Source organism: Gossypium hirsutum, chromosome A09, assembly GCF_007990345.1.
Source record: "Gossypium hirsutum isolate 1008001.06 chromosome A09, Gossypium_hirsutum_v2.1, whole genome shotgun sequence".
Taxonomy (NCBI): Eukaryota; Viridiplantae; Streptophyta; class Magnoliopsida; order Malvales; family Malvaceae; genus Gossypium; species Gossypium hirsutum.
In genome coordinates this window covers 75,435,239-75,579,417 of record NC_053432.1, presented here as the reverse complement: position 1 = coordinate 75,579,417, position 144,179 = coordinate 75,435,239, and the positions used below count along the sequence as shown (strand labels likewise).

General features: G+C 33.0%; 6 protein-coding genes, 4 long non-coding RNA genes, 1 other non-coding gene and 1 pseudogene across 20 annotated transcripts; 8 read left to right on the top strand and 4 right to left on the bottom strand.

The window, feature by feature from the left end:
• Positions 1-20,593: 20,593 nt before the first annotated feature.
• Positions 20,594-21,814, bottom strand: LOC107889629 (uncharacterized). The gene has a single exon (XM_016814130.2). The coding sequence runs from the start codon at positions 21,681-21,683 to the stop codon at positions 20,826-20,828; it is 858 nt and encodes a 285-aa protein (XP_016669619.1). The 5' UTR covers positions 21,684-21,814; the 3' UTR covers positions 20,594-20,825.
• A 68-nt stretch (positions 21,815-21,882) lies between these two features.
• On the top strand, positions 21,883-21,953 carry TRNAG-GCC (transfer RNA glycine (anticodon GCC)). The gene has a single exon. It is a non-coding gene; the product is annotated as a tRNA-Gly (tRNA).
• Positions 21,954-49,562: 27,609 nt separating this feature from the next.
• Positions 49,563-50,353, top strand: LOC107889628 (uncharacterized). The gene is made up of 2 exons (XR_001681798.2): positions 49,563-50,028; positions 50,119-50,353. It is a non-coding gene; the product is annotated as an uncharacterized lncRNA (long non-coding RNA).
• Positions 50,354-63,824: 13,471 nt separating this feature from the next.
• On the top strand, positions 63,825-71,682 carry LOC107889626 (probable LRR receptor-like serine/threonine-protein kinase At1g67720). The gene is made up of 15 exons (XM_016814129.2): positions 63,825-64,437; positions 65,773-66,304; positions 66,476-66,981; positions 67,160-67,292; positions 67,410-67,481; positions 67,587-67,655; positions 67,732-67,803; positions 68,000-68,068; positions 68,629-68,777; positions 68,866-69,113; positions 69,811-69,937; positions 70,007-70,075; positions 70,174-70,360; positions 70,529-70,664; positions 70,884-71,682. The coding sequence occupies exons 1-15, from the start codon at positions 64,353-64,355 to the stop codon at positions 71,217-71,219; spliced, it is 2,790 nt and encodes a 929-aa protein (XP_016669618.1). The 5' UTR covers positions 63,825-64,352; the 3' UTR covers positions 71,220-71,682.
• Positions 71,683-72,610: 928 nt separating this feature from the next.
• LOC107889627 (pentatricopeptide repeat-containing protein At3g09650, chloroplastic-like) lies at positions 72,611-75,271 on the top strand (annotated as a pseudogene).
• A 5,726-nt stretch (positions 75,272-80,997) lies between these two features.
• LOC107889625 (uncharacterized) lies at positions 80,998-85,907 on the top strand. Its single transcript, XM_016814128.2, has 7 exons — positions 80,998-81,805; positions 81,893-82,159; positions 82,478-82,512; positions 82,599-82,667; positions 82,984-83,134; positions 83,236-83,909; positions 84,101-85,907. The coding sequence occupies exons 1-7, from the start codon at positions 81,601-81,603 to the stop codon at positions 84,815-84,817; spliced, it is 2,118 nt and encodes a 705-aa protein (XP_016669617.1). The 5' UTR covers positions 80,998-81,600; the 3' UTR covers positions 84,818-85,907.
• A 962-nt stretch (positions 85,908-86,869) lies between these two features.
• LOC107889624 (40S ribosomal protein S23) lies at positions 86,870-88,336 on the bottom strand. The gene is made up of 4 exons (XM_016814127.2): positions 88,133-88,336; positions 87,486-87,641; positions 87,261-87,387; positions 86,870-87,175 (listed from the first exon to the last, which is right to left on the bottom strand). Exons 1-4 carry the CDS (start codon positions 88,135-88,137, stop codon positions 87,035-87,037), a joined length of 429 nt encoding a protein of 142 aa, XP_016669616.1. The 5' UTR covers positions 88,138-88,336; the 3' UTR covers positions 86,870-87,034.
• A 3,341-nt stretch (positions 88,337-91,677) lies between these two features.
• Positions 91,678-96,417, bottom strand: LOC107889623 (interactor of constitutive active ROPs 2, chloroplastic). 10 transcript variants are annotated; one of them, XM_041076790.1, is made up of 5 exons: positions 95,973-96,377; positions 95,491-95,522; positions 94,409-94,596; positions 93,705-93,885; positions 91,678-93,527 (listed from the first exon to the last, which is right to left on the bottom strand). In XM_041076790.1, exons 3-5 carry the CDS (start codon positions 94,426-94,428, stop codon positions 91,869-91,871), a joined length of 1,860 nt encoding a protein of 619 aa, XP_040932724.1. In that variant the 5' UTR covers positions 94,429-94,596; positions 95,491-95,522; positions 95,973-96,377; the 3' UTR covers positions 91,678-91,868. The 10 variants fall into 10 exon arrangements, with proteins under 10 accessions (XP_040932724.1, XP_016669612.1, XP_040932723.1 ...); XM_016814123.2 differs by lacking the exon at positions 95,491-95,522 and having other exon boundaries at positions 93,705-93,888; positions 95,973-96,417; XM_041076789.1 differs by lacking the exon at positions 95,491-95,522 and having other exon boundaries at positions 91,678-93,524; positions 93,705-93,888; positions 95,973-96,381.
• A 30,819-nt stretch (positions 96,418-127,236) lies between these two features.
• On the top strand, positions 127,237-128,243 carry LOC107890346 (uncharacterized). The gene is made up of 2 exons (XR_001681927.1): positions 127,237-127,317; positions 127,865-128,243. It is a non-coding gene; the product is annotated as an uncharacterized lncRNA (long non-coding RNA).
• Positions 128,244-130,633: 2,390 nt separating this feature from the next.
• LOC107889622 (uncharacterized) lies at positions 130,634-133,964 on the top strand. The gene is made up of 2 exons (XR_001681797.2): positions 130,634-132,695; positions 133,533-133,964. It is a non-coding gene; the product is annotated as an uncharacterized lncRNA (long non-coding RNA).
• A 2,665-nt stretch (positions 133,965-136,629) lies between these two features.
• LOC121206210 (uncharacterized) lies at positions 136,630-137,868 on the bottom strand. The gene is made up of 2 exons (XR_005901230.1): positions 137,181-137,868; positions 136,630-136,908 (listed from the first exon to the last, which is right to left on the bottom strand). It is a non-coding gene; the product is annotated as an uncharacterized lncRNA (long non-coding RNA).
• A 2,456-nt stretch (positions 137,869-140,324) lies between these two features.
• On the top strand, positions 140,325-142,314 carry LOC107889620 (beta-1,4-xylosyltransferase IRX9). Its single transcript, XM_016814122.2, has 3 exons — positions 140,325-141,136; positions 141,312-141,558; positions 142,004-142,314. The coding sequence occupies exons 1-3, from the start codon at positions 140,451-140,453 to the stop codon at positions 142,175-142,177; spliced, it is 1,107 nt and encodes a 368-aa protein (XP_016669611.1). The 5' UTR covers positions 140,325-140,450; the 3' UTR covers positions 142,178-142,314.
• The last annotated feature ends 1,865 nt before the right edge of the window (positions 142,315-144,179 follow it).

Below are 144,179 nucleotides of genomic sequence, written 5' to 3'. Positions count from 1 at the left end.
AATCAGGTTCGGATTGAGGTGATATCGAAATAAAATTTTCCTAATAATAAATTAATCACGACTTTAAATTTTGGACTTAATCCAAATATTTATAATATTTTAATTGCAACTATTAAAATATGTATGAAATATATTAAAAAAAGTTCAAATTTAATATATTACCATGACAAGTTAACGATAAGATTTGAAGTCTATTTGATAATAAAATCTATAGGCCAAATCGTGCTTAAAGAGGATTACAAAAAATTGTATTTTAATTGAACTGTATCATTTGATTCATTGAATTGTAAGTCTATTTAAATATAAATAGTAAAAAGGCATTAAGATTAGATCATTCCCAAAGCTTTAATGGCACATTTTCTACCCCACCCATACATAATTAAATAGTTACCTCAACTATTGGAAAAATTAGTAACATGATCATGTCTGCTCAAAAGAGATGAGACTGCTTCTAATGTATCCATATTTTGGATATATACCCCTAGTGGCATCCATTTTTATATGTCACCATTCCCCCAAAGTTGGTAGTTGATTTATAGGTTGTTTTGCCACTTTAAAGCCAAAATACCTTGGTCACAATTACTAATAATCGTTTTTAATAACCTAAACTTACTTCATTGCTGACATATTAGATTCATGATTAAGGATATGTTCTAATTTTGAGTTATATTAATATTAGGTTTATTTAATTTTATTTTGGAACGATGTTAATATTATTTATTTAAGTAATTGTAAGGTTTTTTTTGCATTTTACAAATTAGGGGATTAAGATGTTATTCGCATGCTTGAACCTTGAATCTTAAGTTATTAATATAAAATTTTTTGAGTCAAGTTTTTGAAGTGATCTATTAAGTGCTAGTTGGAAGTGGCCACTTCTATCGATCCTGTGACAGTCTAGCAACTTGCTATATTTGGAGTTGGTAATTTATTGAAACAAATTTTTTGGACTTTGAACTTTATTGATATTGTGAATATATGGAAGCTCGACAGTGACGACCAATTCATTTAAAGCTACTATCCTTGAAGATTGGACTGGACTAGATCGATCAATTACACCTCTTAGATTGTAGAGAATCAATCGGGATTACATTAAAGACTTCTTTAAAGAATGAATCTCTATTAGTTCACTTTATATTGGACTTCATTAGTGTATTGTTATTGCTATTTTGTAGCTACTATTATTGAGGAGTTGGATTGTAATTGATCTCTAGTATGTTAGCAAGTCTCGAAAATGTCTATATATTGAGAGATTTGTATAAGTATTGTAAGAGAGCATAAAGAACACTTTATTGTTCATCGATGAACTTATTTTGTGAGTGCATTTGAAGAGTAAACATATAGTGTTCACAACCTAAATTCTCAATGGAAGAATTTACATTGAGAATTTAGAGGTGAGTATTAAAATCTTTAGGTACAACAGTGAGGTCTCTATTCTTGGAGATTGATAGAGTGTGGTTCATTTGTTGTATTGTGGACTAAAGATAGTGAAATTACTCACTAAGTTAGGTTTCGCAAATGTAAAGAAACCAAATTGTGTAAATAAACCTTTGTATTCTTTGTTTACTCTGTTTACTTTTCATCGCAGTGGCAACCAAAGTGGTCATTGCAGCCTAACACTTCCATTCAACACACACAATTAGCACATATAAGTTCCTATTGAATTTAAACCATTTGTTCCTTTAAGTTGTTGGCAAATTGCAAATTAATTAATTCAAAGTATTTTTGTTTTAATTTTTTTGGTGGAATTCAATTTCTTGAAACAATTTTAAAAAATGGATTGGAAGATCAATCACATTCTATTGAAACCTAAACATGGAAAAACACCAAATGCTCCTTTAAGTGTGTTATGTGTGTTTTTCACCTTTATGACATGAGATTTGTAGTGCCATGAATATGTTGACATGATTATGATAGGGAAACACAATCACATAAAACTTATACGATTAGAAAATGTCATTCGATGTATATGCTTCTTTGTCTGCTCTTATGGCACATTTTCTCTCTTTTTTTCGACTATTGTGGCACGTCTTTGGATCTTATTCTTTTTCTAATTTCTTCAGTTTCCTAGTGTTTTGTTTTGATATTTAGTTATGATCTATCTAGTTTTAGTCTTCTCGAGGCATTGGATTTGATCTGAAGCCAATGGAGGAAGAAATGTAAGTACTAAACATTGATGATGGTGAAGATGAGGCTTGGTTTCTTCCAATTGATGAGAAAAATCAAAACTCAATGTATAAATTCTATTTAGTAGGATTTTTTTAACGGGAAGTGTTATCCATTTCCCGATTATGAGAAATACGATGGCAAATTTATGACACCTTGTTGGGGGTTTAAGATTACAAATATGTTGGATAAATATTATCATTTCAATTTTTATCATGAACTTCATGTGGAATGAGTGGTTAATGGAGCGCTGCGGATGTTTAATAATCATCTTTTGGTTATTCATCGTTTATAGAAAAATGAGGATCCGATGTAGATTCCGTTAGTGTACTTTTCTTTTTGGGTTCATATCCATGATTTACCCCCAGATTATTTTTTGGAGTGTATGGCAAAGCAGTTTGGAAATTTCATTGGAAAATTCATTGAGTATGATGCGAAGTAAGCGAGTCGAGGATTTTAGAATTATTTGTATATTCAAGTACAGTTGGATATTCAAAAGTTGTTAAAACGATGAAAAAAATATGATTTCTCATTCAAGATTCATTTATGCAAATTTTCGTTATAGGAAACTTACTTTCTTTTACTTTTTGTGTGGTTGTTTAGGCCATGGTGATAGCTTTTGTCTCATTCATTTGAATCAATCAATGAAGGAGTTGGAGTGTGGACGGGACCTTTTGTTGAAGGCGCAATCAAAAAGGGCCACTGTGATAACCAACATATGGATTCGAGAAGGGGGTGATGCAGGAGTTATAGGAGCCAATTTAGGAAAGCAAGCAGAAGAGCAAAATCTGTGGACTAAAAATAGGTGAGAATCGTGGCAGATCATGAACCCAATCTTGAGGTTTAATTTGGAGGGATCTTTAAATAAATAGGATATGGGAGTGGTGAGATCTTTAGGCGAGCCAGCCCAGGTACAAATGGAACATGATTTGGAGGAAAGCCCGTTGGAAAATGTTGATGGGAAGAAAATGCCTTGTTTGGATATGTTAAATTCCAATATTTTTAAAAATTTAAATTTTTTGGAATCTAATGATGAGCGTGAAAATTCTTGTTTAAACAAATATCAGCGACTACCATTAGGCAAGCCAATCTAAAGTAATGAAAATTTTGAGTTGGAATGTTCGTGGTTTAAGGAATCTAGGGATAATTTGAAGAATTCAATATATGCTGAAAATAAATCATCCCCAAAATTGTCTTCTTAATGGAGACGAAATGAATGCTAGGAGGATGGAAAATGTTTGGAGAAGGTGGCGTTTTCATAATGGTATTGATGTTCTAGTTAATAGGACAAGAGTGGGTTTATGTTTCACTTGGACATGTGATGTTACTCTTCAACTAAGTAGTTTCTCGACAAATCATATTGATGCTGGGATTAGTGGGGAGGGGGATGGTAAAAAATGGCAAATGACTAGATTTTATGACTCTTCATTTTCACGGGATAGAGCCAACACTTGAACTTAATTAGAGGACTCGGAAGAAACCAAAATTTACCTTGGATAGTGTGTGGTGATTTTAATGAAATTTTGTATGCTAATGAAAAAGTTATGGGAATGTCGAGGGATGAAAATCAGATGAAAGAGTTCCGTAGGGTTTTAAACAATTGTCAGCTAGAAGATATTAGGTTTTTGAGGCCTTGGTTCACATAGGAAAGGGGAAAGTTACCAAAAAATAAACATCCGTGAAAAGTTTGATTGATGGTTGCAAATTCAACTAGGATGACTCTTTTAGAGTTCTCTTTTCGTCATTTGGCTCATTCAGTATTGGATAATTGTCTTCATTTTATTGTTACAGACAGGGAAGAGAGGAGGTGCATGAAGAAGAAGTTTCATTTTAAGGCTTGGTGGATCTTGGAAGAATCTTGTGAACAGAAGGTTCGTAGTATATGGGAGGCGAGTAGGAGAAATGTTTTGGAGCGACTCGCTATATTGTGTAATGGCTTGAGTGATTAGCCCGAAAAAATAAAGAAGAATAGGGTTGGACTATCAAGGCGTCTTTTTTGGAAACTTGAAGAGTTGAATAATAGTGACAGAGATGAAGAGGTTCTTCTCAAAATGTTGGAGGTAAAACTTCATCTTAATATGGAAATAAAGAAAGAAGAAATTTATTGAGAACAACAAGCGAGGGTAAACTGGCCAAGGATGAGTGATCAAAACACGTCATTTTTTCATAATTTCGTGACCCAAAGAAAGTGAATGAATCCGTGACAGCCCTAATTTGACCTTAGTCAGAAAGTGGTTTCGGGACCACAAAACCGAGTCGTAAAAATAATTAACTGTCATATTCGATGCTTATTATATGTGAATGTGCATGTGTGAAAATTTCATATTGTAATTTTGTCAATTGTATATGAAATTATTAAATAAGACTTATGTGAGAAAATTTTAAAATGTGATAGGTAAATTTATAAGTGGTTTATTAATGCATGTTTTAAAGAGTTTGGACTTGCATGTCAAATGTCCCTTTTTGTTTATAGTGGCCGGCCATGTTGATGTTTATGATAATATATATGTATTATTTATTAGTTTTAAGGCAACTAAATGGCTTTATAATTTTTATAATATTGATGAATAATAAAAGAATAATAATAAAAAAGAAAGGTGAAGAAAACAAAGTTTCATCTTTGTTCTTCTTGGCCGATTGAAAAGAGAGAAAAGGGGCAAACTTTCGGTCATCTTAAGCTTGAAACAAGGTTAGTAAATTATGATAAATTTTGAAATGGTAGCTTATTTTAAGTTAATTACTAAGTTCTTTACTTAGCCCATGTTAAAATTTTGGAATTTAGTAATGATATGAGTATACGGCTACAAGTGAATTTTGTAGAGAATGAATGTTGTTTTCAAGTTTTAATGAAAAATTTGCAAATGGGTGATGTTTGATATAGTTTAATGTTCATATTAGTAGTTGAGATGATAGAAAAAAATTCGGCTTGTGTAGTTGTGAAACTGGCCGAATGTGAACTAATGTAATCTTTGAGTAATGTTTGGGTGTTAAAGTAATTGATGGCTTAGGTAGTATCTATAAGTGATTCGGTCATGGTTTTTGCATGAGTATAAAATATATATGTTTTGGAAAGGGGAATTTGGATTGATTTTATTACATGTATTATAAATTATGTTCAGCTATGATGGTATATTAAAGTATAATTAATCCGTTTCGATAGTATTATACATGTGATAAATAAAAATAAGTAGAAGTGTATTGGTTAAATAAATATGATTATTAATTTACAAATGTCGTATGTGGTTTGTGATTAGTTTAATGATTAAGCAATGTGTTATGTTTTGTTAAGGTTAAGTATGTGTTTGGTATATTCGTAAGTGTATATCATAGGGGTGAGCATTCGATCGAATCGAATCGAATCGAATCGAAAATTTCCGAGTTAATCGAGTTTTCGAATCTTATTTTATCATCCTAACTTTATTTCAAATTTTCTCGAATCGAGTCGAGTGAGATGGAATTCGAATCAAATCGAATCGAATATATTTGTTCGAGTTAAATTTTAAAAAATAATTTTGGGTCCTTGTAACCACTGTCACCCATCGTAATAAAATTTATCCACCTTAATTAAAATTTTTATTAACTTTCATCACCTCATAATTTATTTATTAATCTTTTATATGCGGGTTAGCTTCTTTGTTTGCTTAGTTGCTTCAATTATCTTCAGATTCTTGTCACTATGTATTTTCGAATTAAAAATATATTAGATGTAAAAATGTGATTTTTTAATAAAAAGTATTTTAAAGATAAAATGTGAAATTGATACCAATATAAAATTTTAACATGAATATTTAATGGCATAATTAATAATTTAATTTTAATATAAATATTCAATATGACTAAACAATCCAATAATATAAATAATATAAAATATGAAATTTAATTTAATAATATAAATAGTAGATATAAATAAAATTATTACTATTTATGTTTAGTGATTTTTTTTAGATAATTTTAATTTTTTATTTGAGAGTATAGGGTGAGAAGTAAAAATTTAGGGGGAAAATAAAAAGTTTTGGGAGATAAAAGTTTTGAGGGAAAGTAAATAGGGGAGAGTAAAATTTTGGAAGGAAAATATTAAAAAAAATTTGGTGGTGGATTTGGGGTAGATGGGAGGTGGGATTGAAAGGAAGTAAAACTTTTAAGAGGAAAGTGGGAGGGAGTAAAAATTATGGGGGAAAATAAAAAGTTTTGAGTGTTTTTTGGAATAAAATTTTGAGAAAAAGTAAATGTGAGAGTAAAATTTTATTGGGAAATAGATTTTGGGTAGATTGGGGGGTTGGGATTGAAGGGGAGTAAAAGTTTTGGGGGAAAATGGGAAGGAGTAAAAGTTTTAAGGGAAAAGTAAAAATGTTTGAGAGTTTGGGTAAAAATGTAAAATATTATAGTTTGATATTCTAATTATTCGAATTATTCGAGTTATTCGAATTCGAAAACTCAACTCGATTCGAATTCGAAATTCGAAAAAAAAATTCGAGTTGACTCGAATAACTCGATTAACTCGAATAACTCGATTCGCTTAACTCGAAATTCGAATTTTTTTTCGATTTTTTCGAGTTGAATCGAGTTTTGCTCACCCCTAGTATATCATGTATGCATATGATTTGATTTGGCTGAATTTAAGTGGTAAACTTTATATTAAACTTATTTAAGGGTACGGTCATAATATACACATTTAACATGAATACATGTAAATTCGGTCATGAAATGGAATTGAATATAAATGTTAAGTTTGCATAGTTAGGGCTAACTAGGTTATATATTAATCATAAATGGATCATATGCATATGAGTATGTATGTATTTGTGTGCGGCATTGCTGATAAATGGCAATAAGCAATGTGGTAAATGATTAATTTGTGATAGTCATATATAGGTATGAATATATGTATATGTGTTTTATGCATGTACCATGTACTTATAGGGACAATCGGATGTATGGTTGAATTCATGCATATGAAAACATAATAAGTTACATAAATCCTTGTTTGTGGATGTGAATTAGATATTGATTAAATAAGTATGAAACCGATTCATGACATATTTTATAAAATATGTTATGTATTGGAGTTTTATATGATTGTCAAATGTGACTACTAAGAAGCAAAATTGAGTAAGTAATTTAAATAAATCTATTTTGTTTTAATTAAGCTCAAGAGCAAAGGGGGTCTAAATCAGATAAAGGAAAGGAGAAAGCAGTTGAGTAGATTATCCGTAACTGTTCAAAATATCCGAGGTAAGTTTTAAGTAGTTTCCTTTAGTATATAATTGACGATTCCATTATAAGAGTAAAGTAGGTAAATTGTGATCTTTGGCTTGCACTTGAATTAAGATGTATAATAGATGATGCATGTATATAACTTATAGTTTGATGACCACTTTGAATTTAAGATTAAATGATGAAGAGAATGAGCGATATGAGATATAACCATTGAGCTGAAATGTGAATGATGATGTGCGTATCGAGTTTATATTCGAATGTAATATACGATTATTAAGTGATAAGATGACTAAAATGTGTTATGATCAAATATGTATGAGATTGAAAATATATCCGGACATGAAGTCCGCAGGCTATATGCTGGAAAAATATCCTGACATGAGATCCGCAGGCTATATGCTAGAAATATATCCGGACTTGAGGTCCGCAGGCTATGTGCTGAAAAATATCCAGGTTAAAAACCCGCAGGCTTATGCTAGTAATGTATTCCGAGCTCTAAGATTTGACAGAACCGATGCCAGTAAGTTAAATAAGATTTTGACTTCGAATGTCAGTGGTAAACATCGTTGCGTAAGTATTATATGTTTTGCATGTTAAGGTTCGTGTTATGTGCTCATATTTGAATTGATTTCTAAGTGATTTACTAGTATCAAAGCATGATATATATATGTGTGTGTGTGTGTGTGTGAATGAATTCGGTATTTGAGGGTAAGACAACAATATATTTGGTTAATGTAAGTCACCATATAAAAGAATGTGATTAAAGGTATTAGTATAATCTATGTAAATAGTAAAAAATGTGCAAGAAATCTTGTGTATACAAACATACATATTCGGCCAAGGCGTTTTGTAACTAATGTACTGGTGTATACTTGGTCAAGTGAATTGCAATTAGAATACAAGTTTTGTGAAAATCAATGTTCAATTTTAATGACAAGCCTTAATAGTATGAATTGCTTAAAACTTACTAAGCCTCGAAAGCTTACTCTGTTTCTTATTTCTTTGTTTTATAGATTGTTGATTTTGGCTATCGACTCGGGGATCGTCAGAAGTTCTTCATACTATCGATCTTTTTGGTACAGTTATATTTTAGACTCGATATGGCATGTATAGGTTGGACTGTTGACAAAAATATGTTTTGTAATTGTAAATATCTTGACCGTATGAAAATGGCACTTATGACTTATAAATCTGTATGTATTCAGTTAGATTTATACTTGTGTTGGTAGATTATGTGATTGAAATTAAATGTTTAGCTTGGTAATACCTCATAGCCTATGCCGGCGATCGGACTCGGGCTAGGGGTGTTACAAAATCTTATCCAGGTTTTGCAGAATGCAAATGGCCAAAAATTTTTGGATGATAAGGAGATAGAGGAAATTACTAGAAATTATTTCATAGATCTCTTTTCCACGAGAAAGATCAATGATCTGAATCATATTGTCATAGGGGTGAATAGATGCATTTCATAGGAGATGAACCAGGCGTTGATTGCTGTATATTCGGAAGAGGAAATCGTTTTGGCAATAAAAGGTATAGGGCCAACTAAGGTGGCAAGACCAGATGGTTTATTGACTATTTTTTTTCCAGAAGTTTTAACATATTATTGAAAAAGATATATGTGCATTCTATCTTGACATATTAAACAAAGGTAAGTCTTTTAAAGCCTTGAATTGTACTAATATAATGCTCATTCCTACGCTGACTCAGCCTACCAATTTAATGAACTTTTGCCCTATCAGTCTTTGTAATGTTCTTTATAAAATAATTTCAAAGATTTTTGCTAGTCGTCTTCAAAAGGTTTTTGATGTTTGTATTGATGAAACACAAAATGCTTTTGTGCCAGGGTGTTTGATTACAGATAATGTTTTGATAGCGTATGAAATTTTTCATACTTTTAATAAAAAAAAAGTGGGAAAGAAAGGTTTCTTAGCGTTAAAATTGGATATGAGCAAGGCTTATGACAGGATGGTGTGGTCTTTTTTAAGGAGTGTAATGCTTAAAATAGGTTTTGCTGGATCATAGATAGATTTTATCATGCATTGCATCTACACAGTATCGTATTCTCTTGTTCTTAATGGGGAAGAAGGAAAGACTTTTAGACCTAGCAGAGGTTTAAGGCAATGGGATCCTTTGAGTCCTTATCTTTTTTTGCTTTGTTGCGAAGGTCTCTCATCACTTATGAGGATTGTAAGATGAGAAGGTTTATTATAGGAGGCTAAAGTTTGTCGTAGGAGACCTCATATATGATACTTGATGTTTGTGGATGACTACATTTTGTTTGGAGATATAACAAAAGAAGGATCACAAATCATTAAAAGGATTTTCGGGGAGTATGAGGAATGCTCTAGTCAATGTGTGAATTTTGAAAATTCCACAGTTTACTATAACTCAAATGTTTCAAATTAGGATAAAATGTTAGTGTCCGAAGTCCTGAATGTTCGTAGCTCATCAGACCTAGAAAAGTACTTGGGATTGCCAAACATGGTTGGGAGGAGGAAAAAACAGGCGTTCCAGATTTTTAAAGACCGGATGAGGAAGAAAATTAATAGTTGGAGTTTAAAACACTTGTCTCAAGAAGGGAAGGAGATTTTTATTAAATCTATTTTGCAAGCTATACCTACGTCCTCCATGACATGTTTTTTACTTCCAAATTCATTTTGTTTTGGAATTGGAGTGTATATGTGGAACCTTTTGGTGGCAAAAAGGCCATGGAAAATGTGGAATCAATTGGTGTGAGTGGAGGCGTTTATGTGAATTGAAAGAAAATGAGGGTTTGAGTTTTCGGTGTTTAGCGAAATTTAATTTAGCCTTTCTTGCAAAACAAGGATGGCACTTAATTAATTATCTAAATTCCTTGTTATCGTGCACGTTAAAAGTAAAGTATTTTCTGTATACTGATTTTTTTTAAATGCGAGGTTAGGGAATATACCTTTTTTATACTTTGAAGAGCACATTGACGACAAAAGAAAGTCTCCAAGCTGGAATGGGCCGAAAAAGTTTAAATTTTAGTGTAGATTCAAATTATATATATATATTTTACTATAGAGAAATAAGATGAAGCTTGAAACCAATTGGAAGCAAGGAATTTGTATTAGTGATTAAAATAAAAATATAAATTTATGAGGAGTCAAAGTTAGAAATTTAATGTTAAAAGAGACTAAATTAATAATTAATTTTTAAAAGGACTAAATATGATTTTTTTTCTTTCATTTATGCTACAAATATATTTTTTAAAAATTTATATAAAAAAATAAATGATGCTTTAATTATAATAAGTAAAATTAAAGGTTTATAAATGCAAAAATCGAACTTTAAATCTTATGCTAATCAACTTAAAATCCACATAAATTTGCCATTGAGCGAATTGGCATGATTGTCTTTATATAAAATATAAAAAGATAAAATCACACTCATAATAATATAACTTAATTTGCAATAATAAAAAAAGAGAAGATTCTTTGATAATTTTCCAACTAAATTGGAATCTAGTTGATATACATGGTATTCTTTATTCAAAGATAATTATAAGTATTTTTTTATTGCTTTAATTTTATTTGAAAAAAAATGATAATTCTTCAACTAAGTTGGGTAGCGTATTATTATAATAGAAATTATTAATATTTAAAAGAAATAAAAAAAATATTTTATTAAGGAAAGGGACAAGGAGTTGCCCCCTACTTGAAATCTAAGGAGTTGGGAATATTAAAAGTCAAAACCTAAACCCTAATTTAAAGAGTGATTTTATTAACCATTTAAACAAAATTATTTCAATAAACACGTTTAACATGTGAATACTAATGAGCAGCTACTTCCTGGGTTTGTTTTTTTTATTGAGAAAAATTTGTAGTCCTCATGTTATGCCACCAAAAACATTGCTCAAATCATCTCATTATCTTTCTATGGAATCATTAATTAGGATGAAAAATGGAACCAAAAAGAAATAATGAAGGCTTGACTCAAATAATCACAAATTACAGAATTGAAGAGTGAGTTGAGATAATTCAACTCCAATACACCCATATATAATTAAGCTAACTTAATTTAATCTAAAAGTCAAATGCTGCAATCTCATAGGGCATAAGAGGGGGTATGAGTGGCTGAGCTTTGATAATGAAATGCCATTAAACCCTTCTTATTATTTTTATTTTCCCTCTTTCATGGTGGTTTGAGCACTGTCTCCTTCAACATTATCACAATTCAAATGTCAAACGATATTAAAATAACAATATAGATCAGTTATTTGCTAATTTGGTTTTTATCTATTACAAATCAATATTGACAAGACCTAAAGTTTTCAACTTAAATTAGCAACCTTCTTTTTCCTTAGACCATTTGATTGAAAGCAAAGGGTGGTGGGGATGTTATCATGTTTAAACTTTTGCTATGCAATGAATCATGTGTTTTTCTTTTTCTTTTTCTGTTAATCACTTATATGCAAATAACTTGTCCAAAAAAATAATATGTTCTCGAAGGTTATTGAAATCAATTTGGACCAATTAATTAAATCGAGAATCAATTAATATATTAATTCAGAGAATGAAGTTAAATCGATTAATCCACAAATTAATTTAAATTTATTAAATTAATTGAATTAAATTTATTATTTTAATATTTTTAGTAAATATTTTAATAATTTATTTAATCAAATCACATAAGACAACACATAATTTTTCACCACCATACTTAAAATGGAAAAGTATTCACAATTGAGATATTAAATTTGATTTTCATCAAGTAAAAGTTTACTTGATAATGACATTAGTGACCGACTTAATTAGTACAAAATCGTCACTTGTTAGTCAATGTAATTTTAGGGTTTACAAGAAATTATAAAAACGAAATATTAGCATTTAGAAAATATTTGACTTGGTACCGGTAATACAGTGTTTTATGTAGTGATATTAATACATTCGATAATCAGAAGATTAATTTTATAAAGTTTAATATCCGACCATTCTTTTTGTTTGCCATGAAAAATGGAAAAATATGTGGATTTTTAATAGTTTGGCATGCAAGTTCACTACTTAGATTAGTGAGTTGAATTGGTCGGATTAAAAAATTATTAATAAATTAATTTAATATAAAAAATTTGATTAATTCATAATATAATATTAACTTAGCTAATTTTTATAATTTTATAATTTTTTTTTATTTTTTATAAATAAAATCGATTTATCAATCTATCTGATTGAATTAAGAATAAATAGTTTTATTGATACGTCCAAAAATCAACTGCCAAACCATCAAATTATGTGAATTTACAAATTAACCATTTTGTTTATTTTTTATTTTTTTATAATAGTAATTCCTTCCTCTAATGGCACCTGTCTAGTTATTCATAAAAAAATCCCAGAAAGCTAGCCTTAAATGAGAAGTGATAGACATAAAAAAAAGAAAGAATTGGCCCAGCTGCCAGCATCAAATTAAATTTGAGCAATTTATTGCAAGGTCACCATCTGTTCTTCTCTTTCAGATTCTTTTTTTTTTTTTAAATAAACAAAACAGGACAATCAATTCGATGTTTGATGTTCAACTCAAAGTGCTGCAGAACTGATCAACATAATTCATTCCACAGCTGTAATTATAGTTCCTTTCGAAGAATCATCATCTCATCTCTATGTCAATACACATTATACATGTTCATACCAAATAAAGGAATTTAAGAAATATGGATGTCATTTTTCAGGGATATATTCTTTCTTTCTATACGTATACACATACATATGCATATGGAAGAATTTAACACATGAGCCACATGCATGATGTTGGTTTCAACTAGAATTCACAGGGAATGTTTATATAGGACCAAAACCTGTTGAGATTCTCATCTTCCTTCATTTCCTGGGCTTATATTGGGTTCAACCATGGCGGCATTCACATTTACAATAATGACATCAAAGACTCAATAATTAACTCAAAAAAGAAAGTACGCTTCCACTTGCTAACTACGATTAATCATTCTCTAAGTTTATTTTAAAACGTGATATTTCCTGAGTGCCTTTCACCTTTTTTTTCTTTTTTCTTTCTAGTCTCTTCTCTCATATCTGCAAACACTGTGTCTAATCTTACATGGGCGTCTCCCTGAAATTTTCATTTATTTTACTTTTTCTCGTGTCTCGTCAACAGTCAACTTCTTTACTGGGTGATTAATATTGGATGTCATATGTGTTTAAGACGGATATATTTATTTTGTATCATAAATTTTTCATAATTTAAACCGAATAGGAAGCCTTGAGTATGACACCTCCATTCTTCACGTGAAAAAATCATATGGGTTGATATACCAGAATTTGAACATGAAATTCGTAAAAGCCAGTTTGCATCAGTTGCTGACTTTCAATTGAAAACCTGGCATGCAATAAACGTGTTTGTATGTATTGATTTACTTCAGCTTTTACAATACATCGACAAATGAAGCAACGAACAAGTGGAGTAGGTTAATAGAGGAATCTAAATCTGGTGATTCTTCCAAAAGATATGTAGGGCAAATTTCCTCCAAAGGAAGGAAGATTTGCTACTGCAATTATTTAATCTTACTCGCTGCTGTTAAATCGATATGATTAGAAAAAAAAAAAAAGGTATCAAATAAGATATGGGAATTGCTTGATGACTCGGCATTGCCTTTAATCACAAGAAAAAAATGAAGGATCCATCAAGTTTTCCAGAGAACACCGTCCCATCAGCCACTATTGCCTTCATATTGCTTCGCAATATCCAAGGATGCCCATTTAGTTTTGTAAAACAATTTCAGTATTACACGGAACAATTAGAGTACCAAAGGAACAAAAAATGTGAATTTTTTAAAGATTTTATACCATTTTCTATATTGCATGACTTGTCATTGAAGGGCCCTTGAAGCTAAACTGGAAAGTATAAGGATTTCAGGGTAGTACATTAAGAAACTCTGGTTAGTATTGTTCATTGCATTTCAATGTAGCTAGGTTGCTTCGATTAGAAAGCTCCCAATGAGATATTGACTAACGCTTATAAATTAATCCCAAATAATGACAGCGGCGAATCATATCATAATTCCACCTGTCCATTTTCAATTGGAGCAGTAAAATATTGTGATCAAATAAATGATTACACTTGCTATTAGGCTACAGCAAACTGATAAATTCAACTATGTTTGCGAAAATTAAGTTTCAATGGGATGGCAATAATATTCATTTTTGTATTTGAAATATTTTAATATTTTTTGTGTAGTTTAAAATGTGAAATTATGGTTATTAAGATATTTATACCTTCACTAAATTGTCATTTTTAAAAAAATTCCAACCAATATTTTGTTCGGTGCTAAAAGCACTGTTACACCTAAGTAGTAACTTTTTGAGCCAAATTAAGATTAATTTTGTAATACTTTTGAAAAATGTTTTTATAAAATACTTTTAAGAAGTAGTTTTGAAAAGTTTAATTTAAAATTTGAGTGTTTAGCATTGCTATCAAAAAGTACTTTTGAGGAATAAAATGTTCATTTTAAACATATTATTATCAAATAACAAATATGCATTTAAATAATATTTAAATTAGTTACTATTATTATATTTTAGTAAAAATATAAAAAAATTATTATAACTTGTTGTTAATATTTTAATATATGAAATATAAATTTTAAATATTTTTAAGCAATAATTATTAATTATTTATAAAATTTAATTAGAATATATAAACTATATTTTAAATATTTAAATATAACTATTAAATATTTGTAATTAGTATTTTAAAAATTATTTTTTATTTTTAATTAATAATTTTAATACATTTGTAATTAAAGCACCAAGAAAAAAAAGAAGAGAAAGTATTATGTTATTAGAGGGGTAAAAAATTAATTAAGCACTAAAAATACTTTTCGGAGAGGAAAAACTAAAAAAATTAGTTTCTAAGAAGTGCTTTTCAGAAAAGTAGTTTTGAAAAGTTAACAATTTCAACAAAAAGCAGTTTGTTTAGCACAGCTTTTCTTTCAAAAGTATTTTTGGAGCCAGAAATACTGTAGAACAGGCCCTAAAGAAGTCGGTTAGATGTTGCTGTCGCTTTTAACTTTTGCGGTTAGAGGGTGTGAAATTACGATTTCGCCCTTCTTTCTATTATTTTTGTGTGTTTATTTCTTCTTTTTCGTTTTTCAATCATCTTTCAAGCAAGTTATGAACTCATTTGTACTAGCTTAATCTCTTTAAAATGTTTAAGAATAGATATATGATGATTATGTATAGTTTATTGAATTTTTTTATACTTTTAACAACAATATCAAACACTTAAAATAACAAACTATATTTTTTTAGGGTATAATTACAAGGTTTTTCATCTGTTTTACGGTTTAAAATTAATCTTGTTTAGGTCGGGGTGATATTTAGGTAAAACCATTTTAACAATGATGACTCTAAAATTCAAACTCAATTCAAATGTCTCAAGAAGAAGTTGACTGCCACTCACTTTACCACAACAAATCATACTTTTTTCACCGTACTTTACTATCAACACTTTTTAATCGCAACAACAATACCTAAATGGACCTAAATCTAGTAATTTAGATTGGTTTTAAAAAAAGTTTCCACTTCCCAATATCTTAATAGGTAAAATAATTTAAGAATAAAATAGGAATATCAATTTAAAACAAATCAAAGTACGAAAATCTTCTAATTGAGTATAAAACAAGGACGAAAAGTATAATTGAAGCATGTTTAACCCCTATTGCAAGTTGTAACCAAGTCATTCCACAAAATGAAATGTTGACTTTATTTAAAAGTAGAAGAAATGATAATAGATGAGGGAACAGGCCACAAGGGTTGACTTGAGTGATTGTTGAGAGTATGAAGATGATGATGATGAGTTTAAAAGCCACATAAACTCTTGGTGCTTCAGGGGTCCGACATAGACTAACCTGATTAATTTGTGCGTACACACTATATATATATATGAGAGTTTATTTAAATTTCTACGTAAAAAGACTGATCCCACTTAAAGGTTATTGATTCAAGAAAATATAAGGTTCGTTTGGGTACTAAAATTATTGAAATATAAAATTATTTATTACATTGTTTTGTTTTATTCATTTTGTTAGACTTTTAAAAGTTTTTTATGTTTTCTAAAAACACATTTTTTTAATTACCTTTAAGTATGTAATTTTTTTTAGGTATGATAAAATGCATAAATTTTCAATTTCTTTGTTATATTTTCCTCTTGAATTATGTTATTCAAATTCTTAATTATATTATTTAGACTTGTATTTTATTTATTACATATTTAGGTACATAATTGGAGAAAGGTGGACTTAAATTTTATTTCAGGAAAGTTTTTTTTTTTTTTGCAGATTGGACTTTCAAAATAACATTGATTCAGTATTTCAGCCATAACTTTAGAACACCTTTAGGGTTTATAATATATTTTTTCAAAGGGAATTTAAAGATCTAACTGAAGTTATTTCACAACTCAAGCAAAAAAAATGTTGACCCGCGAAAATCTATAAGAAAAAATTTTGCTTTTCTAATTAAGGACTCTTTTATACTTTCTTCCCTATGTGATTTTCCCCTTATAAATATACATTATTAGGTTAATTCTTACTTGATAGCCACATTAGACATTTCCGTTCTTAATATTATTTTGCTTTCATGTTTTCTTTATTTTATGGATTGCTAAATTCTCTTTTCTAGATAAAGGAATTGTAAAATTTTATTCTAAAAGTTTTTGAGCTCTAATTATTCTTCATATTTTCTTTGATTTTTAGTATTTACATTTCTTCTGATTTAATTACAAATATTCATGTTTGTTGAATGTTGGACTTGTATTCAATTGCTTAGAATATTTACGTTGTCAATTAGAATTGTTAAATGTGCAATTATTTAATTTACTCTAATACTTGTGATGAACATCATAGTTTGATATAAAGTGCATATGCATTCCATGTTGTGTGTGTTGAGAAATGTGTCTATATTGTAGTAAACATGTAATTATTTTCTATTTATTTGAATGATGAATAAATAAATAAAGTTAATTTCACATCACATTTTATTGTTATATCTTTTGACACACATAGCAAAATTGTGACAAATAAATATTAGCTCATTGATTGTCTAAGTTCAAATTGATAATAAGTGGCATTGTAATAACGTTTACATTACGAGAAGGAAAACTTACTTTAATAGATAATCTAAATGAGTTTATAATCTCGTGAAAGAATCAAAATGAGCATTTGACTCAAATACTTATAAGGATTATTATCTCATCTACAATTCCAATTGAGGAGATGACTAATCTTGGCTATTGGAATAGTTGACTTCACGGGTAGAGACATAAATGTACTCATTAGAAGAATAATACATTGGACTGGACCCAAGTTGAATTAAATCTAAATCCGTTTGTGAACTAATTCACTTGTGACGTTCATGATGTAATTTACCTAAATCCTGAGTTAGTTACTAACCACGGATATGTAACTCATGTGCTTTGATATAAGTAGAGGCTTATGCTCTAAAAATAACAGATCCCATAGCCGGTATGTTAGGTACAAAACTTGTGCATGGCATGGCTTTATTAGCAACAACAAGATTCATAGCTCGATTAAAGAGTTAACATTATCCTATCATCGGAATTGTGTGGATTAATAAATATGAGATGTGGTCGTGGGGTGCTTGTTCTCAAATGAGCAATTTATCACTGTCATTTTGTTAACAGTGATCATATTAATCATTAAGAAGATACAATTATGACAATGAGATAAAATATGATTGTATTGAGTGAATGGATTTAGCTCAAAAGAACTAAGGATATCATATGAGGGTAACACACACCTGACGAGGTCATTCGACAAAAAAGTTAGATGAATTGCTTTTGTAAAAAATATACAATAATGAGCTTTCAATCATGGTACTTCTTGTGGACTGACTCCATGATTAAGTAAATTGTAGATTATCAGAACGATACTTCTGGACATAATTGTAATTACTAGAGTCTAATTGTATATGTCCCATTGGTTCTCCGCTAGCTCAACAAAAGCTCAATCAAACTGCATTTGAATCAGAAGGAAATTCTTCAAATTTGGAAATAATTTAATTGAGTCGTTTTATTCGATGTGGAATTAAATTGAACGGTCATGAGAATTGTTCAACTAGAGAATTTGATTAAAGATTTTTCTTGAAAAATTCATTTTGGAAAGTCTCAATGATTTTCAAGTCAGACAATTGGCCCAATGGGTAATTGAACTTGAGATCGAAAGTTGAAATTGAAAATCCAAAACTGAGACCAAGACCCAAAACTGGTCGAACCAAGGTTGGTGTGTTGAACCGAGTTGACGATCTAAACCAGTCAAGTCGTCACTGGCTTGGATCGAACCATCAACAGCCATACCAGCTCGAGGTGCCGTGAGGGTATCGCGTCTACGATGACACCATCGGGCATGATGGTCCTGGCAACTGTGACAACGATATTCCGGTGGCTGGTGGATGGCCAGTGACAGTGGTTCTTTAGTGGTTGAGCAATGAAAGAATTACACTCCTACTAGGACTCTACTAGATACTATATTAATTTAAGATTAAAGTGATTAAGTTTGATCATAAAACTCTCTAAACTCTCTTTATATAAAAAGAGTCATGGGTCATTATTTTTCACATACTTGAATTCAAAAGAAAGTTGTAGAGAGAAAATTATCTAAATTTTACATTATACTTTTTTTAAACAAGTTTAATCCCCTTAAGATTTTTCAGCCTCTATCTCAATAAAATTATAATAAATTAATGATAATTCTTATTTTTATTAAAATTTATATATAAATAAATATATGATTATAAATCGCAATAATTCATGACGGTCGAGTTGAAATTTTTAAACATTTCTTTTCACAGCCCAATATTTCTGCCCAATACCTCTCTAACACAAGGTCGGCTCTAGCAAAATAACAGAGTAGTGGTTGATTGAGTTGACAAATTATGTGTGGATACATTACCAAGGGCGGATAGTGCTTCGAAAATGATTGCCTTGACGTAACGGCTCCTAACTGGAAATTGAGGAAGGAGATTCTCCCTCACTTTAAACACAGAAAAGAGATGAGTGCGATAAAACCTACCAGCTCCAAAGGACAATGACACTGGTTTTTCATTGGTTGAAAGTAGGAAGGTGAAGAAGACATGCCTCCAGTGATGCCTAGTAACAACAATTTGAATTTCACTTCTGTCTACTACAGTTTACATTGAGGAATAAAGGGCTGCTCCTAACTGTTGACAACTTGGTTGCATCCAGAATCATAACCTTCTTTCACAGCGACTTGTTGGTGCCTTTTCAACAATCAATGGACCTTATCCTTTCAGATTTAGAATCTGCATGCCAGTATTTTTTCTGATTGAGACATGTGAGGCCGAACGCCTTCTTCCATTTAAATTATCTGAATGTGTTTCATTTTATGGCAAATGGGTTAGTAACAAAACTGAAGAATCCTCTGAGTTTGAATGATCTGTGGTGTGATGGTGACATGGTAACAGAAGAAAAACCTATGGGAAGTAATCATTTCTAGTTTTGTTTTCTCGTGATTGCCTTTTTATCTCATACAACATGCTGCAATCACTTTCCATTTCCAATGAACCTCAAGAAACAAAACTCTCCAAGTAATCAAGTTGTCACTGTTATCTTGATATCGAACAGTACATCATAGAAATAGTTGTCTAAAGGAGTAGCACGTCTCTGTGTTGGTTATGTCTAGAAGAACCTGTCTACATCAAAGTTTCCTTTGGAACAGAGGCTACATATCTCCATGATCAGACTTAGGCAGAACTTTAAGAAGATTTCATATGGAATCCAACTCATGATTTGAACGTATAAATGATTACAATGTAACTATAAGAACAATAGTATGACTCATGTCCAGTTACGAGCATCATGCAATTAGATGAGCTTTAATTGACAAGCTAAAGAAGAAAGCAATTTGCAGATAATTCAAAGGTCTAATCAGAACAAATTGCATAGCTTGTACACATCAGAAAGTTAGCTCATTGTTTCTTATCCCTTCAATTCATCTACTGTTTGACAACATTGTCAAAGAATTGATACGGAAACAAGCCTCAGCGAAGATAACATTTGGATTGGGAATAATATAAAGTGGATCTATTCAAGTTTTAACTAAGCACTCAATCAAAAGTTTTAGCAGATTGAACTAAGACCAAACTGCAAGCAGTTGCCAAGTCCATCAATTTAAGTGTACAAAGGAAAAACTAGAGATAGTACGAAATTTAAGTGAATAGCCATTTATCTTCATTGAATTTCATATACAAGTTATACATATACATTCCATATTGTCTCAGCAACCAAACACAAAAAGATTGCAACACCTTCAAAAGCATTTTTCATCCAGGGAAAGAAGAAAGTGAGACAATTTTGAGAAGAAGATGAAGAACATTACCAATAAAGCATAGCCTTTTCTCCTTCCCTCCTTGAGAATATCCTTGTAAACTCAATCAATGTTACTTATTAATACCATAACTCCCATCTCCTTGTAAGCTCATATCAAAAACCTCAGACTTGAAATCACTTCTTTTATCATAAATCTCAGACTTGAAGGTCCTTCTTTTATTATGAACTCCAGACTTCAAATTACTTATCTTGGCTTCAGAATTAGCCTCCCCAGCAGCACCAGCACCAAATCTTCTCCTAAATCCTTTCCTCCTCCATTTGACACCGTTCTTTTTACCATTTGTATCTGAAACAGTAGCAACTTCACTCTCACTCTCCTCTCCCTTGTTTTCAGTCAAAAGCTTAGTGTTTTCACTACTCTCTCTGCTTCTCAGATACGGTTTAACACTATGAACAACCCCTTTAGGGAAAAACCTGGCGGAAGGCAACTCATCAACAGCATCAAACAGCTGAGGTCCATCTCTGTCGCTCCACATATCGAAACCGCCAGGCTTCTGGAATCTGTCAGCCAAAACTTTAACTTGCTCATCAGCTGAAACGGAGAACAAGTTGGGTGCTTTTTCAACGACTTCCCAAGGGCGTTCAAGTTCAGATACGGCGGCTTTGAGCTCGGCCCTTTTGCGCATTTCATAGATGTGACGTTCACGGGCAAGTCGAGCTTTGAGGAGCTGCTTGGCTTTCTTGGCTTGCATGCGTTTCCATTGCCATTTGGAGACTCCACCTGGGTAAGTTCTGGGGCCACCCCCCATGCGGATTATGGTGTTGGGTGGTGGGGCTGAGTTGTGGAGGGAGAGGGTTGAAAGTTTAGTGTAAAGGAAAAGGGGAATTGGGGAAACAAGAGATTTTGAGAAGGAAAGGGCTTGAGATGGAACCGGGATTGAGAGTGGCATTTTCAGGATTGAGGACATTGAATTTTGGATTAAAACTGAAAGGACTGAACCCACTATGTTTTTGGTCTTCAAGGGTTTGAAGAGAGAATCATGGAAGAAATCGGCAAAGCTTGGTAGATAGTGGAGTACGTTACGTGGCTGGTTTTGGAGTTTCGAGGGTAGTAGGATTATCAGTAATTGGTTAAGTATTTTTATTCTGGAAGACAGCCAACTACAAGCACCAGTGGTCTAGTGGTAGAATAGTACCCTGCCACGGTACAGACCCGGGTTCGATTCCCGGCTGGTGCAATTTTTTTTCTTTTTTGGTATAAGAAGTTTGAACCAGTGCTGTTTAGTTATAGAGAGTGAGGGGGTTGCATCTGCATTTTAAAGTTTGTTATTAACCTTTCAAACATTTAGAAATTGAGCTTTAAAATTTATGATGATTGTTTTTTACGTGCACTGTTAGAACTTTGTTTTATTATGGGTCTAGATGGATCCTACAACTGTGGAAAAGATAACCCAAATAGATCATAGTATAGTTCACCTCACGGCCAAACACCAAATAAATATTTATGTCAACATGGCAGGACTGTTTCAGGGAATGCTCCCATCAATCTCTTGCATGTGTGATCACCCTTTCTCTTATGCAAATGAACTGGCACAGGATTACCAGCATACGGTTTTTGGTGTTAAATTAGATATATGATTTCAGCAACCTAATCCTCATTATAATTCAGCCGACGGTAAACTGACAAGAAGTTTCCTTTATATTCGATTAAAACTCTGCTCTGAATCTTTTCTCTCCAAGATGGTACCAACCCCAGTTGTTTCCTTTTCTACCACCTAATGTCTCATGTTCTTGGTACATCCCACCACAATTTTAGATTATAAGTTCCAAGGGTGAAATTAGTGTTCTTTATTTGTTAAATGATCCCTTAATCCTTATCCATAACATTATGGATCCACATTGTTTGTTTGTTCCTCTATTTATTGTTTGCAATTACCATTCTATACAATTGAAGAACATCATCCGACAAAGTAGCAATATTCACCCAAAATTTAAAGTATCTTGTTGAGGAACATCTTAAATTAGCTATTATGCTGCAAATTTTTTCTTTGTAAAGTTCTTGTTTTTTTTTTTTTGCAGCTTTTCCTTAATTTTACATATGGATATTAATTAATGTTTATGGCACTCCCCCTAATTGTCGGTATGATTAATTCAATCATAGAGGTTACACAAACTTTACAAATAAACATTAACTAAAGATCTTGTTCCCTCCACTGAAATCTTAGTTGTATTTCTAATATTCTAATGCCTGCACGTGTATCTCCCTCAACATCCCCCTCTCCACAGACAACTTCATAAAGACAGATTTAAGATATTGGAATAAATAATACTTGGAAGTTGGAATCCGGCAATGGGAAACTTCCATCAAACCCCCATGCTTTGTAGTAGGAATGCTTATAGCTGTTTCTTCTGTATGTATGTATGTATGTATGTATGTATGTATGTATGTATGTATGTATGTGGTCAAACCAGACCCCCATAAGATGAAAAGGCAAAAGCATCTTTAACAACCCATCATCCAATTTGATTCACAAATGGCTCAGCCTTTCCTTCTTTGCTTGGTTTTGATAAATGCTTTGGAGGCTATGGCGGCCAGTGAAAATGCTCCAGCTCCGGCTCCCGGGTTTAAATTTATGATATGTGCACTGTATCTTGAAAATCAAATGAAGCTGCTTTGTTTCATCATTTGTCTGAAATGGATCCTACAACTGTGGAAAAGAAAATCATATAGATCGTAGTATTCTTCACCTCGCGGCTCAAACACTGAATAAATTTATGTCAACATTGCAGGTCTGCTGCAGGGAATGCTCCCATCAATCTCTTGCCAATGAGCTGGCAAAGGATCTCCAGCACACGATTTTTGCTTTTTGGTGTTAATTAAATATGTGGTTTCAGCAACCTAATCCTCATAGTAATTCAGCAGACAGTAAACTGACAGAACTTTCCTTCCTATTCAATCAAAACTCTGCCTCTGAATCTTGTCTCTCCAAGATGGTACCAACCCCAGTTGTCTCCTTTTCTAACACTTAATGTCTCATGTTCTTGGAGCATTCCACCGCAATTTTATATTACAAGTTCCAAGGGTGAAATTAGTGTTCTTTTATAACATTATGTATCGACATTGTTTGTTTGTTTGTTTGTTCCTATATGACTATGCAATTCCCATTCCATATAATCGAATCTTGACGTGTCTACATTTGAAGAATATCATCAGACAAAGTAGCAATATTCATCCAAAACTCAAAGTCTCCTGTTTGTGGAACATCTTAATTAGTAATTACATATCATACTGCAAATGCTTTGTATAATTCCTTTTCTTGCAGCTTTCGCTTTGTAAATTTTTGATCCATGGATATTATTAGTTAATCTTGGTGTCGGTGTGATTCATTCAATCATAGAGGTTACACAAACTTTACAAATAAACATATTAAAGATCTTGTTCCCTCCATTGAAGTCTTAGTTGTAGTTCTATTATTCTAATGCCTGCACGTGTATCTCCCACTCCATAGACAACTTCATAAAAACAGACTTAAGATATTGGAATAAATTATGCTTGGAATCCAGCAATGGGAAACTTCCACCAAACCCCCATGCTTTGTAGTAGGAATGCTTATAGCAGTTTCTTCTCTATGTATGTATGTATATATATGCTCAAATCAGACCCCCATAAGATCAAAAAACAAAAGCATCTTTAACAAATAACAATCCACCATCGAATTTGATTCACAAATGGCTCAGCTTTTCCTTCTTTGTTTCTTTTTGATAAATGCTTTTGTGGCTATGGCGGCCAGTGAAAATGCTCCAGCTCCGGCTCCTGGAGAACCATACAAAGCTGAAGGACCCACAATAAGGAAACTTGGAAAGCACCAACTAGTGAAGACCTTTGACAATGCACCGGCTTCAAGCCCATCCCAAGCGCCCCACACTAAAAAGAACATGCACCCCGCTGCGGGAAGCCCCTCTGCAGATCACACAGCAGCCATTACTGAACCAAACAAAGAAGAAAACGTGAGTGTTGAAGGAGAGGCCATTCACCTACAAAATCATCATCATCATTCCATGGACAAATCCGTAGCAGGGGGAGGTGTAATCCTTGGAGGTCTTGCCACAACTTTCTTGGTCGCAGTTTTTTGCTATATAAGAGCCACTGGAAGACACAAACCAGAGACGCATCAAAGTAATAATGAAAACCAGTAATTGAATTGTACGCATATGAAATTACATAGTATTGTAAATGCCACCCTTCTTTTTAAAATTTGTAAAGGAAATTACGAATTGAAAACGTCTGCAATTTACTTCTACCAAAGTTAGCCAAATCCCAAATGGAGAATCATATTCGCAGTGAAAATTCTAAGCAGAAATTTAACGTAGAAAAGAAAAAAGGCCCAAAGTTTCATGATGACTAATTGGGCTGCCACTAAATCACAATATCAGCCGAATCATGGGGTTTAAAAATGTAAAAAGTAGACTTGGAACTGGGAGTTGAACCATTTTTCTCGAGTGCCATTCCGCGTTTGTTTATACCAATCCTGAGAAAGGGTTGAACGACGTGTTGGTAATATGTCTGGTAATAATGAATGGGATATTGTTTATAGCATTTGTAATTTTGTATGATTCATTGATAATTTGCAATCATGAAAATTATGGTACATTGTGATTGGTGCTACAAATCATAACTCCTTAGTCTTAATTTATTTATAAAGACTTCATTACAGAGGTTAAACTTTCATGACTAAGGTCAGATCATCTATGATACCTGTTGGTCAACTCGTAGTTTAGGTTCTTCAACAATGTTTAGATACTTAAGAGTTCCTGATTTAGGCAAGGTTCACCTACTACCTTTTGTCATTTACTTGCATATTAGGCCAGAACAACATATCAGGGGCTACTCTGAGAATACAGACGTACTGTTAAAGGAAAAGAAAGAACAGACGGAAACAATTTAGCATGAGATGGATTTTTTCCATATTATCTTCCTCATGCTAGCTCCTATCAATATGATCATCAAAACTATAAAGCTTGCTTTGCAGGGTAGCTCAGATTATGCTTAGATGCATCTGAATGGTTAAAAAATGGTGATGAATGAGGATCTAAAGATTGTAAACATATACAAACGTCTGTGCTCTTGCACTAGTGTCCAAACCCTGGGTTTCTTCTGGCTTTGTTCCAAATCATTCACAATCTTGTCTAATGGTAATGGGAACATTGGACTAATGCTAACAAAAGTCAATAAATAAATATAATCTTTAGTTTATCATTCAAAACTTTACCCCCTTTATGTTTCTTTTTGTTAAATATAATTACAAATAATATATCAAGCAATTATAATTATCAATTCAGTATAAAACATAATTAAACTAAAAATTAAAATAATTATAGATATAAAAACTGGTTGATGTGATGGTAAAGCACATTACATTCTCAAGGAGAGGGCACGAGTTTAATCTTAGAGACAACATTGTTGGAAGAGATAGTCACGAACCTTGAAAATGGACCGTGAAACAGAAATGAAGAATAGAAAAAAATAAATATGGATACAATTTACATATCATGGGATTTCAATCTAAAATAAATTTGGGAGATCTCCACAAAACGCCGGAACACCTTACTACGACAATTAGTCCTTTCGATCTGTTGAAAATAATGCAAATGTTGTTCTGCCTAACAACATACCTCTGCAGGTTCGTTAGGAAAAATTCCCAAGACTCGAAGCATGTAACATGTAACGCCCTCACATCCGAGACTGTCGCCAGAATCGAGCTTGAGGTGTTACTAAACTTAATTCATTAATTAAATAGCTCAAACAATTTATTTTTAAAATTTCCAGACAAGCTGGCCAACTGCGTCATAGTCATTTAAAAATTCATATCTCGAGTTCCGAAACTCGAAATTAATATCCGTAAATTTTCCTTGAAACTAGACTCATATATATATCTACTAAATTTTTTCTAGAATTTTTGGTCAATCCAATTAGTACAGTTTATTGATTAAAGTCTCCCCTGTTTCAGGGTTTGACTACTCTGACCCCTGTGTATTACGAATCAGATATCTCCCTATACAGGATTTCAATGATTATGACGTTTGTTTCTAATAAAATTAGACTCAATAAGGAATCTATACATATAAAACATGACTTATAATTATTTTTCTACAATTTATGGTGAATTTTTAAATTTAGAACAGGGGATTCAGAGACCACTCTAACCCTATTCCACAAAAACTTAAATATATCATAAAATATAACTCATTTACCTGTTTTGTTCCATCCATATGAAAATAGACTCATCAAGCTTCGATTTCATAACTTATTCATCCTTTAATTCCATTTTTAATATTTTTAGTGATTTTTCAAATTCATATCACTGCTGCTGTCTGATTCTGTTTTGTGGCCAATTTTACCTTTTCAAAGATTTTCATGGTTTAGTTAAGACATAAAGGATACATGTTATCATATATAAACTTGATTAGCCATTCCAATAGCTAATCATTTACAAACCCTTTTCTTACCAAACCATAACCATATCATATAATCATTTACACAAAGTGAGTATATTGCTATACATGCCACACTCAAAATATACAAACCATTTTACCAATTTAGGTCTTCGGATAGTGTGAACGAGCCTTCGACCTATCTCGATTCTCAAGCCGGCTTGTCAAAACTACAATGAATGAAAAGGAGGGAGTAAGCATAAATGCTTAGTAAGTTCACATGCAAATAATAAGTAACATAATCATGCCATTCAACATAAACATTATTTGCATAAACAACACCAAGACATTCATGTTACATTTGCATTTAATATCTTACTACAATTTCATCATACTAAGTTCTCAACCCGAGGGTTTAAACACATACCTGTCAAATTTTCTTATTCATCACACTTACCAACATGTCACCTTTGTATTAGGCATTCTCCTTATTCTATTAGAGATCTCCCGTTGAACACATCGAAATATGATTTCGGATACACGGATAATGTGCACATAAGTGCTATACTCATAGCTAAACAAGCTCAATAGCTTTTGAAATCTATGTAGCCAAGCTACCATGTAACCCGCCCATAAACGAACTCGGACTCAACTCAACGAGCTCGGGCGTTCGCATCCATAAGTGAACTCGGACTCAACTCAACGAGCTCGGATGCCTAGTTACATCTCACAAACTCGGACTCAACTCAACGAGTTCGGATGCCTAGTTACATTTCACGAACTCGGACTCAACTCAACGAGTTCGGATGCCTAGTTACATCTCACGAACTCGACCTCAACTCAATGAGTTCGAAACTCAACCATCCTAGTGACATGTCACTTGTACCCTAATCTATTCCCAAGGTTCAAACGGGATTCTTTTCAATTACACATTTTGATCGCCTTCTTCGAAATATAGAAACCGATATTTGCTAGCATCTCATACTTATCAAGTTATTCATATAATTTGCATATTACCAAATAATAATTCACAAAGCATAATATTTCATGGTAATAAATATCATATCATATAAATAACATTAAATCACTTAAAATAAAAATTATGTTACCTTATTTACACATGAACTTACCTCGATACAAAATATTAGCAATCGAGTCTATTCCTCGTAAACTTTGTTTTTCCCTCAATCGCGACTTGAATCTCGTTTCTCTTGATCATCAAGGCTTAAAAGTGTTGAAACCCTAGCTATGGTGGAGAGCAAAATTTGGCAGCAACTTATGGAGAAGATGATCATTTTTGTGTTATTTTTCCCATTTTATTTCATTTAATATCCAAATGACCAAAATGCCCTTCCTTACTAAACTTTCAAAAATTCCATCCATATCCAATTTTTGTTCATAAACTTAGAAATTGGTCAAATTGCTATTTAAGACCTCCTCATTAATATTCCAAAGCAATTTCATACTAAAAACTTCTAGAATACAAGTTTTGCAAATTATTCGATTTAGTCCCTAATATCAACTTAAGCACTTTATGCATATAATTTCGTCACGAACTTTTCACACAATCATGCAATCATATCATAAACCTCAAAATAATTATAAAATAATTTTTTCTATCTCGAATTTGTGGTCACGAAACCACTATTTCGATTAGGCCCTAATTCGAGATATTACATAACACCCCTTAACCCCAAGCCGTCACCAGAATAGGGCTACGAGGTATTACCGAACTTATACACTAACATTTATATAAAACCGAGTCATAAAATTTACATTCTAGATCAATATTCATCAAACTTCATCATAAAGTCCCTAATATGGGCCTACGAGGCCCAATATATGTTTTAGAAGTGATTCGGGACTAAACTGGCAACTTTGGAAATTTTTCCTTAAAGATAGGGGCACGCGCCCGTGTGGCCTGGGACATGGCCATGGGGCCAGGCCATGGGCAGATTCTGACTTACTCACACGGCCTGGGCACACGCCCATGTGACTTGGCCGTGTGAAAACATGATTTTTGACCATTTTTAAGCTATTTTCACATGCTAAATACATCTATTTCATGCCCAAATATTTACTAATAATTCTTAAATCAAATATCATTCATTATGCCATTCAAACTTAGCAAACATTCATTCATTCACTTCAATACCTCTTAAGAATTATGTACCACAATTCATATCAAAATTATACAACATTATCATACTAGTCAAACTCATGTAAGTTTAACTTCCAAAATATGCATATTTCATACCATGCTTCAACAACTTTCATGTTTATACACTATCATACACAAAATAACACCTTAACAACCTAGGTACATGCCATTTTACCAAAAGAAAAGTATTCACCACTTTGAGCCCGGGATTGGCTTGAATGCTGAGTCATTAACTTTCTTTCGTACCTAGACCTGCGCACGGAAACATACCGTACGCTGAGTATACACTCAGTGGTAATTCTATAAACTAATACTTAAAACAATAATAAGTTATGTATATACATTGTAACATAACTGTTTATTTCATAATCTTATTAGCTTCATCACTTACCTTTAACTTATAGCTCTTAAATGTATTTAAACAATTTTTTTATACTTTTCATATCATTCAATATCTTTCAGTACTTGTATAACAGTCACAGTCACATAATCAATAGTAGTCAGTCTTTGTCTTTAGTACTTTCAATTACCCCTATTAACATAACTCGAACCTGGACAGATACACAGATCCAACCCACAAACCGGGAATAATGTCCAGTGTTTCATCGGCCGAAATCGAAATACACCGTAGGGTACCTCTTCGGAACGAATCCAGAACAGTTACAGTAGTCGACACATATAGTGTCTCATCAATACACAGTCGGTATATCCCTGAACACTTCCAATCTTATGGCATGCCAATTATATCCGACTAGTCCGACACTTGTTAATAGGGTGTACAAATCGTTACATTTCAATACAAAAGCAGTAATAATTTCTATCATATCATTCATTATACATTCTAATTATTAATAATAGCAATTACATTGTATTAAATCATTAAGCATAGTTTATAGAAATACAAACCGAATTTCTCAAGTTTACTCGATATCCTCGTTCACTTTCTCCTTTCCCTTTTTCGATAATGTTTCAGGTGCTACGTTGGCTACATAAAATTTAACATTTAAAATTATCAATATATATTATTTAATAACACACTCTTGTATTTCCATGTATCTTTTACTTAAATTTCAATTTAGTCCTTCCACCATAACTATTCTTTTTCTTCAAAACAAATCCTATATTTGCATCCAATTATCATTTAAACTATTCCAACTCTTAAATTTACAGCATAAAATACTAATTATAACACCTTCTCAATTCAATCCCTATTATTGCAAGACCTATATTTTCTTTTACAATTTAATCCTTCTCCCACTTCTAACTTGAATTTCCATCAAACTAACACTTAATTCTTCCATTTATTCAACTTAATCAACATCTAGAAATTCAATAACTTTCTAAATTTCAACATAACTCAAGTAGTTCTTTCCTAGGATTCCATAGACATCAAAATTACAAGAAAAGGGATCAAATTAACTTACCAATCAAGCTTGGAACTCTAAAACCCTAAATTTTCTTTTTTTTTCTTTCCCTTTTTCTTTCTTTCTTTCCCTGCTCTGTTTCGTTTTCATTCTTTCTTTTATTTCTTTCTTTTATTTTATTTATTTTATTTAATTACTTTATTATATTATATTATTATAATATACTTTAATCATTATTATTATTTTCTTATAAAATAAGTAAATACACATGTTTATTACATGTGTACCATTTATATTTGTACACATTTTATTAATTTTTACCATACATTTGTCACCTTATGGCCTAATTGCTAATTTAGTCCCTTGGCTTTCCTACAGTTTATAATTAAACCTTCACACTTTATTCAATCTAGTCCTTTAACTAAATTAGCCTTAATTCAAGCTAATTCACTTAATCAAAGTCCAATCAACTACGCTACTAGCTTCGTAAATATTTTTAATAAATATTTACGAATTAATTTTGCAAAAATAATGACCCAAAAATTTTAATTTTTTTCCAATGACCTTAAAATTTGGGTCATTACATTTCTTCCCCCTTAATAAATTTCGTCCTCGAAATTTACCTGAAAAGAGATGGGGGTACTGTGATTTTATTGTATCTTCCGGTTCCCATGTTGTTTCTTCAATATTGTGACTTCTCCATAACACTTTTACTAAAGAAACTCGTTTATTACGTAATTCATTTACCTCATGTGCCAGTATTTTAACCGGTTCTTCTTCATATGATAAATCTGGTCAAATCTCTATATCTTCAGTTGAAATCATATGAGATGGGTCTGACCGGTATCTTCTTAACATAGAAACGTGGAAAACATCATGAATCTTCTGTAATTCAGGAGGTAGAGCTAAACGATATGCCACTAGTCAAATTCTTTCTATAATCTCATACGGTCCAATGTATCGTGGACTTAATTTACCCTTCCAACCGAATCTCAAAATTTTCTTCCAATGAGAGACTTTAAGAAATACATTGTCTCCAACTGAGTACTCAATATCCCGTCGTTTCAGATCTGCATACGATTTCTGCCTGTCAAAAGTTGCTTTCAATCTTTCTCGAATCTTTTTAACAGTGTTTTCCGTTTCTTGAATTAACTCTGGACCAACTACTTTTCTTTCATTCAGTTCTGTCCAATACACTGGTGATCGACATCTTCGACCATACAAAGTTTCATATGGTGTCATTTGTATACTTGATTGGAAACTATTGTTATACACAAACTCAGTCAATTGTAGATAACGTTCCCAACCTGATTCAAAATCAATGATACAAGCTCGGAGCATGTCTTCTAAAATCTGAATGACTCGTTCTAACTATCCATCAGTCTGTGGATGAAAAGCTGTACTAAAATTGAGTCGTGTATCGAGAGACTCATGTAACTGTTTTCAGAACCTTGATGTAAACCGTGGACCCCGGTCAGAAATTATTGATACATGAATTCCATGTAACCTTACAATTTCTCGAATATACACCTCCGCAAGTTTCTATAGTGACCAGTCAATTCTGACGGCTATAAAATGAGCTGATTTCGTAAGTTGATCAACGATTACCCAGATAGCATTTTTTTTACTCGTAGACAGTGGCAACCCAGTTACAAAATCCGTTGTTATTCGGTCTCATTTCCATTCAGGAATATTAATAGACTGAAGTAAACCAGTTGGAACCTGATGTTCAGCTTTGACTCGCTGACATGTTAAACATTCAGCCACATATTCCACTATATCTCTTTTCATACCTGGCCACCAATACAGTTCTCGTAAATCACGGTATATCTTCGTTCCTTCAGGATGTAATGCAAACTGAGTATTATGAGCTTCTCGAAGAATCAATTCCTTAATTTCAGAAGTAGTTGGGATACAATGTCGATTCTGAAATCTCAAACAATCATTTTCATCAATACTAAAGTTCCCTGTTGTACCATTCTGTACCGTCTTCCTCTTCTTCATTAACTTTTTATCTTCTAACTGTGCTGTTCTGATTTGATCAAACATTACTGATTTTGCTCTGAATTCAGCCAGAATACTTCCATCATCAATAATACTGAGCTGTGCAAACATTGCACTTAACTCAATTGCAGCCTTCCTACTTCGTTAGCTTTACCTGGATGATAGTCAATAAAACAATTATAATCTTTTAAAAGTTCTATCCACCGACGCTGTCTCAAATTCAACTCTTTCTGTGACAAAAGATACTTGAGACTTTTATGATCAGTGTAAATATAACACTTTTCACCGTATAGGTAATGTCTCCATAACTTCAAAGCAAATATCACTACTGCTAGTTCTAGATCATGTGTCGGATAATTGCGTTCATGCGATTTCAATTGTCATGAAGCATAAGCAACTACCTTTCCATTTTGCATTAATACACACCCGAGACCATTTAAAGAAGTATCATTGTACACGACAAAATCTTTTCCAGACTCTGGCAAAGTCAATACTAGTGTCTCTGTCAACATTTTCTTCAAAATTTCAAAACTTTTCTGACACTGCCAGCTCCAAACAAACGAAACATTCTTTTGCAATAATTTTGTCATTGGTAAAGCTATTTTTGAAAATCCATTCACAAACCTTCGATAATATCCAGCCAACCTAAGAAAACTACGTACCTCTGACACATTTCTGGGAACTTTCCACTGAAGTATGGTTTCAATCTTCTTTGGATCTACTATAATCCCGTCTGCTGATACTACATGACCAAGGAATACAACCTCCATTAATCAAAACTCAAACTTATTCAATTTCCCATATAATTTCTTCTCTCGTAATTTTTGCAAAACAATTCGTAGATGCTACTCATGTTCAATTTCAGACTTCGAATATACTAGAATATCATCAATAAAAACTACTACAAACTAATCCAAGTGCTATTGGAAAATCCGATTCATAAGATCCATAAAAGCAACCGGAGCATTTGTTAACCCAAATGGCATCACCAAAAATTCATAATGTCAATACCGTGTACGGAATGCTGTCTTCGGTACATCACTCTCCTTTACCTTCAGCTGATAATATCCTGATCTCAAATCAATTTTTAAAAATACAGAAACTCCTTTTAATTGATCAAATAAATCATCAATGCGAGGTAACGGGTATTTATTCTTAATAGTCACCTTGTTCAACTGTCAGTAATCAATACACAACCGCATCGAGCCATCTTTCTTTTTAACGAATAACATTGGAGCTCCCACGGTGACGTACTAGGTCGAATAAACCCTCGGTCTAATAAGTCTTGTAGTTGTACCTTCAACTCCTTCAACTCAGTAGGTGACATTCGATATGGATGTATTGACATTGGATCTGTACCCGGGTATACTTCAATCGCAAATTCAACTTCCCGATCAAGAGGTAATCCAGGCAATTCTTCAGGAAATACATCATGAAATTCACATACAGTCCGAATTTTACTGCACTAACTCTCAGCTAAATCGGAGTTAATAACATATGCTAAGAAATGAGCACATCCTTGGTAAAGAAGTTACTAGCTTTAACTGTAGAAATGATTCGAACTGAACCACTAGTTCTTATACCATTTACTTCAATCCGTTTACCATCTTCATTTTGGACAATAAATTTCTTTTTATAACAGTCCAAAATTACTCCATGTTCTGACAACCAGTTCATACCATTATAATGTCAAAATCACCGAATGGCATAATCAACAGATCAACAAAAAAGATTCTATCCTGAATTATCGACGGACATCTTCGACATATTTGATTTACTAACACAGTTTGCCCCAATGGACTAGACACTTTTATCGTTTTTCTAGACAATTCAGATTTTAAATTTTCCGTCTCAACTAGTTTTGTATTAACATAGGAATGTGACGATACTGGATCTATTAGAGTATATACGGGTTCTGAATGTAATAAGAATATACCTGTCACTACATCATGAGCATCCCCTTCATCTCGAGTTCTTACAACATATGCTCGAGCCGGAGCTCTTACTTCAGATTGTTGGGTAGCATTTTCACTAGTTCTACTAGTACCTCCTTTAGCAACTAGACCACTTCGGCCTGATCCTCGACCTCTAGAAACAGATTCAGATCTTTGTGATACCATTGGTACTGACTTACCAATCTTCGGACAATCCTTAACAAAATGATCAGTGGATCCACATCGAAAATAACCCCCAGTTAGCTTTCTACATTCTTCTCTATGTATGTTTCCACAATACTCACATTCTGAAATTTCAGTGTTCTGAGCTAGGCTTCTGATACTGTCAATAGATATAGTAGTTTGTCTCTTTTGACTTCTGTCTTCTCTTTTCTGATCTTGAACTGAATCTTCCACTACCACGAGATTCTCTCGATCATTTGAATTGCAAATTTGCACTAGCAGTTCCATGACGTTTTTCAGCTGAACGGACAGTTTCAAACTTTTTACTTTTCCCCAGTACTTGCTCAATCATTTTAGCTTTTTCTACTAAATCTGCAAATTCTGTAATCCGTAGAGGCATCAATTGCAGTTGAAATTCATCTCGCAGTCCTCTTAAAAATCGCTTACATCTGTCAGCTTCAGTCGGTACAAATTCGTTGCATATCTGCTCAATCTCAGAAATTCCCGTTCATAATCCACTATGGACATATCTCTCTGTTTTAGCATCAAAAACTCCTATTTCTGGTCTTCCATATATGTCTCTCCCAAATACTTTTTCTGAAATTCTCGTTGAAAGAATTCCCAGTTTACCTGTTCTTCTTGTATATTCTGAATCACTGATTCCTACCATATATAAACCTCATCTTGTAACAGAGAAACAATACATACCAAACTTTCCTGCAGCGTGCATTCTAATTGCTTCAAAATTCTCTTGGTAGTCTCTAACCAATTTTCAGCTGTTGTTGAATCAGTTCCCTTTGATCCCAAAAATTCTGTAGCTCCATACTTTTGCAGTTCCTTAATAGGGGCTCTTCGGGTAGCAGGGGTAGAAGTAGTAGTAGGCATACTTCCTACCGCTCTTTAAAGAGCTTCGGTAATCATTCTAAATATTTCTGTATTATCCCTTCTAGTATTCGGTGGTTGGTTGCCTACTAGATTTACATTTGGGGTTGCAGATTCAGATTCATTTACATCATATGATTCACCTCTATTGTACAATTCTTGATCGGTACCCTCAATACTTTCATCAGACATATTTTATTTACTATAAAACAAAGCTAATTTATCAGTATATAAATCAACATCCAATCCTGACTCAAAGTTAACATAATAATAGCATGTACCTCTAGACTTTATTTCATGCTCGATTCAGTCCTAGAATCGACTAAACTTGATTTGCTCTGATACCACTAAATGTAGCACCCTCTAACCCCAAGCCGTCACCGAAATAGGGCTACGAGGTATTACCGGACTTATACACTAACATTTATACAAAACTGAGTCATAAACTTTACATTCTCGATCAATATTCAACAAACTTCATCATAAAGTCCCTAATATGGGCCTACGGGGCCCAATATATGTTTTAGAAGTGATTCGGGACAAAATTGACGACTTTGGAAATTTTTCCTTGAAGATAGGGGCATACGCCCGTGTGGCCTGGGACATGCCCGTGTGGCTTGGGACATGGCCATGGGGCCAGGCCATGGGCAGATTCTGACTTAGTCACACGGCCTGGGCACAAGCCCATGTGACTTGGTCGTGTGAAAACATGATTTTTGACCATTTTTAAGCTATTTTCACATGCTAAACACATCTATTTCATGCCCAAATATTTACTAGTAGTTCTTAAATCAAATATCATTCATTACGCCATTCAAACTTAGCAAACATTCATTCATTCACTTCAATACCTCTTAAGAATTATGTACCACAATTCATATCAAAATTATACAACATTATCATACTAGTCAAACTCATGTAAGTTTAACTTCCAAAATATGCATATTCCATACCATGCTTCAACAACTTTCATGTTTATACACTATCGTACACAAAATAACACCTTAATAACCTAGGTACATGCCATTTTACCAAAAGAAAAGTATTCACCACTTTGAGTCTAGGATTGGCTTGCATGCTGAGTCCTTAACTTTTTTTCGTACCTAGACCTGTGCACGGAAACATACTGTACGCTGAGTATACACTCAGTTAACTAATACTTAAAACAATAATAAGTTATGTATATACATTGTAACATAACTGTTTATTTCATAATCGTATTAGCTTCATCACTTACCTTTAACTTATAGCTCTTAAATGTATTTAAACAATTGTTTTTATACTTTTCATATCATTCAATATCATTCAATACTTGTATAACAGTCACAGTCATATAATCAATAGCAGTCAATCTTTGTCTTTAGTACTTTCAATTACCCCTATTAACATAACTCGGACCTGGACAGATACACGGATCCAACCTGCACACCAGGAATAATGTACAGTGTTTCATTGGTCGAAACTGGAATACACAGTAGGGTAACAGTAACAGTAGCAGTGACAGTCATAGTCAGGTACAGAGTACCTCTTCGGAACGAATCCGGAACAGTCACAGTAGTCGACACATATAGTGTTTCATCGACACACAGTCGGAATATCCCTGAACACTTCGAATCCTATGGCATGCCAATTATATCCGACTAGTCCGACACTTGTTAATAAGGTGTACAAATCATTACATTTCAATACAAAAGCAGTAATAATTTCTATCATATCATTCATTATACATTCTAACTACTAAGAATAGCAATTACATTGTATTAAATCATTAAACATAGTTTATAGAAATACAAACCGAATTTCTCGAGTTTACTCGATATCCTCGTTCACTTTCTCCTTTCCCTTTTTCGATGATGTTTCCGGTGCTACATTGGCTACATAAAATTTAACATTTAAAATTATCAATATATATTATTTAATAACACACTCTTGTATTTCCATGTATCTTTTACTTAAATTTCAATTTAGTCCTTCCACCATAACCATTCTTTTTCTTCAAAACAAATACTATATTTTCATCCAATTATCATTTTAAACTATTCCAACTCTTAAATTTACAGCATAAAACACTAATTATAACACCTTCTCAATTCAATCCCTATTATTGCAAGACCTATATTTTCTTTCACAATTTAATCCTTATTCTGCTTCTAACTTGAATTTCCATCAAATTAACACTTAATTCTTCCATTTATTTAACTTAATCAACATCTAAAAATTCAACAACTTTCTAAATTTCAACCTAACTCAAGTAGTATTCTTTCCTAGGATTCCATAGACATCAAAATTACAAGAAAAGTGATCAAATTGACTTACCAATCAAGCTTGGAACTCCAAAACCCTAAATTTTCCTTTTCTTTTTCTTTCACTACCCTGTTTTGTTTTCATTCTTTCTTTTATTTTATTTGTTTTATTTAATTACTTTATTATATTATATTATTTTAATATACTTTAATCATTATTATTATTTTCTTATAAAATAAGTAAATACAGATGTTTATTACATGTATACCATTTATATTTTTACACATTTTATTTATTTTTACCATACATTTATCACCTTATGGCCTAATTGCTAATTTAGTCCCTTGGCTTTCCTATAGTTTATAATTAAACCTTCACACTCTATTCAATCTAGTCCTTTCACTAAATTAGCTTTAATTCAAGCTAATTCACTTAATCAAAGTCTAATCAACTACACTACTAGCTTCGTAAATGTTTCTAATAAATATTTACGAATTTATTTTGCAAAAATAATGACCCGAAAATTTTAATTTTTTTCCAATGACCTTAAAATTTGGGTCATTACAAAGCACTCCTTTCAATGATGGCAAAGGCAATGGGTAATACATTCTGGTTACCATCTTATGCAACCGCAATTAGTAGTATCTGCGTGTAATTCCCATAAGGCCAGGTACCATCAACTTGCACCAGGGACTTGCAATGGGGGAAGACCCTAACACATGAATTGAACGTCCAGAACAAGCGATGGAAAATTTGTTTTCCTAGTTGAAGTACATTGCCAGTGTCGTAATAAGGTTGCGTCTATAAGTCGATAACAGCCTCTAGCATGTACTCCTGCGTTGCAAATATCCACCATTGTAGTTCGTTTTATGACACATTCCAGTCACCATACAACTACTCAATTGCCATTTATTTCGCCCACCATGCTTTCCTGTATGACACTGTAATGACCCAAAATTCACGGGCACCGAAAAAGTAAAATTTCAGGCCTTCGTCTTAGAATTAGTAAATATTTATTAGAAATAATTATGAGCCTAGTTGTGTGTCTAATTAGGTTTTTATTAAGTGAATTTAGCTTAATTAAGAGTAATTAGGAAAAAATAGACTAAAGTGAATAAAGGGTAAAAGTTGATTTGTAAATTAAAAGAAAATAAAATGACTAAAAGAGCAATTAGGCCAATCTTCATAAATGAGGCGGCAAACCATGCTAAAAATCTTAGATACTTTAGATTTTAATTATATAATAATATATGATTTAATTATAAAATATATTATTAAATTAAGTTATTATAAATATTATATTATGAAAATAAACTAAATTATGTCAAATGTATGGTGATGATAAAATACATGTGTAATGTTTGCATTTATACACTTGTAAAATATTTATATATTTTCTTAAATAATAAGTAAAAGATATTTGTATATTAATTATATTATAAGATTTTTATATGACAAATAAATTAAAATAAAAATAAATGTATGGTGATTAAATTATACATGTGTAATGCATATATTTATACACTTGTAAAATAAATAAATAATTACTTATAATTTAAGTATAAAGATATTTATTAATTAAATAATAATTATTATATTATTATAAAACTAATAAAATAAATAAAACATAAAAGGAATAAAACAAACAAAGCATAAAAAGAAACAGAGAGTGAAACGAAACAGAGAAAGGAATAGAGAAAAAGAAAAGAAAAAGAAAAAGAAAAAATTAGGGTTTTAAAGCTTGGAGCCTATTTTGGTTAGTCAATTAAATCATTTTCTTTTAATTTTGATGTTTTTGAAGCTTTAGAACAAAGTTTTGTTGAAATTGAGTTGAATTTTTAAAAGTTCTTAGATTTTTGAACACGATTCATGTTGGAGAAATTGTTGAATAAGGGGTTTGATTGATAGAATTTCTAGTTATCATCCTTATAGCTTACTTTACAATTTAATCCTTTTATCATTATAGCTTACTTTACAATTTAATCAAACTCCTTATTCAACAATTTGTCCAACATGAATCATGTTCAAAAATTTAAGAACTTTCAAAAATTTAACTCAATTTCAACAAAACTTTATTCTAAGGCTTCAAAAACATCAAAATTAAAAGAAAAAGATTTAATTGACTTACCAAAATAGGCTCCAAGCTTTAAAACCCTAGTTTTTTCCTTATTCTTTTTTTTTCTCCCTTCCTTTCTTTCACTCTCTGTTTCTTTTTATGCTTTGTTTGTTTTATTCCTTTTATGTTTTATTTATTTTATTATTTTTATAATAATATAATTATTATTATTTAATTAATAAATATATTTATACTTAAATTATAAGTAATTATTTATTTATTTTACAAGTGTATAAATATATGCATTACATATGTATAATTTAATCACCATATATTTATCTTTATTTTAATTTATTTAACATATAAAAATCTTATAATATAATTAATAGACAAATATCTTTTACTTATTATTTAAGAAAATATATAAATATTTTACAAGTGCATAAATACAAACATTACACATGTATTTTATCATCACCATACATTTGGCATAATTTAGTTTATTTTTATAATATAATATTTATAATAACTTAATTTAATAATATATTTTATAACTAAATCATATATAATTATATAATTAAAATCTAAAGTATCTAAGATTTTTAGCATGGTTTGCCGCTTCATTTATGAGGATTGGCCTAATTGCCATTTTAGTCTCTCTCTTTTTTAATCTACAATTCAACTTTTATCATTCATTCACTTTATTCCATTTTTTTCCTAATTACAGGCTCATAATTATTTTTAATAAATATTTACTAATTTGGTTTGCTAAGACGAAGGCCTGAAAATGCACTTTTTTGATACCCGTGAATTTTGGGTCATTACAGACACCTTGTACTGGAACTGAGCTTGCATGTCGACAATCAACACTAAAATTGGAATGGTCGACATATCTTTCACCAATGGCATGATGCAATTGCAGGCCATTTTCGCATCCAGCTTATGATGGTCTTGTGTCATACATGTTGCAGTGCATGAATGGGCCCTTCTAATTTACATATTGTCCACATTTGAGTCCTCTGTATAAATGCAGCATGAACCCACCATTTACATCCTTTTTAAGCTCTCCAACATCCCCCAACGTATAATGTCGGTGTTGACTTTGTAACTTTGTAGTCCACCGACACATTCATGTCATATCTTTTTATGGCAAAAATGCAATCCTCCTTATTCGTGAATTGTTGCCCTATGAACAACTCATCAAAATCGGTGTAACACCCTTTGCCCGTATCCAATGCCGGAACAAGGTTCAAGTGCTACCTGAATTAAACAATAATAAACGAACAAAACCGAGTCATAAATCTATATTTCAATTTAAAATTTGTCAAATTTCATCTTTAAGTCCCTAATATGGACCTACGAGGCCCAAAATATGCTTAGGAAGTGATTTGGGACTAAACCTGGAACTTTGGAAATTTTTCCTTGAAAATAGAGGCACACATCCATGTGGCCTGGGATGTAATACCCCTACCCGTATTCATTGCCGAAATAGGGTACGAGGCATTACCGGAGTTTACGAATTAAATTTTTTTTTATATTCAATATAGCCCCTTTATAAATATCTAACCTTCCCTGCAATATTAAATCGAGACCAATCCACATCAACCAAATCAATTCAACATATTTTCAAGATAAATTCATGCATATTTATAAGATAACGTCATCACATATCTAAAATCAGGTTTGTTAACCATACTAATGGCTAACTTTACATTCATTCCACGTTAACATTTACTTTGTTAGCTTATACATGCCATTGATTTCCAAAATAAAGTTTCTTTATATACCGAAATCCTAAGGTTGACAGTGTGATGTGTCTCCGACCAAATCCGACCTCCGAGCTCTTAACACTACAAAATAGGGAAAAAGGAAACGGGGTAAGCACTTTGTACTTAGTAAGCTCATGTAACAAGAGTTATACTTACCAAATATTTTCAATACAATATAATAAACATTCATATATCCATTCAATGCATTATTACCCTAACATGCACAAACTCAACATTCAAGTTAGTACAATAATTTCCATGTATCAATAATATATATACCATGATTGATGAGCTCGTCAATACCATGATTTCCATTTCATTGTTATTTTTCCATATTTATCCCGTTGAATTTATTGGAATTTCGATGGATTTTCAGAGGTACACATTTATTGTACAATTCCGGGTCCGTCAATTCATATTCATGTGCGCACATATCCATTTCAGAGAGCACACTCCCGCGAACCTCAACCTTGCAGCAGGATTACCAGTCCAGGCTAAATCCCCTGCAATATAAACTCATAGAGTATTGTCGGGATTACCAGTCCAGGCTAAATCCACTGCAACGACAATTACTCTAATGAGCTTGGATCTGAATTACCAGTCCAGGCTAAATTCAGACCTTAATTCGGATTACCCGTCCGGGCTAAATCCATTTTACACATATTCTTCGGAAGGGCTATATCAGGTTAGAATCACTCGTCCGGGCTAGATCCTTTTTACCGTTAATTCCTTTTCAGAGATCCATCGAATTTTCCTTTCATTCAACCGGGATTTCTTCCCCTTTTATCAAATATATCAATGTTTCATAAATTTTCATATAATGAACATTCAAATCATATTCATATCAAAAACATACATTTCAAGCATTTAAGAATATAATTCAAGTTACATGAACTTACCTTGATACTTGTTTGTAAACAGTAAAAATCTACTAATCCCGAAATTTTTCCTTTCCTCGATCTAGCTTCGTATTTGAATCTTCTGGATCTAAATAAATAAATTTAATTATCAATTTAATACATTTCATGTTCATATGCAACATTCTCTATAATTCAACTATTATTTATAGTTCATTCAAAGCTATCTACTTGAGTCATAGTCACTAAATTATTTATAACTTGAGCTACGGAACTCCAAATTAAGATCCGTTAATTTTCCCCGAAACTAGACTCATATATATTTTTACCATAAAATTTTCGGAATTTTTGGTTTAGCCAATCAGTACATTTTATTCTTCAAAGTCACCCCTGTTCTGTTGTCTAACAGTTCTGACCCTTCTTCACTAAAAATAAATTATCTCTTTATACAGAATTCAAATGATGTTCTCGTTTGTTTCTATTAAAAACAGACTCATTCAAAATTATATACATATAAATTTAAGTCCCTAATTATTTTTATTCAATTTTTTATAATTTTTCAAATTCAGAACAGGGGAACCCGAAATCATTCTGACCTTGTCTCACAAAATTTATTATATCTCAAAATTTACAAATCCATTGCTTATACTATTTCTTCTATGAGAAACTAGACTTAATAAGCTTTAATTACATATTTTTTTCATCTTCTAATCCGATTTCTACAATTTATGGTGATTTTTCAAAGTTAGTATACTGCTGCTGTCCAAACTGTTTTTGTGCAAGCTATTTATTACCATTTTCCCCTAAGCTTTTAATAAATGATAATTTCGTCCCTACTAAATTAGCCTCTCAATTGAGATGATTTTTCTCAATTAGCATTTTATTCTATCACCTTAAACTAGTTTACAACCTTTAGGAATCAGAATTTCAGCAATAGACTTTAATTCCAAACATTTTCACAATAAAAATCAATTTCCATTGAAATTGCCTAATAAAATCATCTCATAAACAAATTAAAGCTTTAATTTCATTCTATTTCACATAAACTTACAGCACTCAACCATGGTGACTTTCAATTTCATCCATGAAATCAAAAACTAATGAATTTAATAGTAGGACCTAGTTGTAAAAGTCTTAGAAACACAAAAATTACAAGAAAAAGGCAAGGATTAACTCACTTGGTGCAAAAATTATGAAATACCAGCTTAGAGAACCCTCCTATGGCATTTTTATCTGCTGGAATTGAAGAGAAATGAAGAGAAATCTAGAAATTTCCTATTTAGTCCTAGTTTTATTTAGTTAATTTTGCAATATTCCAATTTTACCCTTAATTTATCAATTTTTCTGCTGATTTCATATCCTTGCCGTCCATCCCAAATAACTTTTGGGTCTAATTTCCTTTTAAATCCTTTCTCATTAAACTCTTAAGCTATTTAATCACTCTAGCAACTTTTACACCTATTACAATTTAGTCTTTTCATTTAATTGACTACCCAAACATTAAAATTTCCTAACAAAATTTTAATACCACATTAATAACATTTCATAAATATTTATAAAATTATTTTCGACTCGGTTTTACGAAATAGAGGTCCCGATACCTTATTTTACCCAATTTCTTCAATAATTTCTTTTTCTAACTAATCACTAAATTGGTAAAATTTTTCTATCAATATTTTCATGCGATTTTCTTATCATATCAATTTTCAAGCAAAAATATTGAAATAAATTTCTCTTTAAATCGGATCTATGGTTACGAAACCATTGTTCCGATAACCTTGAATTTAGGCCATTACATGGGACATGCCCGTGTGGCCTGCCCGTGGGGCTCCCATGACCGTGGGGCCAGCCCGTGGGCAGATCTATCTTATTCACACAATCGTGGGATTAGCTTATGGGCGATTCTGACTTTGCCACACGGCCTGGGCACACGCCCATGTGATTTGGCCGTGTGAAAACCTAATTTTTCACCATTTTTAAGCTATTTTCACATATCAAACACACCAAGTTCATGCCCAAAACATTGACTTATAAATCTTGATCAAATAACATTCATTTATCCATTTCATGTACCTAAACACAATTAGAAACTAATAGAATCCAACCAATCAATTATTTCAAGCCAAAACATGTATATTTCATTTTCAAACACAAAACATCACATTCAACATACTTTGCATACTTAATCATTCATACAAGTACATTATCAAATCACCTCCTATACATACCATATAAATCAAAAAGTTGTTTAACAAAATCTACCAGAGTAAATCTGGATAGTGTGATCCTTGTTGTAGATCCAATCCTTCGTATGTATATAAGTCAATCTACAAAACAAATATCATACACAAGTAAGCTTATAAAAGCTTAGAAAGCTCATAAGCATAAAAACACAATTCTTACCGAATATTGTACACAATCATATATCTATTAGTTTAACTAATTCACCCTGCAAATCACAATTTCATTAATAACTCATTTGGATAATTTCCATGTTGCTATTCACAAATTTAACGAAATTGGGTTTATTTCTCATTTATTTCCATTGTCAAATTAGGGAACAATAAGGGAATTGAGTGCTTCATTATCACATTGCCATAGTAAATTATGGTCTTTCACATTGTCACACATCACACACCGAAGCCATAGCCCTGCCATGGTCTTACACGGATCACATATCATACCGATGCCATATCCTAGATATGGTCTTATACGGAATCACATTATCACATCACACCGATGTCATAGCCCAGCTATGGTCTTATACGGGAACACGAATCACATTGTACCAATGCCATAGCCCTGCTACAGTCTTATACGGAAGCACATATCACATCTTTTCCGTCAATTCATTATGGTCATAAAATAAAAGCACTCAAAACCATTATTCCAACTAATTTGTTCTTTTAGTTACACATTATTTATTAGTTAATACAATTTGATAGTATTCATCTACAATAAAATACTTTAACAATCATAAGATTTTCATATCAAACATTGAACTTTGCCAAATGAACTTACTTGGGCTAATTTGCAAAATTCATAAAAATTTAGGGACTATTCTTGAATTTTTTCCTTTCTACGATTCACTTCGTTTTCTTGATCTATAATTATAAAACCATTCATTCATTAGCATATATTTTGATTCTATTCTATTTCACAACTTATGTCCTTAAATTTTTAAAATTACACTATTACTCTAAACTTTTCAAATTTTACAATTTAGTCCCTGCTCAATTTATTCATCAATTAAACTAATTCCTTTCAAATACCATTTTATCTAAACACTACAAACTACTTCACAGTCTTTGACATTCCAAGCTTCAACACAAGACCCTAATTTCAACAACTTTCACAATTAGATCCTAAAATTAATTTCTATGAAAATCTCTTCATAAAATTATCATATAATAAAATTAAAACTTCAATTCCATGATAAATCATCATAAACTTTCAGGGAACTTTCAAAATTACCCATGAAATCAAAAACTAATGAATTAAACAAGTGGACCTAGTTGTAAAAATCTTAAAAACACAAAAATTACAAGAAATAATCAAGAGTTGAACTTACATGCTGTAGAATATAACAACCAGCTTCTTAAAAGCTCTCTAATGGTGTTTTTAGCTGATGAAGATGAAGAAAAATGTTGAGTTCTCTAGAATTACCAACTACATCATATTTTACTATTAAATTTTTACCCTATTTCCAATTTTGCCCCTTATTCACACTTGATTTTTATTTTTCCTGCACACACATGCCGTCCAGCCCAATAATAGGTGTTTAATTGCCTATTTAGTCCTCCTTTAATTATTACTAGAGCTATTTAATCACATCTCACAATTTTGCACTTAATTCAATTTAGTCTTTTTTACCCAATTAACTACCGAAACCTTAAAATTTCTTGACGAAACTTTAATACTAATTTATTAACACTCCATAAATATTTCTAAAAATATTTATGTACAACTTCCTTTAATTCATAATTTCTCTAATTCAAAATTATTTCTAAAACCACACTTAACATTTACTTACTAATATCTAAAATCACATGTCGAATTTAGTGATTTCAAATTACTGTTCCGATATCACTGAAATTTGGGCCATTACAATCGGTATCTTCCACCAAATGGTGAGCACGCATTATATCTTAGTAGTCAAGGAATTCTGGTGCAAGCGATGCATCAAGGTCTACATTCGACATGTGGGCCCCAAGGTCATTTCGTCAAATAATCCCGCAACTTGGATTCTCGATCATAGGGGGTGTACATCTTTACCCTCTTCCACGCCTTCATCGTCGATGTCTTTTGGGAACTTGTCTACATTGGGGTCACTATATTCTTTGTTCCCGTGTTGAGGATCATAATCATTATCGGATCCTTCCCACCATCTAAATTGATTCAGATCACCTCTGAATATATCTGTAGATGGTGATTCGGGACAGGGTCATAATATGAACTCCCACCATAGTTTGGATTTTCGGCCATTTTTGATGTCCCCCCACAGTTCAACTGGTTTTTCCACCTAACATTCAGATCAAAATCAACCCTAGGATGTTGACTTATTGAAGCTACATCTTCAACAAGCTGTGCATTAGCTAACTCAACAAATAACTAAACTGGTAGGGTGTTGACATTATCATTGGAACAATAAATTTCTATCATATTGGTTAGGTCAACATCATCTACAAGCTTCACTTCAGTAAATTTCCACGGATTTGCTGATATTGGCAACTTGTAGTATAATTTTGACAAGGCCCTTCCACAACGGGGAGCTATTCTTTCACAGATTTTTTGCTTCATTTCCTCTAGCTCCACATTCTTGTTGAATCACATCAGTAACTTGTGTCAGGCTTCAAATGTACAACCAACTTCTTTTTTTTTCTACAATTTTCCCATCGAAATAAGCACATATACTCAACGTTTAGTTATTCATCTTCACTCAATTTTTTTCTCGCTTCAACTAAACAGAACAAGTTTTCTTTATTCTTTTTTTCGCGTAACACTTAAAATGAAAACAGTCCATCTAATGAGGTAAAGTAGCTGGAACTTTTTTTGGTCATGCCATAGAACTTGGCGGCACCAAAAAAAAATATTTTTATTTGATTATATTGGGGCAGCCAAGGCTAAGGGTGACACCTAAAAAAATTCAAAATTTTCTGACAAAAATTCCACAGTACCACCAACATCAATGGCATGACCAAAAAAATCAATTAGATGGGTGCAACCAACATCAACGGCATGACAAAAAAAAAAAAGCAAACTTCTTCTGAAACAAAAAAGCGGTGCAGGAAAAAATTTCAAATTTTATCTGTCAACATTCGGTGCAGCCAATGATAACGACGACACTTATTAAAAAATATTTTTCCATTATTTCAAGATTCAAAATACATATATTTTTACCGGTATATAAAATAGACATATTGGTGTTGTCGCCGGCACCTACCAAAAACATTCTTTTAATTCAAGACCCAATCATTGGCTACCGATTTAATGTTGGTGCAGCCAAGGGTAACGACTACACCGAATATTACTATTCAAAACAGGTCATTTACACACTTAGTTTCAAAATTGAATTATTTTCATAATAAATAGATAGTTTAGGGTATTTTTATAAAAAAGCCAAATAACTTGATTTTTCACTTACAAAGCAGACTATTTCTGTTGTTTAAATTTATTTTACACAGCTTCAGCTTACTTGTTGTCCTTATTGCTGTCTGCAGACCCTACAAAGCTTTTCTTTTTATGTATTTTACTGAGCTCCAGCTTCTTCAGAATAGATAACATTTTTGTAAGTAATGCATTTAATATTAGAATAAAATAATAATTATAAATAAACAAGCAATCATGCGTACCCTCACCACACTCTTCAGTTAGTTTTTTTTATTGTTAAAATTTTTTGTTTAAAATTTTTTTAGTAAATTATACAAGTATTTTTTATTATTGTCAAAATTATATTTAAATGTTTTTTTAGATAAAATAGTAGAAAGAAAAAAAAAACTAATCAAGTTATATGATAGTTGAACAATTTAAAATAATAATACATAAAATATAAATTTTAAATATCTTTTAAATAATTAATATAAATTATTTATAAAACTAATGATAATAAATTATTTTAAATATAAATAATAAATTATATTTAAATAATTTGATACAATAATACATAAAACATAAATTAATCTAATTTTTTATATATTTTTTAAATAGTTAATATAAATAATGATATTTTGATCATTTTTACTTCTAAACACAAAAATCAAAAATTAAAAGCACTTAAATCCCATCTTTTATGTTTGGATGAAAAAACACTTTTTAACTGTAGTTTTAACTCCAAAAACCAAATGTTCTTCATTCTTTTTGTGCTAACACTTCAATGAAAAGCGTAACTTTAAATTGTCAATCAACTTCCATCAAGTCTAATATCAATAAATAATGGTATAATAGTTATTAAGTGGTTGAAACCGGAGGCGATTCATCCATCAAACCAAATCAAAGGCTTTTATGATAACAGAAATTTTCCAACATGTTTAGTTGTTGAAATTATTTCTTCATCCCTTTGTCTAAGTTCAGACCAAAAGCGCAAAGTCTAGCCATAAGAAACAACTCTCTTCCAAAGTGGCCTTTGAAGTACCTCTCACTCATCAATACCATTTCAACTTGTGTAAACGTGGGCTACCCTCAGCTTCGAAATTCATCAATTAAAATTTGATAAAAGTGTTATATAGAATTTAGATTATATTTTATTCTTTTATTTAAAAATAAATAAATTAATCTTTTTAAATTAAATTAAAAAGTAAATTGAAATTTTCTATTAAATTTTTTATTTATTTTGAGTATTAAAAAATAAAATGCAATTCAAGGTTCCATGTATTTAAAATCACCATCTAAAGCAAAACATCCCATGTATTTAAAATCACCATCTAAATAAAAAGCAATTCAAGATTCCATGTCTACTGTTTATTCTCGTCTAGTAGTTCAAGTAGGGCAGGGCTTTGGGGTAAGGTAGTGGATCCCACATCGCCCACCGAGAAATTTCCCCCAAGTTTTCACACTTTCTTGTAGAAACGTAAACAAGTTGGAAACGTGTGGGCATATGTCTTGTTTCGTTTTGTTTCTCTAGAAACCCTCTCTATCCATCATTAAATCTTTGCCATTGAGTTCAAACAGAAAAATACAGCCTCCTTTCTAGATTAAATTAAAACAATTACCTGATGTGACTCTTCCCCTTAAAGTAATCCCATTATTGGGGTTTTCTTTTTGTGCTTATATTTCACAACTTCGTGTATTGCTTACCCTCCTCACTTGCAAAAATATGGATAAATTTCAGGGTTTTGTGCTCCTTTTTTTGCTTGTAATCTCAGTTTCTTCATCCCAGATTCCCATGGTGTCGGCAGCCAGGCCATTTTCTATCCTGCCTGATCAACAAAGTAAGAGCCTGCCTGCTTGTTTGTTTCTCTTGAGCTTTACCTTATTGTTTCAGTTTCAGTTGACTTACTAAGGGGTTGTTGTTTATATAGGATACTCGAAGATTTTTGCGACTCTTGGAGTTGTTTGCAAGTGTTGCGATGGAAGTGGAGGTGAATGCTCCACTACTTGGACCCAACCTTGCTCTAAGCTCAAGTGCCTGCCCTGGAAACTACATTAGGATTTTGGGTTTTCCGCATTTTCCTTTCTCTTTTTTCCCTCACCTTCTTGGCTGTACTTCATATGTACATGTATCATCACTAATACAGCGCAATCTGTTGGATCAAATTTGCCTACTTCTTGCTTACTTGAGACGTCTTTTTAAGTTAAAATATTATTACTGTGCTCAAGCTATTGAAAGCTTAAGAATCTAACTTCTGATTTGTGCAACCACCTCAACATTTGGTGAATATTTCTCCTACTTAAATTTAACTTGGATTGGGCTATTTACACTTCAAATTCCTTTGAGCAACCGAGTTGTTAAAGTTTAGAGGAGAGAGAAAAAAATAACATATAACCAAATCATGTATTTTAAAAATGTATTTGTATTTGTTTACTTAAAATTATACATAGATGTTCGAGACTATTAAATTAATCTTACACGATTTTATAATTTCATCATCTATTTTATTTGTATATGTTAAAATTTGATTAAAAGAATTGAATATATATTAATAAAAATAATATTTTAAATTATATTAATAGAGATATCGATTTGACTTAAAATTTTAATTAAACTATTAACTTAAATATGAAATTTGACAAGGTTGGACTTTGTCATAGGCCTAGTCTCAAGCTCATTAAAACGTTTGTCACATAATGTGAGTTTATACAAATCCTCGAAAGATATATATAGAGAGAAAAACGCTTGTTAACATTTGTCAACTCATCACGTCCTCAAATCTTACAATGCTTTGCCTATCACTTCGCATCGATTACAATAATGATTTTAATTGACAACCTGTCACTCTACTTATGGAGTGAGTGGTTGATGATCAAAACTCACACCAAGCCAACCTCCCTCTATAAACACCACCATTTTGCACCAAAGAAGAGGTGTAGAAGAACTTAGCTACTTGTCATACAAACATCTTGCAACAACTCTCTCTCTCTTCCTTATATAATCTTAAACTTCTATTTTTAATGGCACTATGCACCACACTTGGTGTGAACCACCATCATAGTCTACTCCAACACCATAACAACTTAATTTTTAGCTGATGTAAAAAATGCGATTTCGAAATCGAATTTTGTAAACCAAGTCAATGAAATCATGAATATAATCTTTTATGTATTTAATTTGAAGATATATTAATGGACAGTTGTGTAACAACCTATAGCCGACCCGACCGCCAGATCTGAGATACAAATTGTCACATTCATTGTCGGAGCAACTACAGTCAAATTATATTAAATTAATATCAATTGACATGAGAGTACTACTAGATCTGGTGCCCTGGGTGCAGTATATCTGTTTGTAAACTTGTAATTTTTTAGACAGATTGATTAATAAAATAAAATTATTGATTACATTAATATAACTTTTATGATTGTCCCTTATATGGTTTTTGCATGCACCACTGGTTAGATGATTGACGGGTTAGATGAAGTTAGGATTTGATGATGTGGAGGATTGGGCGGATGGTTTGGGAAATGGAGTTTCTATTTACTGCAATCCAAAATTATTGAGTGCAAACCGGGATGTATGAAGTTCCGAGCCTTGTGGAGGGGACATTATGGTGTCAAAGTTAGAAATGAGGTAGAATGGATGGGCTGTAATGGGTTATAATGAGTAAGACCATAACTCGGATCCGTCAGGACATTAAACCATAGCTCGGCCATGGCAACGTAAAGAGTCCGCCAAGACATTAACAATGGGATATAAGGTGTAAGATCATAACTCGGCTATGGCAACATAAATAGTCTGTCAGGATATTAAACATGGGGTATAATGTGTAATATCATAGCTCGATTATGGGGTATAAATCATTTGGCCATAATGAACTGTTGAATGCGAAAATATTAAATATATTTTCTCATAGATTTGTTTACGGTAAAGTCTTTATGATTTTAATAGAATTAGAATTGGGTTGAGAAAATTAGTTAATTAAAAATATATTGAAGTTTATTTATGAAAAATAGAAAAATAAATATTAGGTTAGATCAAGTTATAAAGTATTGGGTGGCTCAACATCTTCTACCATCTGCTTAGATACAGCCTTCGAAACTCCATCCTTATTTTTCACCTTTTTGGTTGCTCACTGAACCTTCGAGGGTAGAAGAAAAGTACGGAACTCATAGTTGTTAGACGAGAGAGAAAACATATTCACTATTTAGAATTTAGATGGATGACTATAGAAAAATTAAAATTAATTCTAAAAAATAAAATAAATTTAAAAGATAAAATGCTTTTCCTTACAAAATTCCAAGTTTTTTCCATATAAAATTTAAGTTTTTCCTCTTATTGAAAAAAAAACTAAATTTAATTCTAAAAAAAGGGAAAAAGAATTTAAAAAAAGAGATAAATTGGGTTTTCCTCTGAAAACCTAGGTAATTCTCTATAAAACCCCAGGTTTCTTTCTTTTACTAGGAAATAATGAAATTAATTTTAAAAAGGAAAAAGAAAATTAAAAAGATAAAATGAGTGGTCAATATAAAAACTTACAAAAAAATTGAATAATTAAAATGAGTGTACAAAATGAATCTCAAATTGAGGCCTATTGATCGAGTATTATCTTCCACAAAAATAACATGAGTTCGAATCACTATTATATCAAAGGAGAATTGTTTGTAATAACAAATTAACAAAGAGTTACTAACATTATAAAAGTATAAAATGATTGTGGCAAAATTTTTTTTTTTATGTCTAAAATGAAAGCTTATGGAATTTGGATGATGAATTGTAGAATTTACCTTTAAAACAAATCTTAAAATATAATTTAAATTTATTTATTTTGATAAATAGAAAAATGGAAGTTGGTACGTGTACAACATTTTTCACGGTGATGGAAAAGAAAAAGTGGTAAAGTAAAGGGGAAAATACGCGGGATTTAGCCACCACACACTGCTGTAAATTGTAAACGCAATTATTTTGGTGGAACTGAACACACTGATAATTATAACAATAATAAATGATTGACTTGGTATTAAAGTCTTGGATCCTGAGATTTAAGCCTCATCTGATTGGGTGGTGTTTAAGTCATGTACGAAATATTTGTTTATTTATTTCTTCTCCTTTCGCCATCAAAGTCCCTATCTAACCTACTTCTTTTATAAGGTATAGAAAAAGCATAGCTGATTGACCCAGTCAACCAATTTGTCCTTTTACCTAAACCGACTTTAAACTTTTTTTCTTCCTTATTTATTGTTTTTGGATTTATCAGCTCCAAAGTATCTACGCTCACATTTTATTTTCTCATAATTTATGACTTATTAAAATTATTATCTCCACTAAAATTTTAAATATTAGTTATGAATACATTTTTCTTATAATATAGTTAGGGTAAACTATATCTAATGTTATGAAATTATTAAATATTTTAGTTATTTAATTTTAAAAAGTTATAATATGATTATTGGACTATTTAAAAATTTTTATTTATTTCACTAAACTATTTTAAAGTTTTTATTTAAGTCAATGAGCTATTTTTTTTAAGTTTGGTTAGCGAGCTCTAAGTGACGATTTTCCAATCAGTATGGTGGATTAATACCCATTGACGAGTTGATGGTCAGTGTCAGAGATCAGAAAAAAAAACTATTAGGGTTGTGGTTCACATATTTGTATTAGTAGATAATCTAAACATGTTAGTTTAATCGAAAATGAGCAAACTGGTTGAAAGGCTAATATGTTGTCTATCAAGTCTAATTAACGAAATGGTTTGTCTTAAGCGTCGAAGCAGATGACTCTCAAAAGATAGAGAAATAAATATAACTGACTGGATTAGGAATACATCAGACATAACTCAAGTAGAATAAATCTTAGATCTGCTTATGGATTTATTCACTTTTGATTTTCATGGTATGAAATATCTTAACCTTGAATGGATGGTGGATTATGTATGTGTGACTTGTATACTTTGATGTAAGTAAAAACCCGAGTTCAAATAGATAAGGAACAGAAAGCCAGTGCATTGGGTATACTACTTTTTGCAGTCTGTAGCATTATTCCACGATAGTGGAATTCATAGTCCAACTAAAGGGTAGATGATATTCTCTCATTAGTATTGCATGATAGATGCAAAGTAAAAGTGACCATTGATCATTTGTCTTTGTGATAAATGACTTGATTACTATTTGATAGTAATTGACTTTCTTCTTTCATGGTTACCATAAAATAAAATAGGGTCATATTGGGAGAACAATTTTTTACCAAAGAGATTAAGGATATCCTATGATGGTAACACACTTATAACAATGTCATTGGACGAACATTTATTCAGTAGCTTTCATAATGGTATATAGTTAACGAGAGCTCAGTCACAATACTTTTGTGGAATGACTTCATGACTAAATAAGTTTATAATTAATAAGTGAAAATGTGAAACTTAATTATAAATAATTTGTGTCCTAATTATATATGTCTCATCGGTCCCTCCGCTAGATCATTGAAACTTGAGATGAATTGCATGTAAAACTAAATAGATAGAAATGAACATAAATGGATGGAAATGATGAAGTGAGAGAAATGGTCGTATTCACAAATGAATTTGTTTTCTCATTAAGTACAAAAATGACTTGAGAATTAATTTAAGGTTTTTCAAATTAGTATTTAATTAATTATAATTAAATAAATGAATTTAGAAAATAGAATTAAATTAATTAGTCGTTATGAATCTGTTGAATAAGGAAATTAAATACATTTTCTCATAGATTCTTTTACTATAAAGTTGTTATAACTTTAACGGAATTAGAATTGAATTGAGAAAACTATTTAATTGAAAAATTAATTTAGTTAATTTAATTGTTTAAAATAATTGAATAAATAATATTTATTTTGAGAAATAAAAAATAAATATTAGGTTGGATTAAATTATAAAGTGATAGGTCAAAAATCCAAAAAGCACATCGATGCGGTCGTTGAGAGCACCAAAAATATCCTATTCCCTGTAAAAAATAACAGTAAAGGGGAAATAGGGTTGAATCCTCAGGGACCGGATTGTACGAATTCTTATTTCTTGAAATCCTGGACAATTTTTTGGCCAAGAAAACTTGCGTTCTTGAAAAATAAAAAAATAAAATTAAGAATATGGAAAAATAAAAACAAAATTTAAAGTGAATGGAAATTGCGAAATTAAATAAATTGCAGAAATTAAAATGAGGGAAAATAAATAGAGTTGGGAAAAGAGAAAGTTTCTTATGTGGCGAGATTCCAGCATCCGGTTGTCTCGTTCCGCCTTGGGTTCAATCCTTGACTTTTAAGTAACCCTTCTCTAGCAGGATAAGCCAGTTATAGTGGAAGAGGACGCCTACGACCACCAGCTCCAAAGATCTAGACTTAAGATTTGACGGAACCTGACTTTAGCCAATAATCGCTTTTGTGGGACTATCTTCTGCTAGATCACCACTTCCCAACGGCAAATACCACACCGTTTTGTCTCTTGGATTCGCCAACCTCTGACGCAAAAAGCCAACAAACCGACTGTGTAATCTTCCTAAAACGTACAAAGCGGTCGTTCCTTACACAATTTGAAAAGATCACCTATTAAGGGACATGGACAGAAGCGTTTGCCTCGTAGTGTGGAGAAGCAATAAATACCCTGTTGAGAAGGCTAAGCGCGGATTCTAAGCCTCATGAACTTTTTTAGGGAATTTTGACAATCTTCGGCTAGATTGGTTTAGTGGCTCATGATTTTTGGAGAAGAAATAAATAAAATAGATATGGAATTTTTATTGAACAAAATATGAAGAGAACAAAAAGACAGAGTTTTTGGGAGAGGGAGTGTTTACAAGAAAAAAAAGATATCAAATATATGCCACTCCATCCCCTATTCATAGTACTAGAAAACCTAGTCTATTCCTAATGAAATTCTAAAAGATAAATAATAAATAATTAAAGATAATTAAAGATAAATGAAAATAAATCCTAAAATTAAATCTAAATAAAAATCCTTGATAATTATCCTAATATAATTGAAATTAAAATAGAGTCTTGTGCTATAAAATCTCTTCTTTTGCATTTCAGTCCTTGGGTCTTCCATGTTTGCATTTTTGGCACAACTTCTCTCCTTCTTTGCATGTTGGCCCATTATATATTCAAATTGGCACTTTTTACCCTTAAATTTCCTCTTGCCTCCAATTTTGTCCCTAAAAGATAAAAGACAATAAATAGCCCAAATTAGTAGCATCATACTCAAAATAAATATATAATTAGCACATAAAAATATGGCGTTCTAGAGTATTATCACACATATAATTGGACCAAATACATAAGAAGCCCAAAATTCAATCAAGATTATTGTTCCTCCATCTATAAATAGATAAATTGGTTGACCTAAAAACACACTTCATAGATTATTTAGTTATTGTTATTCTACCAAAAAATAGTGGTAATTTATTTACTTAGAATAGATTCTATTTTCTAGAAATTTAGATTTTTTCTAGTTCTTATAGAGAGGAATTACTTTCCAACTAAAAGTAATTAATTCGTTTTTTATGTAATTTGGTTTGTGTTGCTCGAGCCTACATGTAGCGCAATTCATGAAATGTGGATAGTGGAAAAGGTCGTTCAATTGAAAGCTAAGATCGACTTAAATTTTTCTTGCACAAAACATAGGTATTCTTTAGTTAGGGTTTATTACTATAAATATCATAAACTGACTCAATTTTGAAAAAAATTAAATCTTCCACTGTAATTGTAAAATTGTTTTCTTAACCAATTTTTTCAATAGTTTGTAGGTCAATCAGTTTAGCCTTATTTATGGACTTGTACCTTGGTTGATTCTCGATTTGATCGATCAATCTAGTCATGAAAACACTAGTTTTGATCAATGAAATGATTTTTTCGATCTCGTCAGTTCAACCAAGCAAGTTGTGAAATTAATAAAAAAAGAATTAATTGCCAACTTCTTGACCTCGAGAGGGTGAATTTTGAGATTATTCGCATTGATAGACATTATAAAAGAAGAAGAAATAGAAAAGAAAATAAAGATAGAAAATAATGTAAAAAGAAAAAAGAAAAAAGAAAAAAGAAAAATAAAAGAATTAAAAAATTACTTTTTAAAGTTCATATGATGTAGTTGTCTATTATTAGCTGAATTTTCTTTAAATAGATATGATATTTTAATGTATAATAGGTAATGAAGGAATAATTTAAGTACACTTGTGACAAAAGAAAATGCTTAGGTTCCAACTTGTACTCCTTAGTAGAGTTTAAACATAGGTTACTTTCACATTAGTAGAAATTAAGTATATCATTATGTTGTTTGATGAAAAGTAAAATTTGATTTTTGATAAATATTTTTTTATTTTAAATAATTTTGAAAAAAATAAAAATATTATAACTTGAATATCTCTACTATAAATATTAAAAAATTATTATAAATATTTTTAAAAAATATAAAATTAAATCAACTTAAATTTTCAATATTAAGTGATTAGTAGTTATTGATCTACTTATCTTATTCAACATTTATTTATAGAAAAAGTTATATTAAACAAAATATTAATATAATTATCAAACCCATCTAAAATATAAAGTATTAAAATTTTACTTTTTCAATGATTTAATTAAACTATTATGTCTCTTCCATTTTAGATAACTCAGAGGTTTTAAATCATAAGATTGTGGAACCTCTAACATGTGGAATGGAACCATTAAGAAATTGTGATTGAACCAAAACTTGGGCTGCCTCCTTAAAATATTAAGCCTTTGGGGCGAGCATCTCTTGTATTCTAATCTAAACCCTTCAAACTACGAAAATCGACCCTTAAAAAGAATATTCATTTAGGTAAGCAAAGCAAACAAACAAAAAAAGAGCAAGGCAGGACAGTGACAATGGGCAAAATGCACATGTGATGCTTCTCAGGTTTGGTCCCTCGTGAACCAATTATTGTACTCTTATCATCACCATGTTTGCTGGGGTTAATCCATCTTCTTCCTCTACTTACCTATATACACATCCCTCTTTCTAAATATAATATAATGTATATTTTAAACAAAACGAATGGTATAAATCGCTAAGCACATACAAGGGGGCGCTAATGTCGGATTAATCTGAAAATCGAGCTACTATTTGTGATTAGGAAACTAAAATACCAAAACCTTTGTATTTCATGCAAGTTTGTTGGCATGATATGAAAGTATTGAAATGAGAAATTGAAAATTGATTGGTGTTTAAATAGTTTACACAAATTAGTCTACCATGTTGATGTCTTTTCTAATGATGGGTGAGGTTTGAAGATATAAATTGGGTTTTGAGGTTTGAAGTTGTTGTAAGATCAAAGTGAATTAGGGATATGAAAACTTATGTTTCAAAACGTTTTCAATATTTAATCAATAGGGGGTGTAATTGAAGTAAGGAAGGAATATAGCATAAAGCTAATAGAAATGCTGAGAGCATGGAGAGTGAGAAGAGGGATTACATCTGAGTATTCATTGATATGCCCAGTAAGTAGTTGGCTGGTTGAGGATCTTTTTTCTAACAAAGCTATTGATTGAATGGAACTCAAGCTGAGTATTTAAGATCCTATAAACTTAGCTTGATTAGTAGAGTTGCCGACTTTTTTGTTATTTTAACCTCCACTATTCATATTCTTCGCAAAATGCTTGTTTGAAGCCAAATGTCGCATATATAGATGATACTATTTTACCGGTATTCAATTTTGTGCTGAACAATAGGCACGTGTAAAACTGGGGATAGCTAGCCTGAATTATGAGCTGCATGAAAAAGCCTGGTGTAGCTTTCATGGTAAGAGTTGTTGGGAGGATTTAATTATTATATTCCAGCACACATATACATTAAATAATAAAATTGGGTGCCAAAAGTAAAATATTGTAGAAATATTAAATATAGCATTGCATGCTGTTATTAAACAACAGAGCTGAAGAAACCTGGAACTATTACCAGGGAGGCAGACTGTCCCTTATCTTTCACTCGCAATAAATATACCAATTTAAACTAAAACATTCCTTCCATTATTTATTATTTTCTTCTTTTTTAATAAGTTAATTACTATCTTCTCACTCTTATCTTTTATTTATGGGTAAACTTCGTCAACTGTCCCTAAACTTTGTTTAAAATTATATTTCGACCACTCAACTTTCAAAAGTTACATAATAGTCACTAATATTATTAAATTGTTATATTTTTGTCACTCGACTATTAACTTCAATTAATTTTTTCTTTAAAGTGTAACAATTTGATAAGTTAGTGACTATTATGTGTCTTTTGAAAGTTGGGTGACTAAAATGTAATTTTAAACAAAGTTTAGGGATAGTTGGTGCAATTTACCCTTTTTGTTTACATCAAATGCTCTTTGATAAAATTGGTAAAATTATAATGTGCCTTAGATTGTATCTTTTTCTTTTTTTATTTAAAAAGAGACATAAATTAACCCCTATACCTTAAATAATAATAAAAACAAGTTGGTCCTTTCATTAAAAATGACATTCATTTTTACCATTAAATGATGACATGACTGATAGAGGAAGTAAGAAGTTACACATGTACATCATGCTAACGTAGCATTTGGTAGTATCATCAAATATTTAAAAAATAAAAAATGTTAAAATTAAATAAAAATTTTAATATTTAGTTGAAAAAGCACCTAGACAATTGTTTGTCCAAAATCATCCTAGACGTGATTTTTTAAATAATTATTAAACAATATAAAAATTTATTAAAAATAATAAAAAGTTTTTAAAATAAATAGCAAAATTAAAATAACCCTCACCAAACTACAAATTCAAAATATTTAAACAATCATTTTTAAAAAATTAGGTTTATTTTATTTTTTTTAAAATTTGTTGATATGACATAAGGTACACATGGCACACCACGTGTCAATGCTTACTTGCTCCATCAGTCACATACTCATTTAACAGTAAAAATATATGTATAGAGACTAATTTACTCGTTTTTTAGTAGAAGAAACAAAATGTAATCAAACTCTTAATATAGAAGTATCTAGGGATAAATCCAGGTTTTACTTCAAGGGGGCGAAACTTTTAAATTCGAATGACATTTTCTCTAGCGTAAAAAAGTGTCAATTCTTCTTAGATACTTCTTTTTTTCTTATCAAACAAATCGATTTAATGTTTTTTAAAAAGTATGAACAATTTAACTGTAAAAAAAAATTAGAAGGAAAAAATCACACTATATAAAACTAAATATTCCTTTCCAATATGCAAAAAAGAATAACTAATAATATACTAAAAATTTCATCAGTATCATTATAATTCTAAAAATTAAATTTTAAAAAATGGTCTTAGTCCTATCTCTCAATACTAGGCATCCCAAATTGCGCCATTCGTTTTTTCATAAGATCAAACTCATCAATGATAAAACCTGTTGAAAGTTCTCTTGTTCTGGCTTCTTCCCGACCTGGAAGGTAATCCCAAATAGACTTTTGAAGTCCCAGATCACGCTTTAAAGAAGAAGCATCAAACTTGTTTGTTTCGACTCTCGACACCTTACGAGGACGTTTAAGAACTTGAGAAGACCTAATATCTCTTTCAAGAGCTTCGGAAGACTCAATATCTTATTCAGGAACTTGGGAAGACTCAATATGTCATTCAGGATCTTAGGATTGAGAAGACTCGATATTGCGTTTAAAAGCTTGGGAAGATCCGATATTTGATTTTTCTCCACTAATAATAGAAGGTAGAGGAATTGATTGATCATTATTGCTTTCTGACATCATTATTTTGAAAAAAATATTCGATCTTTTTGTTAACCATAATTTAATTGAAAAACCTGAAGACTATAATAATATATTAAATAATAATATATTAGGAAAAAGAACATAATTTATGCAAAAATATTTATCGAGAGGTCTTCTCCATAATGAGCCGAGAGGAAGATAATTTGTATTTTTTTACTCTGTGCTCTTTATCTTGGCATCAAACTACTTTCTTTTTCTCTTGGTAGTGCTGACACCTTACTAGAGAAAGATAATTCATTAGCAAGACATACAAATAAAAATACATGAAAGTCACTAACCTAATATGTATAGAATTTGACTTTAAAGTCCATATTAGGCTTTTAAATTTTGTCTTTCAAGGTCCATCATATTTTAATATTTAATTATTATTAAAGCTATATAATTAAAAACTAAAAAATACTTTGTTAATATAAAGTATAACCTTATGACTTAAAGAGGCAAATTATATGACATACAATTTAGCCAAGGGGTGAATGTTATACAATGTGAACACCAAATTTAAAATATATGATAATTTATATATAAAATTCAAAAATCTAAAAATTTCAAGTATCCTTCAGATCCATCCCTAGAAGTATCTATAATACTTTTATCGATAACATTTCCATATTTCAATAAAAATATTGCCACTTGAATTGAAATAATGAAGCCCGAACCCACTTCATTGAAAAACAAACAAACTTGCAAACGAAATTGGAAGTGAAGAAAGAAAAAAAGAATTGAGGAGATAAGACGAGATATCTTTTAGAAAAGTGATAAAAAAAAGAGACCAAAATTAAACAAAGGAAAAGAATGGAGGATGGAGTAAGTAATATTTATGGTGGGAAGTCCAACGAGTAAAGTGAAAAAACAAAAGCCGAGGACAAGTGCGGATCATGAGAGATGTTATCTTTTTGAAAAGTTTGGACAAAGCTACCTTTGATAAAAGGAAATCAACTCAACCCCACATTTCTTCTAAATAAATAATACCCCATCTTAGTTCAAAGTCTCACCAAACCAATGCCATTTCCTTCCCTTGGGTCTATTGTCCCAAACCCACAGGGCATGAGTGATGCAACTATTTTAGAGTGGTGTTGAAAAGGACAAATTGTGTTTTGTAATTTAATTTTGGGGGTCAACTTTTAAATGAGTTTATGGTCAATGATTAAGTGAGATGCTAGTGGACGGGGGTCATTGGAAAATGGAAAGTGGGGGTTTCCTTACTCTTCTATCCTTCGTCCTCGTTTTAGTCAATACACACATAAAACAACTACTTGAATCTTCCTTCTACTAATTATGACTTTGAATATTTATCTACTTCCATTCATATTATACTAACAAATGGTTGAATCAATCTTTTTTTAATTGTTAATATTCTAAAATATCATGCACTCACTTGAAGACAGGTTAATGGTTGTTAACCCCTCCCCCCCTTTAGTTGCCTTCTTTTTCCAAGTCTGTTCCGCCAGCTCTTTGAATCACATTTCTAAAGTCATTGTATTTTATTTTTTATTTTTAAATAAAAAACAAAAAAAGGTACAAATTTGATATAGTTTCAACTTCTAGTAGTCAATATTGGCAGTTAATAAAAGAGTTAATTATATTGGTTTTTGCTGAAGTTTGTTATTTCATTGAATTTTGCTATTTTAATAATTTGAAGAGAACAATTAATAAATTAATTCTATTGTTAAGAATTAATATAATGGTAATATATGATAGACTTGATTAGAAAAGAAAAGAAAAAATCAGCAACAGTTGGAGTAATGATCAACGGTTGATAAGATCCACATCCCATCCCCTATACTTACATCAACGGTGTATGTTTCAAACCAGGCATTATTTTATTTTTCTAATCCTTATTTTAGCATAGTTTTCTTAACATGGAAGAATAAGCTATGATTTCAACCTTGATGTTGACGGTAGTCGCATTATTTAACACCAAAACCCATATTTAATCAAGACCACATATATTATTCCATTCAATTCATTACATAATCTTCAAATTTCAACTTTGTTTTCATGGAAAAATTACTCTTTCACATTAACCAAATTAAATTTTACAATCACACTTATATTTTTATAACTACTGCATGTAGCAATTAATTACTCTTTTTATGAATTTTAATGCGTTAAAGGCAATCATTTATCAAAAAGATAAAAACCTATAAATTTATTGTGCCCAAAATTCCCCATATAGTTTGCTTTATGACCCCTCAGTTTTTAAAGTTTCACAATTTACCCATATTTGTTTATTTAACCCTATTTATAAAATCTAAAAATTTTACCATATAAAATAGAAAAGGCCCCTCCACAATACCAAAATAATTAGAATCATGTTAATGAGTTGATATGCATCAATTTTCATGTAAACTTCATCTCATAAATTATTATTATCTCAGAGGATATATGAAATCAGTTTCGACTTTGCTTCCTTTATCTTATCCCTATATATTATCACTTCTTCATTTTTCATTCCTTTTTCTAAAAAACTATCCTTAAAAAGTGAAAAAAAGAACTTCATTAATAAATATCAAATTAAATTAAAAATTAATTAGAATTTTTTTGAATTGTTAATAAAAAACCAAGACATGGAATGTAATATTATAATAAAAATTACCAAAAATGTAGGGATTTCTTTAACTGGTTAGAGCAATTCTTATGAAATACAAAAATCACAAATGATTCTTTTTAGTAAAAAACAAAGGAAGACTAGTTGATGATGACAAGCTGCATATTATAAAACTAATGGTGGGATGGATCTTTTGTCCTTAATCAAGCCCTTCAAAAATTGGTGATTAAGATGAACAAATCTCTTCCCTTCATTTTGCTTACTTTGTTTACTATCGACCCTATTTGATCTGATCTGATCAAAGTCTCTTAAAAAGTCCACTTCCATTGGTACCCACAATTTTCTCATCACTCTCTCCCCCTTTCCATAAAGATATCAGAAATAAAATAAAAAAAAATTATTATATACATAAAAGATAAAGTTTCATGCTTGAGTCGATTAGCATAGGAACAGCAACCAGCCAGCAAACAAAAAACATACAAAACCTCTAAGAAAACCCCCAAAAAATTAAATAAAAAAAAAGGAAAAGAAAAAGAAAAAGGATCATCTTTTTTTCTTGAACACCACTGATTCTCTCTCCAAATGATTCATATTTACTAACTCTTTCTTTCTCTCTGTTAGCTGACTTCAAAGTATAATTGCATAATATGGGTACTTGTGAATTTTGAAATTTACTATTTCTAAAGAGCATCAAAACCAGATTTTCATTTTTTATTATTTTTTCTTTTCTGGGTTTTGTATTTTAATATATATATACAGTCACAAAGAGCTCTCTTTTTTTAGCTGTTGTTTCTTTCTTTTTGCCACCATTTCTTTTCTTTTTCATGGTCTCTCATTTTACCATTTGTTGCCTTCACCATGGAGATGGAGAAAAGGCTTCTCTTTTCACTTCTTTTATTCTCCCTGCTTCTTCTTTTGGATTCCTCTTCAGCTCAGATGCAAGGTATTTCCTTTATTTATATTTGTGTAGTTATTTAACAAAATGGGTTCTCTTTGTTCTTTGTTTGCAACTTTCTCCATGTTTTGTGAAATTTATGCTTTTCTTGTGATATGTGGTTTAAGGGCATCGATTTTATGGGTTATCTCATATAATCTCTTGTATTTTTAGGCTGTTTTAACCTTATTAATACCTCATCTATTCCTCTAGAAAAATGTATCAATCTTGGGATCATTCTGTTTCAGGATTTTAACTTTGGGTTATATTTTGAGTGATATATTTGTTTTCTGTCGTCATTTTATCTTTATAAGATTGCTATAGTGAGCTATTAGGAGTGGTTTTATTTTTAGTGATTTGAACTTCATCTAGTGTAGCTAAGCTAACAACTAGTTATCTTTTTTGTGAAAAGAAAATTGTTTGCTCTGTTCTTATTTTTTTAAGATGTTATATGTTAGAAAATATTGACCATTGTAGATGAGCAAAAGAGTGATTTGAACTTCATCTAGTGTAGCTAAGCTAACAACTAGTTATCTTTTTTGTGAAAAGAAAATTCTTTGTTCTGTTCTTATTTTTTTTAATATGTTTTATGTTAGAAAATATTGACCATTGTAGATGAGCAAGAGAGGCAACGGCTATGGCCAGAGGAAGGCAGAAAATCTTTCTGGTTTTGAATTTGTGAAAAAACTGATGCATAGTTGACTGCTTACGTGTGTCAGAGGAAATTAGAATCCTAACCTATTGACCCGATTTCTGATAGAGAGTCTTGTTTTCATTATTGATGAGCCAACTCAAGGAGAAAATAGCAAAATTTAGTCATTTGTACAACGATTTAAACAGTTCCAACAATCTGTATTTTGTTTGATGACCTTCATACTTCATGGTTTTAATGATCTGATGGAGAGTTATTTGCTGTTTGAGCTATTTTAAGCATAATCCCATAACCTGGGGAACATGCTTGCAACCTTACAACATAGGATAGAAAAAAAAAAGTATGATGCAACCAGGAAAGTTTGATTAAGTTAAAAAAATTTTCTCGTCATGATATTGTCTAAATCACATTAGCATACACTTAGCGCATTAAGAATGAAACAGTTGTAAACCACAAAGTTTTGGTTTATTTATGGAGTTATTACAAGTAACTGTACATGTGGTGTTAGAAAAAATGCAATTCACCTGTAAAGTACATTTTCAAAATTAAGTTTGACATCCTTTAAGCCAGGGGCCTTTCTTTTCCACCTTCATTTGCCCTTAGTTTGGACCATGGTGCGTTAGGTCTAGGATTTGGCTGGTGAGGTCTAATGGAGTTGTGTGATTTCTAACAAATCTAAACATATGAAACAGGTTTTGTGAGTTTGAATTGCGGGGGTGATGGAAATTTCACTGATGAACTTGGCCTCTCGTGGTCTTCCGACTATTTTCTTAATTATGGAGAAACAGCTAGCATATCTGTTTCGAATGAGACAAGACAGCAGTATATGTCACTCAGGCATTTCCCTGCTGATTCAAAGAAGTACTGCTACAAGCTTAACGTTGTAAGCAGGACTAGGTATCTTGTAAGGGCAACTTTCTTGTATGGTAATTTTGACAACAACAATGTTTATCCAAAATTTGACATTTCCCTTGGGGCTACTCACTGGTCTACAATTGTTATATCGGATGCAAATACTATAGAGAAGGCAGAACTTATATTCCTGGCTACCAGTCCTACTATTAGTGTCTGTTTATCCAATGCTACAACTGGACAGCCATTCATATCTACATTAGAGCTTCGACAGTTCAATGGTTCAATCTACTACACGCCATTTGAAGAGAACTTTTACCTTGGTGTCTCTGCTAGAATCAACTTTGGTGCAGACAGTGAAGCTCCTGTTAGGTATGCTTGGGCACATTTTTAAATTGCTGTTAGATAATGAACCGTCAATGACCAGCATTTAAATTGACACGAAGAAAATTGATATATACATTTATGGGAATTATGTGAATTGTTTCCCTTCCATAAAGATTTGTTTTACAGAAGATAAAATAAAGTATAATTTTTTTTCAGGTATCCTGATGATCCTTTTGATAGAATATGGGAATCAGATTCTTTGAAGAGAGCAAACTACCTTGTTGATGTTGCTGCTGGCACCGTTAAAGTCTCTACGAATAAGTCAATTTACATTAGCAGTACTGAAATGCCTCCTGAAAAAGTGATGCAGACTGCTGTAGTTGGTACAAATGGATCATTAACTTACCGCTTGAACTTAGATGGTTTTCCCGGTTTTGGCTGGGCGTTCACGTACTTTGCTGAAATTGAAGACTTGGCTCCAGATGAGTCCAGAAAATTTAGGCTGGTGCTACCAGGCCAACCTGATTTGAGCAAAGCTGTTGTTAATATCAAAGAAAATGCCCAAGGAAAATACCGTGTCTATGAACCAGGATATCCTAACATATCCCTTCCCTTTGTATTATCATTTAGATTTGGGAAGACATCTGATTCTTCCAAGGGGCCACTGTTGAATGCTATTGAGATAAACCGGTATCTGGAGAAAAATGATGGTTCTGTGGATGGTAAGTAAGATTAAGTTTCATTCAATAAATATGTATTATTGGAATGCACTCTTTGATTTGATTCTTGGGATACTTGGTTTTTCGTCTAGATTATTAATTAGACTTTGCTATCTCATTTTGATTTATTATGAAAATTATAATCACAGTGCCTCTGAAAATAGGTTCTCATGAGTTGCAGGAATGGTGATTGCTAATGTGGTCGCACTCTACCCATCAGCTGATTGGGCACAGGAAGGTGGTGACCCTTGCTTGCCTGTTCCGTGGTCATGGGTGCAGTGTAATTCAGATAGACAGCCAAAGATAGTGTCAATGTAAAGATTCATGCCACCGGAGATTCTTGTCCACTTCTGTTAAATTGTTTGTTTCAGTAATATCTGAAACAAATACGAATACATTATGACTTCTTTTATTTATTTGGTGCTTGGCAGCCTTTTATCCAGCAAGAATTTAACAGGGAACATACCTTCAGATTTTACAAAATTGAGCGGTTTGGTCGAGTTGTAAGTTTCAAACTGCATTCTTTCCATAGCTGGCTATTTAATTCAATTGGTTGAGACACCCGTTTTACCCCCTAAAAACTCTTATTTCTTATTTATTCCTTACAGATGGCTTGATGGGAATTCCTTGACTGGTCCAATACCAGATTTTACCGGATGTGTGGACCTAAGGATCATGTAAATACTGAGTGCTCTTTTCTTAATTGTGATATTTTTGTGAAGAATTTTCTGACTAAGAATTTTTCTCATGTAGTCATCTTGAAAACAATCACTTGACGGGTGAGCTACCTTCATCTTTGATGAACCTACCAAACTTGAGGGAACTGTAAGTCACTCCAACTTGTCTGTTGTTTTGATTTTGCCTGATAGAAGTTTCCACAGTTTACTAGTGAAATTCTAAGATGTATTTCATGCATTAGTTTCTGCTCATTTTCTATTGCTTTAGTTATGTGTCATTGTTTTCCATGTTGCTTTCTAAGAAAAAAAGAAAGTCTTATATAATTGATGCTCTCATGATGCAGGTATGTGCAGAATAATATGTTAACTGGAAGAGTGCCATCAGGCCTTCTGAGTAAAAACTTGGCTTTGAAGTGAGTATCATAAAATGTAATTGAAATTCATTAACATGCTTAATAATTGGTGTGTCATAGGTTCATCTTAGATGTATAGAACTTTTTTTTTGGAAATGGTATATCATTACAAGCTAGTTTTGGAGATACGTGAGACCATTGTTTGAACAGAGTTGAATATATTGTTTGAACAGGATTTTAATGTTCTAAATCCCCAGATAGGTGTTATTATTGAAACTTCTTCATGAGTTGCCATATAAGATGCTATAGAGTCCCTGATAAGTAAATATTAGTGTTTTGAATTTGCACTCTTTGCACTTATTATTGTTTTTTGGTTTTCTTCCCTTGTGATGATATTATCGAAGGCCTACTCCTAATCTTCTAATGAATAACAAAAGTTGCTCAATAGTAGCCCGTCAAGGAATCCTACACAAACTGCAAATATGTTCTATCTGCTAGTTGGTAGGCAAAGATATACGTATATTTTGGCTTCTCTTTTAACATTTTTTCTCCTTTCATACTAATATATGCTTCTTTGTTAGTTTAGCACAAAATATTTACTAACTACTACTTTCCCGCAGCTATGCTGGAAATATTAACCTTCATGAGGGGGGTGGAAAGCACCTTAGTACTATTATTGTTGGTTCATCCGTTGGAGCTGCTTTTCTGCTTATATCTACGATTTTGTCTTGCATTATTTTGCGCAAGGGGAAGAAAAAACATGAACAAGGTATGGAACCAGGTTTTTGAAAGTTTGGCTTTGGCTAATCTATTGCATATCTGGCTTGACATGCTTAATTTCTTCAAATTTATTGCAGAACAATTTCATCATCCTTTGCCTATTCAAGGTCAAAGAATTGCTTCTTCATTGAGTAACGCTCCCACTGAAGCTGCCAATTGCTTTACATTACCGGAGATAGAAGATGCTACAAACAATTTTGAGAAAAAAATTGGTTCTGGAGGCTTTGGAGTTGTATACTATGGGAAAATGAAAGATGGGAAGGAAATTGCGGTAAAAGTTCTCACTAGTAATTCCTTCCAAGGAAAGAGGGAATTTACAAATGAGGTAAGTTTCAAACCCTTGTTCCTCATTATGGAGTTTTGCTGCTTGTCTGTGGTGTTCATGAGTTTTGTTATTTTGGAACTTTTCTGACAGTTGTTTAATCTTTCCCTTGTGATAAAGATCAAATTCAAAATAGTGGCATGAGAGTTGTTTGATCATTGAACTTGAAAGAATAATAGCTAAGTTTATTCATTTGAGGCTTCTCATATATAAACCTGTAGTAGTCGGTGTATTAGGTTTCTATCTCCTTGATGTTTTAAAGGGAATTTCATCCATTTTTAAGGGCTATTTAGGTAAAGAACATCACATCAGATTCTAGGCCGTGAAGCCGGGCAATTCGGTAATGATAGTCAGATTTGAAGTGACTTTATTATTTGACTAGGATGCCTTCAATTCTTTATCATGTATGGGTTCTGAAACGAGCTGACAGGATGAAAATATAAATTTTCATACAAATTATGAATTTGTTAGAACTTAGATCCATTCGATGAGTTTTACTGATAAACCTCAAGTGAATTGGTAGTATGCAAGTCTGCTTTCAGTTGGAAACTTTTCTTAAAAGGAATGTTTTGCTGTAATATGACCTTTTCTTTTCTTGAGAGAGGGTACTGAGGCTTTTAAATAATTTATGCTGCATTGATTATTTATTTCTAATTGGCCATTTGAAGCTAAGATCATGTGAAATTGACTTATGGTGTAGGTAAGTCTTCTTTCAAGGATACATCATAGGAACCTGGTACAATTTCTTGGATATTGTCAAGAAGATGGGAGAAGTATGCTTGTTTACGAGTTCATGCACAATGGAACTCTTAAAGAACATCTTTATGGTAAATTCAATTATTCTTAGGTTAAACCCGATATTGATTGAGTGCTCACCAATGTGTAAATATTTGTAGGCCCTTTAACACGGGAACGTGGTATCAGTTGGATAAAACGCCTTGAGATCGCAGAAGATGCTGCAAAAGGTATTCAAGCTAAGGGACTAAATTGTAGTTTCTCTGTGCAGAAGTTTCTTGCGTTGTTCAAGTATTGAAAGTTTGATTCTTTCAATTCCTTTATTCAGGGATTGAATACCTTCACACAGGCTGTATTCCCGCCATTATACATAGGGATCTAAAAACTAGCAATATTCTTCTTGACAAGCACATGAGGGCAAAGGTTTCTGATTTTGGGCTTTCAAAGCTTGCCGTAGATGGAGCATCACATGTGTCAAGCATAGTTCGGGGAACTGTGGGGTACTTGGATCCTGAGTAAGGCCTTGCTTCTACTAAATCCTCCTTTCTTTTGTTGAAATCATTTAAATGACTGTTTGCACTGATTTATATATAAGAAACAAAGTGGAGGGATTTGTCTTTTAGATAAGTGTTATCATGCAAAACACACCAAATCTACTGTTGCTGAATGCTTTTGGTGCGCAGGTATTATATCTCCCAACAATTAACGGATAAAAGCGATGTTTACAGCTTTGGTGTGATTCTTCTAGAACTGATGTCTGGTCAAGAAGCCATATCTAATGAAAGCTTTGGCGTTAATTGCCGAAACATTGTCCAATGGGTAATTTCATATAGTTTCACAACTATCATATAAATATATAGTTTTTCATAACTTCTGAACCTCTAATTCACTTTTAACAGTAACTAATAGTATACAACAGCAATGACATTGTTCAAAGTGTTACTTTATTTCTCTATATACTTTCCTACTGCTGCTTATGGTTTGGAAAATGAATTGAGATATTCATTTGTTGATTTCTTCCAATAAATAACTTTGCAGGCAAAGTTGCATATAGAGAGTGGGGACATTCAAGGAATCATTGATCCTTACCTCCGCAATGACTATGACATTCAATCAATGTGGAAGATAGCTGAGAAAGCTTTAAATTGCGTGCAACCTCACGGACATATGAGGCCATCGATATCGGAAGTTCTCAAGGAGATCCAAGATGCCATCCTAATTGAAAAGGAAAGTATGATGGTTAGAGAGGGTAACTCGGATGAAATGTCTAGGAACTCTGCCAATTCTTCGTATAACCCTGGTTCCTTGGATATGATTGGAACTGATAATTACCTGTCATTGGATGAGTCCATTGCACGGCCGGTTGCACGATAGTCCGTTGTTTGTCCATGTACAAAGAGGCAATTCCTTATGTTTTCTCTTCTTAAATTCTTTGTTATGTTGCCAGAATCTTCAATCATGCTCTAGCCTGTAGGAAATTTCTTCTGCAATCCACCCTAAATAGCCAGGGAAGATAAAAAAGAAAAGAAAAAAAAAAAAGATGGGATGATGATACCATGGGACAGAACAGGTCCAAGTTTGAGCTGGTCATTTTTGAGGTTGTTTGCGTAGTATAATTTTATTGCCTTCCTTGCATGGAATTAATGTTCATTATATGTGAACGGAAAAGGGAAAGGAAAATATATGACATGGTTTTCGTCGTGCTTAGATTGCATGGGACATGCATGATTTGGCTTTCATCATGCATGGTAAATGTAAGATTTAAAGGTTTGGCACCATCAAAAGGATAAACAGATGTTCAACATGGTTATGAAATAAACGTGGTCAAATTCTGTAAGATTTTTTTTTTCAATATATTCATTAGAGTGAGTCTAGTGATTAATTTTTCGTGTTTTGTAGGTTGATGAAAGAGATCAATTTTGTCAAATAATTTGAGGTAGTTTATTCTTTTCTAACATATGATCAAGTGACTAGTACCTTGAATTTGTGTTTTAAGATTGACAATTATTTTACATGGATAAAAAAAATACAAAAATTATATGATTTTTGAATTGTAAAAAAATGTTGAGGTGTAATGTAACATTATTTTTTTTAGCAAAACATAATCTTTACAACTATCCAAAATTTTTTCTCAACTTATATAAATAAATGGATAATATGTTTTAGCGTATTTAAATTTAAGTTCTCTTGTATTGATAAAAATATTCATATTAATTGAGTTAATAATTTTTTTGGTGAAATGAATTAAAAAAGCTACTAGTTGGTAACACTCATACAAGCAAAAGTAAAACTTTTAGACTCGTCATCCTCTAAGAGATTTTGAACTATATCAGGAGGAACATAAAAAAATTGTAAATCAGCTCTAGAGGATAAAACTCTTTTTGCCAAGCAATCAACAACTGCATTTTGTTTCTTGGGAGTATAGTGTAGAAGTTAAAGGTTTTTTTGAAAAAGAATACTCTGAATTCGCATAATCAAAGCTGAATTTGTCATAGCTGAAGAACTTGCGTAAATAACCCAAATAACGTCCAGATTATCCGAAAGATAACATTACTATAGATTTACTGATTAAATTTATCTAAAATATCTTTTACAATTTGACCAATAATGAAGGGGAACGAGCGAAATTAATATACTATGCGGTTAGATTGTAAGAGGAACTTGAAGATGATGTTCAAACCATGCGATCTTAATTTGAAACCACTTGTTCTAAACATTACAATCTTATTTAGATAATGCTTTCAAGAAAACTAAATGAGATAAGGTATTTATAGATTTTAGAGTCAGGTGTTGATCGTGTTTTTAATATATATTCGAATAAAAAGAAATGATAAAGAGTGGTGTAAAGTTCGAAGGAAGAAATAATTATTAGTAATAGAGTTGGAAGTGTGAAGGAGCAGCGAGGTGTGGATAAAGAAAAAAGGACATAATCCAGTCGACGTAGTACTTCCCTTCTCCATTCAAACCATACCTTTCTTCTTCCTCAACCACATCCTTCTAATACTTGTTTACCTTGTTCCTTTCCCCCCCAAATGGACCAGCCATGTCTATGAATATTGCTTCTCCTTCCCCTTGTTCTTCTTCCTCCTCATTTCCCTCCGCTCTCCGCTGGCTCTCTCCCCTTCCTCTGCCGCCCTCACCCTCCACCTCCACTACTTCCTCTAAGCCCGCGCGTCCCTTTTCTTTGCGAGCTCAACCCACCGCTACCGATTTATCTCTCCCCAGTGATAAAAAGACCAACGATGATCAGACACTTCTTTCACTCCTCCGAAAACCGAACAAGCTTGGACCCTTTACTCTCAATCCCCTCACCTCCCCACTCCTACTTGCTTAAGCCGCTTAGTTGCTCAACTCTCTTACCAAGCCACTCCTCAATCTGTCGCACGCGCTCGTACTATCATCACCCGCCTCCGCAATGAACGCCAGCTGCATCGTCTCGACGCCAACTCCATCGGCCTCCTCGCATCGGCCTCCGCGAAATCCGGCCATACCCTTTATGCCTCTTCGCTCATTAAGTCCATGCTTCGCTCTGGTTACCTACCGCACGTCAAAGCATGGAGCGCTGTCGTTTCGCGGCTCTCTACCGAGTCACCCTCTGAGTCGATAAGCCTTTTTGACTCCGTGACTCGCCGCGTCAGGCGTTTCGCGGACCCTTCAATTGTTGCTGATTCCAAACCTGACACGGCTGCCTATAATGCTGTGCTTAACGCTTGTGCTAATTTGGGGGACAAAAGTAAGTTTTTGAAACTGTTCGATGAAATGCATGAATGGGGTTGCGAACCTGATGTTTTAACTTATAATGTCATGATAAAGTTGTGTGCTAGAGCTGATAGGAAAGATTTGCTTGTGGTTGTGCTGGAGAGGATTATTGAGAGAGGAATACGTTTTTGTATGACTACTCTGCATTCCCTCGTTGCTGCTTATGTTGGATTTGATGATCTTGAAACGGCTGAGAAAATTGTTCAAGCTATGAGGGAAGGAAGGAATGATCTTTGTAAGATTCTCCGAGATGCGAATTTGGAAGATTTAAAACAAGCCAAGGAAGATGATGACTATGACGACTACGACCTGGAGGATGAAAAGGAGGAAGATATGGAAGATTTGAGTAAAAAAAAGATAGATGATGTAGTATTTGAGAAGTTGCTTCCTAATTTGATTGAGCCGAGCAGCGAACCGCTTTTATTGCCTAAAGTGTATGCACCGAATTCTAGGATTTATACGACACTAATGAAAGGTTATATGAAGGCAGGTAGAGTTACTGACACGGTGAGAACTTTAGAGGCGATGAGGCATCAAGATGATAAGGCTAGTCATCCTGACCATGTTACATACACAACAGTTGTTTCTGCATTTGTGAAGGCCGGATTGATGGATAGAGCGCGAGAAGTGCTAGCTGAAATGACAAGAATTCGTGTGCCTGCGAATCGGATTACTTACAATATTCTTCTCAAGGGTTACTGCCAGCAGTTGCAAATAGACAAGGCAAAGGAGCTGCTAAGGGAGATGGCTGATGATGCAGGGATTAAGCCTGATGTGGTTTCATATAATATATTGATTGATGGGTGCATATTGATCGACGACAGTGCTGGAGCACTTGTGTTCTTCAATAAGATGCGAGAGCAAGGAATCACTCCCACGAAGATCAGTTACACTACATTGATGAAAGCTTTTGCTTTGTCGGGTCAACCAAAGTTAGCTAACAAGGTTTTCGATGAGATGCTTAGATCCACGGGTAAAAGTCGATTTGGTTGCTTGGAATATGTTGGTGGAGGGATATTGTAGATTGGGACTGGTTGAAGAAGCAAAGAAAGTCATCCAGAGAATGAAGGAAAACAGGTTTTACTCTAACGTTGCTACTTATGGTAGTCTAGTAAATGGGATTGCAGTGGCTAGAAAACCAGGGGAAGCACTGTTGCTTCGGAAAGAGATAAAGGAAAGGTGTGAGATGAAGGAGGAAGGCGAGAACTCATACTCTAATTCCCCTCCGCCATTGAAACCAGATGAAGGTCTGTTAGATAGTTTGGCAGATATATGTCTGAGGGCTGCTTTCTTCAAGAAGGCATTAGAGATAGTGGCTTGCATGGAAGAGAATGGCATACCACCAAATAAGACAAAGTACAAGAAAATCTATGTAGAGATGCATTCAAGGATGTTTACTAGCAAACATGCTTCACAAGCGAGGCAGGATAGGAGGATTGAAAAGAAGAGAGCGGCTGAGGCATTCAAGTTCTGGTTGGGTTTGCCCAATTCTTGTTACGGGAGTGAGTGGGAATATGAACCTCCTCAAAGATGATTAAATTTATGCCTCTGGCTCAGGGTCTATAGAAACAACACCAACATTGATCTATACTTGTAGCAAATTGTAACAAGGTTAGTGTAACTATAAATTGCAAAAGCAAAGTAGAGTCTCGTGGTGCTTCATGTAATGAATTGAATGCTTCCTTCACTACGTAGTAAATTGTAACAAGTTTAATGCAACTATATATTGCAAATGCAACATAATCAGCCCATAGGTGCTTCATGTAATGAATTGAATACTTTCTTCAATGTGTATACATCACCCTTCCAAACAGATAGTTGAATTGGAAACTGTGGGCTTATTCCATGTATTTTAGTTTGGTCTTTTTTAGTTTCTATTCTTTTGTAGATGAAAAGCACAGGGACTAAAATCAATCAATTCAAAAAGTCAAAAGGCTAAAATTGATCGAATTAAAGTTCAGCGACTATATCTATAACTTTTACAAAGTATAGAGAGGAATAGCAGAATCTATAATGCACAACGTAAAACGATCTGAACCCTCCATACAAGGTTGTCACGGCAAATCAAATCTGTAGAAGCGTTGGATGTGGTGGGAAAGTAAATTGTCCGGGTAACGAACTGAAATCCTAAAAAAAGACAAGAAAACAAAAATGGAAGATCCAACGTCATAAATTACCTGATCACCGCACTATACCGGTCGCTCCCACATTCTCTGTGAAGGGCTTCCTACCTCAACCTCGGTCACTTTTTTTCGGCTTCAAATTTATTTATGCTTTGAACCGCTTCCCAAATTCAAAAAAGAACATTCACTAAATAATTAACGCATTTGCTTTCTTAGTAAAGCATTTGTTATTTCCACATATTTCAAAATCTTTACCTTTTCTTCAATTCTATTTTTTATCTCAATTCAATTCAAATATTTAAATAAGTAACGCATTTGGCCTCATTGGGGTGATTCCGGGATGCAAATCGATTTTGATATCGAAGGTCTAAGCCTCATCGATGTTTCGTCCGAAGACGATTGCCTCCTCTCTCAATCCTCAGGTCTTTCTTTATTATCATCATATGATTTCCTCATCTACATTTCATCGAAACATAACTTTATTTTTCATTTTTCTGATAATCATGTTTTAGAATTACGGTGAAATGTTCCTTTTTCCAATTTCTTAATCTGTTTATTACGAATAATTAGCTCCAGAAGATCATTGATGATAAGCTGATTTTTCATGTTTTATTGATTTCTCTCGGTATTCTTCTTATAGAAATTGTTTAACTAAACCTTCAAATGAAACTGATTGAATTTTTTACCTGAAAGCAGTTTCTCATCGGCATTTGCTGTTTTCCCACTATAACGGATTCAGTTTGGCCTTCTGAAAGCAATTTCTTGTTAACATTAGATAATTTGGGGATGCTTTTTCGAAAAATATAAGATGATGATCCTGTTGGTGCAAGAGGCAGCAGCAGACTGCTTTCAATCTTGCTTGTATGACAAGCCTCGAGCCTTGCTGAAGAAACAAACTCAGAAGCAAGAACAGAAACACATGCAAATGGAAAACAAAGAAATTGAGAGAGAGTATTTTTGAATGAAAAGAGCTGATATTTTCATTCTAAATTTAAGAAGGCATAATGCCAATACATATAAAGGATTTCAACAGCAAAACAAACAAGCTATCACCTAATAACTTACCTAACACCACTAATTTACCTAGTAACTTGGTAAACTTGTTTGAATACATAAATAGCTACCTAAACTTGTCATTCATCACCTAATTACATCAAAATACAGTTACCAACTTAGTTCAAAACAAACTAAAATACAAAATGTTCATTTGAGTAACCAAATGAAACAATGCAGTTTCGGTTTGCTGTTAAAGCACGATCCCTGCATGGCCACCTTGCATGGTCACCTTGGCTGCTGCATGGGGGTTGACTTCAACACTCCTCCTCAGCTTCTATGCAGCAGACTCCTAGTTGCTTCCTTAGGTTTAGAAATCTCGATGTACCAAGTGATTTTGTGAAGATATCGGCGATTTGACCTTCTGAGCTGCAATGAATTAGCTCGATCTCTCGAGCTTGTTTCATTTCTCTTATCACATGGAGTTTAATGTTGAAATGTTTTGTCCTGCCATGGAAGACAGGATTTTTAGCAATAGCAACTGCTGACTTGTTGTCACAATGTATCACAGTTGCTTCATTCTGCTGTAGATTCAAATCGCTCAAAATTTTTCTCAGCCACATAGCTTGATTAACAGCATTGGCAGCTGCTACATACTCTGCTTCTGCTGTCGATTGAGCCACCATTGTTTGTTTTCTTGAGCTCCAACAAATCATAGCTGAGCCAAGTGTAAAAGCATAGCCAGAAGTGCTCTTCATGTCATCCTTTGAACCAGCCCAATCGCTATCAGTGTAGCCAATCAGTTTCAACTCTTCAGCCCTTCTAAACTGTATTCCATAGTTTAAGGTACCTTTGATGTATCTTAGCACCCTTTTCCCAGCCTTGTAATGTTGCTGGTTACAGCAGTGCATGAACCTTGATAGCATGCTCACAGCAAACAGAATGTCAGGTCTTGTTGCTGTTAAATACAGCAAACAACCAATAAGGCTTCTGTAATCTGTTTCACAGACAGATTCATATTCCTCTTGGCTCGATAGCTTCATGCCAATAGCCATTGGTGTGCTCACTGGTTTACAATTCTCCATTGAGAATTTAGCCAGCACTTTCAAGGCAAATGTCTTTTGTTTCAAGAGGATTCCTCCTTCTACTTGATTGACTTCCATTCCTAGGAAATATGTCATCAATCCCAGGTCTGACATCTCAAACATTTCCTTCATTCTTGCTTTGAAATCAGCCATCATAAACTTGTCTCCTCCAGTCACTAGAAGATCATCAACATACAGTGACACAATAAGCTATGTTTCAGCTCCATTCCTCTTAACATAGAGTGTTGGCTCACTAGCACTCCTTTCAAATCCCAAACTGACCAAGTATGAGTCAATTCGAGCATACCAGGCTCGATGGGCCTGTTTTAGGCCATACAAGGCCTTTCTTAGCCTATACACCAAATGTTCCTTACCAGGCATTATAAAACCTAGGGGTTGCTCGATGTATATCTCCTCTTCTAAGAATCCATTGAGGAATGCAGACTTGACATCCATTTGGTGGATTGTCCACTGGTTCTGAGCAGCAACTGCAATCAGCAATCTGATTGTATCGAGTCTGGCTACTAGAGCAAATGTTTCCAAGTAGTCCAGACCATACCTTTGACTGAAGCCCTTTACAACTAGCCTGGCCTTTAGCTTGTTTAAACTTCCATCCGCATTGTGCTTCACTCGATAGACCCATTTTACACCAATGGTCTTTCTGTTGGCAGGTTTTTCAACCAACTCCCATGTCTGATTCTTCACAATCATGTTGATTTCATCAACCATAGCCTGTTTCCAACCTTCATCTGCTTCAGCTTCCTCAAAACTACTAGGTTCTGCTATAGCAACTTGTGCTCTTTCATAAATCTCATCTAGGGGCCTTGTGCCTCTCACAGGCACATCATCAACATCCATTTCAGGACCAAGGTGCTCGAGTTCAGCTTGATTAGGCACCAGGTCTTCTGAAGCAGCTTCTGGTTTACTCTTCTCCCAATTCCAGCAAGCCTTCTCATTAAAGATGACATCTCTGTTCACTTGGACTTTGTTTGTCAAAGGATCCAGCACCCTGTAGCCCTTCTTAACTGAGCTATAGCCTATAAGAACACCTGGTTGAGCCCTTTCAGAGAGCTTGTCTCTGTTTGCTGCTGGTTTTTGTGCATAACACAGGCAACCAAACACTTTCAGATGTGCCAATGAAGGCTTGAAACCGAACCAAGCCTCGAAAGGTGTCTTGGATGTAAGAGCTTTGGTAGGAAGCCTATTTTGAAGGTAGACAGCAGTGTTTACTGCCTCAGCCCATATGGTCTTGGGCAGTTTCTTCTCAAACAGCAGGCACCTGGCCATATCCATCAAGCTTCTGTTCTTTCTTTCTGATACCCCATTCTGCTGAGGTGTGTAGACATTTGTAAGCTGGTGTTTGATACCAGCATCATTGCAAATGGCTTGAAACTGAGCTGAAGTGTACTCAGTGCCATTGTCTGACCTTATCGATTTCAGCTTGCAACCTGTTTCTGTCTCTACTGCAGTTTTAAACTTCACAAACACTTGAGCTACCTCAGACTTGTGTTTTAAGAAGAAAATCCAGCAAAACCTTGTAAAATCATCAATGAAGAGGATGAAATACCTGTTCTTGCTGAGTGATTCAGTCCTCATTGGGCCACATACATCAGAGTGCACCAGTTGCAGTTTTTCAGAAGCTCTCCAAGTTGAATTTGTAGGAAATGGCAGTCTTGCCTGTTTCCCCTTTTGGCAAACTTCACACACATCATCATACTTTACTGAGCTGGTAAAGTTTTCTGCCAAGCCCTCTTTGGCCATTCGAGTCAGTGATCTGAAGTTGGCATGTCCGAGCCTTTGATGCCAAAGCTTGGAATCATCAACAGAAGCTATGTATGCTGACTTTGAGTCATTTGACCAGTGCACCTCAAAGCATTTGTCAGTCATTTTGACATTCATTAGGCTTGATCCACTTGGATCAGCAATCTGGCATTGTTTGTCCTTGAACACAACAGAATAGCCTTTCTCGAGCAATTGAGCTACGCTGAGAAGGTTTCTGTCAATCTCAGGCACCAAAAGCACATTTGGAATAATCTTGTTGCCTGTAGGAGTACTTATCAGCACCTCTCCTCTTCCTTCAGCTCTTATGAACTGACCGTTTCCAACCTTGACCTTGGTTTTGCAACTTCTATCCAAGGTTTTGAACAAGGAGGCATCTGGTGACATGTGGTTAGTGCAACCACTGTCCAATAACCAGCCTTTTGAGCATTTCTTCTCAGCAGCTAAGCAAGACACAGCAAAGACCTGCTCTTCTTGGTCACTACTGTCCTCAGCTACCTGAGCTTCAACCTTTGGTTGTTGAAATTGGCTCTGCCTTGGCTTGGTTCTATTTTTGCAAACCCTTTCAACATGGCCTTTCTTCTTGCAGTATTGGCATACTGCATCTGGCCTGAACCAGCATCTGCCTTCTGGATGACCTGGCCTTTTGCAATGTCTGCAGGGCTGGTCATTGCTCCTTGCAGCATCAGGCTTAGGTCTGCTTTTCCAAGGCTTTTTACCTCTAGGAGCATTGATGCTCGAGGCTTCTCTGGCCTTGACATTGAATGCACCTTCCTGGTTGTCTTCAGTCCTGCTAGCTCTTCTTTGTTCCTGAGCATAGAAGGTGTTGATTAGCTCAGTCAAAGAGATGGTAGCAAGATCTCTTGAGTCCTCTAGAGAGGATATCTTGGCCTCATATCTCTCAGGCAAAGTGGAGAGGACTTTTTCCACTATCCTTGCCTCATCAAAGTGCTCACCTAGAAGCCTTATATTGTTAACCACTGCCATGATTCTGTCTGCATACTGCTTCACTGTTTCTTCTTCCTTCATTTTCAGGTTCTCGAAATCCCTTCTCAAATTCAACAGCTGCTGTTGCCTTGTTCTCTCAGTGCCTTGAAACTCCTCCTTAAGCTTATCCCAGGCCTGTTTTGGAGTCTCACATGCCATAATTCTGGTAAAGATGACATCTGATACACAGTTCTGAATGCAGGACATGGCTTTGTGCCTTTTGGTCCTCTCATCAGCATGTTGTCTGATCTGAGCTACTGTGGGATTAGCCCTCAGTGGTGCTGGCTCAGCATCTGTGTTAACAACTTCCCACAGATCGAAGGCCTGTAGGTAAGTCTTCATCTTGACCAGCCATATGTGAAAGCCTTCTCCATTGAAGACTGGTGGGGCTGCTGGTGAAAATCCTGAAGAAGCCATCAGGTTCCTTGGTTTGAAGCAACAGGTCCACTAAGACAAGAGCTCTAGATACCAATTGTTGGTGCAAGAGGCAGCAGCAGACTGCTTTCAATCTTGCTTGTATGGCAAGCCTCGAGCCTTGCTGAAGAAACAAACTCAAAAGCAAGAACAGAAACACATGCAAATGGAAAACAAAGAAATTGAGAGAGAGCATTTTTGAATGAAAAGAGCTGATATTTTCATTCTAAATTTAAGAAGGCATAATGCCAATACATATAAGGGATTTCAACAGCAAAACAAACAAGTTATCACCTAATAACTTACCTAACACCACTAATTTGCCTAGTAACTTGGTAAACTTGTTTGAATACATAAACAGCTACCTAAACTTGTCATTCATCACCTAATTACATCAAAATACAGTTACCAACTTAGTTCAAAACAAACTAAAATACAAAATGTTCATTTGAGTAACCAAATGAAACAATGCAGTTTCGGTTTGCTGTTAAAGCACGATCCCTGCATGGCCACCTTGCATGGTCACCTTGGCTGCTGCATGGGGGTTGACTTCAACAGATCCACTGATCCTCGTTTCTTTTTGCTTATTAAATTTGAAACTTAAATCTCATTTTAATGTTGCAAAACTATATGATTAAAACTAGAACTATTTGGTTTTCTTTGGATCTCGACAATGTAGAAATCTCATCAGGCTTTCTTGAAGAAGCTGGAGAGTTAGAGCAACCACCAGGTTCTTTGGAACAAGACGAGTTGAGAAAAAATGGAAAATATAATTTACGCAAAAGTTTAACATGGGATAATGCTTTCTTTGCTAGTGCAGGTACAATTTGATCTTTTTTTTTCATATACTCTTAGCAAGTTATGGTTTTAAAGTACTTGTTTTTATTTATTTGTAATATTATTTTAGGTTTTCTCGAACCGGAGGAGTTGTCTAGCATGTTGGGAGGCAGTGAGAAAGGTGAAATAAGTAGATTTCACGGGATCCAAGAGGATGTAAACAGATCTTTTGATTCATTAACGATGTTGGATACTAAAATTTTGACTTTGGAAAATTCTGATGCTGATTTGTTTGAGGATATAAGAGCTTCAATCCAGAAATTTAACAAAATTTCCAACACAGCAAATTCCATTGGCAAAAAGGAGTTGGAAACAACATATTCTGAAAGTGTATCATGTAAGTATAATTTGTTTCTTTCTGAATCTGCATCTTTTTCTGCTGTTGCACCCAATAGTTTTTCTTCGATGCCACAAATACAACTTCAAAGGATTTCCTTTCATCCATTGAGGGAAATGTAATAATTAGGCCAACATAACTTGTATTCTTACGGTTTGTACTTATCTTTTGATCCTTTATTCGTATGCTGAGGTTGTTTGCTGTCGTATTTTAAATAATATCACATCAGATATAGGGCTTAAAATAACATTCTAGGCATGCTTATTCTTTGCACAAATATTCTCAAACTGACAATACCTGTTTTCCTTTTACTTCCAGTTTCAAAGAAGGTAGCATTTATCACTCAAGATAAGGTACATCAAGATCTGCCAATGCAAAATTTCATTTTTTGTAACTTTCTTGTGTGTCCCCGCTAACATTTATTTTTCTGCTATTTCAGATGAAGCAGAAAGCAGCTCCAAAGAGGCCAAACATTGGTGTGAAAGATACTGGGAAAACAATGAAGCAGGTTTCTTTCTGATGGCACATATCTCATGCATTTATTAGCTGTGTCATGCAAATGACTGAAACTGCAACTTGTATCTTCTTTTCTAGTTGAGATAGAAATAATTTTATTGAACCATGTGTTCTAAGTAAGTTTTAAACTTCCAAATCTAAGAGGCGAGGTGAAATTAATTGGATTTTGTTGTTCTAGAGATTCATAGAAAACAATACTATAAAGCTGTGGTAATTTAATTATTGTGACTGCTGATTATAGACCTACATAACGGCTATTTACTACGACTGTAACTCTTATTTGTTTTTCGTCTAACTGGCCTGTACAGCCTCTTTCTAAAAGTGGAGAATCAACTTCTTCTCTTCATAAGCTGCCAATGGGACTAAGCCAGTTTGCTCCCATTTCCACAACATCAACCAGAAGGCTCTCCTTGGATGCTAAGATTGTTAAAATGGAAAAGAATGCAAAAAGTGTGACTGGTAAATTAAAATACTTTCTGTTTAGATTAGCTTCATCAAATTAGAAGTGTTCTTGCTCATGAATTCTATTTAGTTCACTCTCGATTTGTTTTAATGGTTAGGTAGAGGCACCACTGTATCAAAGACTCGTGGTTTGGGTGGTTCAAGACATATCGTGCCTAAGTCTACCCTATCTACCAAATCTTCTTCCTGCTTCCCAGACTCTAGCACAGCAGAGCTGAGAAATTATTGTACCTTGCTTGAAAGTAGTACCAGTGTTTTATCTGAGGGAATTGGAAAGTCTTCCTTGAATTTGACTAAACAAAAAAACGACTCCAGAAAAGTTAACCCTTCTTCCTCTGGTTATACTATCAGTAACCCATCCAAAATTGTAGCAAAAGGTAAAAATCAAGCAGGAAATTCGAAGCTTTCCACTTTTTTGAAGTCTTCAACCAAGCTCTCTTCCAGTATATCTCCTGCTAGCTCTATCAGTGTACAGTCCTCAGAGTCACTATCATCAACCTCTGCTGCTAATCAAAGGCCTAACATTGTAAGAGATAGACTTCGTATTGGCTCCCACATGGGACTCACTACAAATTGTGATGTCCACCAAGATCTGGATTCTCCGAACCATCCTACTGGCCAGTGCTTACTGGAAGCCGGGGCTGAGGTTACTGGTGCACTTGATGAAAGAGTAAATAAAGCTTCAGAAGAAACTAGTGGGCTTCTTCACCCTGCTTCGGTGAAACCCTCCAGCCTTCAATTGCCATCACCAAAAATTGGCTTCTTTGATGGGGTTAGTTCTTATTTCTTAAAATTTCCATCTTTAACTGTGGTTAAGAATAAGCAAACAGAGATTTTCATATCAGAATCTTCAGCAGGAAAGGAGATAGAACCTGTCTGTGTCTATTCTTTGACGAAATCCAAATGGACAAATTGCCTGCTTGTATTCTTTTTAGCTCAATTTTGTTTTGATCATGAATGCAGGTAAGATCATCAGGTCGTAGTCCAAATGGGAATATGTTGTATCATCCTGGTGGAACTAGTGACTCGCCTAATATTGAAGCAAAAAGCACTAGTCCTAGTGGAAGCTCAAACAGTGCAATGACTGGAAAGTTTCAACCTGTTAGAATCCTCACTGCAATCAAGGGCCCCAAAGTTGATGTTAAGCAAACTTCCTCCCTTGTAAGATCTAGATCTTCCTCGTCAATTCAAAAACCTTCAAATGCTCCAACAAAGGTACCAAGTGCTTCAAGAAACCTCAAAAGCAGTCCTGGCACATCTCCAAAACTTCAGAATAAATCCTCTTCTAGAACTGATAGAGGAAGTTACTCAAAGGCTCAGGGAATTGGTTCTGTTGAAACAGTAGTAAGCCAAATAGTGGGTGTGGGAGGCAAGGATGGTGCTCGCATAAAGGATGCCAAGATTGTTCCTCTTGATGGAGTACCTCAAACTGCTGATAATTTAACTTCCGAGTCTGATGTTCAACACATTGTCACATTGAAAGAAGCTGCTGAAAAAGAGACATACCGTCAGTCATACTTTAAGACTAACACACTTTCCCTTTATAACACCACCAAGGAAGATGCTCCTCTTGAAGACCAAATTACTGGTTTTGTTGCAAACGGAGGCCCTGTGGAAGTGGATATAAATTCAGGCACTCGTAAAGAAGCCATTTCTGATTATCATTTTGCTCATGGCTGAAAGTTGTTTGTAAACATTTTGTCAAACCCCACTCATTCCTCAGTGACTTCTGAAATTACTTCTGGGTCAAGGAAACCTTTCTCGGTCAAGGATTCATTTTACAATATTGATGCACCACTAAAAAGTTTATCAGGAACAGCAGTGGCAGTAGACAAGAGGACCATTTTATCGATTCCAGAGAGCATCTTACACAAGAACAGCTAAGATAAGTGGAAAAATCTTGTTTGGTTTTCTCAAGGTACCTTGGTGTGGATCTAGGTAAAAAGCCTTGTAGACTATATAATACACTCTGGTAGCATTTTGTACTCCTTTCCAGCAATGAGGGTTCCAGATTCAAATTCCACCAAGTTGGGATCTGATCCTGATCTTGAGTAGATAGTGTCTTATGGAGCGCGTTTTAGAGGTTTTCAGTTATGAAGTAAGAACTTAAAGATGAAGTCATGGATTGGATTTGCCATCATATTACCATTTGTGTCCAGACATATTTATTATGCAATGAGAGCAAGATTTATTAAGGAAGAAGAAAGAGAAGGTTGTCTCATATAGATTGTGCCCACATTGAAAATGTACTTGCAAACAACTCTTTATTTCATAGTATAATTTTATGCCCAGTTTGCATGACATGATTTTATATAGTTCTGTGCCAAACAAATCTGCCTTCTTGACCATGCAAATTTCTGCCAGGCTTGTAATTGAAAGTTGCTGTACTTGTTCTTGGGATGGGATTTTTACGAGATTAATTGTTCTTAGTTTTTTTAAACTGTCAGTGTCATACCAACAAGAAGATATTTACTTATAGAATCTGTGGATTGTTTTTAGTACCAACAAGTATACAGACCCAGCAAGTCGGGGCAAATTCTTAGCAGCTATGGGACTACTAAACACTGTATGAATTCCCAATCCAATAAATACAATCTTATCTTTTCCGATGCATTTGCATACTTTAAAACCCTTAAATCCAATAAACAGCTTTCATGTATATTGACAATCTTCATTCATAAATCATCTCAGGCTCCAAGTTTGTACTCCCATTGAACAGAAGACAAACAAATTGACAGGATGGACGTCTACTATTGGTACGTGTGAACTAGGGTTGAGCAAGAAAAATTAAAAACTGAAGGTAATTTTAAAAGCCGCCGTACTCGAAACTGAATGTAATTCTATTTTTTATTTAATATATAGTAATTTTTTATTTTTATTGTACAATAAATATTTTATATTTAAAATAGTAAAAATAATTTAAAAGTTGTTGAAATTTTTTTATATAAAAATATTTATAAAAGAGTTTGAAAATTTATCAAATAATATTCGAAAGCTATAAAACATATCTCATTTTGTCAAAATAAGTCTAAAAATTTAAAAACAAAAATTAATACGAAAAAACCCCTAGAAGTACCCATTTGGCTTAATAAATTCAATCCATATTTGATCATCATGAAATATGCAACTCTAATATTTAAATATTAATAATATTTGAATCAACCCAATTGTGACCTCTAATTCTTTGCATAACTAAAAACTAAGAATCTCATTATTGAAATACATGGCATTATGAAATTAATTGCCCTTTCTTATTATAATACTATACATTGCGAAATGTGGTTTAGAAATACTAGAATTACTAAATTTCTTTTTTAGTTAGCCAACCATTCGACCTGATTTTTCACAATAGACTTGGAATTACCAAGAACCTATTTAATCTGGTTTTGTTCTTTAATTTTACATTTTATTTACAACAAATAATTATTTATAATTCAGTCCTACCTCTTATGCACTAATTTGACTAAATCAACAACCAAAATTGTTTTTAGCATTTTATTTAACATTCATTATAACTCACCCTAATGGTTAGAGGAGGTGTAATCCTGAATAACTAAAATTACCAACTTTTATTTTATTTTATATTGTTCTTCCTTTTATCAACAATTAAGTAATTAATTATAACTCAAATGTTTTGATTAAGTACGAATCGAATCATTTTATTTACGCAGTTGCATAAGTCAACGCATCAAAATCATAGCAAGCGGAAGAATGAACATTTTGGAACAGATATAAAGCACCAAAATCTTTTTGATCAAACGATGACACCAAAAATTCAATACAATAATAGCCAGAAAATAATCAAAAGTCCAGAAAAGCTACCAGGCAACAGAATGCTCTCAGTTTTAAGTAAAACTATAGAAAGATCATGAAAGCCATCTTTTCCTCATTGCAAACTTAAGATCTAGGCTTCTCTTTTTTCTCTTTGAAGAGTGCCAAGAGTGAGACACCAGACACCTTCACAACCTTGAACCTAACACCAGGAATATCACCAACCGCATGACCCTTCCGTCCAAATCCAGCAATCAACACCTCATCCTACATTAACATATTAATCATCAAAAGTGTAGCAGCGAAAACCATACCTTAAGGCTTTAACTATTTTCAGTTCAGTAATACTCACATTCTCTTCAATGTAGTTTAAGCAACCATCATTTGGAACAAAAGCAGCAATCTTCTTGCCGTTTTTGATCAATTGAACTCTAGCACACTTTCGGATGGCAGAGTTCGGCTGCTTAGCCTCGATACCTCTGCATGCACCAATGCCTCAGTGAACTTGTTTGAAATAAGAGTTGAATGAAAACATTAGAACCAAACAAATTTAAAAAGAAAAGGAAATAAGAGTTACATCTTCTCAAGGACAATTCCTTTAGCATGGGAAGAACCGGCAAATGGCTTCTTCCATTCATTTCCAAGGTTAGACTTCTTGTATGCCTTATCAGCCCACCTCTGCCTCCTGCGGTGGGTCCTCAGCTTGCGCCCCGCTCCCATACCACGTGTTTTCCTATAACATTTTTATATTTTTAAGCCATTACTTAATATTTCTGTATTCTAATTGTCATTTGAGATATGATTTCAAACAAGCTTCGTTCAAGAGTAATTCCTCCTAAATCTTAAAACCCAAATCGAAACAGACATTTTGTTTCTACTAGTCAAGCAAGAAATCAATAACCCAAATTCGAATTCAGTAGTCCAAACTTAGTTCTAGTTCAAACTTTCGGAGTATCTAAAACCAGAACCCCGGGCTGTAAAAAAATTTCCTTTCTTTGTTCTTCCCCCAACTTATTCAACACTCGCCTTAAACAAAGAATGGAACCAACAAAAGACTTCAAGATCCAATACCCAGATTTTAAAAACCAACGGTTTTCATGAAAAGTCATCCCTTTCACTGAATAAACAAGAGTAGCTTAAACACTTTAAAAAAAAGGAACATAAACAAGTTGCTAGAATATGTCGATTAGAGCTAAAAGAAGTAAGGAGAAGAAGAACACATACCCCATGTTGGTGGAGAGAGGTTGTTCGGGGTGAGTGGGATGGAATGAAGGTTTTGAGAGATTTGGAGGCGAAGACAAGAGGGAAACAGCAGTTGCTGCAGTGAGCGAGTTTTAAACCCAAACGATCCTAACCCTAGGAAACGATGCGGCAAATAAAGTGGGCTATGGTATTCGCCTTACAAATTGGGCCTCATACCTACGCCATTTCATATATCTTTTAAAACTAGTCCAATAATAATAATAACAATCACAATAATCTAGTGAATTATTTATTTATCACAAAGAAAAACTATTTTTAATCTCTAATTTTAATCTACTAATAACATTCCTTAGAAAATAACAGTAACAGTAACAGAAACTGGAACTGTAGCAACTTTGTTGATTTTCAATAAGTAGAAGGGATTTTCTTCCAAAAATAATAGATTTTGTTTACATTAAAAAAAGCATTGGAAGACATTGTCATATTCGGATATATATATCCATTTGTCATATCAGGAGCAAAATGTGCAACGACAGCAACCAGATGTTCCTCAGTTGCAACTGGTCTTGCAACTCAAAGACATACCAGGGCATTTATAACCAAGGAGATCAAAACTAAGTATAGAAAGATGAAGGTTATTGGAAAATGGAAGGAACCTTTTATCACTCAGGTTACAAAGAAAAATAGAGCAGAAAGAAAGAGAAAAATCGTTGCTACTAAAGATACTAACGATGAAAACATCTGCCGTTGGCTAATTTGGCACCACAAGTTACAAAACACTACTTCAAGAGAGTTAGTGCCCCCTCTTCAACCAAGAAAAGAAACAAGAAATTGAAAGATGTTGACGTTCCAAACATCCTTGAGGAAACTGCTGATGCTGCTAGGCCATGTGCCTGAACAGAGAAAATCTCGATTCCTTACCCCATTCTGTGCAAAGAGGATGAAGTTTATGGTTGAGAAAGGCTTCATCAATGAATGAAATATTCAAGAAGATGGGTTTTGTAGAGCATGACATGGACATCTTTTTAGAGGAAAATGAAATCTTGTTTTTTGTGTCCTATGTCAAGCCCTATGTAAAGAACTCGGTGCTTGATTTTTATGTCAATCTCCAGAAGACATACAGATAAGGATGATGTGCACTACATGCAAGCTTATGTGCAAAGATACTTCTTTACATTCAGTCTTGCAGTGATCAACAAGTCGTAGTGAAGATGATGGTAATTTCATTACTGTCCACGATCAACTTGCCTCCCAACTCACAAACAAAATCTGTTCCACTTGGTCAAAAGGTCAAGATTTCATAACTTCAGAGCATGAGCCTACCTATGCTGCATAATATGCTATTGCTATAAGAAATTAGCTGCCCTCCAAGCAAAAGATGGTTGTCAATAAAAAGATGGCAATATAACCATATAAGGTAGTTTCATTTATTCATGTTGTTCTTGGTAAACTAATATTTAATGAGATTACCAAACACACAAAAACCAAGAACACTAGGCAGATGCTATCTTTTCCCTCACTCATCTATTAGATCATGCTACAACAAAAAGAAAGACATGGTGCAAGAGGATGAAGTTACTGAGCCCCCATCGCCTAAATTGAAATATTCTTACTAGTAGAATAAAGGGAAACATAGAGTTGTTGATTCTGATGTTGGAGCTGATGAAGCTGATGAGGATTCAGTGCAAGATGATGCCCTAGTTGCAGCTGCATCTACATCTGGCAAACCAACCAATGCAGATATGGCAAGATTGTTCAACCAATGCAGATAAGCAACTACATCATTTGGAGAGCCAAATAAAGCTCCTTAACAAACAAAAGGCTCGAATCCTGCAAAACAAGGCTAATCATCTTGCTCATGACACTTGATCAAGCTTTTGCATTCTTGAACAAAAAAGGGCGAGAATGGAGTATGGAGTCAGGAGTAGAGATATATTTTCTTGACGAAATTATTGTTTTGAGTCATGTACTTAAGTACGGATGATTTATATGAATTTTATTTTATCAATGCTATGTTTCTTATTACATGAATTATTGGGTTCATAGTGGATTGATTAAGGGGGAGCATTGTTAAGAAGATTGTTTTTGCCCTTTCTTAAGTTTGTTGTTATGTTTTTGGTCAAAATACTCGAGGGGAATTATTTGTGTCGGATGCACGTCCCAAATGCAATGCCGGTTGCTACTCCTCTTGCAACTAGTTTGTCATTCAGCTTGTCATATTTTAAGGGTATCTTTCTTACTAAAAAATCATGGACTTTTCCTTACATCACCTTCACAATTTTAAGCAAATATTAATGACTTGGATCATCAAAATAATCGGTCAAGGACTTCTTAAGACCTACTCAAGCACAGTTCAACGAGAATGGAATTCACACTGATTGAAGTTTTACAAGCCTCTAACATTTAGATGAGAAAGACGTATAAGGAGTGATCTAGTTAATATATAAGAGTGAGGTTATAATTTGGTGAGTGAATAAAACTTAAATCATATCTTGTACTGCAAATTGATAGTCCAAAATACGTAATCAATTTCCATGTTTATATCTATTTTTATTCTTCCAATTGTTATTTCAATTGCAACTAAACGTACAACAGACATGCAAATTCAAACAACCCTCAATAAGTTTTAGTTAACTTTATTTATTATTATTTTGATGGAGTAGTCCTCCTTAATTTGTTTAAGAGTTTGAGTAGTTACTATTGTTGCAATTTAATAGCAGAATTAGTTTTTTTTTTTTTTACTGATTTCAAATTTGAACTGCAAAAGTCTTTTTGTTTAACCTTGTTTTTATGGTTAAAAAGTGGGTTTAGACCTTTACAAGTAATGCTAAACACATTTTATATCACTAACATTTCCATGTACTTCGGTTAATAAAGAAAATTATTATAATTGTTCTACATCACTTTTTGACTTAAGTCTAAATTATAATTCAATAATAAATCTAGTTGTTACAATTACTCACCTCAACTATCCTAACATAAAAGTGAAAAGAATTCTCTCAAATAAAATCTATAGTGTCAAACAAAATTATCAATAAAAACACAAAATAGTAGTCGAAATAGACACAAAATAATAGTCGAAATAGACAATCCAAAGATTATGTTTTGCAAATTAACAATGCTACCTATTTATAAGTTTCCTCAAAAGTCTTTTCACAGTGTTTTAATAGACTTCAAACTCTAATTTAAAAGTTAGATTTATCACTTGAATTATCTCCGATAAAAACGGCTTCAAATAGAATAAGGATACAATACTTAAAAAACACAAACTCTTCTCCTTTTAGGAAAACCATTCAAATGAACTAAAAGTTTTCACACGAATTTGGTTTCCCTTGCCATGAATCACCTACTCATTGGCTACAATAAAATTAAACACAATCAAATGTCACAAGCTTTGACTATCCCGATTGTTGTTCTAACATGAAAATGGAATAAACAGTCAAAATTCTAAACGCGGTCCAACTTGATATGAATAACATTTTAATACTTGGAATCTATTCTACCTGTAAGCAATTTTGATCAAAATGGATGAGAGATGTTAGTTGAAGCATAAATTTAAGAAAAGGTGGAATAAACATTTGTCTTCTTAAAGGAATTAGGATTTTAACAAACTGAAACTCTGATCCTCTGACCAGACAAAAGTAAGGTAACTTTTCATAAACTGAAAACATCCACAGCCATTTCAAGTTTTACTTTTAGAGAAGAAATATATATTATATTATATATGCATTGCAACCTAGCTATCATGCATTTGCTGCTACTTCTGACCTTTCTTCCATAACACACCAATCTTTTTTAACATGTTTCCATTCTTCTTCTTGGGTGAATCATCATCCATGTCTTCCGAGTTCGGCGAACCATTTCCAGGGTTATAGTTGCTGTCAACAGATTTTGTCTTGTCTGAATGTTTCCCTTTGTTCCCGGATGAAAGCATGGCAGTAGCTGCCTCAGCTGCCTTTCTCCACTGATCCAGCTGCACCTTCAGTCTCCGCAACTCTGCCTCCATTTCGGTGTTTGCTTCTTGTGCTGCATCCAGCTGCTCGGTTGCTCGTGCTGCTCTTCGGCTACTCTTATCTGCTTCTTCTGTTAAATAACCAACTTTCATCAGCGCCTCTCGCTCTGCGGACCTTGCTGCTTCCAACAATGCGACCGATTCTTCACCAACTTTGTTGCTACCCGTTTCCATGTTCATAATTTCTGTTTTGAGCATTCCGTTTTGCTCTCTTATGCTCTGCAATTCCGTTTCCTTTGCTGTCAAATTTGCTTTCAACTCTGTCAAATCTGCCTCTAACTTCTTCAACTCTATTGCAAGTTCAGATTCTCTTTCGTTAGACCCTTTTTTCTCAATCTTCAAATTCAGTTCCTCAATTTCCTCGGAAATACTCTGCTTTTCAGTCTCCTTATCCATTAAATTTGCTCTCAATTCGTCAGCATCGGCTTTTGTTTTCTTTAATTCTTCCTCCAGTTCAGCTTCCCTCTGGCATGACTGTGCTTTTATACGCTCCACTTGTTCATAAGCACCTCTAATTTGCAGCGTACTCCGAATATATTCTTCTTGGTACCTGACCTCAGCTGCATCCAGTGCTGATCTCAATTTATTCACTTCAAGTTTTGCAAATTTAAGCTCAGAGTTAAGCTGCTGTATACCCTCGTTTTCTCCATCCTGTTGGGGTAGTTTATTGTCTTTGAGATGCTCGACCGTTTTGCTGCTATTACCAATCAGTTCAGCCTGGAGCTTGCTCACAAGTCCCTCCAGTGACTTAACTCTAGCTTTTGATTGCTCCAATTCCAACGTCAATGTGTTGTAAACTTTGGTTTCTTTGGTCGCATCAGAACCCTGCATTTCTATGGTTTTATTTGCTGCTTCCAGTTGTGTTTGGGTTTTGTGAACAACTTCAAGAGCCTGCGATTCAGATTCTCTGCAATCAGTGAGCTCAGACTTAAGTTTTTGAACCAAGGAGAGAGTTTCAGTTAGTTCAATTCTCAAGTTCTGAATCTCAGTATGCGCGGATTCAGCGTGCTTAGTTTGAAGGGCCTCGGATTCATGTGCTTTTTCCAGCTGAACTTTAAGCTTTTGAATTTCATTCATGGCAGAAGCCAAGGCTGCAGAATCCATTGAGTGCTGTTTCTGGACTGCCTCAAGTTCAGACTGCCATGCTCGATCTCGGTCTTGAGAAAGCTTACGAAGTTCTTGCACACGGTCATCCTCAGAGGCAGAAATTTCCATCAATTGCTGTTCGGATTCTTCAAGCTTAGCTGACATTGCTGATAGCTGCTTCTTGGCCTCCTCAGCCTCTTGCATTGCTCGCCTCTTCCAGGACTCTGATGCAGTCAGTTGGTCTTTCGTCTTTTTTAGATCATCTTGAAGTTGGGTGAGCTGTGATTCCAGTTCAGTCACTCTGCTCGGACGCTTCTTCTGAAGCTCAAAAGACAAGAGTGGACATTAATGTAAGTATGAATAACAAAGTACATAAGCAAACACAAAAATGTCCCGTAATGACCGAATTAACAGCACGTCGAAATATCTTCATTGTAGTTGTATCATCCTACACTTAAAAACAACCTAGTTTAGGTGTACTTGACAGAAGAATACCTCAGCTACTGGGCTTCTCAACACTTTTCGCTCAGTAACCTTTGGACTTCTGTCTTTGGGTGTCTTACTTGCAGGATTTGGAGAAGACACAGCCTCAGAATCAGATCCAGGTATCTTCAGTTGACGAGCAGTCCGAGGTGTTGCTGGAGATTTTCTCTGAGGCACTTCTACAGAGCTTGTTCTACTGTCAAATGGAAAATAATAGCAGTAAATATCAAGAACATCAATTGAAGCTTATAGTCAACAACCAATAGCTACGGCTAAACAAAACCATGTACCATCTGATCAGTTATTCCAAGATGACCGAACTAATCTCGGAAATTCCATCGGTTAAATCATATATTTCAAACCTGGTGGGACAAGCCTTGATTGACTACCAACAACTTCAAAATTCTGCAGCCAACCACCACCATGAAGCTGATGTCCCACCATTTTCACAAGCAGAAGTAAAACAACCCAATATACACACCTCATCTGGAACCAATATAGGATAGGTTCACATGAAAATTTGGCGGAATCCAGCCTCATAAAAGGCAATTTAACATCTAAAATTAGTAGACAATCATCAAGAAATGGACCTTTTTTTTCCTTTCAAGGAAACATTAAGAAGAGCAATGAAGGATTCCAAGGACATAGTTTACTTTAAGGGGACAAAAGAATTGTTAGAATGCTATAAACACATTATTGACTAACGACGAGCTTACCTTCCTTTAGGTGTCTGCATGATTTCGATATTTTCCCTTGAGTTGAACAGATGAAAGGGCAAAATATTTGTACTCTGCTTCAAAGTTCAAAGTTCAAAGTTCAAACACCCAATCACCGACCGTCTGACCCACACCACCTCCAACTAGTTTAAAACTGCGGGCTGAGGAGCGAAGTTGAAAGGGTGAATCTGATACATAAATATAGAGAAAAGAATAAATAGTTCATGAAAGCTGCTTTCAATATCTTATCAGTATGCAAAGGACCTAACAAACAAACAATACAATTACAATGCCTTAAAAGAAACTCCAAAGAAACTACTTCCACTATCACCAACCATAACCAAATGACAAGATTTAAAAGGAAAGATAAAAAAGGAAAAAAAAAGGGAAGACAAATAAATAAGGTTGCCATCAAATTAATTCATTAAATATCATTACAAACAAAACCATTTTTTCCAACTCTTTTTTTTCCACTTTTTCTCTCTCTCGGGGGGGGGGGGAGATCCTTCCTTTTTCACCCCTGTACTGAAAAATATACTATAACCCCTCCGCACCCTCCCCCCCCCAAAAAAAAAAAAAGAAAAAAACAGAACACACATCATTGAAACCACAAGGAACCTGCTAGAAATGAATGAAGTTTTTTTTTTTTTGAAAAAAATGAAGTTAATGTATAAAAAATATAGCCCATGTTCTGCAATATTTTTGGATGAAAAACTGAATCACTCTGTCTTAATGAAAATTTGCGCCAGTATGCGCATGGAATAGTGTTTTAACTCTCATTCCAATCAAAGAAACAAATTTTCCTACATTTTCTTCATTTTACAACAAATTTATGATCAAAGCCCTTTTTGACTCCATAAAAAATCTAGTATTTTTACTTGAAATATGCTTGTTAACTTCGAAAGCAAAAATGGAAAGCAAACTTAACTTAACAAGGCAAAACTAGGAATATAGGGAGTCAAATGAACTTGAAGACATGCAAGGTTTCAAGGAAATATCTCACTTAATATGTATTTACACACACACACACACATATATATGTTTTCTTAGAGAAAACTAAAAACTGGGTAGGCATTGTTCACCCTTGTGTAATCTAAGCTGAGATGGAAAAAACCTGTTCAAATGAAAAGCAAGTTATAAAAGAGAAGTAAGCTTAAAACACAGAGTTGAAAACAGTGTTCCAAGTTAAGTCCCAAGTACATGAGCAGCTAAAAATTTGAGAAAGAAGGGATGGAAACTCGATTCTTCTTCATTTACTGAGTAAAAGGTGCAAAGGAAGTGAGAGATAGTTATAACCAAGCTTTTGGAGTTCAAGGATGAAGTCACATTTTCTTTTCCCAGAAGAAAACCAACAGAGAAAATGGGATTTTTCTTGAAAATAATAATGAAAGAAAAGCACAAAAGGAGACATTATTACTAACATAAAAGTAATGAAAACCCAGAAAGATATTGACAACTCCTCACCCACTCTTACACACATTGAAATAAAAAGAAAAACTATGTCTAGCTGAAAACACAAATGTCTAGCAGTAAGGAGAAAGAAAACACAGAGATGGGGTTTTACCTGAAAGAGACTAACTAGCTAGCTTTGGTTGATATTTTTAATGGTTAGATAAGAAAAAAAAGGTTGCAAACAAAGAACCCTAAAATTCCCAAGCTTCTTTTATGAGCTAAGGATAATGCAGCAGCTGCTATCTCAATGCTCAGTTCCCTAAGGCCAAAGCCGAGTGTTTCTCTTTCTTCTATGTATGTATTCTTTCTTTCTTTCGCTGTTTTTGTTAAATGTCAGTGGAGAGAGTAAGCAAAAGGCGCTGCCTTCTTGGGACGTTTTACTATGCAGGAGAGATTATGATTGATTAAAAAGTACCACGCCCATTTCTCACGCGCTCTTTCAGTCTCCTCCCCTAAGCTTTTTAAATTTTTTTAGTTTCCTCCATGTCAGTATGCATTTCACCATCTGCTTCTTGTTTCTTCTTCTCTAAACTAGTCATTTTAATTTTTTAGGGAGTTTGTGATAAAATTATAAAATTTTAGGGAGTTTTTTAAAATAGCTTAAAATGCAATGTTTTCATTAAGACTAAATTGAATAGTTATTTATAATTACTTAAAAAATACTTAAATTAAATTATTATTATTTTGATATTATTTATAAACACTTTATTACATTTGCGTTACTTTTTCTAGCTATTTTCTTGTTCTCATTGTTTCTTCTTCTGGTCTGGCGTAAATTTTGCTATAGTGACAATCTTTCATTAACCATCAGAAAGAAAGAAAAAAAAAAGTGTGTTGCCATAAATTTTGCAATAACTGAGGTATTTCATGCAAAGGGATCATATTAGTATACTTTCACCTTATCCTGGAAAATCCCAAATTTTCCTTCGGAACTTTCCTTTGCATTGACAGTGGTGCGACTTCCTGATAAGCCAATTCAACTGCTGTAAATTAGAACTTGGAAATTAAAGTGTGGGTGTCGTTGCTGGTTTAGGTCATACTTTGACATGTGCAAAGGCTTATAATTTAGGGTATTTTTGGGTTTGATGGGTCCCTCGAAATAATACCCATTTGGGGACCATTTTCTATTTATGTTTTAATTCCCCTCCCCTCCCCGCCCAAGACATTGCTTATTTCATTTGGTTATTTTCCCGTCAAAATTGAAGCAAAACTGGCCACTAACATTTTGTTAGTCGTATGAACTATAAATCAAGTTGTTCTGGCATTAAGGATTTGAAAGCCACAGCCAATAATTATACTTTTCTCCAGGCTTTCGGGACAATTTAATAAATATCATAAATATAATAAAATCAATGACTTGGATTTGTGCCTAATTAATTCCTTCTTTGTGGGCGCATTAACAAGGAGCAACAAATATTCTTTGTGGGGTTCCAATTATTAGATTGCCTTGTCTTGCATTGTAATAAAACCTTTCTTTTTTAAAAGAAAATGATAAATTCAAGCATGTTTTCATATGTTTAGGGGTTTATTTTGTTGAGATGAAAGCAAATAACAGGTAGGGATTCACGTGGTTCTCATGAGTTTAAAACATCTCAACTATACTATAAGTAATATCAGGATGGGTGATTCTCTGGAATTTTCTTCTGTTACACCCCTACGTAGCAAAAAAAAAATTATATAATAAGGTGATAGATGATCAAATCAAATAAAAAGCATTATTTGGGACGAGACCCTCTAAATCTTTCGAATCAAATGGCTTTTTGAGCATTTTTGATCAACACTTTTGGAACACTAATGTTTGTGGTACGGTGAAAATGTCCTACATAAAATCCAATCATACAAGTATTGTTCTCATTCATGGGGAAATAACGTATGAAATCTCTCACAACAAACCCAATATTGAACATTGCAACTAATTAATCTTACAAGATAATATTCAAGATCCTTACTTCACGAATGAAAGCCTTCCTTCCAAGTATCATCCTTCAAGCACAATAAGCTTTCTTAGTGGATTGTCCAATTCAAGATAAAAGAAGCCTTTCATGTGATAAAAGAAGCAAAAATAAGGCTCCAAAGGTACCAAGGCTATCAAACTTTGTTGACACATTTGAAGGCTATGGCTGAAATAGTGGCCACAACTTGAGGCATTGTTTCATTGTCATATTTGCCTATTTTTCAAAGTTGCCATATTTTAGAACAAAAGCATTAGGTTGCTTGTTTTGGAGATATTTGGACAAGTTAGAACCTAAACCATGAAGGCCAATTGAGTTAAAGTTAAGAATTGAAGTTTGGTTACTTGTGGATCAAGTAAAGCCACTATCTACATTTGAAGACATTGGGCTACACTGAGGTTCTTATGAAATTATGTCAAGATTATTCTATATTGATTTTTAACTTTATTTTTTAGAAAAAGTGATTAGACTATGTCTCTTATGTAAGCAAAACTTAAGTAGTATATAAACTTAAGTTTTCTCTAGGTTAAAGATCGACCGAGAGATAGAAAGAGCACAAATTTGCTTAAGTTAGGAATGCTTTATGTGTGCATCATTTTGTAAGCAATCAAGAGAGTCTCTTGTGTTGCAAAATAAGCTTTCGATGGGGAAGCTTTGTGGGAGAGTGATCTAGTCTTTGTAAAACGGTGAGGTCGCTAAATATGTCAGAGTTAGCCCAATGTTAGAACTTAAATCATTGGTTGTACTGTGAGAAGGATAGTGGATCATTGCTCTGGGTAAGGCCCTGCAAGCGTAGACTGAGGTTGAACTGGGTAAATAATCTCGGTGTTCATCTTTACATTTATGCATTTTTGATTTCGTAGTTGAAACTATAGCCACAGTTCCAAGCACTATTTTAGCCACAATTTATGTTTGCTAAAGCAAGTATCTCCTTATTTCTACAAATTTTATTTGTCCAAAGCTTATGATAAGGTTGAGTGAATATTTTTGGAGAAACTTGTGTTGAAAATGGATTTTTACCGAAAATGGATCTCTTGGATCATGGGATATGTATCTTTACCAAGGTTCTTTATTGTCATTAATAGGGGTGGCATGGGCTCTTTAATCCACAACGCATAGCCTCCAACAAGGAAATCCTCTATTCTTTTTTATTTGTCCTAGAAGTTAATGTCCTTTCAATTTTAATTGAAAAGGAAATATTCAAGGTTTTAAACTTAGTCTGCTATGCCCCATGATCAATCACTTAATGTTCATAGATGGTTGACTTCTCATTGTAATTCTAACAGGCTAATGGCTAATCTATTAACCATGTTAAAACTAGTGTTTTCTCCTCTCCTAATACTGGAACCACAATTCAATCTCTTATAGATGGTATGCTTGGCACTAGTTTCGTAGGCCTCAAATCATGCTATTTTAATTTGTCTTCCATTTAAGGATATGGAAAAATAGAGGCTTTGGGTTTTTATGGACAAGATCAAATCTAAGGTCCAAAGCTGGAAAGGAATACTATTGTCCCAAGTAGGTCAAAAGTCTTAAAAAAAGCAGACATATTTGTTGTCGTTTCTCTATGTTATATAATGCTTATTTCTTCTAAAGTCTTTCTATAATAAACTCAATGTTTCTCTTAATAAATGTCTTATATAATCACTAATTCACTAATTAAACTGACTAGTCAGTGCACCAATACTTGAAGGGAAAGCTTCAATGAAGATTATTAGGTTAGCTAATTTTCTTAGTTTAGTTTTAATAATTACTCTTCTTAATCGATTACACTAATAAACATGAGCTTAAGTAGATTGGTACTTTATAAAGTTTAACAAACATAAGGTCACACTAAGTCAAATCTTTCCAAGGGATTTGATCCCCAAAATACTTCTTTAATGAAGTATTTCATTGTAAATATTACTTTGATAACAATCGTACACTTTCATTAGTAATTGTCCATAATTTGATTTTCTTTAGAAACACGCCCAACCATCATCAATTAGCACTTATGGATAGCTAGAAACAACCTTATCTTTGTAGGTGTAAATGGCGACCCCATTCTCATTCGGAATAATACTCTTCATGTTTACATTTTTTAAGAGTAATGATCTTCTATCTCCATAATCGTCTCTCTAAACTTCTCCACCTAGTTGGACTCTTCCTATTGATACTATTAATATTAATTATTTTGTTTTTTTTTATGTTATGTTACAACTTGTTGAACTTTGTAAAGCTATTTTTTGTATGATCAAGGTATTACTTATGTTTATTTTACAATCCATGAAAATTAATCTTTTAAAGGTTCGTAGTTGCCCCTCCCAACAATGTTATCTTCAAGGTTTGAACCTAAATTCTCTTTTTAGAAATGCAATGTGCCTTAGCACTACACACGTTGGTTGTAGGGTTGATTTTTGTTACATCTTATACATTGATTTCTATTAATAAAGCCTTCTAATGGGTTAGTAAAAAAATAAATTGCAATGCTTCTCTTAATCAATCAGGTCGAGGTATTTAATACTGCGGTCATCCCTTGTGAACACCATGGCAACATCTTAGATGGAACCAATACATTTAGTAAGGACCAACACCGTACTGGTGGCTAAAACTTTTCCAATAAAGCTTGATTTTGATTAAATGCATGCCAGTGGCTCGAGGAATGTGATTGTAACAACTCGATCTTAGCCAATGTTGGGGAATTCAATTTCAGAACTTAGTTTTGCAAACCGAGTTCGTGAGATTATAATAGAAGTAATTACAAAGTTAGTATGAAAATCTATTAAAGAATTATTAAGAAATTGAATTGGGAAAATCGTTAGTTAAAGTTTAGGGACTAAATTGTAAAAGTTCACTTACTATTGAATTTTAAGTTAGAAAATGCTCGAGGACCCAATTAGAAATTATGTGAAAGGGTTTTTTGAATTAGCGGATGACAACAATCCTTCTCATCCATTTCTATTTACTTAGTTTAAACTATATTAAAATTTTTAATCATATGTTAATTAAAGTAATTAATTATCACTAATTATATATATAGTTAGTGGATGAGAGAAGACAAAATAATGTTTTCATCTTCTACCTCTTAAGCTAAATAGAAAAGAAGATTAAGCTTCCTCCAAATTTTGATCCCAATTAAGTAATGTAATCAAGTTATTTTCATGAGATTTTTATAGATTTTTTATCAACTAAGCTTAATTTTTCATACCTAAGTTGTAATAACCCGATTTTCAGTGATAACGGAACAGTGTTTTCAGGACCATAAATTTCCATCTTATTGAATCATATATATTATCTTTAGAATATTTATAGAGTCATTATACTTGTATTAAAATTTGGTTAAGAATTATTAATGTTTAGTTAGTTAATTAAAGAAAAAGGACTAAATTGAAAAGGTGCAAAACTTACTAATTATAGCAATTAGGTGATGAAATGGTGTAATTATTAATTGAGGAAGGAATTAAGTGATAATTAAGCCTTAAATAATATTGTGGGATGGAAAAGTGATGGATAAGGACAAAATAATGAAATTATAATGGCAAACTTGTAATTTAGTTGAAATTAAAACAAAATTAAGTAAGAAGAAATAGGTTTTCTTCTTCATTTTCTTCTTTTGTCAATGCCGAAATACCATATAAATATTTTGGAGAATCGGTTGAGCATAGGAGCTTCCATGTGAGTTCAATTCTCACTCGTGTCTTATAATTTTTATGTTTTTGAGATCGTTGCAATGAGGTCCAGCTAACCCGTACCTTCGTTTCTGATTCTGTTAAAAATTTTGGAAGTTTCCATTGATAAATATTAGATTTTTTTGATGAATAACATGGATTTGTAGTTTTGATTGTGTTGTATGATGATTTTGTAAAGTGATTTTTGTTAAATATTGATTTTAGGATTAAATTGTAAAAATGTCAATATATTAGGGTTTGATAGTGAATTTTAGGTTTATTAGGGGTTTTATGAGGGCCTATAATATTTGGATATATTATTTATTTGAGAAAATTAGTTAATTTGATAGATTAACTAATTAAGGGATTAAATTGCAAAAATTGTAAAAGTTTGAGATAATTGTTAAATTCAAAAAGAAAAGGGTATTAATTGTAAAATGAATTGGAAATGAAATATATACTAATAAATGAGTAATTTTATATTTTAGATTAAGATCCTGTAAATACTCGTGGAAAAGAAAAAATAGTGGAATAGTCCTTGAACTTCTGCAATTACTACAATTCAGTCCAGGTAAGTTCTTACGGTTAAAATTTAACATTTTATAAATTTATTATTTGTATTATGCATATATTCTAGTGTTGGAAATGAATTATTGTTTGAATTATAATATTGAATTAGATATTTGGTTTCAATTGAACGCGAGATTTGAGTACATTCATGATTTGGTGTATGACAGGGGTTTGGAGTGGAGATGATATTGGAGGGAGATATCAGCATTTTACCCAAGTAAACCGGGGTTCAGTATTAGTTGCAAACTCTCGTTTTTTATTTTTTGTTTGGCGTGATTGGATGGAGATTGGATGGATCAGCTGTTACGAGCTTCTGTTAAGCTCTTACGAGTTTCTGTTCATCTCTTATGAGCTTTTGTTCAGCTTTCGAGCTTTTTCTGGCGTATTCGGGAGGACCAGTTCTTATGAGCTTCTGTTGACGATGTACTCTTACCCGTAAGTCATTCTTCTAAAGGAAAAATCTCGGTAAGGTAATTTATTTAATAAATTTGAAAGACATGTTATTTATTTTTTTATTGATTTGAATACGGATGTATTTATTGATTGAAGTTGTGACTGACATGGAGTTGTCTTGGATGATTTTTATTATTTAATTTATTATAATTAATTCGGTAAGATTTTTTTTTATCTCGTCAAACTTACTAAGCTTCATTAAGCTTACTTGTGCTATTTAATGTCATTGTAGTTTTTTGGAAGGTTGGACGATCAGATCGGCACTCAAGTCACACTATGCAGTTTATCTATATAGTTTTTGAAATTTTAAATTCAGATTATATGGCATGTATAGGCTCTTGTGTTATTTTGGTTAATGTTTGACTTATGTAAATGTCATGAATGATATTTTGTGCAAATAACCAATTTGCAAAAGGTATCAGAATGAGGTACAGTTGTTATGCTAGTATGTATGGCTTACATATATTTGATTTGTTGTGGTTGTGGTAACTTTGTTAGGTATTTTGATCTGGTATTGCTTGAATGAGTTGATGAATTGAATTAATGTGCATTTTGAGATTAAATTGTATATAATTGTGGTATCAATGAGGGTATATTGGTTAGACACATATTAGTTTAGTTTTGATGTGTTTTTGACCCGATTAATGTCATTTTGATTTTGTATTATTTGAGTTTCTTAAGGTCCAAGCAATTTGATTATGCTTGTATTAATGTATGATTTGAATGATTTACTATTCCGTTGTCCTATAATACTCCGTAACCTTGTTCCGATAACGGATACGGGTTAGGGGTATTACACAAGTTTTAAATTACTAAATTGTTAAGTATATGTGAAGTTGTTGTTAGTAGGTTTTTGATGAAATTGAGCTTAATTTTGATAAGAAATTAAAGTAAGAGTTTGAGAATGTTAGGAGTAAGTTGAAACGTAGAGAAAAGTGTTGGAATTGATTAGAAGTTTAACTAGGCTAAATAGTTAATTTTATGACAATAGGGACCTAATTGAATAAATGGAAAGTTGTTAAGAATTTTTTCTATAGATTAGAAGCACAAAGTCCCTAATGAAAGATTATGAAATTTTATTTTGATCTGATGTTAAATATTGAAAAATATGAGTATTTCATATGTAGAGACTAAAATGAATAAAATGCAAATTATGTTTGATTATATGGTTTATATGTGATTGGATGAAAACTTATCATTTCTATAATGGAATTATCGAACATAGCTAAAGGCGATGTCAGGCCATCTCAAGAGAAAGGAAGGGCGAAAGTTGTAGACGAGTAGCTAATATGGTTATATACATATAACTTGTTACAAACTAGCTTGATTAAGGCAATGTCCCTACTTGTCTTATGAACTTGGTAAGTATTACATGGTTGATAACTTATGAAATATATGGTGATATGTATATGATGATATGAAATGAAATGAATTGAAATGAGCATTATATGATTGATATTATATGAAACTACAATATATGATCGTGAATATGTGTGTATTTGAAATATTGATTACCCTATTAATAGTCTAAGGCAAAATTAGGTATAGTTGGCATGTCATAAGATTAATGTACAAGATTATACTTCGATTTATACTTATGAGACATGGAGCGCATATTATACTTCGGATGTTCCGACGAAGTGCGAAGACATATTACTTTGCTTTATATTGATGGGGCATGGTGCTCATATTATACTTCAAATATACCGATGAGGCACTTGGTGCCAATTATATTGGTGGATGATGGTTGGATGATTTATTTATCCATCTTGATTTTGTATCCAGTTAATAGGGATAATAAAACATATACATCGCTAAGTGATATTTGATGTGAGATGTTAATAGTAAATTACGTGTCTTGTATATAAATGTTAATGACAAAAGATAACATGTGAAAGATCATGTGAATCGGTTAATACAAGCTCTAAGGGTTGTCATGGATATAAAATGAATCAATGGATTCGAGAATAGAAATGGCAAAATAAATGGAATTGATGATACGCTATGGCACACATGTAATTGTGATATGATGATAAATGAGATTATATGTTCATACATGACATGCCAAATGAAATGTTGTATGAGAAAATGCATATGAGACATGAAATACATATTGATATTACTTGATAGTTGAACATATATTGATTGTATTTGTTTCTTTGTTCTATTTGAATTTTTTATTCAAATCATGATAACACCACTGAGCATATTGCTTAGTGTATGGTTTGTTTATTTTCGTACATAGGTATCATAGATATTGAAGCTTCAAAGTGATCAACAACATCCAAATTCCACTTTCGACTCAACAAGTTTGTATAGTTTATTTGTTAGTTGCAAGTGGCATGTACCTAAATTTTAAGTTGTCTTTAGATTCATATTGTCACTTTGGTACTTAGCTTTGCCGAGAGAATTGGGTTTCCCCCCACTTTTTGAATTTTCAAAACCTATAATAATTGGTATTGTGTGTCTTTTATCTAATTAGTTTCTAATGTCACATATCGCATGTAATTCTATGTGTTCACTTTTAATTAGTTTTTAAAGAATGTATTTTAATTATTGTAATTAATATAAAGTAATATTTTTTATTTGAATTTTTAAACAAAATCAAATGTATATTAACTTATTTAACAATTCAAACATTATAATAATAAATTTTCAAATCATAATTTCCTATACTTAATGCAGAATATAATTTTACTTCATATAATTAACACAAAGCTACATTATTCAAAATAAAAACTCTTGAGGCAAGTTTTGAAATGGCTTCCTATGTGCCAGTCAGAAGTGCCCACTTCCATTAACCCTGCGATAGTCTAGCATAGTTACAATATTTGTAGACAATTTGTTGAAACAAAATCTTTGGGCCATAAACCATGTTGATATTGTGGAAATATGAAAACCCAACTTGCCGATCAATCTAGTTAAAACAATTATATTTTAAGATTGGATTGGATCGGATCAATCAATTATAATAATTGGATTATAGAGAATCGATTGGGATTACATTGAAGATGTCACTAAAGAGTGAATCTCAATTAGTTCACTTTATATTGGACTTAATTAGTATATTACCTTTTCTATTTTGTGGCTGCTATTTTTAAGGGGTCGGACTGTAATTCATCACTATTAAGTTAGTTAATCTCAAAAACTTTTATTTATTCTCGTATACGTTTTGTATGAGAGTATAGAGAGCACTTTATTGTTGATTGAGTAATTTATTTTGGGAGTGCATTTGAAGAGTAAATTGTTTATGTTTACTACCTAAATTCTCAGGGGGAGAATTAAGAGGTAAGTGTTACAAGCCCAATTTGCCCGGCCCATTTACAACCCCTAAACCCAATCCTAAATAAACCCACTAAACCTATTAACCCAAGTCATTACAGCCCAAATGACCCCCAAGCCCACATAGCCCAATACATTAAAGAAAAAGGGGAAACCTAAAACCCTAGCCGTTTGACCATCCCCTCACTTGCCTCTAACGGCGCTGCACCTAACCCCTTGCCACCGTTGCTGTTGCTGAGCCACCTGCTCCATCTGCACACATTAATGGAGAAAAGACAGCAATAGAAATAATAAAGAAAATCAAAATGAAATGTAATTTTTATTTCGGCTATATAAAGCCTTCTAAATGCATTGTAAGGGTCTTCTTTTTTTTCTTTTCGGACTTTCAATGAGAAAAGTGGTTTAAACACTACTAAATCAAAAGAAAAAACAGACCCTAAAAGAGAAATATCCAAATCGAAACTAAAAAGGTGATTCTAATTTCTTTAGTTTGGGATCTTTTCTTCTTTTTTTTTCTCCTTTGTCTACACATAACACACATATATATATTAGATAATATAAAAAAATATTACCTTTGGCGATTTCCGACCACCGTACGGCGGAGCTACGGTGGGAGTGGCCGGACCTTTCTGGCCAATTCTGGGATTTACCCAGAGAGAAAACAGTTCCCTCTCTCTCCTTTTTTCTAAAACTCAGGGAAAAATGAAATTTTTTTCTGAAATATTAGCTTTTATACCCCCCTGATACGGCGTCGTTTTGGGGCAAGTATTACACACCCAAAACGACGTCGTTTAATCGCCTGACTCGACCCCGACCTGAAAATTGCCTAGGATCCGCGTGTTTTTGGACTGAGGGTCTATTTGCGCCCTCAGTCCCTCTGCTTTTGAGGCCGGTTTCGATGTGGTCCCATTCTTTTTGATTTTTTTTAATTTCACCTCTGGAATTTCGTTGTCGTTTCATCTGGGTCCTTAATCAAATGATGCGTTTTGGACAAGTGGATTTATTTCCATTTCAGTCCTCCTTGGTCACTCGCGCATTCATCTGGGTCCCTTTTGTCATATTTCCTTTTTTAATCGGCCCCAAAACTTCCTATTTGTTTCGAATTTAGTCCCTTTAGATTTAATATGGTTTCTGCATTATTATTATTTTTAATTATTTAAAATATTATTTATTATTTTATGTCCTACTTTCGTATTATTATTATTAGCATATTTTATTATTATTTAGACATTTTTAGCTTTAATTAATGCTTACAATATTTATTATATATATTTATTGTTTCTTATTATTACTCCTAATATATTTTATGTACACACATTTAAATATTATGTCATACCCCATATTATGCATACATATTAACATTATACTACATATATATATTTTATTAATATTATATATATATCTTTAATATATTATATATTGTGTACATACTGTTGATCATGTTTTCATTTTAATATATATGTATATATCTATGTAATATCATTAATATTTATTTTTAAATATTATTATTATTTTAGGATGTCTATACTATGTAAATAGTTTAAATATCGTATTTTTAATATACAAATACGGATATATTTTTATGTTACGTGTATATGTCTTTTAATATTGTATTTTTATTGTTATGTATATACCTTAATATTATATCATTTATACATTTTTATTTCTCATACTATCTTATGTTTATGTTTTTTCCTAAACAATACCATGTATATACAACTACTATATATCTATTTATATAGTTATTAATAGTTTATTTATTTATTTATTTATGATTATTTCTAATATGTATGTATTATGTATTTGCCTCTAATACTATATATTGCATATTCTGCTATTATCATCACTATATTTACTATTATTATTAATTTTTATTATTTGACATATTATTGTTATCACTTTTTTCTTTCTTATTGTTATTGCATTATTATTATTATTATTATTATTATTTTTATAATCGTTTGTGTCATTTATTTATTTACGTATATATCATTTACTTAAGTTCTTACTTTACTTTTCGTTATCTTTGATCTGTGACTATCTCGCGTGCTTGATAATTTTTGTTATTCTCGTCTTTCATTTTATTTTATATTAATGCATCTATTATGCTTATGTATATTATCCCGTTTTTATTTCCGATTTACAAATATCACTTTATAATTTCTAATTCTTTAAAACCAACTATTCTCTTTTATTTTAAGTTAAATTAGTGTATTTCAAGCCGGTTTTAAAATCATTTGTTTAAAAATTCTTTAAAACGGAGACGATGTTCGATATTTAGCAATTCGGGGAATCGTGCCCTATCGTGCTGGGTTGCAATTTCTCGTTTGCCCAAAATAATCGAATGTCTCTTTAGAATTTCGTTCATGTTTTCTAAAAACTTTTTAAAACGAAGGAAGTGTTCGATAATTGGCAATTCGGGGAATTGTGCCTTATCGTGCTGGGTTGCAATTTCTCCTTTGCGCAAAATAATCGAATATCCCTTTGGAATTTCATTCGTGGTTTCTAAGGCAATGCAAGGCAATGCTCAACATTTGGAAATTCGAGGAATCGTGCCCAACTGTGCTGGGTTTCGATTTTTTCGTTGGACTAAATAGTAGAGCATCATTTTGTAATTCCCAAGTCATGAATCTTGAAAGTCGAAATCTATCGTGTTCCCGTGGGTATAAAGGATCACATCCTACCGTGCTGGATGTGGTGCTATATTCCTCTGAAACAAAAAGATTTTGACGACCAATTCGGGTTATTCAAATGTAATCAAAAAGAAATCTCATTTCAAAAACATTTTAAATCTAAGACACAGGGACAGTTATTTAATCGGTTTGGTACCAATTTTGGGCGTTACGAGGGCGCTAACCCTTCCTCGTGCGTAACCGACTCCCGAACCCTTTCTCTCAATTTTCGTAGACCTAAAATTATTATGTTAATAAATCAAATGTTTTATTAAAGTGATCTATTTCAAGGTGATCTGATTACACCTCAAAAAAAGGTCGGTGGTGACTCCATTTTCTCTTTTCCAAAAAGTCGATCCACCATCTTTTAAATCCCCCAAAAATGGTTTCGACAGCTTGGTGACTCCACTGGGGATTTCAATAAGAGAGTCAAGCCATAAAATTAATTATCTGCTGTCCTTTTGTCAGTTGATTGAAAATTTGTTTTGAAAAATCATGATTTCTTCAATTGCATTCGATTGTATGATTGTTGTGGCTCGGGTCTTGTAGAATAACATTGCATTACATTGCATGACCGCTGTGGTCACATCTTCTAAGTGGGAGTAAGAAACTACGCTTTCGTGAGGTTTTCACCTCCGCATTGGCTAGTGGATTACTTCCGGGATACATCCGTACCTATGATTTCGTGAGATTTTCATCTCCGCATGGTCATAAGAAAATGTATTCCTCTGAATCGAACTCGATCCATATGAGCCTATAATGGGTGAGGATCGAGGAATCTGCTGGTTCGGGTACCCTTACTCTAGAACCAAATCATATATAGGGAACCCTAAGAGCCTTTTTTAGGTGGAGCTAGGTTAAACTGTAGTGGTCACCCATATAAATATGCTTTGATTATCTTTATTTTGCTTGTATTTTATTATTAATACTTGATACTAACTTGTCTCGTTTTGATTGTATTTTGCATGACATTGCATACTAAAGGAGGTGTTGATTCGTATTCGATTACTAAGTTAGAAAGTTTAACATGGAGAATGAATTTTTTAGTAAAGTTGAGGATAATGCGGCCATCCGCGCATGGTCAGAGAAGTTACAATCAGAAAAAAGGGATAGCTTGACAGAAGGATATACATCAGAGTTGCAAGAATTCACTCGCGGCAATGTAGTACAGAATGAGTTGCAAGAGTTGAGAGACATCTGGGCTCATTGGGATGAAGAAACCAAACAATTATTCTATCAAAGCTATGGTGATATATCTTACTTGCTAGATATTATGGTGAACAAGCACCTGTTCCGAGTCATGGTTCAATTTTGGAATTCTGCTTTCAAGTGTTTCACTTTTGGGGAAGTGGATTTAGTGCCTACCGTGGAGGAATATACTACCTTACCCAGGTGTCCAAAAATACAAGTTAGAAAAGCTTATGCCAAGGTTTTTAATGGTCAAACCTTCACGAAGAAATTAATGAATATTTCAAGGATGAGCGAGCCTTGGGTCACTGCTCAGATTCAACAAAAGGGAGATAGTAAATGTATACATTGGGAGAATTTGAGAGATTTGGTTCTAATACATCCGGATGAGAGAAAGAGGGTCGATATCTTCGCCTTAAGCATCTATGGATTGGTAATTTTTCCTAAGGCTTTAAGGCACGTGGATGATGCAGTCACTGACTTATTCGATCGTCTTGAGAAGGGAATCACACCAGTGCCAGCAATATTGGCAGAGACGTTCAGATCCTTGAGCACATGTCGGAAGACGGGCGGGGGACGGTTTATTGGATGCGCACAGCTGTTGATGGTATGGTTTCATGGGCACTTTTAGAAAGTAGACAAGGTTTCTTATCGGATCTTTGCCGAAGGTTATTCCCCATTGAAAGAGGAAGCAGCCATACAAAGGAGAGAGGATATCTCGGAGGAGAAGTGGATTGAAATTCTTCAAAACCTTAAGGAAGGGATATCGAGTGGAGAGCATATTGGATGGTTCCTGATAAGATCATGTATCAATGTGGTAACTTTGATTGGGTGCCATTGTTAGGAATTTGGGGAGCCACCGGATATACCCCATTACTTGCATTAAGACAATATAAATTGAGGCAGTTTGTACCAGCGACCTACGGACTTGCTCAATGTGAATTCTCTTTTAAAGGTGCCCACTATAAGAAGAAGGTTCGGGAGCTATCCAATGCTTGGAAGCAAATTCGTTGGATGAAGAGGTTAGCTGTCGGTTCCATGGTGACACCTGAGTATGATGGATGGTTTAAGAAGAGGATTAATGATAATGTTCCTAGGCCAAGTTTAGAGAATACTCGACTTATGGTAGGACAATTACGAGTCGCCCCGTCCGAGTTGAAAATTATAAAACAAGACTTCGAGAAGAAGAGTTCAGAGCTTGGAAAAAAGATTAAACAATTAGAGGAAGAGAAGATGCACCTAAGATTAGACGCTGATGTCCAGAGGTCGAGGCTGAAAAGTGGAGAAAGGGGAAAGCTAAGGCCGAAGAGGATCTAGACAGTTTGAAGACTGATTACAAGAAGTTACGCCTGTTTATGAGGACTGCGGGGTTAGGTAAGACTTCCGAACAATGGCGACATGAAATTCGAGAAGAAAAGACCAAGGCCGACCAATGGGAAAGAAAATTCCGAGAAGCTCAGGCACGAAATGAAGACCTAGAGAAGAGTCTGTCGGAAAACAGAAATGAGCAAGGTGAATTAAAGGCTAGGATGGCAGAACTCGAAAAGTCTCTTCATCAATACCGAAACCGCAACACTGTAATAGAATTGAGGGTGAGCTTGAGCAAGATAGAAGAAATGGGAAGAAAACTAGAAGAACTAGAAGCGTTACTGCAGAACTGTGATATGCAGATTCAGTTTTTCGAGGCAAATGAGGACTGTTGGAAAGAGCAGCTTTACCATGTGCAGGATCAAGTCAGAAATAAAGATTACATTATGGGAGAAGCCATAACCCAGATTCGGGAGGTAGCTGATTACTTGCAAGCTTTGGCCGTACAAGCGGACATACTGGGAGTGAAATACGAGTTGGAGTCAGATCGGGGACGAGAGGTAGCCTCATTATTTAAGAAAATTAAAGCTCTGAGCATCAGGGCGAAGTCTTATTTGTAACTCAATTTTATGTAAAGACTTTTATTTTCTAGTCAAGCTTTCTAAAGGGAATTGAATGAAAATTGATGCCTCATTTGCATTCATGCATTTGCATTACATTACTTCGTATGCATTAAAGGCCATAAAAAGATTCTAATTAATTAAAAATGTTTCAGTAATCTAGAAACCAACGAAAATCTCTCAAGTGCACATCCCTACAGTACAAGAAGAAAAACTCAAGCAATGGATAAAAAATTAGAAAGACTGGAACAAATGCAGAAAGAGATGCAGGAGCAGATGCAAGCACAAATACAAGAACAGTTAGCTAAAATCCAGCAGGAAATGATGGATCAAATGCTGGAATCGCAAGAAGTATGATAGAAGAGCTAACCCGACTACTGACTAGTAGGACAGATAAAGGAAAGGGTCCTATGACCAATGTTGGAAATAATAATGAAGACTCACTTTACCCCCTGGTTTTAATCCGGCAAACGCTCAAGTGCAACATGAAAGGTCAGTCGTTACTGAGGATCCTCTCTACCCCCATGGTTTCACTCCGATGAATACTCAAATGCCACCCGAACCACACATGCGAAGGCCGTCTGTGACAATCAGGCCCCAACAACTACAGGCCGATACCTCAATATCGATGAACTATCAGGCTGGTTCAGGTTCTAATCTGGGGGATAACCAGATTAACCCTGGTGTCCCCGATCTTAATGATGTAGTAGAAGCGAAAAAGACAAGGGTGGAGCTTCTGAAAGAACTCGAAGAGCGGTGTAGATGGTTGGAAGAAAAATTTAAAGAAATAGAAAACGCTGACTATCGTGGTGAAATTGATGCTAAGGAGTTAAGTTTAGTTCTGAACTTGGTACTTCCCCCCAAGTTCAAAACACCAGAATTTGCAAAATACAATAGAACTAACTGTCCAGAGGCTCACATCACTATGTTTTGTCGAAGAATGGCAGGATACATTCACAATGATCAACTGTTGATCTACTGCTTTCAGGACAGTTTGGTCGGGTTTGCGGCCAAATGGTACAACCAACTAAGCCGTGCTCAAATCCATTCGTGGAAAGACTTGACACAAGCTTTCATGAAGCAATACGGCCATGTGACAGACATAGCACCCGATCGAATCACGTTACAAAATATGGAGAAGAAACAGAATGAAAGTTTCAGGTAGTACGCCCAAAGATGGAGAGAGGTGGCGACGCAAGTCCAACCACCTCTTCTGGAGAAAGAAATGACTATGCTCTTTATCAACACTCTGAAAGCTCCATTTATCAACCACATGCTGGGAAGTGCCACTAAGAGCTTTTCGGACATAGTAATGTCAGGAGAGACGATAGAGAACGCGATAAGATGTGGAAAGATTGAAGCAGGAGAAAATACCAAGAAATCAATTTCGAGGAGAAAAGAAAACGAGGTGAATAACACGAGTGTATACAATAAGAGTTATAACAAGCCTGTCATTGTGAGCCAACCGAGGATGGTGACTACTAGCCATCAGGGCTCCGCGAGACAAGAGTCTAACTCAAGGCCTAACACAGAAAGAGTCCAGTTTACGCCTATCCCAATGTCCTACAAGGAATTGTATCAGAGCTTATTTGATGCCCACGTGGTGTCACCTTTCTACTTGAAGCCTTTACAACCCCCGTTTCCAAAATGGTACGACACAAACGCCCAATGTGAGTACCACGCAGGAATAACGGGGCACTCGATCGAGAATTGTACCGCGTTCAAAAAGTTAATGGAAAAACTCATCGAAATGGGTGTCATAAAGTTTGATGACTCACCAGGTCCCAATGTGGCAGGAAATCTGTTACCCGACCATGCTAATAAAGGGGTAAACACGATAGTCGAAAGTGAGAGCAAAAGAATCAAAATGGATGTATCAGAGTTAAAAACCCTGCTTAAACGAGTTTGGGAGGAGATGGTGGAAGAAGGTTTAGTCACACGACATCCAAAGGAAAGGCCTAGAGAAGTGAGAAGATACTGTGAGTTTCATGCTGATGAAGGCCATGACATCCAATAGTGCAACAAGTTCAGGTCCATAGTGCAAAATCTGATGGACAATAAGGAGATGGAATTTTATGAAGAAACCAGAGGATCAGAGGAAGAAGAGGTGTACACTACAGAGGAGGGAACAACAGAAGAGGTCCAAAGATTTAATTATCCTGTAGTGATCATTTCGCGACCCAAGATCAATGAAGCGGAGTACAACTGGCGCCAAAAGTTATAATCCAAAAACCGATATCCTTCCCATACAAGGATAGCAAAAAGGTTCCGTAGAATTACGACTGTAACGTGACAATCCCCGGGGGGGAAAGCCCGGTAAATGCTTCACAAGAGAACCAAGATGTAGGTTTCTATACACGTAGTGGGAGACGTTATGATCCTGCGAGTATAAAAAATGAAACCGTTAAAGAAAAGGCCCCTATTGCTGAGCAAAGGAAGGAGAAGATGGTCAGGTTCGAATCGCCAGTCAATGAGTCGGTAACCGAGAATGAAGCTAGGGAATTTTTAAAATTTTTAAAGCACAGTGAGTACAGCGTCGTTGAACAGCTACGTAAGCAACCAGCTCGCATCTCAGTACTAGCCTTACTACTAAGCTCGGAAACGCATCGGAACGCGTTAATGAAAGTATTGAATGAGACTTATGTCGCGAATGACATCTCAATTAACAAACTGGATCGTTTTGTTAACAACATCAGCGCTGATAATTTTATTTTCTTTAACGACGATGAAATACCACCGGGAGGTATGGGGTCCACAAAGGCTCTGCACATTACCACACGTTGCAAGGGATTCACATTGCCGGGGGTATTGATTGATAATGGATCGGCACTAAACGTCTTACCTCTATCCACATTAAATAGGTTACCCATAGATAGTTCCCATATGAAAGCATGTCAAAATGTGGTGAGGGCGTTCGATGGTACCGAAAGGAAAGTAATGGGGAGGATCGAAATACCACTTTTAATTGGCCCTAGCACGTACGAGATAGACTTCTTGGTAATGGACATCAGACCCTCTTACAATTGCTTGTTGGAAAGGCCCTGGATTCACTCAGCGGGGGCAGTGCCGTCATCGTTACATCAAAAGCTCAAATTTATAACTGAAGGTCGATTGGTGACCGTGAATGGGGAAGAAGATATCATTGCATCCGTTACCTGCAATGCACCGTATGTGGGGACAGATGATGAAGCCATAGAGTGTTCTTTTCAGACGTTAGAATTTTTAAATGTGACATTTGTTGTCGAAGGAAAGAAGATCCCGATGCCCCGAATCTCTAAAACTACAAGAATGGGCCTACAACTGACGGTTGGGAAATGAGCTTTACCAGGAAAAGGGCTTGGAAGAAGCCTACAAGGGAGGGTTGAAGCACCTATGCTCATGGACAAACGAAACCGCTTTGGCTTAGGATTCAAGCCAAATGCGAGACAGAAGAAAAAGGAGCAAGAGAAGAAAAAAGAAAGGAGAAGAGCGCGTTTGAGCAGGGAAGATGTTAAGTGGGAGCCGATGACCTTTCCTCACATATCCAGAACATTCGTGTCGGGAGGAATTATTCACTCTGAAGGAAGAGCGACAAGGAAATGATTTTCTGAAGAGATGTTAGAAGACTTAAGCATTAACGCCACATATGAGGAAGGAGCTAGAGTAGAGAATTTGTCGGGCATCCGCCCTTATGAGCCAGAAAGTGTTCTAAATAATTGGACTGCGGAAGAGATTCCTATAGTCTTTAGAACCAATACAAAGTAATGCCCAAAACACGCCTATTACTTCAGGCCTAGGAGTAATAAGTGTCCTTTTGTGAAATAGGCTTGTGTCCAAAATCGTTATTTCAATAAAATGCATCATTTTGTCTTATCTCGTGCAAATATTTTTTTATTCTTTCATTCATGATCATACTATACACGTCATTGCTCTTAGATTCTTTTGTTCTTTGTATCTTCCTTCACACCTACAACAGGTCTCTAGATATCAACGATATGAACGACGCTGCTACTAATTCAGAGTCTCCTTTTGAGCGGGATATGTGTTTAGAGGGATCTCAGGACTTTAAAGATGACAGAGACTGTAACCTATCCCCTGATTTGTTAAGAATGGTAGAACAAGAAGAGAAACAGATTCTACCTCACAGAGAGCCATTAGAAGTCGTGAATTTGAGAGATGAACTAGAAAAAAAGAAGTAAAGATCGGAGTTGACGTTACCACGGAGACAAAGCGGGAGCTTATTGAGTTACTCAAAGAGTTCAAGGATGTCTTTGCATGGTCGTATCAAGATATGCCTGGGCTAAGTACTGATATCGTGGTACACAGGCTTCCCATTAAAGAAGAATGCAAGCCAGTTCAACAGAAACTCCGAAGGATGAGGCCAGATGTTTTGTTGAAAATAAAAGAGGAAGTCAAGAAGCAATTCGATGCTGGTTTCTTACAAGTGGTTAAGTACTCGGAATGGGTAGCCAATATCGTCCCTGTCCCTAAAAAAGATGGAAAGGTACGGATGTGTGTAGACTACAGGGATCTGAACAGAGCCAGCCCAAAGGATAATTTTCCGTTGCCTCATATTGACACCTTAGTGGATAATACGGCAGGTTACTCATTGTTCTCCTTTATGGATGGTTTCTCAGGGTACAATCAAATCAAGATGCATCCCGAATACATGAGTAAAACCACATTTGTGACCATGTGGGGAACTTTTTGTTATAAGGTGATGCATTTCGGATTGAAGAATGCGGGAGCAACATATCAGAGAGCCATGGTAACCCTGTTCCATGATATGATGCACAAAGAAATTGAAGTCTATGTTGACGACATGATCGCTAAATCCCGTACAGAAGAAGAGCATGTGCAAGTATTGAGGAAATTATTTTTGAGGTTGAGGAAGTTCCAACTGAAACTCAATCCAGCAAAATGTACCTTTGGGGCCAGGTCAGGAAAACTGCTAGGATTCTTAGTCAGTGAAAAAGGGATTGAGATTGACCCAGATAAAGTCAAAGCCATATAAGAGTTACCTCCGCCACGTACTCAAAAAGAAGTTCGGGGATTCTTAGGGAGACTAAATTACATTGCTCGGTTTATTTCACAACTAACTGAGAAATGTGACCCCATATTCCGCCTCCTCAAGAAACATAACCCCGGTGTTTGGGATATGGAGTGCTAGAAGACTTTTGACAAGGTTAAGCAATATTTGTCTAATGCTCCAGTGCTGACACCACCTAGTCCAGATAAACCACTGATGCTGTATTTGACAGTATTTGAAAATTCTATGGGATGTGTGCTCGGCCAACACGATGGGTCAGGAAGGAAAGAAAGAGCAATATATTACCTCAGTAAGAAGTTCACTGAATGTGAGACGAGGTACTCGCCAATTGAAAAGTTGTGTTGTGCCTTAATTTGGACAATCCGACGACTGAGACAATACATGTTGTATCATACAACTTGGCTGATTTCTAAATTGGATCCTCTGAAGTACTTGATGGAATCAACTGCTTTGAACGGAAGAATGGCCCAATGACAAATATTGCTATTCGAATTTGACATCGTCTATGTAAATCAGAAAGCTGTAAAATGGAGCACAATAGCAGATTTTCTAGCAAGTAGAGCTCTAGAAGACTACGAGCCTCTGAACTTTGATTTCCCAAATGAAGATCTGATGTACGTAGCAACCACTAAAGAAGACCATCAAGAAGGTCATTCTTGGAAACTAAACTTCGATGGAGCATCAAATGCTGTGGGTAACGCAATTGGGGCTATTTTTGGTATCCCTAGACGGAGATCATTATCCCTTCACTAGTAAATTAGATTTTGACTGCACGAACAATAGGCAGAATACGAAGCATGCATCATGGGCATCCGTGCAGCCATAGAACGCAAGATTAAAGCACTAGAAGTATACGGAGATTCTGCGCTAGTGATTTATCAACTCAAAGGTGAATGGGAGACTAGAGATCCCAAGTTGATCAATTACAGAAATCTAGTCCTCGAATTGATTCAAAAATTTGATGATATCGTCTTCTGCTATCTCCCCCGATAAGAAAATCAGATGGCCGACGCCCTAGCAACTCTAGCCTCTATGATCAAGGTGAACAAACAAGAAGATATAAAACCGATCCAAATGAGTATTTACGAGGCTCCAGCTCATTGTTACAACCTCAAAGAAGAAGTAGAAAATGATGATCATTCTTGGTACCATGATATCCTGCGGTATGTGAAGAATCGTGAGTACCCCGACCAAGCTACTGAAAACGACAAAAGAACGTTGAGAAGACTGGCCAGCGATTATGTCTTGGACAGGGAGATCCTATACAAAAGAAGGAAGGATCAAGTACTGTTAAGATGTGTAGACGCTACTGAGGCCAGGAAAATCTTGAAAAAAGTTCATGAGGGGTCTGTGGGACACACGCTAATGGCTTTACAATGGCTAGGCAAATTATGAGATTTGGTTATTATTGGTCCACCATGGAAGGAGACTGTATTAACTATGCCAAAAGATGTCATAAGTGCCAAATCTATGGAGACAAGATTAATGTGCCTCCCTCACCTCTGCATGTTATGACTTCTCCATGGCCTTTTTCGATGTGGGTCATGGATGTGATTGGGCCAATTTCACCAAAAGCTTCAAATGGACATCGATTCATCTTTGTGGTTATCGATTATTTCATCAAGTGGGTGGAGGCCGCTTCGTATGCTAATGTTACAAAATCAGCAGTTAGCAAGTTCCTAAAGAAAGAGATTATCTGTTGATAAGGAATGCCAGAAAAGATCATATCTGACAATGCATTGAATTTGAACAACAGTACAATAGCAGAGATCTGCAGTCAGTTCAAGATCAGACACCACAACTCGTCGCCGTTTCGCCCGAAAATGAATGGTGCAGTCGAAACAGCCAATAAGAACATCAAGAAGATTGTGGGAAATATGATTGAAACTTACAAAGATTGGCATGAGAAATTACCGTTCGCCCTCTATGCTTATCGAACATCCATCAGGACCTCTATTGGGGCAACTCATTTCTCATTGGTTTATGGAATAGAAGCGGTTTTACCCATCGAGGTTGAGATTCCTTCTCTCAGAGTTTTGGCAGAAATAAAGCTAGATGAGGCAGAGTGGATCCAGTATCGATACGATCAGTTGAATTTGATCGAAGAAAAGAGGCTAAAGGCAATTCATCATGGTTAAATGTACCAGAAATGGATAATGCGAGCCTACAACAAGAAGGTTCATCCTAGAGAATTCCACGAAGGAGACCTAGTATTAAAAAAGATCTTGCCTATACAAAAGGACTTCAGAGAAAAATGGATGCCAAATTGGGAAGGACCTTATGTTGTGAAGAAAGCTTTTTCTGGAGGAGCATTGATATTGACTGAAATGGATGGCAAGACTTTGCCCAATCCTGTGAATTCAGATTCAATCAAGAAATACTTTGCCTAAAAAAAAAGGGGGGGAGAGGCCAAGGTGAAAACTCACAAAGAGCACCTTGAGACCAAAGGGATTTTGAATTGAAAACCCATAAAGGGCGATTCAAACTTGGATCAGAGGTTGAGCCTGCGGTACTCTTGTAATATCTGAATTAGCAAAGAGGAGAGATGTTACATCTTGGGGCATCGACAAGAGTACTATAGATCCCTTAAACACATATAAGGCTCAAAAAAGAGGTCTTCAAGAAGTTCACACAGGGGAGTTCATGCTGCGATATTTGGGGCATCTATTTTCCTTTTGTTTATTTTGTCTTCCAGCAATGTCATGTTTCGTAACTAATCTATTACTCTCCAATTTTTGTTCTATCCATTGTTACGATCTTTCTCAAGCATTTTTGCATTGAAATAACGATTAATGGACTAATACACTTTTGCAAAAAAGAGTTCTGTATATTACTCTGAAAGTTTCTAAATAATACAAGAACTTGAAACATGGTTATTATTTAGAACTAACCAAACCTAAGGATCGGAAATATTTGAGAAAGTAGAGTTAAGTTGGGACTACCACTTCAGATTTTTTGCCCAAAATACAAAATGAATAAGAAGACAGGATACAGTTCCAGTGACAGAACCTTGATGAACAAAAAGTATTGGCAATCCAAACATTAAAGGATCATTCTCATAACATACCGCACTCATGCATTTATAGATCATTCATGACATACCTAGTTAGGGGCATTCTGATTCATTTCGATCATAGCATCCTAATCATTTGGCATAAGCATAGGTATTTGAAACAGATTTTACAGATCATACCCTTAGAGGATGGTGAAGCAATGTCTGAAAATTACAGATCTTATCTCTCTGAAGTTGCAGTAGAGCAGGTCGAAGTTACAAGTCTTATCTCCTTGAAGTTGCAGTGGAGCAGACTGAAGATAGCAAATCTTATTTCCCTGAAGTTACAGTGGAACAGGTTGAAGCTATAAACCACTGATCTCATCTCTCTGAAGTTGCAGTAGAGTAGATCAACACAAGTCTTATCTCCCTGAAGTTGCAGTGGAGCAGACTAAAGATAGTAAATCTTATTTCCCTGAAGTTGCAATGGAACAGATTGAAGCTATAAACCACATATCTCATCTCTCTGAAGTAGCAGTAGAGTAGATCGACACAAGTCTTATCTTCCTGAAGTTGCAGTGGAGCTGACTAAAGATAACAAATCTTATTTCCCTGAAGTTGCAGTGGAACAGATTGAAGCTATAAACCACAGACTCATCTCTCTGAAGTTGCAGTAGAGTAGATTGACACAAGTCTTATCTTCCTAAAGTTACAGTGGAGCAGACTAAGATAGCAGATCTTATCTCCCTGAAGTTGCATTGGAACAGACTGAAGCTATAAATCACAGATCTCATCTCTCTGAAGTTGCAGTAGAGCAGATCGAAACAAACCCTATCCCTTAGAAGTTGCGGTGGAGCGATAGAGCGGAGTAAAGCGACAAAATGCGGTGGGCCGAACGAGGCTCCCTAAAAAAGAGAGGCACCAAAGAGGTCAAGACCCGGCGGGACCGGGCAAAGTTGGTCTTTCTTAAAAGTCTTTGCTCTGTTCTCGTTACACGACAACGAGCAAAGAGGGGCAACTGTTACAAGCCCAATTTGCCCGGCCCATTTACAACCTCTAAACCCAATCCTAAATAAACCCACTAAACCTATTAACCCAAGTCATTACAGCCCAAATGACCCCCAAGCCCACATAGCCCAATACATTAAAGAAAAAGGGGAAACCTAAAACCCTAGCTGTTTGACCATCCCCCCACTTGCCTCTAATAGCGCCGCACCTAACCCCCTACCACCGTTGCTGTTGCTGAGCCACCTGCTCCATCTGCACACATTAATGGAGAAAAGACAGCAATAGAAATAAGAAAGAAAATCAAAATGAAATGTAATTTTTATTTCGGCTATATAAAGCCTTCTAAATGCATTGTAAGGGTCTTCTTTTTTTTTTCTTTTCAAACTTTCAATGAGAAAAGTGGTTTAAACACTACTAAATCAAAAGCAAAAACAGACTTTAAAAGAGAAAAATCCAAATTGAAAATAAAAAGGTGATTCTAATTTCTTTAGTTTGGGATCTTTTCTTTTTTTTTTCTTTTCTCATTTGTCTACACATAACACATATATATATTAGATAATATAAAAAAATATTACTTTTGGCGATTTCTGGCCACCGTACGGCGGAGCTACGACGGGAGTGGCCGGACCTTTCTGGCCAGTTCTGGGATTTACCCAGAGAGAAAACAGTTCCCTCTCTCTCCTTTTTTCTAAAACTCAGGGAAAAATGAAATTTTTTTTTCTGAAATATTAGCTTTTATACCCCCCTGATACGGCGTCGTTTTGGGGCAAGTATTACACACCCAAAACGGCGTCGTTTAATCGCCTGACCCGACCCCGACCCGAAAACTGCCTAGGATCCGCATGTTTTTGGACTGAGGGTCTATTTGCGCTCTCAGTCCCTCCGCTTTTGAGGCAGGTTTCGATGTGGTCCCATTCTTTTTGATTTTTTTAATTTCACCCTTGGAATTTTGTTGTCGTTTCATCTGGGTCCTTAATCAAATGATGCGTTTTGGACGAGTGGATTTATTTCCATTTCAGTCCTCCTTGGTCACTCGCGCATTCATCTGGGTCCCTTTTGTCATATTTCCTTTTTTAATCGGCCCCAAAACTTCCTATTTGTTTCGAATTTAGTCCCTTTAGATTTAATATGGTTTCTGCATTATTATTATTATTATTTATTATTTAAAATATTATTTATTATTTTATGTCCTACTTTCGTATTATTATTATTAGCATATTTTATTATTATTTAGACATTTTTAGCTTTAATTAATGCTTACAATATTTATTATATATATTTATTGTTTCTTATTATTACTCCTAATATATTTTATGTACACACATTTAAATATTATGTCATACCCCATATTATGCATACATATTAACATTATACTACATATATATATTTTATTAATATTATATATATATATCTTTAATATATTATATATTGTGTACATACTGTTGATATTATCATGTTTTCATTTTAATATATATGTATATATCTATGTAATATCATTAATATTTATTTTTAAATATTATTATTATTTTAGGATGTCTATACTATGTAAATAGTTTAAATATCGTATTTTTAATATACAAATACGGATATATTTTTATGTTACGTGTATATGTCTTTTAATATTGTATTTTTATTGTTATGTATATACCTTAATATTATATCATTTATACATTTTTATTTCTCATACTATCTTATGTTTATGTTTTTTCCTAAACAATACCATGTATATACAACTACTATATATCTATTTATATAGTTATTAATAGTTTATTTATTTATTTATTTATGATTATTTCTAATATGTATGTATTATGTATTTGCCTCTAATACTATATATTGCATATTCTGCTATTATCATCACTATATTTACTATTATTATTAATTTTTATTATTTGACATATTATTGTTATCACTTTTTCTTTCTTATTGTTATTGCATTATTATTATTATTTTTTTTTATAATCGTTTGTGTCATTTATTTATTTACGTATATATCATTTACTTAAGTTCTTACTTTACTTTTCGTTATCTTTGATCTGTGACTATCTCGAGTGCTTGATAATTTTTGTTATTCTCGTCTTTCATTTTATTTTATATTAATGCATCTATTATGCTCATGTATATTATCCCGTTTTTATTTCCGATTTACAAATATCACTTTATAATTTCTAATTCTTTAAAACCAACTATTCTCTTTTATTTTAAGTTAAATTAGTGTATTTCAAGCCGGTTTTAAAATCATTTGTTTAAAAATTCTTTAAAACGGAGACGATGTTCGATATTTAGCAATTCGGAGAATCGTGCCCTATCGTGCTGGGTTGCAATTTCTCGTTTGCCCAAAATAATCGAATGTCTCTTTAGAATTTCGTTCATGTTTTCTAAAAACTTTTTAAAACGAATGAAGTGTTCGATAATTGGCAATTCGGGGAATTGTGCCCTATCGTGTTGGGTTACAATTTCTCCTTTGCGCAAAATAATCGAATATCCCTTTGGAATTTCATTCGTGGTTTCTAAGGCAAGGCAATGCTCAACGTTTGGAAATTCGAGGAATCGTGCCCAACTGTGCTGGGTTTCGATTTTTTCGTTGGACTAAATAGTAGAGCATCCTTTTGTAATTCCCAAGTCATGAATTTTGAAAGTCGAAATCTATCGTGTTCCCGTGGGTATAAAGGATCACATCCTACCGTGCTGGATGTGGTGCTATATTCCTCTGAAACAAAAAGATTTTGACGACCAATTCGGGTTATTCAAATGTAATCAAAAAGAAATCTCATTTCAAAAACATTTTAAATCTAAGACACAGGGACAGTTATTTAATCGGTTTGGTACTAATTTTGGGCGTTACGGGGGCGCTAACCCTTCCTCGTGCGTAACCGACTCCCGAACCCTTTCTCTCAATTTTCGTAGACCTAAAATTATTATGTTAATAAATCAAATGTTTTATTAAAGTGATCTATTTCAAGGTGATCCGATTACACCTCAAAAAAGGGTCGTGGCGACTCCATTTTCTCTTTTTCCAAAAAGTCAATCCACCATCTTTTAAATCCCAAAAAAAATGGTTTCGACAGTAAGTGTTCTAGTCTTTAGATACAAGAGTGAGATCTCTATAATTGGAGAAGGATAAAGTTTGATTCATTTGTTGTATTGTGAATTAAAGATAGTAAAATTACTCATTGAGCAAAGCTCCACAAACGTAGGGAAACCGAACTGCATAAACAAACATATGTGTTCTTTATTTATTCTGTTTACTTAGTTTATCGCAGTTATAACTAAAGTGGCCAATGTAGTGAGGCACTTCCATTCAAGAGAAATTGTCTAAGGCAACTAACAATATTATATCCCAACAATAACTAATAAACATAATTAATATATATTAATTATTTTAATAATTCAAATATAGTTATAATAAAAAAAATTATACTCATCATCAAACCAATTATATAGATTATAAAAATTTATAAATTATAAATTAAACTCTTCCCTATTAAATTTTTATTTTTTAATTTTGTTTAATAATCAATAATTTAACCACAACGGTTCATAGATAATATGTAATAATTACAATTATAATATATTAGATTATATAAATGTATTACTTATAAAATTTTATATATGAAGTATAGAATTACTTATTATTAAATATTAAAAATTACTATTTAAAATTAAAGTAATATATATTTTTTTATTTTTTATTAATGTAAATTTAATAAAATAAGAGAATATATTTGGTACATCATTAGGGGAGTTTTTAGACTCCAACCAGGAGTTTGATAAGTATCTTATAAGAGTATCATAAATTATTAAAAAATAAAAATTTTAAAAAAGAGACACATGTTAAATTTTAACGCTGGTTGTGGAATAAAAAAAAATTACTGCGAGTATACAAAATACTCACTCATAAAGTAATTCAATTATTAAAAATATTTTAACAAAAAAATTCTTATTTATAAGATAATAATTTTGTTACAAGTAATAAAAATATTTTAAAATAGCATATTCAGAATGGTTTTATAAAAAGAGTGATAATATAGATTAAAAAGAAAACAAGAAAGGAGGTAAAAGAAAAGCAAAATTCATTTTCAATGGTTTCTTTTCCTTTTGTTACTAAAGAAAGAGAGAAAATGAGAATAGGAGGCAATTAATTCATGCCTCATTCTCAACATTCTTCCAAAATTATGTAAATTTTGGAGAATTTTTTTTACCATATATCACTCTATTAACACTAAGATTTTTACTTAAATATTTTCTTTACAATAATGTATCACACCTGTAAGCTATATAATTTTTTATCTCAATTTTTTTACTTTTGCTTTATAATTAATTATTTAATTACATTACATAAAAAAATAATTAAGTTTAAAAAATCATATTAATTAAGAAATTTTCAAAAGAATATGAAGCAGCATAACATTCTTATTGGAAGAGGGTCCTAAAAGTAACTTTTTTAAAGATTATCTTAATAAAAAAAGTTAATTAATAATTTAGATCCACATAATGTTATAAGGAAAATTTAATGATTGAATAGAACTGTTGTCATCCCAAGTCTTAACCCACAAATACATGGAAATTTTACACATTACCCATGGTGGTAAATTATCAACAATAATCAATGGCAAACACATGCTCTCTTTCTCCTTCTCCACACCACCCAAAGCCATTAAAAAAGATTGCTTACCTTTCCATTGAAGTTAAGTTGTGGCCTTGGGCCCTTCAAATTCATTGTATATATATAAAATACAGCTTCCCTTTCCATTTTTTGGCATCACTTTTTGTTAGTGCCGATACAATAATGTAATGTATCATTTTCCTCTCAAATCAGCAATTTCAGGGGGAATCAAAGGAGTAGCCATTTCCTATCTTACAAACGCTTCATCTTTACACAAATAATTTCCCATATTTGATTTTGAGAGTGAATGTTTGATAATAAGACAACTTGATTCTATTTATAGAAAACGGGTGTGAAAACACTCTGCTACAGTTTTCTTAAAGGAATGCTATAGTGAGTGATGATTTTGATCCCAAAATCGGCAACTCTACACTAACTATAAATTGCATCAACTTGATAAGTCTTAAGAGTTTTAAGACAATGATTACGTTGCCATTGGTTGGAAGAAAAAAGGCAGGTTAACCTAAATGAGAGAAACACCAATCAAACATGCCTTACCAAACAGTATCATCCTAAAGAAACATCTATATCACATAAAACAAGATAAAGAATCCAAAGGAGACTTCACTTTCCACAGATTCCCATTTGTATATCTCCCAAGTTTGAACTAAAAATCAGGGTTCACTTTTAAATTATGTAAGAAATTTCATGAATATCCCTATAAATTATCATTGTTCAATATAATATTGAAAGTTTATTTCAAATGTGTTGTTGGCTGATTATCATTAGTTTCAAGTTTAGACAAATCAGTATCTAGCTTGTTGAAATTTTTTCTATCTTATTCATAATTATCTAATTTAAATTATAACTACTCATTAAATGGGATTCCATTTGAATTTAAAATAATAATATGTTTTTGTCATTCTTCAGGCCCGACAAGTCTGATCCAAAGTAAAATATTGATTTTTAAGCCTCACCTGCTCATACTTTTTCTACTTATTTTTTTATTTTTATTTTTGTTTTTGTTTTCCCATACAGTGAATTTTAAATCTGGGGTGCTTATTATATATACACCACTGATACTTAGCACACTATTGAAGTTGGGCTCCGTAACTCATGCTTCTTTGTATAGCTAGTATTTCTAATTTATGCACACCATTCAAGGCCTGCATTAGTAAACAAATATTAATCTGTTGAATAAATATATTCACACCAATCATTTTAAAAGCTGGTTTTGCTCTATGGGTGCAGTTTTTGAGATTATTAATGAGGGAGATTCATAACTTGAAGTCCATCTACAAACACATATTGAGGATAGATAAAAGTTTACCTTTAAATTAATAAGGAGTAGTGACATGTGTTATTATAATTGTACATTCATAATGGATCATGTAATACATGTTTGTAGAGTATTTTAGCCCAATCACAAATTCAAGTAAAGATTCTACTCATCTTTCTAATCTTTTTTTATAATGTTGGTATTAGGAATAAGAAGACTCAAAGTTTTCAATAAAGAGAAATCTAGGACTAATATTATTAGTGAAAGATAAAAAATGAATTTGATGATAACGTATGGAACTTAAGGCTAAACTTTGATATGGTGATAGCAAAACAATGAGATAAAAGTATGCAACAAAAAACAAACAGCTGGACTAAAACGATTGCATCTATTAATATATCATTATGTTATTCGTAACCCTTTTTTATTGTCTACCTACTTTGTAAAAATTGGCAAGCCTCTCCTCCCCTCCCCCCCCCCCCAAAAAGAAAGAAAATAAATAGTAAAGTGCAAAATAGATAAATAACAAAGGGCAAATTTGGTAGCTAAATAGTTTAAGGAGCATCAAGTCATTTTACAAAAATGTTAAGGGTGTTGTAGTCAAGTTCAAGCAAAAATATTAAAAACCTTTAACGGTCAAATTGAGATTCGAGTGTCAATCATTGGATTGTCTTTAATCCAACGGTTAAGATAGAAACCCTAGTTAAAGCAAGGTCAAGATCGTGACTACTTAAGCTAAAGCAAGCGACTATTCTCTTCCTCTTTTGCTTCCTCTTTACGCTCCCTTCTACTTTGATGAAGGGAGCTTTGAAGTCAAGCAAATTTTAAATAGTGCATTTTATAACTTACAGGTATCAATCTTTTACATGAATCATTATTTTCTTTGATTTGTTGATTTGGTCTTCATATTTTCCTAGCTAAAATATTAATTTTTTTATTATTATTTGGTTATGGTTTATATGAATTTATTTTAACCCCTTCTATTTGTTTCATTTCTATTTAAATAATAATGATTTCATTCCATTATTTTTGCGTAGTATTGGATTGGATTTAATTTTTTTTACATGTGTTTTAGATATAGTGCATCTATTTTTGTTTTTTTTTAATTTTAGAATTTTAAAATATATTTTCCTAAAAAATAGGTCGGTGATAATATATCTAATGAAGCAAATATAGCCCAAAAGAAATTTGCTGGCAAAAATAATGGAAAGATTTTTTTAAGCTTCAGATTGTTTCCTTTCTCAAAATTAAGTTTAACCAATTTACCTTTCTAGAATTGCATGTTAGTTTTATTTTTTCTTATAACAAACGGATTTACTATATTTTAGTATGTCTTATAACATTAAATTTATTTGGGTTCTGATTTGTTTTATGAATATATTTTATGTTAATTTTCAGCTTCTTTCTAGAGTTTTACAAATGGTAAAGACAAAACTCACATCAACGTTGTGGTCATCAATCATGTTGACTTTGGGAAATCCACCACCGTTGTTCATTTGATCTACAAGCTTGGTGGCATTTACAAGCTTGTGATTGAGAGGTTTGAGAAAGAAGTTGTTGAGATGAACAAAAGATCTTTCAAGTATGCATAGGCGCTTGGCAAGCTTAAGGCAGAGCGTGAACGTGGTATTACCATTGATATTGCTATATGAAAGTTAGACCACAAATACTGCTGCACTATTATTGTAGCTCCTGTAACACCAATAGTTTTGATAAGACACTGGTATTGTTCTGAGATCTAACATACTAAAATTTAGTCCATGTACTTTCACATCTTTTTCGATTTGGTCTAAAAGTGATTTTCATCGCACAATAGATATTTCAAGTCATTACCATGCTAATCGGTAATAACTCATATTTCTCTTTTTGGTTAAAATTATATTTTAGTCTTTCAATTTTTTAAAAATTATAATTTAATCATTTTTACCAAATTTTCACATGCACAATTCTTTTCATTGATTTCTATCTTTTATATAAAAATAATAATCTCTATCTAGCTCGTTTACCCATTTTTATCGAGAAAATGATATATGAGTAATTTTTACCATCCGTAGACTATTGTCGAGAATTGAATGTGAATAACATTTGAGTTTGATAAACAACTATTTGTTGTGGAAAAATTGTGCTTAGAGGCAAAAAAGAAGAAGAAGGTGAAATGGTAATTTTACCATATAAGGTCCTTTCTCAATAATTTTATATTGTGAATATTATTTTAATGAGATATTTGTTTTATGGAGTAAACTTAGATAATTGGATATGAATAAAACAGTGAGATATGTGGACCACATATTAGGAATTTTAGTTGAACTTTTGGGTATTTTATTTAACTGTTTTAATTGGAAAAAGCCATCCCCACCAACCTTCTAAGTAGTTCCACCCTCCCCTCCGTAAGGGTTTCTCTTCTTTCCATTTTTCTTGACTTTCCATTCAACATTTCACAAGATCTCAACCCCTATATTTGATCTTTTGTTAAGAACATGTTTTCAAGCTTTAAAACACCTTCAAGTCCTCTGTTTTCCACAAATACAGTTAAAGCTAGAGAAAGAAAATTTCAATGCGGTAAGTAATGGTGCTTTTCATCTCTCCTAGCTTAATATTCGACTGTGGATGCTATGTGAAAGCTTGGAAAGCTTAGGTGTTAATATGTGATCATTTTTTCTGTATGAGAAAATGATGACATGATGTATGATGGAATTTCAAGCAAACAAGAGGTAAGTACCTTTAGATACTTTTACTTTTCCCATACTAACATGTTTAGGAAGTTGATTAAATCGTGGAATAAATATAAAAATAAGTACGTAAATATATTTGTGTAACTTGATAACTTACAACTATAAAAAAAAATTCAAAAAATAAAATAAAATTATAAAAATTAGCATAAAAGTACAAATTTTATAAAAAAAATTATAAAATATGGACTCTTTTTAAATGGTTGATAGCTAAATTTAGGGAAAAAAAAGTCAAATTAATCAAATGTGTAAATGTTAATGACTAAATTTGTCATTATTTCTTTTTTTTTTTACCATATTAGGAGTTAAGGATAAGATGACAAGGTTTGAACCCGTATTAGACGAATGTTTAATAAGAGCTTTAATCACCGCTCTATACAAGTCAATATATACATTTTACCTTTAGCTTATAATGTTTCAAAGTATCAATTCATATCATAAAATTATTAAAACTATGATATTTGAGTTAAGTATTAATTACATTAGGATAAATATTCAATATATAAAAAATTATTATATAAAATAAAATATTAAATATTTATCTAAATCGAGCCAAGTTCGGGTTTGAAAACTTCTATTCAATGCTTAACTCATATTCTAAATGAGATCTTTTTTTGACTAAACCCATATTTTGAGTGTCATACTTTTTATCCAAACCTTTTTAAGTTTTAAATAGGCTTTAAGATCTTGGGTGGGTAGCCCGACTTTTAAACAAGTCTAATCTAAATATATTAATATTTATAAAATGACTAACTCAAACTTATTTAGGCTTTGTCCATATTATTTTTTATTTCAAAAAATTTAATTAATTATTAATTATATATATCTTTTACTACAATTATATATATTATATATTCGATTAAAATTTTAAACATAAACGACTTAATATCCACATTAAGTATACTAGAAATCTTATCACATGCTTATGCATGTGAAAACTATGGGATTAAAACACATATGTGTGTTTAAATATAACATATAATAAATAATGAAGCTTATGGTTTGAAACAAATTAATCATAATAACACATGAACTATGTACAATATTAAATAAATAGATTAAATTGTGAGTAAAACAAAATTATAACACATAAATCTATCAGATTAACAATACTAAATGCACTCAATCAAAAATATTATTAATATATACAACTAATGGAGATAATAAATTGTGCATATTAAAATAAAAATGTATAAAACAGATTGAAATGAAACTTTTCTTAAGTGGTAAATTTAAGATTTTACCTATTTAATTGACACGAGTTCAATTTTCAACACATGTATATTTTTATTTTTATTGGATTTTGTTAAAATAAAAAAATTAAAATACTCTCAAATAATTTAATTTATTTCAATTATAGAAGGATATTTTCTAATTACTCTAATCGAATTGGTGTTCGGTTGATTTGTAATACTAAATCAATCAATGACTTAAATAATAGTATAAATGTAAATTTTATACAATATAATTTACCTAATATAAAAAAAAACATATCATAAACTTTAAAATGAATTGTGAAAACCGTCTCAAATTTTCAACCAACATTTGAGTTTAGACACAAAACTTAACCCAACCTTAGAGAAGTCTAGTTGTCACCCTCATAGAGAATCTTGAAACATTGGGGTCTTTTATTCCGATAAGAGTTAAATTTCAACCAGATTTTGATCATGAAACTTTGATGTTTTGACTAAAACTGGAACAGCCAATCGAGTTTTAAGCATTTGATGTCGTTAAGTTTGAGTTAAGTTTGCATTTGGCATTGCTTGCATTGAATTTAAGCATATCTTTTTAGAAATAGCAAAAGAAAAAGTTGTGGGTAGACTATGCACAAACGGTGTTCTTACAAGGGGAAAAGGAAAAGGTTTAAAGATGATTAATGGTAATGGAAGCTTATTTCGATGCCGGCCGTGCCAAATTGTCCCATTCCCATATATTTCTGAAGCAGAAGCCCACCCACACTTAATCTTATGATTCATAAAGGGAGTTGTAAACAATTTTTCATCATCTCTAATATTCATTTGCCTCTGAGGAGCATTTTTTTCTAGTGGGTGCTTCAATAAACACCACAGATCATGGATAAGGGTAAACCCCGAAGACATGATCCATTAAATTCGCATATTCTTGGAGTCTGAGGATAAAATCCTGAAATTCAGGATAAGAGTAATGATGTGGTATAAAACTATTGGAAAGGGATACAGATGAAGTAGCGTCACTATTTCATACAATCCTTTCCCATTATATAATATACAAGATACACACACTGCAAACCGGTGCAATCTTGAGCTTTCAATATTATATGCATGATTCACTTAAGAATCAAACTTTTTCACTTGTCTGCCATTAATTCTTTGATTCCAATTCAGTTAGATAAATAATGGAACCAAACCACTTAAAGTATCTGAAATAGTAACCAAACAAGTTTTTTTTTCTTTAAAAAAAAACCAAATAAAAAGAGATTGTTTTGTAAAAAAAATTAAGCTTTAAGAACAAAATGGAACCAAACCAATTAAAATCTACCCATGTGAAATAGTAAAGTAAATTCAAGAAAATAATTCATTTCAAATTGAAACGATAAAAAAAAATGTTAGTTTAGTGTTCAAAATTAATCAGGAAAAATAAGGAAGAATGATAACCTAAAGTCCATCTACAAACATGGGACAGTGTTGACGATAGATGAGAACTGATCTTCAAATTAACAAGGAGAAGTGACATGCGTTATTATGGTTGTGCATCCATTATCAAAGACATAATGGATAATGTAATACGTGTTTGTAGAAGAATTTCAACCACAATCATAAATTCAAACAAAGATTCTACTCATCCTTCTAACATTTCTCATAATGGAGGAATAAGGAGAATAAAAGTTTTCAATAAAGAGAAATCTAGGACCAATATTATTAGTGAAAGATCAAAAGTGAATTTGACGACTTAAATCAACTTAACTAATGTATGGAACTTAGTGCAAAACTTTGATACGGTAATGGAAACACAAGGAGATAGAAATATGTAACAAAAAAAAAAACAACAACTGGACTAGAGTGGTTGCATCTATTGGTATATCCTTATGTTGTCGTAACCCTTTTTTTTATTGTCTACCTATTAAGTGAAAATTGGCAAGTCCCCCCCCCCCAAACAAAAAAGAAAGAAATAGCATAGTACAAAATAGAAAAATAATAAAGGGCAAAATTGGTAGCTAAATCGTTTAAGGAACCTCATGTTATTTTACAAAAATATTAAGGGTATTGTAGTCAAATTCAAGCAAAAATATTGAAAAACCTTTAATGGTTGAATTAAGATTCGAGTGTCGGTCATTTAATTATCTTTAATCCAACGGTTAAAATAGAAATCCTAGTTAAAACAAGGTCAAGACCGTGGCTACTTAAGCTAAAGTAGGTAGATATTATTTTTCTCTTTTGTTTCCTCTTTACGCTCCCTTCTACTCCGATGAAGGGAGCTTTGAGGTATAGCGAATCTCAAATAATGCATTTTATAACTTACAGGTATCAATCTTTTATATGAATCATTATTTTCTTTGATTTGTTGTTTTAGCTAGAAGGAAATTTAGATTTTCATGTTTCCTAGCCAAAATATTCCTTCTTTTATTTTATTTTATTTAGTTATAGTTTACATGAATTTATGTTGATTCCTTCCATTTGATTAGCTTATATTTAAATAATAATGATTTTATTCCATAATTCCTTTTGTGTAGTATTGGATTTGATTTTTTTCCCTTTTCTTTTTGTTTTAATACATGCGTTTTAGATTTAGTGCATCTATTTTTGTTTATTTTTTTAATTTTAGAATTCTAAAATATATTTTCCTAAAATATAGTTCGGAGATAAAAGATCTAATGAAGTAAATATAGCCCAGGAGAAATTTATTGACAAAAATAATCAAAATGGTATTTCTAGATCTAGTGGTTGTAAGTTAAGTGGAAAGAACTCCATGTTTGTGGAGGACAACTGCGACTTATTATTGATGTTGAATCTTTTGATTTTTTTTTTTTTAAGTTTCAGATAGTTTCCTTTCTCTAAATTCAGTTTAACCAATTTACGTTTCTAGAATTGCACTTATGAAAGATAGATTTACTGTGTTTTAGTATGTAAAATTCTTATGCTGTTAAAAATATTTGAGTTCTGTTTTATTTTGTGAATATGGAAGCTTTGGATTATTTCCTTTTTCTAAATTAAGTATAATCATTTTACCCTTCTACAATGCGTTGTTAGATTTACTTTTTCTTATAACAGTTAGATTTATTATATTTTAGTATGTCTTATAATGTTAAGTTTATTTGAGTTATGATATGTTTTACAAATATGTTTCATGTTCATTTTCAGCTTCTCTCTCAAGTTTTAAAATGGGTGAAGAGAAAACTCGCACCAACATTGTAGTCATTAATCATGTCGACTCGGGAAATCCACCACCTTTGGTCATTTGATCTACAAGCTTGGAGGCATCTACAAGCGTGCGATTGAGAGGTTTGAGAAAGAAGCTACTGAGATGAACAAAAGGCCCTTCAAGTATGCATGGGTGCTTGGCAAGCTTAAGGCAGAGCATGAACGTGGTATTACCATTGATATTGCTCTGTGGAAGTTAGACCACTGAATACTACTGCACTATTGTTGGAGCTCTCGTAACACCAATATTTTCTGTAAGACACTAGTACTGTTCCAAGATCGAACATAGTGAAATATAATCTATGTATTTTCACATCTTTTCCAATTTGGTCCAAAAGTGATGTTTATCACACCAATAGACATTTCAAGTCATTACCATGCCAATTAATCGGTAATAACTCATATTTTCTCTTTTTGGTTAAAATTTCATTTTAATCTTTCAACTTTTTAGAAATTATAATTTGGTCCTTTTTACCAAATTTTCACATGCACAATTCTTTTCACTGATTTCTATTGTTTACTTCCATAAAAATTCTCTATCTAGCTCGTTTTCTCATTTTTACCCAAAAGGACATATGAGTAATTTTCACCATCCAATGACTATTATTAAGAATTGAATGTGAATTATGAAATTTGAGTTTGATAAGTACCTATTTATTGTGGAGAAATTGTGCTTAGAGGCAAAAAAAGAAAGGTAAAATAATAATTTTACCATATAAGGTCATTTTGGACATTTCTCATATATGAGATTCGAATTGAACTCATAACAGACACACGAGCAAAACAATCCAAGACATCAACAACAAACACCCAAGTGGAGTACAGAAACTCACCTTAAACCCTTCGTCATCGCCAACTTAGCTTGTCCATCAGGATGGGAGGCAGTCTGTCTTGAATTTTTCATATATGCCAACTTGCTAAGCTTGTCCATCAGGATGGGAGGCAGTCTGTCTTGAATTTTTCATATATGCCAACTTGCTATTTGGATGATAGGAATAGCTATTCGAATGACAATTTAGTTATTTTCTTACCCCTTGTTTCTTTAAAGATTGTGTTTTTAGTTGTTTTAAATTCTTGGAGACTCATTTTATGTTTTGATCTTGATCAAATAGCTATGAAATAATTCAAAATAGTTGCAAAGACAATTTAAAATGTTTGAGTTTAGTAAAACATCCATAGTCCTCAATTGAGATGTTAGATCTCCTCAATTGAGATGTTAGATCTCCTATTTGTATATCACTAAATGAAGTTATGAAAAAGGTTATAACTAAATGTGAAAGTGGGTAAAATAATTTGATCGTGAATAATGAGAGACACAATATGAAAGTTATGCTCACAAAAAAAAAATTAGCCATCTCAAGATTAATACATTTAAAGTGATCCTCCAATAGATCATATCTCCTTTGATTACTATGGACAAAAATGTTATTAACCAAAAAAGTATCTATGGTTTGATACTTAAATTTTCCTATTAAGACTTTTTAAAATAATTTTTATATTTGCTTTATGATTCATGCTCGGAGTTTATAGTTATCCCTCTCAATAATGTCGTTCGAACATACACTCTTCCTTAAAAGTGTAACGTGACTTATCACAATATCAACACTTGTTGGTTCCTATTAAGATTTTAAGCACCCCCAACCTGGAGTAATTTTATCTTTTTATGAGTGTTGTTTTAAAAAGGGTTAATATATAACTTGGGCTCTAAAATTATTCATTTGAACCTAGTTGGTCTTTGAACTTGTATTCAGTCAATCAGGTTGGTACTTCCGCACTAATATCGTTAGCTTCTGCTGACGTAACACTACTAGCCAATCTGGTGATGCCACGTGATAGCCTCTCAATGTATAATGTGGAAAATATAAATATAAATTAAAATATAAAAAAATTTATGTTTACCACATGGTGTTATGAGAGGTTGCCATATGACACCACTAGATTGGTTCGAAATGCTACATTAGCACAAATTAACGGTGTTAGTGTGGAGGAACCAACTAGATACAAAAAAAATATAAGAACCAATTAGATACAAATAGACAAGATTAGGGGCTAAATTATATATTACCCTTTTAAAAAACCTTTTATGAATCAATTTGGGAAGGCAACTGAAGCTTTCATTTTGTGTCGAAATTGAACCTGCCTTGCACCCAAATGCCTTAGAAGACCAATTTCCTCCTCCAAATATCTTTACTGATAAGGATTTACTTAAACCGTGTTTTATTATAGAATAAATTATTTTGTTATTGTTCGTATAACCTTTTATTTGATTTATATTTTGTTTAGCTGAATAATATAATTTACATTTTATTTATGCAAACCACTCTTTTAAAGAAAACTAAAGAACTAGCAAAGCTTCAGACCTGAGTCGTTCTTGCTTCATTAACATCACGAATTCATTGCCAATCATTTGGTCACCATCTCTAGTTTCTTGTAAAGTTAGAAAAGTGAGGCATCAATTAAATTAAAATTAAGGTTAATTACACCACCAGTTACTCAACTTTGATTTTAATGACAAAATAGTCACTCGACTTTAAATTCAGTCACTCAAATTTTTAAAAAATAAAAAACCGGTCACTAATGTTATTAAAAAGTGACAAATTAGTCACTCATTAACATTTTCTATTCCAGTCTAACGGGTTAGTTAATGTGGTAGCTAGTTAACTTGTCACGTTGGACATGAGGAGTAGAAAGGTCTTCCTCTTCTTCTAAAATTGGTCCCTTCTTTCTTTTCCCCTCTTTTCTTCATTTTTTTTCTGTTTGTGTGTTCTATATCTGGAGTAATCTCATTTGGTAGAGTTTGATTTTGAAATTGAAAATTTGAATTTTATTATACTCAAGTTTTACCACCAAACCACCCATTTATACTCGTGTGTTCTATATATAGAATAATCTCATTTGGTAGAATTTGATTTTGAATTTGAAAATTTGAGTTTTATTATACTCGTTAAGTTTTACCACCAAACCACGCCGATTATACTCGTTTTCCATTAAGCACAAAGAAATTAAAGATAAAAAATCAAACAATAACCCAGAAAACTTTGTAATAGGCCATTTTAGCCTGGCCCAATTTATAGAATAAAACCCAAAATAAATAAAATGTCCAAGTCCAATACAAATTTAAAACCCAAATCCCAAAACAACCCAAACCAAAACTAACCCAAATTAACCCCAGGCCCAAACAAAACCCTAGCCAACAAAACCTAAAACATTTTTAGCTAAAAGAAAACCCTAACACCCCCAAGCTGCATCCACAGCCCCTCCACGAAGGCCCTCTGCACCCTTACCTCCATCCACCTCCACGTAGCCTCCTCCGTACCTGCAAGAAAAAACAAGAAGGACAACAGCACAAATGATAGACAAAATGTATTATTTTTTCTTTTTATTTTCGGCTATATAAAAGCCATACAAACATCGTTGTATTTTGGAGGAACAAATACACAAAGAGAATCAAAAGCAGAAAAAGTTTCAAAAGGTGGTCTTTTTTATTTCATTTTACTTTCGTATTTCTTTTTTTCTTTTTTTCTTTTTCATCTTTTTGTTTTTCTTTTGTTAAAAAAGCAAACGAAACAAAAAAGAAAACAATCTCACCTTTCTTGTGTTTGGACAGCCGTGGGTGGCCGAGGAGACCATCTCCGATGATAGATGGTGTGAAAATGGTGTCGGGAGTCAAAAAGCCAATAAAATGACAAAATTTTGATTATCGGTCATCGTAGACGGCAGCGCTGTTGCTGGCGATCGACAATCGCCACGGTGGACCTGCGCCGGAGCATTGGCCAGATAATGGAAGGTAGGGAGAGAGTTTGAGAGAAAGCTTTTGTTTTTTTTTTAATGAAGAAAGAATGAAGTTTTAACAAAAAAAAAATTAACATTTATAGCTTACCCGAAATGGCGCCATTTTGGGCCAAAGGATAAGCACAAAAACGGCGTCGTTTTATTAATGACCCGTCCGACCCGACCCGTTTGGTGGAGGATCCGCGTGTTTTTAAGGTTAATTGGGTTATTTGCGCAGATAGCCCTTCCGTTTTTGCTGCGCCTTTCGATTAAATCCTATTCATTCTTTTTTCTTTTTAATTTCACCTCGCAACTTTTGCATCCTGTTCATTTCGGTCCATAATGAAATTGCGCGTTTTGGGGGATAGGGAATATTGCCCATTATATCCCTCCTTGTCATTCGCGCATTGCAATTCGGTCCCTTACCTTATTTTCATTTTTGATTTTCCCCCAAAAAGTTTGTTTGGCTTTCTATCTCATCCTTATTTTATTTTTTTAAATACTTTGGCATTTTTTTTATATTTTTTATTTTTAGTATTTTAAATTCTACTTTTAATTTCGCTTTAATCTCGATTTAGTCCCCTTTTTGTTATTTTTTTATTTCATTATTAAATTAGTTAAGTTAATACTATTGTCATTATTATTATATTTCCTTTTTTGTTTCATTAATATTATTTGTTGCTTTTGTTTTTGTTTTATTTGTTTTATTTACTTATATTCTTTTTATAATTTCCAACCAAATTGTTTTATTTATCATCTTATTTATTTATTTATTTAAATAATTAAAATTCATTTATTTATGTTTTTTTATGTGCTCTTATATTTTGCTGTTATTACTATTATTTATTTATTTATATATTTTATTACAAATTATATCCTTAATTTTATTTTTAGTTTAACTTGATTCCTTGTTTTCGATATTTTACAAATTATTTTTCCTTATATTTATTTGTGTAGTTGTTTCTTTGTCTTCATTATTGGATTGGCATTATTCTTTATGCGTGTGTGTCGTTGCTATTATAATTGCCATAATTTATTTTTTTAATGGTTCTTGTTAATGTTAAAACAGTGTATATTATACGATTTTGTGTGTTGTTTTATTAATATATTCGTTATTGTCATTTGCCAATACGACATTTCATTCACATATCATTTTAAAAATTACATTAACTCATAAAAAAGGGAAAACTTAAAAAAATCGGTAATATTTTGCATTTTGGAAATTCGAGAAAATCGTACCTTAATTTACGGGGTTTTAATTTTTTCTTGTCGAACCTAAATAATTAAATATCTTTTTAAGTTTTGAAATACATGAATTTTAAATAAAAATAAAGGCAATATTCCGTGTTTGGAGATTCGAGAGATCGTGCTCTAACGTACTGGATTTCGATTTTTCTCGTTTGACCCAAATGACTGAATATCCTTTTAAAATTAAAATGCATGAGTTTTGAAAATCAAAAGACAAGCTTATTCTCGAGGGTTTAAAATGTTGCGTCCTAACGTACTGGATGTGACATTTTATTACTTCGGGACAAGAAGGTTTTTAGCATCCGCTTCGATTTATCCAAACATTTTTTGTAAAATTAACGTTAATAAAAAAGAGCGGATCGTATTTTAAATTCTTTTTGGATTTTTAACTTTCGATGTTAAGACGTAAATTAATCAATTAGGTACCAATTTTGGGCGTTACGAGGGTGCTAATACTTTCTTGTGCATAATCGACTCCTGAACCTGTTTTCTCAAATTTCGTAGACCAAAATCGTTGTCTTAGTAAAATAAAACATTTTATTAAAACAATCAAATTACGAGGTGATCCGATCACACTTAAATAAAAAAAATTGGTGGCAACTCTCATTTTCATTTTCTTAAAATAAAAGTCGACCCCTTTTTCAAAAAAAATGGTTTCGACAAACTTAAACCCCAATTTCGAGATGAGTTGCTTCAATTTAAGAAAGAAATCAAAGAATCAAAGAATAAATGAAACTCTTAAAAAAGTTTTCGAAATGAGAAAGAAAATGAGGTAAAAATAATTGTTTGATACAAAATAAAAAAACAAAGAGACAGGTAAACAAACGAAAAAAATTCAGCTTTCATGAAATTAAAGGATTAAAATGGGAAAAAAAACAAGAAAATAATATCTAGATTTCCTCTCTATTTTCTCTCTTTGATTGATGGAAGAAATTTTATCTTCCTCTTTCTAGGGTTGGTTAACAATTGTATTGGGTTTTTGGAAGAAAGGATTGTTCTAAAGAGAGAAAATAGAGAGAAAAATCTAATGGAGAAAAGAATTTTAATTTTTGGTAACAGACACTAACTTTGGTTTCTTCTTCTTCTCTTTTTTTTTTCTTTTTCTTCAATTGGGGTTATTTAAAATAGACCTCAAAGTAACCGGTTAAATACCGTGTCAATTTGTTATTATTTTTGTAATGAAAAATTGTTAGTACGACTGATTTGTTATTTTTTAAAAGTTAATTGATTAATTTAAAAGTTAAGAGTAATTATTTGTTATTAAGATCAAAATTGAGTGACTGAACAAAGAAAGAAATGATAAGGTGCACCCTTACTTCAATCAATAGAACGCCCTTAAAATCTTAATGAAAACAAATTAATAGTTACCATTGGTAAAACGGCTTTCTAAGCGAAGTTTTTCTTACTCTTGCATCATATAATAAATTCCAGTAACATGAAGAGTCAGCATGCCGCTCCCTGAAAAACATGCTGCATCTACCTGGTCATGGCAACTGAACTTTTCTCATCCAGTAAATATTAAAACATACTAAGCCAACTCCTGTTATTACAAAAACGAATCATGACAGCATGTAAAATATGGTATAAATTGTTTTTGCAATCATATTTAGTTGATGGGTTCCATCTCAACAACTATTTGGTGCAGACAGCAACCGAAGCCCTCGTATCTGTTGTATCTTTTTTTTCCCCATTTTTCTTTTACTTCAACAGACAACTAAGTGAAGAAAATTCCTCACCAATTAAACAACAACCTCCCAAAGCCAACTTAATTATAAAACCAAACCCCATTGCTCCTAGGCTTCTAAATTTCCTGACTTAAAATTCCATTTTACTCATAAGATGGGGTCTGCTGAGAGAACAAAGAAGAAAGTACAGCTATGGAAGAAAGCTATTGTTCACTTCTCTTTATGTTTTGTCATGGGGTTTTTCACAGGCTTTGCTCCAACTGGTAAGGATTCCATTTTTTCTAGCCTTGCTGTTGCTACACACAATAAATCACATATTTCACAACCGCCTGTGAACCAATCAGTAACACCAGCGGTACATAGCAGTAACGTTAACCGGAGTTTGAGAGCCGAAACTCCGGTTCCGGTTCCAGTTCCGGGAAAGTCTAATGAGCTAGAAAGTCGGAAACAAGTGGATGGTACTGTTGTTCATGAAGTCAAGCTGCCATCCAGGAGACTTGTGATTGTTGTTACACCAACCAGCACAAAAGATCAGTTTCAAGGTGTGTTCTTGAGGAGGCTAGCGAATACTATTCGGCTGGTTCCTCAACCATTGTTGTGGATCGTCGTGGAAGGGCAATCGGATTCGAACGAGCTATCCGAAATACTTAGGAAAACAGGCATTATGTATAGGCATTTGGTGTTCAAGGAGAATTTCACTGACCCTGAAGCAGAGCTAAATCATCAACGAAATGTTGCATTGAAGCACATTGAGCAACACAAGCTGAGTGGGATAGTTCATTTCGCTGGACTTTCCAATGTTTACGATCTTGATTTCTTCAAAGAACTTAGACAAATTGAGTATGCATCATTTCTCTCACCTAATTCTTTCTCATATTATATTTCTTATGATAACAAGTTCCGAACTACCTGTATAATAATGATTTTGTAGGGCATACTTAAAGAATATAATATGCTGGCTGGTACATGGAATATAAATGTATTTAATTTATAGACAAAATTTGGCAATTTGCAGGGTATTTGGAACTTGGCCAATGGCCTTACTATCAGCAAACGAGAGACGGGTTATGATTGAAGGACCTGTTTGCGATTCGTCACAAGTTATAGGATGGCACCTAAGGAAGATGAATAACCAGACAGATGCAGAAACAGATGCTGATATGAAACCTCCTATTCATATATCAAGTTTTGCATTTAACAGTTCAATCCTTTGGGACCCTGAGAGATGGGGACGTCTCACATCGGTCCAAGGCACTTCACAGGTAACCAAATATTCATTCAACCAACCTATAGAAACTTGTATAAAAAAATACCCTTATATTTAATATTTAGCCTACTATCTTACGGTTTGGTAATAAATTCCATTTAAATCATATAGGATTCCATGAATGGAGCTTCATCCCATTAAAAATTAGGTTTCAAATAGAATGCATTTTGCTGTTTTTTGTAGGAAAGTAAATGGTTCAGTAGAGATTAGACTAACTACCATTTATTTATATGAAGAAATGAGTAGCAAATTGCATACTTTGACAGATATTAGGTAAAGAGTTAATTTATAAGATGTTGCCGTTGCTTTGTTCAATCACCCCCACTGTAAGAAAATAATAATAAAAGAAAGGGTACTTAGAACAACGTTTTTAGTTAGTTTTACATAGACATTGCAGGCAACCTTTAACAATTTTTTTTTCATGTTTTATCTGCCTTCAGAACTCACTGAAATTTGTGAAACAAATTGTAATGGAAGATGAGGGCAAGTTAAAAGGTATCCCACCAGAAGAGTGCTCCCAAATAATGCTATGGCGTCTTCATTTCCCCATTGGAGTTGTGCCTAGAAATCTTGTCAAAACATCCTCATTGCTTGATGTAATTACTCAATTGTAAAAAAATAAAATAAAAGAGAGGAAATATGTGCATCTCTTAGAGGACAAAATCTATATGATACTAAGAGCATAATCTCAAAATTTTCCCATTTTTCATGTACCTTTTTTTAAAAAAAAAATTAAAACATTTTTCAAGTTTATTTTGTTCTCTTTAATTGATGTCAACAACATTTGGAGTGGTGAACTATTATAATCCACCAACCTATTGGAAGTGGTTATACCAAATTACTTGATTAGAAAGCAATCAAACAATCATTGTTCTAGAAATTAATACTACCTATATCATCTTGCTTCATCTCTCAATGTTACAGAATATAGCAATTCTCAAACTTTTACCCTTTTTTTCCCCTTCAATGCCTGCATTATCTTGTAAAATTTTCAATTTATCTGGAACCCCGCCCCCCTCCCCCAACTATTATGCTACAATGACTACTTAACCCTGCCTAATCTCATTTGATCACCATTGATGACCAATTATTATGGAGGAGGGAATCAATTGTTAACTGGCATTCTTGGTTAGCTTAAGCCAGAGTTTTGTAATATGCATTCCCACACCTTTCAGCAGGTGGCCTGTCCTTGTCACTTGGGTTTGATCTATTAATTAACATATTTCAATTATTCCTTTTGTTTACGCAATTTGTCATTTTCAACCTCTCTAAAATCTAAATCTCTCTCTTCACATTAATATATTTATTTGCATTTAGTTGTTTCTTTAAAATCATCGTCTTTCTTTTTATATATAAATTCTAATTTTTATCACATGTGTTATGTTTTTGATATTATCAAATTATAATGTAATAAATTAATTTAATAAAATTTTCATAAATAGTAATTAAAATCCTTCTCAGTATTTTATATTAGAATAAAATTTGAAATTTAAAAATATAAATATAAATAAAAAATAATTAAATATAATTTTCTATCTTAATTGTTTTATTTGCATTTATATGTAAATTATTTAAAATTTGAATACTATAATATTTTATAATAATTTTATTAATTAATTTAATGTGTTTTCAATTAGGTATTAACTTATAGTTTCAATTAAGTATTTGAGTATTATGTTGTCTATGAGAAATTATTTGGTACACTATTAGTAGAGTTTTTAAAATTTAAGGTCAGGGGGTTGACAAGTGTCTTATAAGGTATAGTAAAATATTAAAAAAACACGTGTTAGATTTTTAATATTGCTTATGAAATAAAAAATATATATTGATAGTGTACCAAATACTCACACATTTAATATTATATTACCTGACATTTTTATTAATAATTATAATTAAAAAGGATTTAAATTTTTAAAAAAAATATTACATAGACTTAATTGTGAGATACATTGTTATCATAAAATCCAAACTTAAATATTTAATAAGAGTTAGTATTAAGTACATTAGCGGTGATTTAAAGGAACTGAAAAAACAATACAAAAAAGAAAAAAAATTGTTAAACATTTTATAAGATTATTTTAAAATAAATAATTAAATATTTTAGAAGGGTAGAAATAACTTTGATGAAATATTTTATGGGATGTTTTAAAATAATTTTATATAAAAATAATAAAAAATTTAAAAATTATTTTGGTCAATCACCTTTAATACTTTTGGATTGGAGTAAGACATTTGCATATTCATATTGGATGAATAGATGATATGTACAAACCGCAGGGAGGGACATTGGCCCAAAAATGAAATACTGCTTTTTAATCCTGAAGTTAAAAGTTTATATACGGTAGAATTGCACATTATCTTTCCCAAATAAAATTATTTCTATTCAGTCCCTTTAAAAATGATAAAACTACACTTTAATATCTTAAAATTTTCGTAATTTAATTCTAACTCCTAAAATCGGATATATAATTGGTAAAAAAGCATGCCTAACAAATGAGTTTTTGAAATTTGAGACTAGAAAAAAGGGAATGGTAAAGTATTGTTAGTAACTAAGTGGATACAAATACAAAAATTCAAAGACAATAATGCTTTAGTTGACATTAATTAGTGGCTATT

Excerpts from the sequence above, each read along its gene's own strand:
- LOC107889620 (XM_016814122.2), top strand. The coding sequence starts at position 140,451 with ATGGGGTCTGCTGAGAGAACAAAGAAGAAAGTACAGCTATGGAAGAAA. Across the intron at positions 141,137-141,311 it reads AAAGAACTTAGACAAATTGA|GGTATTTGGAACTTGGCCAA; the intron begins GTATGCATCATT and ends GGCAATTTGCAG. Across the intron at positions 141,559-142,003 it reads CGGTCCAAGGCACTTCACAG|AACTCACTGAAATTTGTGAA; the intron begins GTAACCAAATAT and ends ATCTGCCTTCAG.
- LOC107889623 (XM_041076785.1), bottom strand. The coding sequence starts at position 94,428 with ATGCAGACACCTAAAGGAAG. Across the intron at positions 93,889-94,408 it reads ATGCAGACACCTAAAGGAAG|TAGAACAAGCTCTGTAGAAG; the intron begins GTAAGCTCGTCG and ends TCCATTTGACAG. Across the intron at positions 93,534-93,704 it reads TGAGAAGCCCAGTAGCTGAG|CTTCAGAAGAAGCGTCCGAG; the intron begins GTATTCTTCTGT and ends TTGTCTTTTGAG.
- LOC107889625 (XM_016814128.2), top strand. The coding sequence starts at position 81,601 with ATGTTGCAAAACTATATGATTAAAACTAGAACTATTTGGTTTTCTTTG. Across the intron at positions 83,135-83,235 it reads GAATGCAAAAAGTGTGACTG|GTAGAGGCACCACTGTATCA; the intron begins GTAAATTAAAAT and ends TTTAATGGTTAG. Across the intron at positions 83,910-84,100 it reads AAATTGGCTTCTTTGATGGG|GTAAGATCATCAGGTCGTAG; the intron begins GTTAGTTCTTAT and ends TCATGAATGCAG.
- LOC107889626 (XM_016814129.2), top strand. The coding sequence starts at position 64,353 with ATGGAGATGGAGAAAAGGCTTCTCTTTTCACTTCTTTTATTCTCCCTG. Across the intron at positions 67,293-67,409 it reads CAGCCAAAGATAGTGTCAAT|CCTTTTATCCAGCAAGAATT; the intron begins GTAAAGATTCAT and ends GGTGCTTGGCAG. Across the intron at positions 67,482-67,586 it reads TTGAGCGGTTTGGTCGAGTT|ATGGCTTGATGGGAATTCCT; the intron begins GTAAGTTTCAAA and ends TATTCCTTACAG.
- LOC107889629 (XM_016814130.2), bottom strand. The coding sequence starts at position 21,683 with ATGTCCTCAATCCTGAAAATGCCACTCTCAATCCCGGTTCCATCTCAA.
- LOC107889624 (XM_016814127.2), bottom strand. Across the intron at positions 87,388-87,485 it reads GGAATTGTCCTTGAGAAGAT|AGGTATCGAGGCTAAGCAGC; the intron begins GTAACTCTTATT and ends TGGTGCATGCAG. Across the intron at positions 87,176-87,260 it reads TAAACTACATTGAAGAGAAT|GATGAGGTGTTGATTGCTGG; the intron begins GTGAGTATTACT and ends ATGTTAATGTAG.